This window comes from Limanda limanda, chromosome 3, assembly GCF_963576545.1.
Source record: "Limanda limanda chromosome 3, fLimLim1.1, whole genome shotgun sequence".
Lineage (NCBI taxonomy): Eukaryota > Metazoa > Chordata > Actinopteri > Pleuronectiformes > Pleuronectidae > Limanda > Limanda limanda.
In genome coordinates, this window is record NC_083638.1 from 12959253 (window position 1) to 13103431 (window position 144179).

The window sequence follows — 144179 nt, forward strand, 5'->3', positions numbered from 1 at the left end:
GATGGCGGGTTCTTGCACTGTTACCACCGCAGTTAGCATGGTGGCTAGCCTAGCCCGCTAGCCTAGCCTGCTAGCGCCGTTTTGAAAGCTCGTTATAACCGTCTGTGACCGTGCACACGAGCCACCGTCAGCCGGACAACTCCGCTGGCTTAACAAACACGTCACATTAATCGTAGAATCATAGTTGTGTTTGGGTTTGATGCTACATGGAAGTAAACAGGAAGTAAACAGGAAGTTTGAGGTCCGGAAATACGGAAATTACGTCATACGGAAATGATGTCGTTCGCGGACCAATCACAGCCAATAGCGGTCCGTCGGGTCTCCAACATGAAGACGGATAGTTAGAAAAATCAGACGTGTACGAAAAGCTGTACGAAGCATTCGGAGAGGGCGTTTCACGACGGATAGGGCGGTCTTATCTGTCCGTAATAGAAGAAACGGAGAGGCATAAATTGGCCTTTAGGAGATGTACAAAGTGCAGCATTAAGGCATATCATATGTTCCTGAAAAACAATAGCCTACTCTTTTCTTTAAATGGATGCTTGTTCCCTTTCATTTGAGAACTTCTTAATTACTGAAAAGCAGTTTTCAGACATGAACTAAGCAAAATGCCAAAAATTGGGCCAAGACATTCTCTGGACCTTGCCTTTCACATATGAATAAGTGGGCAGGAGATTGCCATTTAGTTGAGGGTGGTGCCTGAAGGGTAAAGCATGGAGGAGAAAGGACATGATGTTTAAATTCCACTGCGGAAATCATGTGTTTTTGTTTATCAAGTTGACATCTTTGTCAGCGTCTTCTATGTGTATGTCTCCTCTTTTTATGGAAATTCTATTAAAAATTTTTTAATGATGCATGTTAGATATGTTTTCAATGGGCTCACTTGACACACTCTGGACTCTCTAATGGGGGGCAGGCAGGAAAGTCCTCGGAAAATTTCTAGAGCAACTGACTTGGACATTTGCATTCTGTCATACAGCCTATCCGGAAAATGTCTAGAGTTCAGTGCATGTCTGAAAGAGCACAGTTTATCAGATATATTTGGTTGAATCAAGACACCGATAAACAGACTGGACAAGACACCTACATAGACTGCATGTTATCGCTCTGCTGCCTAGAAGACTCTTTGGTATTTTGCAGCTACAGTTACTGCAGAAGCCCCTTAGCACCAGTGCTGCCATGTTGCTACAACTGATACCCAGCAATGTTTCTATTCACCAGTGACAAAGTACAGATGTTGTAGATGATAGGATGCATTGGTGGGATTATGATGACTTCCAATCAACATTGGCATAAAGTACTTTTCTTTACACATAAGGATTGAATGTTTCCCAACACATGATTAACTTGTGATGACTCGAGACATCCTCGATATCAATCTCTACAAAAGACATGGTAGATTAGTGTTGTGCTGATATTTTGGGTCTATATTTCCAAACTGCATTCCTGTGGACGTGTAGGTGAAAGGTCACAGGTCCGTTGACAGGAAGTCTTTCTGCAACGAGAGCCAAGAGGCTTGCAGTGCCAGCACATAGCTTTGTTATTCTGACACAGGGGAAGGTGCTGCAAAATTTTTAGGTATTAGCCTGTCATTGTTTCCCTGTGCAGACCTGAGCCTCGCATCTCAAACTGAATGCCACGGAAGATGATATAACACTCGGACTGCCATTTGATCATGGCCGCGATGATTGAACCCAAGCAGAGAGTGCAATTTCAAAGCTTGCTGAAACTATTCAAAACACCACTGGCCCGTTAACAGCCCAGGATAATGAATTCCATGGCGGTGCAGGCTTCTATGTGTGGGAGACGCGGAGCTTAGCTAAATAAACCTTGTCTGGCTGAGTGGCCCCACTGGTGCCCGGTCCTATGGGGACGAGCACAGCCTGGTCTCTCACAGGTCACTGGACGGACTCAGTGTTAATGACAGCCTCGTTTACCCTAAACTCACCGTGACATCCACTAGCAGCATCCCACAAGTCCCACCTCTGCTCCGTCACAAAGGATAGGCTACTGTTGGCAAGGGCATTGTCAGTGGCTCAGCTTGAAATGACAAACTGCGTCTACAGAGGGTTCAGAGGAGTTGTGCTGGTTTAAGCTGATAGCAGAGATCACTAGTCCCAGGCTCTGATTTTTCCCCTTCTCTCTTCATTAACTATTCACATTTGGACTTTATGTGCAGATCATCATCGCCACTCAACATGAGTCTGAGCAGTTCAAAGGCAGCGATGCTTGGAAGTGTGTGCGCCACCCCGGGAGTCCCTGGGCCTCGGACACCTGCAGAGTGGTGGGTGCTGAGAGAGCTTGGGCGTGTTTGGATCAGGGACTGAATTTTTCCTCTGAAGATGAGGAAAAGGTTTATGGCACGCTCCCATGAGAGCGTCTCCTGCTCTTTGAAGCTCCTGTCTTGGTGGCTGCTCTTATCTCGGGAAAGGATTATTTTATCTCCGTCTGTTGCCTTCTTTCTCTTCTTCTTCCCTCTCGCCTTAACATCAACTCAGGTTTTTGTGTGGATCTCGTAGGAGATCTTCTCCTTGCTCTTTCACTCCTCTCATTTCCAATTTCCCTTTTTCAGAGTACACCCAGCCCTCGTTTTACTTCCACCCCCACTTTCCTCTCTGTTTCCTCTGCTGGACCCCACTCTCTTTCTTTTTCTCCCTATCTCCTCTATTCTACCCTTCCAACACATGACAGACTGTGTAATTAATGAGCATCATAAACCTCTCTTTCTATTAGCTACCCATTAGTAAACCTGGCAAGCCTGTCATTTTGGACAAAAACACACAGCTACTTCATTTGATCCCCACATCAAAGGGGGAGCCCCACTGTTTTCGGCTGAATACACTAATTGTGTCCTCGTTCTGGATGGGTCTACACCCCCATCGCTTCAAAAAAGCAGCCAGTGCCGAGTGCAGATAGCAAAGAGAAGTACAGAAGCAGAAAGTATTGATTATACAGGCCTAAATTTGGAGGGTTTTTACATTTGAAAAATTACAAGTCATTCAGGAGCATGCCAAAAAGTCTGCAAGTCTGTGTTTATTATACCACACATCAATTTGCTCTGTTAATTTTTAAAGTAGAAGCTTTTAGCAAAAAAAAAGAAAAGATATGTCTGTGGCCCTAAGGCACAGTTTGGAGTGTTTTTATGCAGCTCTAAAGATAAAAAGGAATTTTAAAGTGGAGTGGTAAGGATGCCCATATTTTAAACTACACACCAATAATGAAAAATACGGGATTGGCAATCTTATTTAGATAAATCTGAGAAATTCCGAACTGGTCCTTAATTTCTGTGGCTTTCATATATTACAGCCTCACAACCTCCACAGTGATCTTGTGCAGCCTATTTTTTGTTATTTTAAAAAATATATATTTTTATAACATTTTTTTACACAACACAAAACACACAGAACTGCGCAGACACGACAGAAAAGGGAAAAAAACCAACAGAATGTGGGCATGTGGATACAGTAAATAGGAAATAATTAAGAAAATAATGAAGAAAATAAGAATAAATGACAGTGGGCACATTTTCCAGCCTATTTTTTTGATAATATGACAAAACAAATCAAGAACAAAGCAGGCAGGTTTTACCATAAATCTTTGAATTTGACTTTATTTGTTTTAATATTAAGTACACGTAAATGATTTAGTTGAAACCTCAGTAGTTTACACATTCTCAACCATCATTTTCAAATCCTTTGTCTATTTAATACTAGATGCTTTTTAAAAAATGAATACAAATTTAAAATGTAAATTTTTAACCCTATCCTGTCTGCTAAGCTTGTATTGTTTCTCACTGCCATATAAAAACGACAGTTGTGATGTTGTTGGACATAAAAAGCTCTCAAAGCTAACAGCTGCCACTTGCCAGTTAGTTCAAATACATCAAAGGTGCCCACTTTAAAAATGAATTTGACTTCACTTTGCAATTAAGACAAAAACGTACAAAAAGTATAATGCAGTAAAAGTATATACCATTGTGTCTAGGAATCCATACATTTTCATTACTACCAGTATTCAGAATGGCGAACGCATGCCAGGCTGTCTCTCCCTCCCCGCTTCCCTTTCGCCCGACACATCACACGCTGGGCCACCACAATGGGCTGAGTCACGACCACGGCAGGAATCAACACTGTACTTCAGTCACGATTGTCTTCTGCCCTTTACAACATTTATGCCCTTTTGTTCCCCAAGATAAAGGCAACAGTCACATGTTAGAGCTTTAAGCGCCCAGCAGCTGCTCCTCTCTTCCTCTATATGCCTCACATCCCCCTCTCCACTACCAGGCGGCATTCCTTGGATCGCCTCTCCAGGCATCGAGCCTGGGGGCTAGGACATAAACACACAAACAAACCGATACCCCAAATCTGGCCATGTGAATACCCACCCATTATGCATGTTTCCTGGGAGAGTGCTGCGAACTATGTTGGAATGAGCCGGAGTTGGCCACCAAGGTAGGAGCTCCCCCAGGTCCGTAAACACCTACACCAATCAGGCAGGTGTCTACATAATTTAGCTTTTGTTCTTTCAAGCTTTTTAACCATTCGAAAAACAGACACCTTACTGAAATCAGAAGACAGATCCCCACTGGATTTGACAAATGCCTCAATAAGAGCCTAATATTTCCTTCATTTATTCTCTGATTTCATGATGGGTCACACCAAAAATAAATGTGCCCCACAATAACAGTGATAGATTGGAGAGCTGGGGGTTCATGACCATGAGATGGGACTCTGGCTTTAAGCCCCCGCCACCTCCTCTCTCTCAGGCATCAAAGGCTGAGCTTGGAAATAGGGCCCGCAAAGCCATCTCTCCGTTGGCCTCTTCAAAGGACAGGAAGTGTGTCAGAGGGACAGGCCTTCTTTCCCAGCAAATTCAGACGAGATGCTATAATAACAAGCTCATCTGTGTGTCTGTGGCAGACTAGTTCAAAGGCGAGCCTGATTCCTCTTGGTACAACATGTGATGATATAGTCAGGATGCGGAAACCACTGTTTAGTGAAAATCCAACTGGCAGGCTGCATCAGGGACATCTGCCCAGTGAATAGCCATGTCCCTAAAGATGTGAAAATCCTTTCCTGAAAATTGAGGGCAGATTGCTTTTTTGATCTTAACTTTCCCAGAAATCCTCCCAACTCTGATATTTGCATTTGTCACCTCAGGCTATCACCTGTTTAACGCCTGAATTTATACGACCTCATCTGCAAGTAGTCGCATCAAGCTCTGGCTTGACCTCTTTATGGCCCTGTTCTAACCTGGTACTAACATCCAACACAGGTGATCCATCAGAAGTCGGACATCTATCAGTACAAATGGGAAAGCATCCCAGATGCACTGAGGACACATTTGAGGTCTGATTACTCAGAGCACATTTGAGGTGGTCTAAGTGCATCAATATGGTCTACATCCATACTATTACCTTTCAGTGAAGGCTATGACATCGCAGAAAAGACCCAAACAGCAAGCGCTTGTGAGTGTCTACATCAGTGTTTCTGATATTCAAAATACTGCCCTAGTTTGCAAACTTCTCTGCTTTAGCAGCTTTAAAACTCTTACACATTTCATATTTTTGGAGTGTGTGCATCACTATACTGTCTTAAAGAGAGGTAAAGAGTAAAAATGTAAAATACAAAACACTAAATCATTTTGCCTTGAATGCTTTTTTAAAAACTCTGTGTGGGTATGCTGGAGGCACATGGTTACTGCCCAGAGGGAAATTTTACTGTTCAAAAATGTGTCTTCTGCAGCTCAGGAGACAAAAGTGGGATTGTCAAGACAGTTTACTTTCTAGTTTGTCTGATATATTTCCAAATTCACTGTAGGAGAAATAGCTGAGACAAGACATTTAGCAAGTCAAACCTTGTGAGAAATACCTGACTGAAGTTATTAATGGCTCCTTTTACCTCCTTTGGAAAATTCTCCCAGTGAATTTTAAACTAAAATATGAGAAACATAGCAGTAAAAACAGAACCTAAAATGTGGCTGAAGTGAGACACTTTAGTCTCCTAAGCTGCAGAAGAGCAAACTTTGAGCAGGAAAATTTTCCTCTGGGAGGTGTAGGAAAAAAACAGACTTGTAAACTTAAACACAGCTTTGACTCCTTAACTGTAGAAGCCAATAATAATTTAGGGGTCATTACCATGCAGCTGTATGAGAGCTATATCTGCTAAAAAAAAACATTCAAGTAGCAATCCAGCCAGTGTACATGTGGACATGTCGTTTCCAGATTATGTCTTATAGCCACACCTCAGATATTAATTAGTCTGCTGTTTTTACACTTTTACACTTTACACAAAGAAACTGAGTTTTGCTCTAAAAGTAGACACTCAGTTTTGACTTTGTTGAGCTTCACTGACCATACCTTTAAAAAAATACCACCTGACAGCAAGCAAGAAATCATTTTTGGATTGAAGATATTATCTAAATATATCAAAGTGGACTGTTTTTGAGGACTCAGAAGGGATTATTAAAAACGTGCTTTGTTTTCTCTTGGATATATTTAGATTTTTTTTATTCAACACCACTGGGAAATTATCCTTTGTAAAACAAAAAACACAACAATAAATTTATATATTTATATTCTAAACAGGTTTTGGTTTTATTTGTGTTTTGTTTTGTTCTGTCCTCTTGTTTGGTACGGTATACCGTTGTGGCGTTTTGTTTTGTGGATGCGGATATAGTATACAGTATAATGAGAGATCTAAAATCTTCAATTAAGAATATGGCTATTATCCTTACTTAGGCTAAATAATGAAGGGAATATTTTATGAATCTGATCTGGTGAAGAAAATATTTCAGGTTGATAGATTCAACATCGCAAACAATGAATTTAAAAACATGCATCTGAATGTCTTAAGATATTTAAATAATTTTTACCACACAGTGTTGATTAGAAGATTCCTCTGGTATCTCTTTAAAAACTCCCAACCTTTTACTGTTGCTTTCTCACACAGAGATGCCCACAGTGTGTATGTATTACTGTCACACTGAGCTGCTGGCAGCCTGGCATGAAATGGCACAGTGGCTTCTGTCTTTTATTATAAATTTGAAGACTTCAAAAGAATCTCAGCCTGCTTTCATCTGCTGCCGCAGTCCAATAAGACTGTGATTTCTAGACCTTATTCTTGTGTCAAAGACAGATGCACGCTGGCCACGCAGCCCAGTGGGATTTTGTTCTTGCTGATATGTTTTTTTACATGAACAAGTTTGCAAATCGAGAGGGAGGTAAAATCTGATCCAAGCAGGGATTTAACTGTGAGATGTCCTGTTCTATTAAGGGTGTCCATTCATTCTAAAGTTAGAGACTCAAAGCTGTAAATAAAGCTTTGTGGTGTTAGATGTAAAACATGACAGAGAGATCAAATTCCAAGCAACTTTCTGTGTTATTTTGCTTATTTGATTTGCTCTAAAATTAAATCTTACACAGTATTGACCGTTGTTGGCACCCCTCATGTTAATGTCCAGGGACCTCTGCTGGGACCAGTGGTGGTCCCCAAACCTTTAGGGGAAGCACTGCGACGTCTCCATGCGCTTACTAACAGAGAGTTGAGGTGTAAATCATGAACAGGCGGCTGACAGAGGTTTTCTTTGCGTCTCCTCTCTGCTTTGAAGACAGAGGCAAAAATGGAGAGAGCTCAGCGAGGTGCGTCAAGTCAGCAGCTCACACCGGAAGTCACAACTTTTGTATTGAAGTATATTGATTTTTGTTCTCCTTTTAACAGCAACTGTAGAAACACAGGTTCGTAAATATAATGAGTGTATCATACAAAGCAATGGAAACAACCACTTGTGTGAGAAAATCCACTGCAATGAAAATAAAATAGTTATGAAAATTAATTATGAGGTTACATTTAACTTTCATAATAAAAAACAGGGTAATTGATTTGAGACTGACAGATCACTGGCTGCTGGTCTAATTTTAAAAGTAAGTCAACATTTTCTAATTTTCAAATTGCAAAATATGATTGTCTTTATTAATATATTATTGTGCTGGCTTGCTCCAGGATAACAATAACACTCCATTCAACAGAGCACAGTAGAATAAAACAGTTAATACAGAGTATTAAGTCAAATTAAAGGAAGTGAAAATAGAAATATAAAGTGTATATGTAGTCAATGCAGACCCAGTGCCGGAAATAGCAACACAAATGAAATCACAATAAGTTCCATGAGACAGAAAAACTGAACTGAAGTAGAAACACACATGTACTGGCCTGTACACTTTTACTATAATAATAATAATATTGTTTTCCTTTCTCCAAAGTTAACAATAGTTGGTCATTTCTTTTCATCTCATCAGTTTATTGTGAAAGAGCTGGCAGGAAGTGGTGTGTGTGTGTGGCTGTGCTGACAGTGGTGTGTGGCTCACACGCTGTGGTTACTCCAGTCGCACTGCCTGAGCTCCGGCTGCTCTCACGGGTTCTCCTCTGTCTACAGTCTATGGTTCTCCTCCTCTGTCCGGACTCCTCCGCCCGGCTCCGGCTCCTCCGACACCTCCTTCTCTGGATTATATTCGTCTGATGCTTTTCAACTACACCTCGATGCATAGAAATGGGTAAACTGCACTCCAAACATGGTGAGCTCCACTAGTCCTCAGAGACAATCACGGCCACACTATCGTCCCTCCGCCGCCGCGACACTTCCCACTAACACTCTTTCATTGTTGTGTGTCTGTCTTGTCTGTCTCTTGTCTTTCTCTCCCACAGCCGCTATTTGTAAACCGAGGGAGAGTCCAGAAGGTAAGACCCCCAGTCCTCTCCGCGCCTCACTTGTCACACACGTCCTCTCAGTCTCCACTCCGGACCCTCACCGGAGTCCGGAGGGTCTCTTTTTGGAAGATGGACCAACTCGGTGGAGAGTAACCCGGCTCCTCTTTGTCTCCAGGCGGCAGCTTCGTGGTGAACGCGTGTTTGGCGCGGAAGGGACTGGACGACTGGCTGGTGAAGCAGAAGTACTACTACAGAAGTACGACTCCTACGCGGCAGGACTGTCCCCACCGGGGGGGCTGCGGCTTGACGACTCGGGTGAGTAGTACCACGGCGACCCCCGAGCTCCGTGTCCTTCCGCTGGGGAGGCAGCGTACCGGGAATAGGTCCCAAAGGGCTGTCCCGTCCGCTTTTCACCCGAGAAACGAGGAGGGTTTTGGGTGTGATTTTGCAGGGATGTTGAACCGGAGCTACGCGGAGGCTCCGGTGTGGCTTCCACTCAAAGTCCGGACTAACTTTGTCCAGGCTTTCAAACTTTAACCAGCCGTCTATTCACGTTGGCTGCACTTGTGAGTTGAAGGTTCACTCACAATAAACTGCATGAGCACAAACTCTTGAAGTAGACCTCGTTTGGGAGAAGCTGCTTCCAGACGTGCTCTGAACTCCGGATATTCTCCTGAAACTATCAGAAAGGGTTGTACATAAGAACGCATACGTCCAAATCCGTTGCTGCTTACATTCTCTGGACTGTTTCCTAAGTTTCTCCTGCCTTCCCCCTAGTGACAAATCTGGACACCCCTAATTTTTGTGTCTCTTAAGGTGCTTTCAGATATCCTCTGAGCTCTGGATTTTCTCCTGAAATTATCCGGAACAGTTGTATGTGAGAACGCAAATGTCCAAATCAGTTGCTGCTGACATTCTCTTCACTTTCTCCTAAGTTTCTCCTGCCTTCCCCTAGGTGACAAATCTGGACACCCCTAATTTTTGTGTCTGTTAAGGTGCTTTCTGATATCCTCTGAGCTCCGGATTTTCTCCTGAAATTATCCGGAGCGCTTGTATGTGAGAAAGCTAATGTCCGAATCAGTTGCTGCGGAGAAAATCTCCAGACACTGTGTTACTGTGTCTGTGAAGCTGCTTCCAGACATGCACTGAACTCTGGACAATTTCCTGAAATTATTGAACATAATAGTACAGCAGGAGATTCTCCAGTGAATCCCCTGCGAGTGAGTAGGAGCATTGAGGACTTTTCTAGATGTCAGCTTGTAAAGACAATGAGATTCCAGAGCTTTTGGCAATAGTGGCCGATATTGGTGTTGTTGTGATGTAAAAAAAACATGTGATCTCTGCATTCAATCTAATACGTCTCGCCTCGCCTGAACGCTCCTGACATATTTCCGTTGTTGGAAATGCGACTCACCCAAACACTCTCCTGCTTTCGTTCTTCAAACGTGAAAGGCTAACTCCGGCGAAAGTCTGGACCCCATTGTGCTGACAAACCGCTTTAAAGTTTCTTTTTCATGGTGACAAGATTATATTTAAGACTCCTTTAGGTGAGCCTCATCCGCTCGGGTAGGGAACACATGTTGGTGTCATTATGTGCACTGATCAGAGGGATTTCTACAGGTAACAATAGATCAAGTCTCGAGTTGAAAGCATTGCCGTGTGGCAGACTGGTGACAAGTGCGGATTGTGAATGCTGTGGAGAAGTGTCGGAGGTCGTGCTTGTTTTGTATTTTGGCACTGGTGTAAACACTGCATTTGTTGTCAAGTGCTGAAATCCTTTGGAACTGCTTCAGAGGAGCCTTAAGCCTCTTTGGTTAGTGATGCCTTCCTCAAAGGCAGAAATGTTTGAGGAATTAGAGCCCATCAAGGAAAAAAAAGGAAAATCAGTTCCTCCGCCCACAATCCAGCGACTTTGAACAGAAATGCATCTATCTATTGAATGCAGCCCAGACTGCAGGAGCTCTTGCATTTCAACACAGCAGCGCACCTCCTGTGAATTTTCCCCCCCACAAGTTTCCCTTTAAAAAACTTGACAGCTCCTTTAGCTGCTTGTCATTTTGAAAAAGACTAGAATTCTACAGTTGGTCTTATTTTGTCTTTCTTTCCCTCTCAATTGCTTTTTTATAATGGCAGACCTTTAATTCTGGCATCACGCAGCACCTCGCGTGCTCGGGTCACATTATACCATCATGTATTTAAACTCATTATCATGCGAGCAAGTCATAACTGTGTTGGCTAGTTTGGATTCTTGGGGATATTAGACTTTGGAATGAGGATTTGTTTGCATTCTAGTGAAGAAAAGGCCAACAACAAACTTGAGAAAGTCTTAGGCAACAGGAATAGTCAATGTCTAAAGTCCACCGTTGTATTGTTGTCTGCTGGAAGGCAACCAAGCGTCTGTTTACCTGAAGAGCAGTCGCAGTGTGGCACATGGCACAGGTGCTTTAAACTCCTGGCATGAGTTTGTCATTGCTGAGTGTCGGGTGGTTACTAGCTTTACATGCTGGGCCCACATAATGTTGAAATTGCACATCCTGACATGCCCGGAGCTGCAGTAAACGTCACATAGAAACAGGATCCCGCTCACAGTAGACGCTGTGTCTGCAGGATGTTTTTTGAGACTGACTTGATGAGGAGCCACAGAAAATATGTATGTTTTTTAGAGCGTGTTGATGCATCTGCAGCAGAAAAGCTACGCGGTCACTTACTGTATGTTTTCAGTGGTATTCATACGCTTAGGGCTTTTTATTATTTATATCCACATTATTGCCATGCAATTACCAGACATTATGACCACAAAAACAAACTTTTATTTTTGGCTCCTGGAGGTATTTATGTTCCTCTTTTCCTTATGACTTTGTTTTGGCCCGCGATGGAACAGCAGCCACCTGAAGATTTTGGATGTTTTAGAATAAGGTGGAGTTACTAGAGTTTAGTTCGTGTAAATAATGTAAGTCTGGGTGGCTATTGATTTTCTTAGCCCAAAGGGCGAACTTATAAAAGAGAAAAGGTGTTTCCATCATCAATATTCTAATTATTTTGTTCAGGATAAGATGTCGTTCCAAAATCTAAAATGTTTAATTTTAAAGATTGAACCATATGTTTGCTTCTTGCTGTGTTTCATAGAACAATTCTATACATATCTGAAGTCAAGGTTTTTATCAGCTTCACGCTTAGAGGGTAACACATTTTGCTCACTTGGACGTTGATATTGTAACAATAAATATATCCAAGGCTTTGGGATTCTGCGTCTGATTGTGAGAGAATTCCATGTTCAGTATATTTACACATGCATTGAATGTTCTGAATACAAAAGCCAGTTTTCCCTTTTTGACAAGCACCACCTCTGCAGCGCAGAGTTGAGTTGTAAAACTACGACATAAGAAAATCATCAGTCAGTTCTTCCACAAGATCCCTAAATATGTGTTGTGTTTAGATATTCATCTTAGCAGCAGGATGAGTGATGATCATTGCTAGGGGGATTATTAAGTTTCTGTTCCCCTGTGAATTTGTATCATACCGTTGATAAATCGTTTCATCAAACTGATCATTAGTCAGATACAACAGCGCAATGAGATATTGCTTTAATATCATAGGCCTGGATAAAAAAAAGTCTAAATTTATATGTTAAGCTATGTTGGTATTCAAACATATATCTTTCAACATTACAATTTGCAAGATAATTTTTTATTTAGTAATTCTGTTGCTTTCTTATATAAATATATTAACCACATAAATTCCATGTTGGAAAGTTGTGTTACTAAAAAAAAAAAAAGATAGTAAAATGATTGTTATTAAAATAATTTCAACAATCTTAGCGCTCTGTGAGAAGGACTTCTAGAGCTTGACCCCACAGTGCCCTCAGATAAAGACAGAGGCTAACGTCTTAGGTGAGAGAATGTGAGTCAACTCACTTAGCTTTAAAAGCTGTCCTCATTGTATAGAATACCTGGTGAGACAGTTATTTATATCCGCTGTTCTGTGAGCCCCCCTTCCAGCTGAACTGGGTACCAGGAGAATGTGGGTCGGGTGTCAACAGTGGGGAGTCCACGCTTGGAATTCCTTTGATCCAGCCTTTTCCAAGTCGTATTCCCTGCAGGAACAATGCCAGTTTCAGTGAAGTCATTGTTTTGCAGAGCTGTTCGTTTTAGGAGTTTGTCTTCATCAATGGGTTCAGATTGAAATTGTGGCTGAGCAGTAACAGATAGACTGGGACACATAGATGCTCTTGAGTGCTTGAGCCTCATCTACACTACTCTGGATGTTTTTTCAACAGATATTCTTATATCCTTAAAAATTGTCTGTCCACACAACCTCTTTACAAAATATCTCGTCCAGCCGAGAACACAATTACGACAAACACGCAAACAAACATTCCGGGCCAGTAGGTGGTGATAAAGTCTATCAACGATCTGTCAAATACCAGAGAAGAAAGCTTTAGTCCAAGTAATATTGGGCGAGGCAGATGCCTGTGAACGCCAGTAATGTGGTGCAGTGATGCTAAATTTAGCTGCAAATTTGTAAATAGACCCAGCAGTGTGAACCAAATGGAGAGAAACTGGTACACAGCTGCTATTGTTTGTTTAGCAGAATATCTGCATTACTGTGGACAGGGTGTTAATTATTTTTCCATGCAGACCCTGTACCCATTCATGAGTTGTTTCGTCAGATGCAGTGTTCAGTGAGGGAGACAGTGAGTGAGTGAGTGAGTGAGTGGTGTGGGCAGGTGGGTCTGAGATCCTGGTCATGTGAGCCTGGGCAAACTTTCTCCCCTGTGTACAGCATGGTGTCTACACCTAGCCATTAATTTGATATGCTATGTGTACCCTGTAGAATTATGTTGCCGACATAGATGCTGATAGGGGCACATGTTTGACTGACTGGGGGGGGTTCAAATTTCTAGTGGCAAGTTTTTGAGGTGGCCTGACTTGGCATCTGATGAAAAAGAGGTATTATGTTTGTCACATTTCATGACTAACTTCAGAAATAATCAGCCTTGATGGTTATTCCTCACAAAGTTACGTTGTTGTGTTCTTGAATCCCCCTCCCCCTCTCCTCCCTTCTCCCCTCCTAGCCTCCATCTGTTTCTTGCGTTTGCCCTGTGGCCGTGTGTTGGCCGAGTCTGCATTTGAAGCGTGGGCAACGCATTGAGGTGTTTGTTGTGACATTGATGGCTCCTCCTCCGCTGTGAAGCCCTACCCTTTGTGTAGTAAAAGTGACCCCTCCACCTCAAGTACTCCCAAGCTGCCGCTCTGAGAATTCCAAAGCTCCCATTTCTTTCTTCAACTTCCATCGACTTATATGGAACGTAGACAAAAGCAAAAGGTGCGTCTGACGACAGAGTGCGACTCAAAAGTGAATCACAGTGGAACTTCTGCCCCCAACTCCATTGTCTCGCAGTTGGTTGCCAGCTCTTTGATTTTTTAGTTTTTATAAAAGTGGAGAGTTTTTTTTGGAAGTGGGCCTAAACCTTTTAAACGCATTCCCTCAGCCTCCAAGTCTGATAAAAGACATGGCAGGTTTTGCACCCCCTTGATTTTTTTTATTTTTTTGCTTCTACTGTTGTGCTTTTTCTCTCCTTGTCGTTTTCACAAAGCAAAGGCCCTTGCCTAGAAGCTGAAAGCACCTTTCAAATGCAGACTCCTCTTCCTCTTTCTCTCCGTCTTTCTGTCTTCTCCCTATGCGTTTTCTTTTCCCACCGGCTGGCCTCTTGTGCGTGCTGCGTGACGTATGCCCCTCTCCCACCGGGCTCTACCCCCTCTGTGCTCCCAAGGGACCGAGGGCCTGTTGTTGCTCTTTGAAGAGGCTGGGAGAAAAGTTTGGACCCACACTCTAAAGAGAAGAAAAACCGTAGCCTTTGGGGAGGAGGGGTAGCACCTGGCCATAGAGGGGCTCTGTGATTTTTTTTTTTTTTTTCCCATGAGAAGATGGGGTTGAAGTCTTGGGCTGATGTCAGTATAGCTTGGGGACTGGGAGGTCGAGGACATGCAGGTGGCTTTAATGTCACATCCGGCATCGTGTGTCACATACATTACTAAACGCTGGGGGAGTTTGTCCTGTGTGACAAAGCAGTGGCTGTGAATTATGCCTTCTAGAAAGGATTGTTTAAGGAAAAGCTAGACCGATACTGGATAATTGGGGCCAATACTAAAGGAAGTCAAATATGTATGTGTTTCATTAATTTGTCTCCCTGCTCTGGGACAAAGGAAATTGGCAAGTAACTGCCTGGTAGTATTTGGGACAAACACAATCTCTCTTTGTATAATATTTTTCTATTCATGCTTTTTCACAATTTTAATTTTAAAAGAGCATACTTTTTGGGAATTTTAATAATGTAAAAAAGTTTATTGATGTCAAATCATGCAAAAAAAATATTTACAACAATATGATCAAATATATCTCTGATAGGCCAGTATCCATCCATTTATGCATCCATGTATGCATCCATCCATCCATCCTTTGAGGGACACAAAGGTGGGGGTGGGTTGGGTGGGGGGCATTGAATGACAGGTCACCAGCAGTCACTCTTCTCTTTTCAGTGCCAAATCTTTGTGTTTCCCACCGTCAATGATCAGATTGTATTGATAAACACAGTATTGGATTATGTTGTGTAGTTACAGTGGTATCAATTCTTAAACAACTACCACAATATCTTAAGAGTTAGTAAAAACACTACTTATTTTAGATAATTGTGATTACTGGGTTGTGTCATTACAAATTAAACAGTCTTTGGTGTTTTCATTGTGATTGAAGCGGTGCTAATGAATATGCACATCTATACATGTACTTTTATATGTATATGCATGTAAGTATGCTGTATGTCTGCAGTCAGCTGTTCGGAGGCACTCCAGAGATGAAAGGCTTGTGCGGGAATGTGCTCTGAATCTCAGGGGATTAGCAGCTGAGATTTTGCTTTGTTTCCCCGAAATCTACACTCAATTTGGAGCAACGGATAGCTGTTGATCAAAGGGTCTCTCACCACCCCTTCCACACTTACATCTAGGCTGCAGGGTTTTGTTCTACAGTTGAGGGTGGCATTTATTAAAAACGCTCTAAGGGATAGTTTGGTTTTTAAAGGATGTATATAGTCGCTGTCAGTTTGCCTCGACCCAGACTTAAATGGCTTGCAAGTGAAAAGCATGTGCCTAGTAATATACTTTAAATAGTGTGATAAACCGTCTAAATACAGAGTTTGTCTAAATGACATCATCGTCTTTGCAGCAATGCCCACATATCTTAACCCTTTTGATGTGGGTGCAAATGTCTGAGACACTAATTTATGTTGAAAAGCATCAGAAAAGTGTTTACTCTCAGGAAGGAGAGTAATTAAATGATGTAGTTATTAATGGTTTTATGCCATTGCACCCAATATGTTTGATCAAGGACTTCTCCGACGAAGGATAATTAATTTAATGGATTAATGCTAATTTAAATTGTTCAAGTAGATCTTGAGCTAACTACACTGAACGAGGAATGGTTCTATCATTTATCGCATACACCGATAAATCGTACTTTAATCGTCATTGCTATGTGAACATCTGCAATAAACGCATCACAACTGGCTGCCGGAAACACTGTGACGCTCTGGGAGGAAATCTAGGTGACTTGGACTCCTGTGGTGGCGCTGAGCTCCTCCGAGCTTTCTGTTGGAGCTTGGTGCCCATTTTAATCACCCACTTAAAAGGCTCTGCTGAAGTGGGTGTTTAAGTGTTTAAACCCTGAATAATTCTCTCTTGTTTGTTTATCAGGTTCCCCCGCGGGTTGAGCCATGGCCTGTGCAGCAAGTGCTGAATAGTTTGACTGAGCACTCAGAGTGGCTCTCCAATAGGACAAGACAACATCTGCATAAAACTGCCATCAAGCTCTCATGAGAATGCGCACATGCACAGAAGCGTGCATGTTCGCTCATGGTCCATGAAGCACACAGGCTCCACAAATATACATGCAGACATTACCCATTTGTTTACTCTAATATGTGAATCCATTTATCACTGCTTACAGACACAGGGTCCCACCGTGGTTCCCTTCCACTTGTTTTTCTTACAAACTAGAAGTAAGGAAATGCCAGTGATGGACTCAGCAGCTTCCTTGGGCCCTGCTGTTGTATTTATTCTCCTTGGGTTGTAGAGCTTTGGTGACCGGGGCTCGAAGGCCACCTGAGGTAGAGGGAAAAGAGGAAGTGGATTTAGGTAAACAGAGTTGCGAGGGCATTGTGCCTCCCACAGACAGAGGTTCCAGGGCTCTTCAGCTCTTCCTGTGGCGCCAGGGCTGGAGGAGGTCTGGATTGTGTGTTCGGGGATGTTTTTGGTGCAGAAAGCTAAACAGAGGAGCGGCCCTGCTGAAAGGAAAGCTGCCCTCCCCTGGTGTGTTTATGCTCCACAGGTGCCGCAACCCAAAGAGGACCTCACCCGGTAGACTCTCAACGATGCAGGCCAACCTTGTGTTCCCCTAAGAGCCATTTGGCCTGTCCGTCAAACCCACACTCCCCCAACCATGCTTGCTCAAGTTTGGGATGAAAACAGCTTCTTTGGACTAGAGTCTTTAAGATACTGCCATCCCTCCATCTCTCTGTTGCTAGTTACTTTTATGGATAAAGTATCTTCTCACAGCTTTTTGTCAAACATTTTGTGACATGTTGCTACTTCCTATATGCAAATGGTGTGGTGGTGGTTATTTCACTTATATTAAAGACATAAGACAATATAATAGAGCTGCAAAATAAACTGAAGGTACAAGATTGTTGAGTAAATTCAGCAAGATGAAATGGAATGAGCATGTATGGCTTACCTTTTTCAAAATATTTTTAACATGTTTATCTATGACTAAGCACTGGTAGTAGCATTTAGTTGCAGTTTACTCAATCACAAGTTTATTGCAGTGAGCAGTGACACAAGCCACTAATTCCCATCAGCTATGAATAGAAACGTGCCTCTGGCACCAGCCTAGTTGTATATAGTAGTTGAAGTGTCTATTTCTGCTGCTATGTTTACTTGCTAAGCTGAAACACTCACTGTAATTATAGAGATTTTAGTTCCACAGTTTAAAGGTCAGATGTGAGGGATGTTTAGAGGTAGTGGCTTGTGGCTGGCAGGATGTCTGCTCCAAACATGATGTGGGTGTGTGTGTGCATGTATAGGAGAGTGTATGGATATGTCTGCACAGGCACAGAGGACGAATGGCCACCTTGGTGTTGAGGTCAGTTCCATCTGGTCAACATGCACGCGTCAGAGGTTTTCTTAACAGCCACCTGTCACTTGGAGCTCTGCTGTTGATAGCAGTTACACAGTTTAGTGACTGACCATGTCATTTAGATGAGGGGTCGAAATCCAAATGTAAAGATAAGTTTAAGTCTGTCGTGTATTCCAGCTTTAAAGCTACTGTGTCCTGGCTGGATCAGATGATATAAACCACTGAGGAAACTTTAATCCTAAACTGATTTGTCCTTTCAATTAAAAACATTGCAAACTCGAAAGATCATCTATTGGCTTTACACAAGAGAATTTTAGGTAACGTAATCTTTTGAGTTTAAAAAAACAACTAAATATCAAGTATTTTACCAGCATGAATATACTGAATCGTATTTTAGAATGAGATACTTTACGCTGTAGCTAGTGACATGATGGGTTCCAGAGAAGTTTCCATTATTTGGCTGTGGAAGAAGGTTGAAGTGCCTGTCACTTTCATGCTGCCCTCGAGGTAGACTTTCCGACTAAAACACTGTTCCTCCCACACTTTGGAGCACTTGAGATTGGCGTCTAAAGCCACCCAGACGACTAAAGCACTGTCTCTCCTCAAAGAGAGCTTTGACTAATTGCTAAGACCCTCTAGACATAGTGTAGCACACTCAGTGTTAAAACGTAACACTTGGATCCTTAAGCAGGGAAGCAGGCATGCTGTCAACCATGTGTGTTGAATGTATAATCCATCCTATTTTTGCAGAAAAGATTGACACAAATGCACACACTCTGCAAGCCCATGTTAAATCAGCTGGACCGCTCTGCCATTTTTGCCAAGGAAGTTAAAGGTTGCAGAGTGAACTAACTTCTCACATGAATGGTGAGATATCCTGTTCCTGTCCCACGAGCTTTTGGCGATGAGGTGTCTCATTTTTACTCTCTCTTCTCTTCTCTTCTCTTCTCTTCTCTTCTCTTCTCTTCTCTTCTCTTCTCTTCTCTTCTCTTCTCTTCTCTTCTCTTCTCTTCTCTTCTCTTCTCTCTTTTTGTCATTCTTCGGAACTGACCTCTACTCTGAATTCAGAGGGCCCTAACACTGTGATTTGTTACTCTTGGCACGCGGAGACTACCTGTAAATCAAGGCCAAGCGACAGCCTGTCTCCATTCCCTCCCAGTTCATAGCTTCCTCTTGGGAATGCAAGGTCCCAAATTGGAGTTCATTGGCTGGTGGAGAATGTGTTTTCAGGATTCATCTCTAGCTCAGTTTCCCCATTAACTCTCTGAGTCACAACGGAGGAAATCTTAGCAGAAATATGAGAGTGACATTGCAAGCTTTTAAACCATAATCCCTGTGTGACTGGCTGTTTATTTTAAGTTTTACCTTAATGTTTTTACTCTTATGACTGTAGTTTTGGTTGGCAGCGGAGGGATGACAAACGCATTGGCCTACCTGGATTTGTCCTGGTAAGCCTGATGACCAGTCGAGGCACCCAGTATTGTGCCTGTGTAATATAACAACAGTTTGACTCTTGATCCTCTCTGACGAGATAAGGCTTTGATAAACAGTGTGGTAAATGTTAATTGCTGTTGTAACATATTTTTCAAAAGCTAATAAATGCTGTTACCTTGAGTAACAGGTAGGTTTTAGTGCTGGAGGGGCTGGCTGAGTTGTAAAAGCTTATCCTTGCAGGTGTAAAAGTTTTTTAAATGGGTCATTAAAGTGTTGGCCAACTTCACACATAAAACACAAAAAAGGGTAAGGGGGAGGGAGATTACTTCAGATCAGCATGTTTCTGAAGCATAGAGATGAAGGCTGTAAATCTCTGCTAATATTCCACTGAGCCTCTCAGGAGGCAGCCTTTGATGTGGGTGAGGTAATGTGACAAGCAGTGTTTGCAATGTAAATCTGACATGGAGAAATGATTGCTGTCTGGGCACTATTGCTCCACAAAAGGAAGACATCAACAACACGATCAAGAAAGTTCACACATGTACATTAATGTGTTGTTCCAAGTCTATGATCTAGCAATCTAATTTATTCAGCAAGATAGAATTTGATATAAGGTGCAAAGAGTGAAATTGCCTTTCTGCATGCAAGCGTTGACATCAACTTCAGTGAAGTGTGTGTGTGTGTGTAATCTCTGCATGACCTGTGTCACGGACTGAAGTTAACGCCGTAATCCCTCTGGCATGCGCAGCTTTCTCAACCCCTCCAGTCTTGGTGTTGCTGACGATGCACACTTTAATCATAGAGCTGCTTCCTCCAACCTGCCTGGTGATGGATCCCAACTCTGGGGCTATAATTTCCTTCCTGGGGTGCAGGAAGAGGAGTGGGTGTGCCGTGACTGAGAGGTGTCAGACATGGGGCAGCAGTGTCTGCACAGACGGGGCCTGTCTTTGATTCTCCCTCGGAGATGTCAAACCCCCTTTTTTCCAGCAATAGTTTAAGGATGGCTAATCCAGTTGTTTGTCCTCTCAAATGATTGGTCTTCAGGATAGAAAGTCAAAGTAGACAAGTGGTTGAGATGCAGAAGAGAACAATTTGCAGCCTACATGTGGCTTCTAAGCTGGTTATTGCAACCACTTGATAATATCTTCTCATTGGATTAATCCCTTGATAGTTCTTTTCTTTGCTAAATGCAGTTCAGATTTTTTTGGGATGATTTCTTAGATTAACAGCATCCACCAGGTAGTGTATGTTATGTTAATGGTTCATGTGAGGGGCTCAACATCAAAGGGTTTACAATCTGTGACCTCGAGAAAAGCGTTGAATTTCTTATCAAAGGCTTTAAAATCACAGCAGATTTGACTTCCTCTTGGCGCTGCAGCCGTCTCATGAGATCAGTTTAATCCATGTGTCGCTTTGTTGTGAAGCTCCGACATTGTATACTAGCAAACATCGGTTTCACCGGAGCAAAGTCAAATAACCACCTCAGTGTATCATGTGATGATGATGGCGATAATGATGATGATAGGCCCATTGGTCTCTCTGTAAAGCAAAACAAATTCATCTTGTTTGGCTAGAGTGAAATGCAGAGACGTTAATTTGCCATGGCTTTCAGTTTGTAGGTGTTGTCTAAAAATTGGCCCCATCACCCTTCCTCGGTAAATTAGAGCGTCTCCCTTCAACTCAGTTTTGCTACATGATTATCTGAGATCTTTATTTCATGTGTGAAAACTGATCCCCTTTGAAGCTTCACTCAGAGGCAGCGTGGAGCTTCACTACCTCACATCAACACCCTCTATCTTGGCTCCATCTCTGGGCGTCATGTTTTACTGCTACGTGGTGCTTTGAATGAGACTGTTTAATGTCACTAGAAGGTGAAAGAGGTGCAAAAGACTGGGGCCAGGGTATAAACTGCCGTCTGATGGTGACTGGTGGTCCGTTCCAGCAGCCGCAGCACCACACTTACCACATATTGCAGGACAGGCACTGCACCAGATTCTAGGAGTTGTGCTGTTCGGCTCTTTTGAAACTGCCTCCAGTGTATCTCAGTTTACTCTTTGGAATGATAGAGGGGGATGGGTATTTCCTCTCCCGAGGTCCTCTGTGAGTAATTCTATGCCTTTAAGCTAATATGCAGCGCTGAAACTGAGTTTTTTTGTTTTTGTTTTATTTCTCAGTTTTCAACATTGAGACTGTGTGAACACTAAAGCTTTTGAAAATCCCCATGCTATACAGCTGTTTTCTCCATTAGTTATTCAGAAACGTTAATTAATGGCTGTAAATGTATGGGACAAAGTACAAACACATGTTGAATGCTCTTAACATACCTGGTGCAATGTCCCTTTGAAATGTATCATATGGCCTGTATCAGTCTATATGCACATATGCTGATACTGGCCCTCTGTGAAGTTTATGACACGAATGAGCACGACCACTTCACACTTTTCAGTTTATATGACTGTCGGCAACCTCCGCTGTAACCAGTTTGAAAATTTCAGTTGAGGCAGAAATGTACCGCCACTATTCCCAGCATACTCCCTGTTCACTCTTCCTGTCTTTCCTTACACTTGGCTAAAGGCCCTTCTAATGCGCTTCGCTTCCCACTTCATGTCAGCACCACTGTTCCGAACATTGCAGTTCTGAAGGTGATTCCTTGCGGCGGGTGGAGAACGAAAGAGGAGGCACCCAGCCACAGTCCTAATGAGATTTTTCCTAGTTTTTGATGGAGTGCCAGTGGTGCTGCTATTGCTCTAGAGGCCTGCCCCCACTGAGCCCTGGCGCTCGATCAGGGGGAGCTGTCGTCGGCCACATAAATTGTCAGCCTGTGTGGTGGGTCGTGGAGCAAACAGCACAGAGACCAAAAGGCCTTGTGGGACTTTCCCACAATCACATACAAGTACATATTACTTGCACTTTAATGTACCCCTTTGCTTTCAAACCGAGTCACAGAAAAAAAAAATTGGCCCTGTGAGTCCATGTCTACAGTGCCATGGCAAAGATGACGCTAGAGGCATCTTTTCTGTCAACTTACCAAGTGGGTTCTGTGCCAGCATGTGCTCACTGTCTTTCTTACTTGCAACATGAAGTCTGCAATGCAAGATTCAGTGGCAGAAGCTCAAACCATTTTAACCTTATTGTATCCAGGTCAGGCTGGTTGAGCACTGTCACTTTTCAGCTGCACCCTGCTCTATATCAGTTCAAGAGGTTCTCAGACAATGTTTTATTCATTCCTATTCATGCTGATCAATAGATCAGTTGGGTCATTTAACATTATCTCACCATTTTGAAGAAAAATATTGCGATTGAAACTGCTGAAGAGATGGAGCCTTTTAACTGTGAGGTTATCTCCCCTCTCAGAACTGACTAACTTTGTGGATGTAAAGCCAAGGATACAGCTCTCACATCTACACCGATGTGAGGGGTTCAGTAGTTAGATGTCAGAATAGTTTTTAACTAAGACTGTTAGTAACACTTGTCGATGGGCTTTATCTCTGTGTTGTATGTGTAGAGACGTAGGGCTGTAAGTGTAGCAACACTAAGGTTGGAGATATTTCGGTGTGTTAATTACAGTTCTGTTATATATTATATCTCCAGCAGGGTCCAACAGTCCCCTTAAATTTAATCAAGCTGCACCAATTTGACACACTTAAATATATTGGTTCCCTTAATGTGCCTCGTTATGAATTATATAATGGTACAAATTTTCTTGCAGAGTGAACAAAAGGGATTTTTTTTTCTAGATTTCAGGAAATTCCCTGATCTGGATCCAAGTTTTGTGGAAATCTGCTCTGTTTGTGTAATCTTGCTAACAAACCAACTAACAAGCTCACAGACAACCAGTGAAAGATAAAAGTAATCTCAAATGTGTTTAAAACTTCATTTAACTGTACGTTTTCTAAATTCTCCACCATAGTGGTTTAACTGAACATATCAAATAAGTTTAAAATAGTTAACAAGAATAAGAAAGAGCGCTGTTGTTGAATTAGCATCCCCCTGCTGATGGGTTCAGTAAAAATGAAAACAAACCTAGGAATGTAGAGTGGTCTTTATTCTTAAAAAATAACTTGATATAGTGTTTGTTCAGTAAATATCATCATTCTTAAATATGCTAATCTGTCTTTGGCATATCCATATTCATAAAGTCTGGAGTAGATCTGGTTGCCAAGTGATTCCAATGGCCAACCCAAACAGACCCTCAGGCTGGCGAGTGATGTAGGTGGGATGTTGTAACGGTGCAGGCACAGTATGTTCTGTGTTGTAGTCCAGTAATAAATCACTTTCTGTTGAGGTGCTCAAACAACTTTAAAACACGTTGGGGCCATACAATCCCTTGTCCCAGAGGCTCAGAAGAAGCTTTGAAGGACCTGGCTAATGCTGAAAGCAAAAAGCTTCATGCTCTGCTTTCCACAGAACATTTAACATCATGTCTGGAAAATTGTTTTAGCTCATCCCAAGTGCATCAGGGAGATGCTTGTCTGTGCCCTGAGGCCAGCACCTCTGACTGCATCCTGCAAAGAAAAAAGGGAAAGTGACACCTTTGCTGAAGCTACAGAGATAAACTTGAGCAAAACACTGATACACTGTAACAGCCAGTGTACGCCCTATGAATCACATAGTTTATAGTCCTGATAGTTGCTGCAGAGAAGCTTGCCACCTTACGTTTCCATCGTTTGCATAGACGTTGAGCAATTGGGGGGGATGGGGTAACTTCTCCATTGGCTTAAAATGCGCTCCCACAGTGACCTCTGACCCTTGAGTTGGTAAGGGTTCCAAGAAAAGCTCACTATTGGCCCATTGCTTGATGGCTCTTTTGTGCCTGCAGTTTACATAACACTTTGCCTGCATGCCATATGTTACAGAAACTAATGAGACCCAATGTCCTCATCGATAGTGAATCTGAATGATCAGGTCCAACTCTTTATGGGAGTTACAACCGTAGAGTCTCATCTGTTCTTATTAGCTGGGAAAATTGATTTCGAGAGGGGTGACCAGGATCGTAGTTAGGGTTACCCTACACTCAAAACTCACTCACATTTTAGCACTTTTTGATCTCAGTGTCTGTAGATTGACAATAACTTTTGTGTCACTAACCTGTGGTTTGCCAGATCTGCGGTTTTCATTGATGGAATTGGTCTCCTTGAAATAATTAATTTACATATAAATACTACTGATTCCAGATCAGCATGTACACACATGCCATCATGCCTCCCTTGCGCGTATGTACACAAAACATGTGCTATAATAGTCTAGGCTGCCCAGCACCCACTCCCGGATTCCATCTCACACACACAAGAACGTACGCAGGCAAGTGTTTATGCGTTTCGTGACGGTGCCAAGTATAATTGTTTAGTTGACTAATTGCACACATCCCTATGTAAGTAAGAATAACCAGTATTTCCTGCTTCAGAGGGAAGAAAATGTTTTTGTCTTTGGAGATATTGTGTGTTTGTGTTTGTGTTCGCGTGTGTGTAACCCCAGTACACTAATAATACAGTTTGCATTCATCACCACAGACAACGACCAATTAGCACATTCCTCTTCTTGTGTTCTTGGCTGACCCCTCAATAATTTTCATTCATCAAAAAACTAGAAATGCATTTAAGTTTCTGTTTCCGTGCGCATTTGTGTCTCTGTGCGTGAGGAAATGAATGAATTTTGATTGTGGAGAAATCTTATTTCCTATGGGAAGTTACAGAAGCCAGTCCTCGTGTCTAATTTACGGTCACTCAGTTATGTGGGTCAGACTCGTGACTGTGACCTATCTGAATGGGTCACGCAATCCTCCTTTGTGGACATCTCCAGATCTTGGTGATCACAAGTTGGAGACAGCGAGTGTGTAGATGGACAGAAGGAGAGAAAACATAGTTAAACTTGACTGTAAACCACTGAAATATGTGTAATTACAGTCTAGAGTCTTGCTAAATTTGCTAAAAAGTCATTAACCTTTTATGGATCTCACATATGACAACACAAACTTCTGAGCTGAAATAAAGCTTTCTGTTGATCCAAAACAGAAACATCCATCAGTTTAACAAGGAAGTATTTTTAATTTCTATTATTATTCATTTTCTTTCAAAATATTAGTTATCATGGAAAATATGGGGTGGGGGGTAAATCACTTAGGAATAATTGTCATCATTCCACAGAAAGCACCACACATCCTACAAATGCAAGACCAGTATAGAAGTGACCATCCTCTATTAAATACACATGAATGAATCCCATTTGGGGGTGGGTGTTCACTGATGCACCATTCATGATTCTCTCCCACTTGCCTCGAATGGGCACGCCATGTGCTTTTATTTCAATATAAAATCATTCTGCTTGTGATTCCATGACATTACACCAGCCATGGTAATTGTGCGGTTTGATGCAGAATGTTTTTAATTGGAAGACAATTGCTGTCTTCCATTCTGTTCCTAGCCCAGTCTTTCAGTTATCAGCAGCTACTGTCAGACATCCAATGAACTCCTCTGATAGTCCGTATTTTCTCCAGAGGAGGTGCATGAACGCAAATGTCAGAGTGAGAGAATCTTCAGTTTCTGCTGACTTTTTCAGCCTGGCTCTCTAGTATAAAGTCTGTATAAATCCAGGAGAATTTGATGTGTGAACACAGCAGGGGATCCCCTGCTGGATTAACTGCAAGCCAGTGTGTGTGGGTGGGTGGGGGCTGGATGACGCTTCTAACACGCTACAGACGCAAAAATATAAAATAAAATAAAAAAACCTAAAAGAAAACCTATCCTATGAAAAAAGACGCCTACGAAGATGCGAGAGTTTTTGGTGTTAAGAGCTGACGAAAATCATGTGATCTCTGCCGCAGAGTTTATGTGTCGCTCCCTGTCTCTGACTGCTGCACACAGCTGCTCCGCCTCTCGCCTGAATAATGCAGAGGATTTGTTGCTGTTGTGAACGCGTCTGTGCAGAGAACCTCCCGATGCGTTGTGCATGTGTGAAAGGCAGACTGTGGGTAAACTCCAAAAAAAAACTACTGGGGACACTTTTATCATAATGAAAGCTGAGCAGTGTCAGACCTGCATTAAAGCTATACCCACATGTGTGATGACCTGTTCATACCTACAACAAACACACGTTTTTCTGCTTTAGCCAGTCAGTCGATCCAGTCCTGTGATCTGCTGTATTCTCTTCCTGAGGCCACCCACAGTGATGCAGCCTGTCTGCCACTAGTGTGAGGGGGGGAAGGATCACACCATCTGACTTTCTATGTCTCTGGATTACACAGACATTTTCTTTCACACTGTCACAGCTTCGCTTACACACACCCACACACTTATGATAATGCCAGCATGTACACAATGAACTCACATGCTGATACATTTACATTGAAGAAGGACTTTTATGAGGTTAATTATTAATTATTAAGGTTAATCATCGACTATGATAAGTCTGTGTGAATGATCTGTCTTGACAGTCTTTACAGTTTATCTTGATGATTGACTGAACTGACTGACTTCATAAATTGTATTTAATGTTTATATTAATGTAGAGGTTTAAAATTATTTAATCAAATTTTTTGATTACTCCACATGATTGAAAACACTTCATTTAAAGTGACCCTTTACATCGAATTTATTTAAAAAAGTAACTTGGACATTTAATATGTAATTATAATACAAAGGTTGCAGTTTTAGGCATAATTCTTTTTTTTTTGTGAATACGCGTTTGTCAGCCCCATGATTCATGTTTTTTTGGGCCAGATGACTGTAATGCCTTATGGATACCTGAGCCAGACTTTTCCACAGTGAAGCCCGGGTATCACATGTCGCTCCCGTCTCTGTGGTATGCAGATAGAGCTGCCAGGAGAGGGGGCCTGGGTGAAAAAGTTCCGGGACAAAACAAGCCCCTGAACGTATCTCTGCAACCATAGCCCGCTGCCGAAATAACCCTACTACCAGGCCTCATTCCCAGAATTCTCTGTTTGGCTGGGCAGTGGTGATTTAGATACTTTTTTCATAGTCACAATGCTGAGTGCCAGTCTTACGCTCAGTTTGTTTCAGCTCTAAAATTACTATCCTCTTTAACTTTCCGCCACTGTTAAAACTCAGTTGACAGCTGTCAAATTTTGTTCATAAATAGATATATAAACGCTATAATTTTAAATATTCGCAAGCAACTCTGTGTTGGAAAGCTGTGTAATGGATCTGCGACATTAAAGAAGTTTGTTTTTTTGTGAGAAAAAAATGATACTCCTCTATGAGACATGAAACAACGATTATATGTGTCCTGATCTCTTTCCTTTTCTCTCTCCAGGGCTCCATGGTTGAAGCATGCGCTGAGGGGATCGGTGATGAACATTACCGCTTAGAAGGTAGGCCCACTGCTCCTCATCAAAAGAATCATCAAAGGTTACACTGGCTTATTTGAGGCCGTTTTTTAAAAAACAAATGAAAACCTGCAAAAACGAGTGTTTGTGGATTTGTTTGGCTCTTCCTGTCCTCACCCATTGTCTATGCCCCCCAAAACGGGCTAATGAGTTCCTCTTTACCTTCCCTCCCAATTCTGCATCTCATATCCACTCCTCCCCACGGCAGTGCTCTGCTAAATACCTCCATTCCTCCCATGTTTTTTCCCCTGATTTGATGTGATCCTGGATCAAGAGCTCCGGGAGCAGAGAGTTTCTCACTCCCATTTAAAGACTCGATTGGACGTGAGGTGCAGGCTGAAGTGAAAAGTCGAGCGAGAGCAGCCCAGAATTTGGAAGTGTAGCAGAAAACTTTCATATTAGTTCTGCATCACTGGAGAGCAGACAAACTAGCAGCTGATAAATTATGTTTAGTTATTGGGTTGAGCCCAAGTCTGGTATGAGCCTGTCCTCCCTTCAAGACTGATGTTAAAATTAAGAGTATACTTACTGTTCATTCTTCATGATAAAGAGTCAAGATAACAAGATCATTTACTTCTTAAATTACTTAGATTCCATAGAAAATGTGTTTAATATTTACATATATACAGAATACATAATACGATTTTTACCAAGGAAAATTCACTCATAAGAGGAAAATGTGTCATTTGGGGGCAGCTCTAGCTCAGGAGGTAGAGCTGTTTCCCGCATTCGGCAGCCAGTGCCCTTGGGCAAGATACTAACAACAATTTGCCACCGATTGCTGTGTCGGCAGTGTGCGAGTGATGTGTGATAGAGTGTGTTGCAGATAGATGCATTGTCTAACTGTGTGTGAATGCTAAGTTTTGAGGATTGAAGTAATCAACAAACTTTCTTTTTTATTCATACCAGCATGCTTTTTATCAACCAGCACGCTTATGAACATGGTTTTGGAGTGTGGACTTCAGCCAGAGAGAGATGCATCTAAGTTATTTTGACTTCCAGAGAAATTGTTTAATTTGCAGCTACTGTGTCAATGTATTTTGTGTAATCTCATAATATTTATGCATGTAAACAACATAACAGTTCATAATTCTAGTATGGAGTCATTTGTCCGCACAGAATTTGCTCAACAAAATATCGACAGCTGCGGAAGATTATGACATCCCCTAAATTAATTCTAGTGCTATGCCTACATCCACTATCAAAAGATTTAAAAAATGTTGGGTACAATAAAAACGAGAAACTAAAGAGAATATGAAAGGACAAACAACGTACAGTACGTAAAAGCCTATTTTCTTTTGGATTTAAGGAAGCACCTCCAAAGATAGTTTTGTGTGCATTAAAAAAGAACCATCTCTCTGGTAAACATTGTAATGGTGGGATGAAGGGCTTGGTGATGAAAAAGTCTTGATGATACGTAACATTGGTACTGCAGCAATGTAATATGTACTATATCCTTTTGAGAGGCACCTGGCTTCAGATAATGTCACATCTGTTCACGTGGTGGCTGAACAAAACAGCTGTTTACTACGGTACCACTAGAATACAAGATGTGTCTTGTTCATGTCATAGTATCTCCTTGTTACCCAGCACTGTGCTGTCGAATGAAGAGGAGAGGACACGATCAGTTATGTGAAATAAGGTAGCCTAGCTAAGCTGGGTGTGATGAGTGTATGCATGTACTTGTGAACATGTAGGGATGCTGGAAAAGGTCCGTTATGGTGGCTGCCAGCCTCGACTGCCCTCGTGTTGCCCCTCAGATCTGATGTGCAGCCAATCCCCTTGCGGCAGCTTCTCTCATAATGAGCTGGCTAATGTCTGTGGTGGGGGGGTCACGGGGGGAGGGTGATAGCAGATTACTGTTACTCCTCCCGGCATTTCATTAACTCAGAGATAAGCATCTCACCACCATATTGAGCCTGCTACGGAACAGATTTGCCCTTGCGCACAATGTTCCCTTTGAGCACCTCAGATGATCAAGCAGCGGGACCCCAAATGCTGCTCCTCTCCAAAAAGTTGCTGAAAGCTCCCTGGGATGATGCCTTTCATTTCTGGCATTTTCCACTATCCAGGGATGAGACAGGTCTGCTTTGATCTGCTTTGGATCAGGAGGAAAGAAATTGGGCTGTTGTGTCTGCTCTGTTGGCGAGCAAACAAACAGTGTTTCAGATTTGACTTGGCTTAATTAATTAGTGATTCTGTTTTATCGCCCGTCTGTTCCTCTTCCAAAAGGTTTGAGAATGGAACTTCAAAGTGTGGCGGGAGGAGCGAGGAGAGGAGGAGGATGGGGAAAAAGGGGTGTGGTCTGTGTGGGTTTATGGGTGTGTTCTTGGACTACATGTTTGTGATTGGGTGGTTGTGGGGGCGTGCTTATGTAAAGCAAAGCAAATGAACATATGTGAACCATACAGTGGCTAAAGAGTTGTGACAAGCTTCAGAGAAAATCCACGGTGACATCCATGAAGATGAAGCAAGGATGTGTCTTTGTCCAGAGGAGGTGCGTGTGTGAACTGTCAGAGCCTCCTGATAATCTGCAGACTTTCTCTGCCTGGCCCCCTAATATATAGTCTGCAGGAAGTCGGGAGAATTACTGGATTCACAGCGAGTGAGTGGGGGGGAGTTGATGACGCCTACAACACGTGACAGACACAAAAAAGCAAAAAAAAGATCTGTAACAGGCATGGTGTGTATCTGCGGCCCATATGTCAAACAAATGGTGGCTGTCAAAGCAGAGAAGAATTTGTGGTGGCCTTAGATGTGAGTTTACATACACCATTGAAACTAAAACATCCAACTGTTTTGACTGTTTGTTAGGCAAAAACTTTTTGATGGATCACCACATAACTTTGTGGAAGGATGTGGTATGAACCCATTGCATTATGGTGCTGGTTCAGAGGGCTTGTCCAGAAGTTTTTCCCACTTTGTTCGGCTTTCTTATTTGTTTATTTTATATGTTGTTCGAGACAAAAATCAGGCATGTGTAGAATGCAAATATCTATGAACAGATGACATAAACCTTTCTTATTGGCTATTCAGTTTATTTGGGTTCAGTAACAAATATTCCATTGAACCATATCAGAGAATGGATGTTTGACCTGTGTTTATTACGAGCAGTTTGCAGAAAATAAACTGAACATGGAATATGTATCTGATCTCAATATGTTTTTTGCAATACATGCATTCATGCTCTGCATATTTTAATCAGTCAGATAGAATTGTGTAGCTTCTCTCTCGCATTGCTCTCTCTCTCTGACTAGCTACAGTTTAAATGTTGATTTGTTTGAAATGACGCCACAACATCAACACTGATCCTGTTAAATCTTTCTCCAGAGCCGGCCACTCGCTCTCTTCCTCTCTCGCTGACACGCAGACACACAGACTCCCACAAATACAATGTAATCGGACATGTGTGTAAACGCAGAGTAGGTAAAAACCAAAGAATTTGTTAACTTGGGTGTGCATGGCTCCCTGGGTGTCTGCCCTGGACTTGGTGACGCTATGGCTGGGCTGTGCGCCCTCTCCTCGGGCTGTGGAGCTGTATACAATAAAACCATGTTGTTGGAATGGAAATTATGGATTTCCTTTTTTCAGTGTCTGCAAAGGCTACTCACTCACGGTTTTATGAGTGAAACCAAAGCACAAAGACTTAAAGACCGTATACTAAAGCATGTGTTTATTTATCGTAAGTCATATCTTCATTGCAACATTCAACAACCCTATCGCTTATCGACGTTTTCCTAATACCGTGAGGCCCTAATTCTCATGTTGACTTTTTCAGTGAAGATTTCTGCTATAAAGTGTCGTACAGTGAACCTTTCATTGATTTCTATGGTACAGGTTGGTCTGGCCATCAGTGTAACCAGTTGAGTGCATATGACAGATTAGTGCTCCCTCCAGACAGTCTCCTTCTAGTCTTATCTCATTCCATAAAATGATGAGCTCTGCAGATCGGAGCTGGGTACTCAGCAGGCCTCATATAGCTCTTTGATGTGCATATGCTCTTTTAGTCGTTTTCGTTCGTATGCCACCTGATAGTCTGTCATGTCATACCATTCGGTTTTATGTTTGACATCCCCTTTCAAAACCACTGCGATATATAAACCGTAGCTGAGAATTGAACTATAGAAACTAAATGTGTGGCTGATGGAAGAGCTCTTGGCACAGGAGCATCAGTGCTGTTATAGTTTCAGCATTTACATGTCTGATTTCCGACGACAGCAGTGGCGGGATTCGTTACGTTTTCTGTTTGTCCATCTGTCACGTTCTCGTAAAATATCTCAGACACTCCATGAGGGAATTTCTTTAAATTTGGCACAAATGTTCACTTGGACTTGAGGATGAACTGATTCGATTTCTGTGACCTTACATTCATCCCACTCTTGAGGATGCGATATCTCAGGAATGCCTTGAGGGAGTTTCATTATATCTGGCAACAAAAATCCACTTGGACTCAAAGACGAACTCGTTAGAGTTTGCTGGTAAACAGTCAAAGGTCACTGTGACCTATTACAAAACATTTTGGGCCATAATTCAAGAATGAAATTCACTTTATATCTTTTATTAACTTCTTCTTAAGTCTGCACTACATAGCTTATGAGTCTGGACAGACATGGATGTAAACTACAACTCGACTGGTTGTTGCAGGGTTTCCCCCAGTGCTGTATAGGCCTAGCGGGCCGCCAGGCTTCCCCCCCCCCCCCGCCAGGCTAAGCGTCGCTCGTTTTTTTTATTTAAAAAAAAAAAAAATCCGTCACTCGCGCACATCAACAACACTTCACTTCCTCATTGAGCCCTAATCCCCAAGCAACCATCCTATTGGTCCAAACAGTCACATGTCCCACCCAGACCCCTTCACTGACCCTCGGACATCAGAACGCTCCTTCAACACAGTCTTTTACTGAACATACGTCCCCTTCACTGACCCTCAGACATCAGAACGCTCCTTCAACACAGTGTTTTACTGAACATAAGTCAAAACCAAACATAAACATAAACCTAGTCCATAACACGATTAGGCTGCAGCTATTTGGTTTTATTTATTTAAAAATAGGGTACTTCTTATTTCATACATTTTCCACAAATATGAGGAGGACTCAAATAGCCCTACAAAGTTCTGTGTTTAATTTATTTCAAAGTAGGCCGACACTTGCCTGTGTATTTTGTTTGTTTGTTATTTTGTTGCTTGTCTGTTTGAGTAGCTGGCTGAAGCAAAGAAGTAGTAGGCTTACCTTTTATTGGTAACCAAACTGTTACGGTTCATTGTTTCTGAAATAAGAGGCCTGACTGCTATGTTCACAGCAAACTTGAATTTTTTTTTAATATTAAGTAGGGCTGCCACTAACGACTATTTTTCTATCGATTAATCTGACGACTATTTTATCGATTAGTCGATTAATCTAAACGATTAATTTTCCTCCAAAAAAATCAAATTGACCATTTCAATTCAGTTAATTTTATTTTGATAACAACAAACTGTATGTCACCATATAATGCAGCACAAAACAAAATGTAAACAAAGGCTCAATATTAAAGTGCAAAACTATAGGTTTAAACTAGCAACTCCAACGTGATAAAAATAAATAAAAAAGAGGGCTTATAAGTTAAGTCAGCAGTGCAACTCAAAAAGATATCAAAGTATCTATTTAACCCCTTATCAAAATAAAAAAGTTAGGTGTGCATATTAAACAAAGTGCAACATGTTTAGAGTATAAGAAACAATGGTGTCCAGCTCAAAATCCGACTCAACTGGAACGTGTTTACATTGACCGATCTTCACAAAAATCGATACACAGGTGTATCATGACCAGACAAAAAAAGTCTTTAGATGCAATTTGAAAAACGCAACAGGAAGCCTGCTATTTTGCATTTAGTGGCCTTTTTGGCCATATTCCACATTTTTACTTTGAGATACTTATACCAGGGCTTACATCAGATCAACTTCAAATTGAGATGAGTGTCATCACAACAAGGTGGAGATACAAACTAACTCAAAGCTTGATTTTTTTCGTCACACGGTGTGACCGTGGCGTGGCGTATAGTTTGATTACACGCCATCAATCGCTCAGTGCTGCTTTGCAGTCGTAAAAATGTTAGAAATTGTATTTTATAGTTGGTACTTTCCAGGGTTAAGCAAACCTGGTTACTTGTATTTTTCATTTGAGAGGCCCTTTGTAAGTTGATTTTTATTCCATTGAAAAGATGTTTTCTGGAAACTTTGAAGAATGTGAATCTTACAACCTGTGCTGTTGTGAGCTGAATGTGACAGTACCAAGTGCAACTATTCACTTTGAAATGTGATTACACGACCAGCTCCTCCCAGTCAGGATCTGTCTGTGTCTCCTCCCCTCACAGATGTAACTGTAAGAACCAGTGAACAAAAAGCTGTGAACTGTGGGAGATGAGTCACTGCAGTGAGTGAACGAGAGAGGGAGGAGCAGAGATCTGTTTCTGTTCAGAGGAAGTGAAACTGTTATACAGTCACTAGCACCAGCTGAAATGGCGCAGCAAGAAAATCAACTGGACAGAGAAAGATTCTGCTGTTCGATCTGTCTGGATCCACTGAAGGATCCGGTGACTACTGGCTGTGGACACAGCTACTGTAGGAGCTGTATTAACACCCACTGGGACAAAGGGGAGGAGAAAGGAAGCTACAGCTGCCCTCAGTGTAGACAGACCTTCACACCGAGGCCTGTCCTGGGGAAAAACACCATGTTAGCTGATTTAGTGGAGGAGCTGAAGAAGACTGGACTCCAAGCTGCTCCTGCTGATCACTGCTATGCTGGACCTAAAGATGTGGCCTGTGATGTCTGCACTGGGAGAAAACTGAAAGCTCTCAAGTCCTGTTTGGTTTGTTTGGCCCCTTATTGTGAAAAACACCTCCAGCCTCATCTTCAGTCAGGTCCATTTAAGAAGCACAAGCTGGTGAAGCCCTCGGAGAAGCTCCAGGAGAACATCTGCTCTCGTCACGACGAGGTGATGAAGATGTTCTGCCGCACTGATCAGCAGTGTATCTGTTATCTCTGCTCTGTGGAGGAACATAAAGACCACGACACAGTGTCAGCTGCAGCAGAAAGGACTGAGAGGCAGCGAGAGCTCGGGCTGAGACAAACAATCCAGCAGAGAGTCCAGGACACAGAGAAAGATGTGAAGCTGCTTCAACAGGAGGAGAAGGCCATCAATGGCTCTGCTGATAAAGCAGTAAAGGACAGTGAGCAAATCTTCACTGAGCTGATCCGTCTGCTGAAGAAAAGAAGCTCTAATGTGAAGCAGCAGATCAGAACCCAGCAGGAAACTGAAGTGAGACGAGTCAGAGAGCTTCAGGAGCGACTGGAGCAGGAGATGACTGAGCTGAAGAGGAAAGACCATGAACTGAAGCAGCTCTCAGACACAGAGGATCACAACCAGCTTCTACACAACTACCCCTCACTGCCACCACTCAGGGAATCTACACACTCATCCAGCTTCAGGGTCCGTCCTCTGAGGAACTTTGAGGACGTGGCAGCAGCTGTGTCACAGGTTAGAGGTCGACTACAGGACATTCTGAGTGAGGCAGAGACAGAGATTTTACAGATTGTGTCTCAAGTGGATGTTTTACTGACACAACCAGAGACAGAGACCAGAGCTGACTTCTTAAAATATTCACAAGAAATCACACTGGATCGAAACACAGCAAACAAACGTCTGTTATTATCTGAGGGAAACAGAAAAGTAACACGAATGAAGATAAAACAGGCTTATTCTGGTCACCCAGACAGATTCACTGATGGGTGTCAGGTCCTGAGTAGAAAGAGTCTGACTGGACGTTGTTACTGGGAGGTGGAGGTGGGAGGAGCAGTTCGTGTAGCAGTCACATACAAGAATATCAACAGAGCAGGAGGCTCAGAATGTCTATTTGGAAACAATGATAAATCTTGGTCATTATATTGTCTTGGAAACAGTTATAACTTTTCTTACAATAACATCAAGACTCCAGTGTCAGGTCCTCTGTCCTCCAGAGGAGGAGTGTACCTGGATCACAGTGCAGGTGTTCTGTCCTTCTACAGCGTCTCTGACACCATGACTCTCCTCCACAGAGTCCAGACCACGTTCACTCAGCCTCTCTATGCAGGAGTTTGGTTTCATTCTGGATCCACAGCTGAGTTCTGTAAACTATAATAGAATTGAGTCATTAAAAGCAGTGATTTAGATTATGTGTTTAAATCTTTAACTTCTTTTGTCTCCATGTTTGTTGATCAAAGTTTGTCATGGTGACGTTTCTGCTCCGCACAGAGATCAGCTGTCAATCAAACACTGATCTTCCTTTATCACACTTATTTAGTTCTCACTTTGTAAAGACAGAAATCTATAATTACACTGACATGAATGTGTTTGAAAGAACTAATGTTGCTGCTGTTTTCTAAATCAATGTAGAATCCGGTTGTGTGATGTTTTAGAACCTTTATCGATCCTGATTAGTGTTGCAAAGGGGCGGAACATTTCCGGAAACTTTCCACGGGAAGTTAAGCTCAGGAATTTTGGAAATTGACACTTTTTTTGTAGAAGTTAGTTAGCCTATAACAGGGAACTGAAAGGAAGTTGAAAACAAGAGTAGGCGAGCCGAGCTCAGCTGGACCCTGGATGCAGCTAGTTGGGAACATTGTCTGCCAGAAAAGTAAACCTATTACTTTGTGTTGTTGTTGAACGTCTTTGTCATTGCCTAGCATGTTGATTACTTGTTACACTCAAGCAATGTTCATGTTAATACCAAGTTCATTTGTATGCAGAAGGCTAACTTTTTACAGCAGTGCGAGTACGATGTATGTAAAGTTGCAATCAGAAATATTGAACCCCCCCAAAGATTTTAAGTATTTATCAATTAAAGTTTTTTCAAAGAGCAAGATTCTGCTTCGTATGACTTCTTTATGAGTTGAGTGAAACAGAAAATCAACACAGATAATGCATATCACACTCATCACACCTGAAGGGCCTTGTTTTATTTACATCCTGAAAAAAAAAGACGGAAACAGAGACAAAGTGAGAACAGGAAGACAAACAAATAAAAGATCAAACTCAAATAACAGATCTTCATCATCTTCATCATTCGTAGGGACGTCTCTGATCAAATGTTTAAAATCATTTCAGATTTAATTCATTTTAATGTCAATATTTTGATGTGTGAATAAACATAAGCTTAATTTTTTTATTGAAACAGAATTTGAAAGTTTGTATCTGTTTTTCATTTAATGAGAAAAAAGGAGATTTTCACAGAAAATATCGGAAATAAAAACTTTTCTTTTACACAAGATACATTGAAATTTGGATTAGATTGCTAAAATAATTGGACTTTCTCATATGTTAGCTTGTATTTGTGTTTGTTTAAACTGTGAAAATATATGTCATAACAATGTTTCCGATCATTTGGAATACTAACCCTGTCGGCCGTTTTAACTCATATTTGTACTTATTATTGTGTTTTATTATATTAACTAAACCAACTAAAGGACATGGTATTTTTTATGCATCTATGCTCTTGACTGAGGATTTATTTCTAACTAGAAACACTTGAATGTGTGACACAACTTAATTGCAGCTGCCAAACTCAGAAGCAGGCGCTTACAAGCAAAACTTGAAGGCGACGACGTATCCTCAGGTTATGACTGCACCCAACATTTCCATCCTCAGGCTCTCTCTTTTATCTTTGTGTGTGTGTGTCGCTGCAGTGGCTTTACCCCCGGAGAAGACAGGCAGCTGCTGTGTGGAGGAGAAGATGCAGGAGAGGGGCAGCCAATCTCCCGCAGGGCCACAGAAACAGCTCCAGTTTGAAGTGAGTGTCAACACTGAACAGGACGTTTATTACTTCCCCTCTGGATGAAACTGGGGCAATGGACTCACACATAGAAATACACACATGCAGTGGACAATGTTGATAGTGTAATGTTCTGCTGTTTCAGGAGTTGGAGTGTGCCGTGTCTGTGGAGGAGGATAACAGGCAGGAGTGGACTTTCACCCTCTACGACTTTGACAACAATGGCAAAGTCACCAGAGAGGTAATAATCACCCGCTCCAGAAATACATTCGAAGCAAGCAATTGAAACAAAACATCTGCCAACACCACACAGAAGATTTACTCGCTCACTTTTCTGGAAAATACATACCTAGTTTACATTCTGACAGTTTCCCCTTCTCTTTCATTGCTTTAATAAAAATCAAACATTTATTGGACTGTCCCAAAAATGTTACTCAGCAGCTTGCTTGTTGCACAAATCCCCATCCCATATTTGCCTGGATATGAATCTATAACTTCCTCTTATACGGTGTTGCCACACCCCAAAACAAAGGGAGGATAGAAGTTCTAGACCTCCAACACATTCTCACTCGTAAGAACCAAATCCAGCACTGTCTGGTTTTTTTTCCATCTCCTGCGAGGTACCTTGTGTCTTGCGTCTGCCTGGTACAGATCTTAGCTCTCATCCAGAAAGGCCCCTGTTTTTTGACAACAACTTGAAACAGCCCAAAGAGACTCGGAGCTGTCCTCTGTGTAGTTGGCTGTGCAGCTTTTTTGGCATTGCCTGTGGCTCCATGGCTCGTGAGACGGCAGACGGCAGGCGGCAGCGGCTTGGAGGAGGAACGAAACGCTTTCTTCTCCAACCCTTTTTTTCACCCTTTCATACAAATAAAAAAGAGAAGGAAGCCAAAACTGATAGAGAATGCTTTTGTTTTATATCTTTTTTCTTTCTTTTTTTTGCACATTTCGTCTATATCTGAAACCAGTATGTGGAACCGGGCCCTGAAGAATTCATAATCGTCCTTTTTTGTCGTGAGTCAGAATGGCATAGGCTTTGTGTCGCATAGGCTTCAATCCTCAGCAGTTTTGTCAAATGAGCTCTGATGATGAAGCTGCACTAAGAAAAACACTTGAGATACTGTATGAGTTTCACTTCTAGACCAGATGAAGTACAAATATAATTGGGTTTGAAAATACCTTTTGCTTTTGCTAAACCTCAGTGCAAGGTAGAGCTTCTGATAAGCCACTTGAGACAGCGTTATACATATTAGGTCGTCCAAATATGGTTAGTTACCTCGTTCTGTAGCTATTGTGGTTTCAATTTTAATTAATTATTGATAATTTTTCTTTTCTTTGTTATCCTTATTTCTCTGTGATCCTTAGGCAGAGCTTTATAATGACTTATACATGAAAATATCTGTCTCTATGCTTATATTTGAAAACCGACATTGTTGCTACCCCCCATGTAGGTGTGATATCAGTCATTTAAGAGGCATTGAGGAATTAAACAGTGTGTGTGTGTGTGTGTAGAGCCTTCATAGCTGTAGCCTGACTCGTATCAGGCCTGACATCTCAGTCAGCCTCCTCTGCTACCGCCAAGATGTTTCTTTTTATGAATTTATAACTTGTCTCTACACCCCTGTCTGATCGCTTCACTTAGAAAGCCGAGTTAAAACAACTGACATCCACGTTTCTCTGTTCACTGTTGTCTGAGTCACTTCTCTAAATTCCTAGCTATCATGAAGTTCATGATACATGCGCAAAGCTACAGAATAGTGAATTGAAACAATGCAGTAATAAGAAGAGTTTCCAACATCATGTTCCCTCTTTTCTGTAAAATATCTGCCCTGAAATTCTGCGTCTCCATGATAACAAAAATCAAAACAAAAAAAATCAGTTTGTGACTCAAAAAGCTTGGAAGATTGAACACATTCACATAACCTCTCTCCTGCAGGATATCACCAGCCTGCTGCACACCATCTACGAGGTTGTGGACGCCTCCGTCAACCATTCTCCCAGCAGCAGCAAGACACTGAGGGTCAAGCTCTCTGTGGCCCCCGATTCCAGCCAGCGGTGGAGGAGCTATGCGCAGGGTGCAGCAGGTAAAAGCCGCATTATCACAGTGGGTGGGGGGCGGCGGCGGAGGAGAGGTGAGGGCATTTTGGGGTCCCCTCGCGTTGCCTGCTGTCAGCTCAGCCAGAGACGTGTTTGTTGTCATGCAGAAAGGCGGCTGCTTCAGGCCTGTCAGAGCTTTGTTCCGTGCAGTCTCAGAGTCGCTCCATCTCTCTCACTCAATGGGGTTCATTTTTAATGATGGGGGGGAGTGACAGAGCCAAGAGTGGGCCCCCTCCCTCAGAGCCTTCAAATACTCTGAAAGAAACCTTAAGAGATCTGCCGAGTCCTTTTGATAACCACAGCCATTTTTCTTTTCTCCAAAGTTCCCTTTTTTCCTCTCGTCTCCCCCTCTCTTCCTGCCCCCCTTCTTGGAGCTGCCGGGAAAATATAGCTACGTTCAACTTAACTTTTCTCACTGATGACTTGGTAAACAAGTAGTCAGTGAAAAATATCTCAAAAAGTATATATTCCTGTGTGTTTGCATCCTATTGTTTCGGCTATAAATATCCGCCAAGAGATTCAAACAGAGCGAGCTTTGAAAGTATCGCCGGTTGCCTTCATGCTAATTTCAAACTGCATCAGATCTCGCAGACTTAATAAACTATTTTTTTTCATTCCACGCCTTATAAGAGGCTGGGAGTTGAAAAATAGAATAAATGAAGCATTGTTGTTTTTCCTTTTCTATAGATCTTCAAAGTAAAACCCCAAAACAAAGGTTGCTTTCTTCTGAGGCTTGTGTGACTGTTGTCATGTGTATGTGTATGTTTGTGTATTTGTGTGTGTGTATGTGGCCGCTCTGTGAAGCTCTCTTTGATAATAGCCCCCTGTCTTTCACACATACACAGAGTTGTCCCACCCCAGAGAGAAAAATGACAAGTGTATAGAAGACCCCAAGAGTGCAGACAAGAAGAGTCGAGCACTCCTAAGGTAAACCACCTCCCCTTCACACTTTAATTTCTATTATTCAAACTTGTGTCTGCAGGAGGAGTTTGTTATTATCATATTGTTTTTATGAGATCACTGGTTTGATCATCTACTTTTTTCTGACACAGTGAACTAGACATTTCATCCTGAATAGTTGCAAGGAGCAGCTGTTGTTCACACACTTTGGATCTGCAATAGTCGTATATTCTTAAATTAGTTTTGCCCTTCCGCTGTACCCAGGAGGAGTCAGCCCTCTGTTCATATAGTGGAGATTTAAACCTGTGATTTTCTATTCACAATCTCACTTCTCTAACAGTTACTCTGCAGCTGCCTGATCATAAGGAACACTAGTTTTACTCTCTGCGAGCACCACCACTGCTGACCAAAACTGCTACCTAATGAAAGGTGCCGCTTGTGTCCACAGGCGCCACCACAGTGACCACCACACCCAGCCGGGCTGCCAGCGCCACTGTGTGGATGAGAACCTGGAACGCAGGAACCACTACTTGGACCTGGCAGGCATCGAAAACTACACGTCCCGCTTTGGAGCCGGTGAGTGGACCGGGGCCAGGGGGGTAAGGAGGGGGAGACGGGAGGAAGAAACGCAGACCGTGGCCCCTTTGAAGCTGCATCCAGGGGCCCTCATTACTGCGGCACCTGCTTGGAGCCATTAGGTAGAACTACCAGCTCGCTGAGCTCCTCGCCAGTACAAACATCTGGGCTGAGGCAAGCACAATATACCAAGTGTTCAAGGCTGAAGCCCATCAACAGAACAAGCTGCTGAGAAGTGAAATATTAGGTCTAATGAGCAGTGGCCTTGATCTGATGGTTAGTGATGACATATGATTAGTTTAATATCAGTTCTGTTAGGAAGGTGCTAACAGAGATGTGCTCTGAGTCACTGTGTGTCTTCAGCAGAAGATAGAACCTGATACAAAGATGTTAAAATCTCAACGTGGATCTGAGCTGCTGGCACTATAATTTTCACATAGTTGGTTTCTTTTTCCTCTCCTTTTTTGCTGGGTCATAAGTCCCATTAAATTAAATTCATAATTTTACCTGTCCTGTGATGAAATTGTTTCTCCTTGCTTGTATAAAATGAATAAATATCCGTGTCTGTCTCACAGCTCCAGTCCCAGAGCCGACAAAGGCAGAGCCCCAGACCCGCTCGTCCAACCAGACTCGCTCTCGCTCCCACGAACCGGAAAACGGCCACTCCCATTCCCACCACCGCCGCTTGCCGACCGTTGTGGACACTGTCGTCCCAGGCAACCTCCACCCTCCCCGGCCGCGAGGCCAAGATTCAGGGAAACATGCCATCCGTTCTCCCAAGTCCCACAGCCGCACACCTCCTGCACAGACCAGTGGCAGGGTGATGAGAAGCCGAGGTGTTCCTCCTCCCCCTGCCCTGCCCAGCCAGACCCCTCCTCACCAGTCTGCAGCGCCCTACCGCAAGCACAAGCAGCGGTCCAAGGAGAGCCAGGGCTACCGTGCCTTAGGCCCTCTGGCGGCTTCGGGACCAGTGGTGGAGAAGGAGCAGGTGAGAAACCTGCCCAGCGTGCTGCTATATGAGGGGGGGCTTGCGCAAGTGGTGCAGCGGCATGAGCACCATCACCACCACGAACACCATCACCACTACCACCACTTTTATCAGTCCTGAATTTCCACTCTGCCTGGGACAGCTCAGCACTCCTGCAGCCCCACATATCGCAGCCAGACCTGGAGACACTGACTTGCAGTGGCCTTCCTCCTCAAATACTGTGCAGTCCAGTGGCGTTCTAGTCGACATGGGACTAGGGGAGGAGATGGGGGGTCACTGGAGCGGTGATCCTGTACTGAGGTGGGATTAACCAGTGTTAGAAAGAGGTTGGTCAAACAAATGGAAGCTCGGGTATGCAGCAGGACTGAGGATCACAGCTGGGGATGGAGAGGAGGGATGGAGGGACAGATGTGGTAAACAGCTCAGAAGCTCCTCTCCCCTCTGACCTGGTGTCCCACTACCTGATGAACTCTACAGCTCCAAACCAGCACCACAACCCTTCCAGACCACTAAGCCCAAAGGTTTCTAAGGAACAGGAGGAATGACTGGTGTAAAGATGAAAATATATGAAGGAATATAGGTGGTAGGAGAGCAGGGCATAGCAAGAGTATATGTGTGTGTTGAATATTGTTTGAATGTGTGGGCGTAGCAAGAGAGTTTGTGAGTGTGTGGAATATTGTTTGAATGTGTGGGTGTAGCAAGAGTGTGTGTGTGTGTGTGTGTGTGTGTGTGTGTGAGTGTCACGACACTGGTGTCTGTTGAAAACCACTTGAGAAGTGCGCTCATGGGTGCGTGAGTATTTAAAGCTGACTGTCAGGCAGGTTTTTGAAGATGAAGATTCTGATCTGAGCACGCAATACCCCGTCAGCAAGTTTATTGGGAAGGGAAATGCTGAAATGTTATCAAGTAAAAAAAAAAAAAGAAGATCCCAAATCCGCTGCTACCTCTAATTTTCTCCTAATTGTTGTTATGATGGTGACTGACTTAGCATTCAGAGGTTATTTTCAAATTACTTGGAAGCATTTTTTTGAAAGAAGAGGAATTGGGTCACAATCTGTTGTACTGAAGTGTTGAGAAGCTCCTTACTTTAATTAACTAATATTTACTGTACATAAGGTATATATTGTTATCAATTTTACAAGCTTCATTGATAATGTGATATCTTTGTATTCACTATCTTACGCTCTTGTTTGCTTTCCTACTCAGCTGTATTTTATAAGACCACTAGGAGCCCCTGTTTGACAAGAATGTGTATTTCTCACTCATTCTCTCTCTGCTGTGACTCTCTATGCCATTGGATGAGATACGGAAACGTGACCAAGTTATTATGGCTGAATGAGTGAAATCCCAACTCTCAACAAAGCTGCAGAATCGGTGTTTATGGTACATGGCTGTACTTTAAAACACATATCAAAGCATAATAATGGAGTTTAGTTTGTGTGAGCTTAGCTGTAATTGAGCGGCCTTTGTGTAGATGTTATATCTGCATTAGAGCTAAGAATATCATCAGCCTTAACCCATCGAAATGCAAAAACTATAAAGCTTTTGTGAAGTTCCTGGAACTAACAGGTCAATTGATTTGGTCAGCAGTTAATCCCATATCTTTAGAACCATCAACACTTAAATACAGAATAAGAGAATGTCTGTATCTGTGAGATCAGAGTAAACCAGTTGTTTCTCAGGCCTTCTTGCCTATTTTGCATAAGCTGAAACCTTGCCACACCCAGCCAATCAGATGTTGGTGTATATATTCATCAGTATGGAGTTTGACATTTTTTTGAACAGTGATTTATGTCAAGCAATGCTGAACGTGCATTGAAGTTTTCACGAGTGCCCAGCTATAGATCCAAGCAGATTCACATTCACACCCCGCAGTTGTCATGTGCCACAATGTTCTTTTTGGACTGTGTGACTTTAAGGCCAGCACTTTCTCCAGCAGTTCTGTTGTCTGGCCCCTGGCTCTGAGGTCACATGGCTCCTCCCTGTGTTCCCAGCTGTCAGCAGGTCTTTCTTCTTTCAGCTGTCTCATTCCTCTGGTGCTGGATGACACTGGGCCCGGCCCACAGTCTCCGCAAGACCCATAACTCACCGCTGCTGCTCTCCTGCCAACAGGGACTGTCTGCTTGTCCTGTCCCATGATGCTCTGTGGGCGCTGCAGTAAACATGCAGAGGTCGATGGGACCAGCATGCAAAAAAAAAAGTGTTTTTACCTGCGTCACATCTAGTCTGAAAGAGGCAGCGGAGTGGAGTGTTCCCCAGGACTGTTTTTCCTACTGATAATCTACAGCACTTTCCTGTTTCTTCTTTGTAGTGGAGTATGTTTCTCAACCTTTGGAGCAATGAGAGTTTAAGTGCCTCGCTCCAAGGTAGCCACACCCATACAGAGGGGAGAACACATTCTCATTAGCAGACTTCATTCCCAAACAATCCAGGAGACTGTAGGATTCTGTCGCAGGCACGTGCGTTTTTGTGATGAGCAAGAATGCATTGTATGCCAGTCTTGTCCTCCGCACTGAGATGTCCTCTCACAGCTGCAGGCTGTCCTGTAGCGGAAGGCACCAGTCAGACGGCTCATCTCACGGGACCCAGCGGTTAAAACGGCGTCATTCCCCGAGGAAGATCACAGCTGCGCTCCATACCTCAGCTTCTTAACCTCACACTGCTTTTCCTGGACGAGTCCTCACCACTGGACCCCTCATAACACTGTAGCTCCTGACGATACTTTCACCTCTTCTGAAATAAGTGTAGATACTAATGTATGGCTCTAAATAAAAGCAGCGTGGAATAAGGTGACTGTTTGTCCAGCAGGGAGGTCTCATTCACGAGTTGAGGAAAGGCGAATGAAGGTAATTGGCTAAACAGATTAGTCAGACCAACAGTCAAGTTTAATTTGTTTTATTTCGTTCAGCCAGAGTTTAAATACAGACACATTTCTCTTGTTAATTCCCTGCCTCATGTGCATAGAGTAACCTGAAGTCACACTAGAACTTAACAACTTCTCTATAAACTACAAATGTACTTTCATACCTTTGGCCGCATGGCACTGTCACAGGAGCAACAAGGGATGTTTTGCTTTTCTGAAGAGAACCTCAACAGCATTTATTTAGGGTTGTGAAAACCGTAACCTCCCACTGCCACTATCCCTCTCCTGTCGCCTCACATCATGAGAAATGTATGTTTTTTCAAAGGAAAAAAGATCATGTGCCGACATTTTTCTCATTGTACCAGCAGCCAAGTTATCAGCCATCTTGTTTAAAACAACATTTTATTTGGTTTGCCATTATGATGCGAGAGCAGGTGTAACTTTAATCTTTGAAATTATGAATGTCTCCATTGGGAACACAAACGTCAAATCATGTCACACAATCTTCTGTCCTGTTGTATAGGATATCCTGAGCCACATTTCCATGTTACAACAGTATTTAATGCTTCACTAATATCAATGTGTATCAACATTTTCTAAAAAATCTGATGTATACAGAGGTTAAACCAGCATCATGTAGAAAGAAATTAAGTCTTATTTGTAATTGATGACTGTCAAGCTATCTCACTTGCCTACTGTCAGCTAGTACTCATAATGCAGTATCTGCCACACCAATCTGACTCAGCAGGGAGGAATAACTCCACCACAAGCTGTTTGTGCCCACACACAGACACTTGGTATTTGTTCTAAAGGAAAATTGTTTAGCACTAGCTATTATTTCCCTTTCCCCCTTCCTCCTATTTTCTTTCATGACTTTGTTTAGTTGAGATAGATTGTATTTGATTAATTGCTCTATTTATTTGATAGCAGATCTGTGCCAAGGGAAATACCCTTTTATTAAAGTATGAACCTGTTCCTTATAAACTGACTGACTTAATGAGTCATTTCATTTCAGTTTTCACCAGTAGTATGTGTATTGGTGTGCAGATTTGCACAGTGCATGTGTATTTATAATAAACATTATTTTGAAATAATACTGTTTAACAATATGAATTGTTTTGTTTATTTATATTAGTACAACATCTACGTTTGTCTTTCATTGTCAGCAAATAAAACCTTGCTGAGGAAAAATGAGTCGTAACATTGCGAGGTGTCTAGGTGAAATATTAAATGGAGCCACTTATTTCCAGTCTATATGCTAAGCCACAATATATGGTAACCCGATAATGACCATACAGACGTGAGAGGTATCCATCTCATTTAATTCTCTGCAAGAAAGCAAATAAACAAAAAAATATGTTTTCCTTAAGATAATATCTATTATCAGACAACCAATATTATTACCATACTTATATCTGATCATTTTCTACTTCATTTAAGATATCAGATATATTTTAAGAATTTTGCAATTCTCTTTGTTGGATTGTTGATGGATCTGATCCTCATAGAAGCTGGATGTAGATCATATGGAAATGAATTTGTCTATCTGTACCCTCTTAACCCATATAGGATTGTGGAGGCCTGGGCAGGCTGTGAGTCTTTCACAGGGCTAAGAAATACATAAATAAAACAAATACAGACAATCTTTCTCAAACCATATTCCAATTATGATAAAGCCCCATTTCAACCTAACCTGCGGAAAACATGGAGAACCTGAACTCTCCACCCTGTGCGATCCCTAAATCTGTCGGAAGTGAATGAGCTGTCCACTAAGCAACTGTGCAACTTATGGCCATATGAGGAGTGTCTGATCAAAGCAAGAGCACTGGATCTGGATGACAGTACTGCTCCTGGTATTTGTGACAACATTTTTATTGTTACTTGGCTGTACAGATCAAAAGTTTTAACATCATTATACAGTATATCTTTCTTAAAATATTTTCCTGCAGCGGAGATGCACCTTTTCTTCTGTTAATCCAGTGAGTGTGTGAATCGCTTATCGCTCATTTGAACTAAAACTGTTTTTGCAGCCCCCCACTCACAAAGTCAGCAAAGAACTTGACCTTATTCTTATATGAAACTGTGCCACAGACTTCTGAATCCACAGTCTGCATGAATCCACGTGCACTATATGTGCGCCGTAATAATTGGCCCCCCATTCCACCACCTCTGGTTTTGTTCTGCCACAAAACTGTTCCCTCAATAGCAGTCAATGATTTCTCAGAGTTCATCTACTGTAATGACCTCATCTCTGAATAGCCTGGGTCTAGTATCCATCAAACCTGCTCGCTCTAACCTGCCTCAACCTTGGTAACCTTAACCTCATCTGAAAGCTGCGTACTGTTCTCACAGCTGCTGGGAGAAAATGGCACAAAACCAATGACCCTGCTGATTTCAAGGGTTGTCCATCACTCTGATCTGCCCTTTCATCCAGTATCAGTATCACCAAAAGAAAACGTTTTTTCAACGATAAAATCTGCAGTGCCAATGACATAACTCAATCCTGCACCAGACACTGACCTGTCAACTTATATCTTTGCCTCGTCTTTACTGAAAACATGGCAGCCATCAAATCTCTGAAACATTCAAAGACAACCTCTTCCCAGGTCCTCCCAGTTAACGTCTCTCTTTGTTTGGACAGCACAACAGCAAGGCAAACATGCAGCTCTCAGATCAGCTCTGACTGTAAACTCTTCTCTGGCTCCTGTTGATAGCCCATCATTCCACTCACACAGCCCTCTAGCTGAGTGCAAGGCTCCTAAAGGTGTCACATGTTGAACACTTACTACATATACAGTACTTCTCTATCTCCAATGATCAATGGCACAGGATCTTATTCACACCTCTCACTGAGAAAAAAGTATAAAAACTCCGGACTTGTCACATGACTCCCACCAACGACCTCAAAGTCACATCTTCCGCCACACTTGACAGGTGCTTTTCTGGCTTAGGAACATTTCCAACTGCATTTAAAGAAGAACTATTGACCAGTCTCATTACTTATTATCTATGACTATCACAAGGGTGGCTGTCAAAGAGGTTTCCCATTCCTCAACGGAAAAAAACACGGAATTCCCTCCTTGATCAAAATCAGTCTGGCATTAAGGTTCTACTGAAACCGCTCTGTTATCTGTGACTGAAGCTTTATGCGCAGCTAGAGCTGTAGCTCAGTCTTCTGTACTTATCTTGCTGGACCTATCACCAGCCTTTGATAGCCTGCATCCTGCTACCTGTTTGTCCGATATGGGCATCTCGAGCAACTTGCTGAGTTGGACTTAATCGGGGAACCGAGAATTCCTTGGATGTGTCATGGCATGGTAGAACATCCTTATGCCATCTCCTTGCCCAAAACCAAGGTTACGAGAAACCAGGAAGTCTAGTTTGATGGCCCGCTATCCTTCTCTGACCACTAGGCATCTGTCTCACAGTTTCACCACTTTGCACTATACAAGATATGAGAAATCAGGCCTTACCCAACTGTGAAACACAGATTGTCTAGAATGTGGCCTAAGATGGTACATGTCCCTCAACAACTCATCGATCTCCACTGGCTACCCATGCTCTCCATGACAAAAATCAAGTCACCTATGTCTACAGAGCGACGTCTGGGTCTGCAGCCATCTACTTTAAATCATTCATACAGGTTTATGCTCCTCGTCGGCCACCACATCCCTCCAAGGAACAGCAGCTGACATTACCACCCCTGCACACAAGGCATTCACAGTAGACAGTTCTCTGTTGTGGTTCCCAGAATGAAGCCAGTTACCAAGTGCTATCAGAGCAGGGGTGGCCCTTATTATCTTCAAGAACCTCTTGAAAACCCATCTCTATCTAGAGCACCTCTTGTCCCAACACCCTCTACCACCATATCATCAAGTCTACTGTGCAGTTTTTGGTTTGTCTTTTCAAACTGATTCCACACTTACTTGTGGTCTCCTACTGTACTGAAGCTTTAAAATTGTACGTTGCTTTAGATAGAAAGTGTCCGCCAAATGAGTAAAGCTAAAAGTAATGTAATATGAGTACATTTTATCTTTGATTTCCAAGATGGACTGATATAAAAGGTAGGGGGAATTGTGTGTGTGTGTGTAGCAAAGTAAAGCTCCTCTCCACTGTATCTTAACCTTGGTGTCATAGAAGGCTCCCAAATCTGGCCGACCACAGCTGCTCACCACGCCACGCTCTCTACATGCACACACACTTTCATCTGCAGCTTAGCAGCTTATCTCCGGTCGGGGCAGCCTCAGAGAAGCCGCCTCTTGGCAATGTGATATGCCCTCCTCTTGCGTACATGTCTATTTGTGTAAGCGGGGCAGTGCAAGACTTGTATCGTCATTACAATTTATTTCTATCGTAACGCAGCTTACCAGGTTATTACCACTGCTTCACACATTTCAGCTATTAAAAGCATTGGTCATCTACATCAGTGGTGTAAAGTAAGTGGTTACAATCATAATCACATGGAATTTACACATCTTAAAGGTTATAGTAATATATTAAATGATGGCCCATTTAGAGGGTGATTATTTGACATTTCTTTGAGTTATTAGGGCCCGAGCACTGATCAAAGGTCAGGTGAGGCCCTATTGAAATTGTTTTAATTGTAATTGATTAATAAAGCAATATTTATTGTTAGGCTTTCAAATAAGCCAGATGTCTGCAACTAATTATGCAGGGCACCTTCAACTATTATTTCTGTTTGGCCATCTATTTACAGGCTCTCACTTTTAAAGTCGTATCCTTTTGATATATATATTTAGTAGGTGAGAAGAATTAATGAAAAAATTAAGAAATGTCTTCCCGGCTTATAGTGATCATAGCTAATACAGAAAGGGGCTATATTGAAGAAATTTGATTCTACTGAGCCTACACTTTTCTCCTTCAGCTTGCAAAGCGAACATCATGCAAAAGAAACTGTTTTGTGTCAAACCCATTAGAGCCCATACTTTGTATAAACCTGCTTTATTATACTTGCCATAAGTATTGGCATTCCCAACACCTTTGTACTACAGCAAAATAAATACACATGTTATCACCATGCTACTGTGAGCTGAATATGGGAAGGTAAAGGCCCAGCAAACAATAGTTACAGATGAATTATGATAGTATTATGGCTCTTTTTACTTGAATGTACTAAGATTCTGAATGTGAAGTGGTGACATGTTGTTTTGTTGTTGTGTGAAATGCTGATTGTGGACTCAATCCAGCAGGAGCAAAGATCCTCTTGAGCGATCTTCAAAGGGGTAATAAGAAAAAAGATTAAAAAACTCAAAAACTTTTCTGCCATCTTCATTGCAAGGGGGCGATTTCCTACTGTATCCCTTCTTCTCTGTTGCCTGACTTTTTTAGACATGTCCTTTTTTTCCGACTTTGACTTTGATCTGAGCTGCTTTCAACTCTTCACATATGTTGGTAATAGCCTTGGTGCTCATGGAGATTTCCTCTGCCGTGCAGGGTTACTGTTTGATAATGCATTCACGCCTTTTGAAAGGACAGCACTGGAGACACTGTCCTTCCTCTCATGTGTCAGCCTATGTCTGCCGGGCAGTGTCTTTGGGTCAGGACAGGCACAGAGGCAAGGAGTGTAAATCTCAACTGCAGTTTAATGACTTTATCATCAACAAAAACTGTATTCTACATATACAGTTTTTGTTAACGCTGTATCAGTCTTTTCTTTTTGCTGGAAGCACAGCCGACGTTGATCCTCTTAAGCCGTTTTCAGACAGGGCCTGTAGGTGAAGTCCGAAGAACTGGGTCCGGACTTTACCCGGATTTTGCCTTTCACACATGCTCAATGCAGCGGGAGGTTTTCTGCACAGATGCATTCACAACTTGGCAACAGGTGGAGCAGCCTGGTGCAGTAGGCAGAGGACGAAGTAAAGTATTGACTCCGCTGCGGAGATCACGTGATCATGTTTACAGCACCTGGTCAGCGCTGATCACCCACAAACTCTCTTGACATCTTTGTTGGTATCTTCTATGTGTGTGTCACTGCTTTTTCACTGGGAGATATTTGTTTTCTTTGAGTTTGTTTCATTTTTGCATCTGTAGTAGCACGTCATCAACCCACCCAATCTAACAGGGAACCCCCACTGTGTTCTTACAGGTAGAGAAAGTCAGAGGAAACTGCGAAGGCTCACACTTGGACATTTGCGTTCACACCGTTCACACATGCACCTCCTCCAGAGAAAATATGGAGGATTTGCGGAGTTCACTGCATGTCTGAAAGCAGCTTTAGACTACGCTCTTGCAGTTTAACTTGTGTAGTTTACTGTGTAAGTCAATACATTTGTTTATCATGGGAAGGCCATGGATGCACAGTGTAACAGGATTTCGGAGGAAATGTTGCTATGAAGCATATAAATGAAACACTGACATTCTGCTGCATAGCCAGAATAGTGAAATGGTTATCATTCCTTTAATATGAACCCAATTTATTTGCATGATGTAAATTTTTTTTGCAGCTGTACAAATATTTTATGAATGCGTAATTGTTATTTTCCACAGTGAGGTGTCACTTAGTCATTCAATTGTCTTGTTTGTGCATATAACCGAAATTAATGTTTTAATTAAGCAATGTTTTTGCCCTTGTCTGTTTTTTTGTCAGAAAAATTGGGGAAACATATTTCCATGAAACTTGGTGGAAAGATGGGACATTGGCCAGGAAAGTACCCTTTATATTTTGGTGCCTGTTCTGTATAAAGAGGCGGACCCAGGTATTTTTCATTTACCACTTTCTTTAACATTTTTGAGATTCAGAGATTAATTCATGGAACAATCTGGTATATTTAACAAACTGATATCTTTCAGTGAGTACAATTTGATGTGGCCTGATAGAATTTAAGGTGACTGTTGGGCCTAGTTTTTGACACTTACTGCCTGAACTGACTAGTCAATCAGACAAAGTCAAACTGTTCAATCACTCACTAAAAAAGATTAACGGTTGAGATGCTGAAATGATAGTTGTTTTTGGAAAACCCTGCTAAAAATTTGAACTCTCAAGTGAAATGACTAATTGCTGCAGATGGCACATGCTAAGGAATCCCAAACGGATTTATTACATTTTAAGACAACTGAAAGATATGCAATTGCTTTCAGTTCATTTTAATCAAATGCTATAATCAAAGCCTTTCTTGGCTTTTATAAAAGTTGCACAGTGTGGACGTTTACTTCCTGTTTACTGTCTGTTTCATCCTATCTATATTTGTCTGATTCCCAGGTCTCAACATTAAGCAATACAAAGAAGTGTGATTATTTCTTTATTTCTGAGCAGTAAAGTGAACGAAGGTTAGAGACTTACGACACGGGAAGTTGAGCTTGGCGCAAAAAATACATGAGCATTTATGGATGAGCACTAAATGCAGCAATTACAGCGAGCAGTTACTCTGAGGATCTTCCTCCAGAGACGCGTAGGCCTTACAGTGAAAAAAATAAAGAGCAGCAGTGAGTGGAGTAATGGTCTCTCAGTACTGCTCAGCACAGAGGTATTTAAGACTACAATCTGAAAATACTCACTCACTTATTCTAACCCTACTGCCCAAGAGGATATTCATGTGTAAGTATAAACTGTTAAGCGGAGGGACAGATTTTGCTGAGCATAAGGGTCGGAGTGTACTTGCTGTTAAGTATCCTGTGTCTGTTCAGTACGTAGGCTGTGCAAGTCCTCAGTAATTATAGTGGTGCGTACATAAGGTGCAGTTCCAAGATAATAGGTCGCGGCAGCAGCGAGTCATCAGGGGCACGTCATTAGCGACAGATGGGCGGAAACTTTTCAGTTTTGTAGAGTAAGTAAAGTTGTTGTTTTCCCTATGTGTTGAATTTTGGGGTGTGACATACCACCTAAAAATGCACGATTGTCGATTTTCCTTACTTGTTCTTAACGTTAGCCAAATGTTGATCTTCTCGAGGGTCGCCATCTTTGTTGATGTTTACCACAAGCAAATCCGGAAGTAGCAGAAAGATCGGTCTGTGTCAAAGATAATAAAATAGAGCGCTCTACAATCTTTAGTCTACTGGAACATACCAGAAACATGCGTAGTATTAACGATAGAATGTGAACAATCCTGTTCAAGACATAGCCAGTTGCCTATATGTACACATGAGTAAACTGGAAGTATATCGTGGGTTCAAGGCCTCTTGTTACTAAAGCAAAGACTAAACAGCAGTCATTTATTCTTGCATTTAATTTTATGTAATTTTTTCAGAGAGTAATATCCAAATTTTGCCTTCCATATTTAGAGCTATGAACAGCTCACTGGCTATGATGGAAAAATCCTACATCAGCTGGGACTGTAATGGGATAACCTTCCCTGTGCGTGTGTATGGTGTTGTATTTTTGCTGTCGGGTTACAGCAAGTGGTCTTTCTGGGTAGAAATAAACCCTATCTGTGTGTAACCACAGGCGGAAAAAGAGCAATGATATTGACTTAAATATGGGGAAATGAGAGGCTGCAATAATGTGTTCTGTGTGCTTTGTTTCCAGCAGATAGGCAGTGGGCTTTGAAGTGTGGGCTGGCACAGCAGGGTGCGAGCTTCTGTAAAGGCAGGCTGCTAAATGCTAAGGGATGAGAAGGACACGAGGTAGTCTATTACCAATACGGGAGCAAAGAGAGAAAAAAAAGGCAAATCCAATGATAATGTACATCTGTTCCAGTGAATTTATGAGCTTTGAACATTTTTTCATGTGGGATAAGTGGATCCTTTTTCTTACAGAATCTCACCACTTCAAAGCAGATTTCGCTTTGGATAATGCAAATGATCGGAATATGCCGGTCCCTGCCTCCTCAAGAGCATGAAAAGCGAGAGGGAAAGGGGGGAATTAAACCTAATTGGCATGGCAGTCTTTTATGTGTGCGAAAAAGGGCAAAAATAAAACACTTCAATTATTGTCAAGTTCACTCAATTAGGAAACAAGCTGACGAAGTGCTAAAAGTTCAGTTTGCCTGACCCAGTGGCCATTCGCTTTAAATGTCACTTTTCACTGTCAACATTTCCCTTGTTGTATCTGTATCTGAAATTATAATTAGCAGGATTAAATTCACCCTGTAATCACCATGCTGGCACTAGAGAGAGAGGGACGGCTTTGTTCATCTGGGATGTTGTGCTGCCCGAGGCCCGGGGCCAGGGGCCTGCGGGGGGGGAGGTTATTTGCTGGTCCAGTATTTAGCAACTCATGCACAATGCTTCTGTGTGTCATTAAAAAACATGTCCTCCACATATTTACAAAAACTTATTGACTTAATACAAGGTTGGATCCAGCCACAGCTGAAATCTGTTTGGCCCTTGAAGTGTCCTTGTCTTGTCAGTAGTCTTAGAAAACTTGTCACATACTAGGACAATTTGTTTTTGATAATTTGGTAAATATGTACAATGATGTGTGGCTTTGCTCAAAGCTATAGAATTAACAGTAAACAAGGAATGGCTTAAATTATGCACATTACTAATCATGAAATGAGTATGGATGTTGGACATATAATTGGCCCCTATGTGGTGGTTGTGGCCCCTTAATGGCCCCCGATTTAGAAAAATCCTACATCAACCACTAATTTAATTGACTCAAGATGAGCTGCAAAACACTATTTTGAGATTTTGCATTTGTTTTATAATGTGTCAAGTCTATACAACCAAGCGATTTAAAAAGGAGCTTTTTGTGTTTTGGGTTTTGAGTTAATTATTTTTCATAAATGCTAAAAATCAAGTTAAAACACTTATTCTCTAGAATGCATTGGTCTAAGGGTGGAAGCAAAAAATTGTTAAACCATGATTTTCTCGAGATAGATAAATCTGCATCTTGGTCACATTTCCTTCTTTTTAATCAATGCATCATTCTGCTGCGATTATGTATTAGAATTTTTCAAATTTTCCAGAAATCTAAAAGAAATCTAATATTTATCCTACTAATAGATATTTTTGTGTTTCAAAAACCCTGATATGCCTTATTCCTTTGTGCTATACGGCTCCATTGCTGTCCAAAAGCAATCCAATGCATGGACACTATATTTTCACTTTTAAATAATTTGAAACTGGACAGTTCTAACAGATGGATTCGTTAACAATGTGAAAAAAAAGATATGTACCAGTCTTATTCCATAAGTACCCATGTGCCCAAAATGTTGCCTGAAAGGCTGAATTTCCATCAAAATATTTAAACGTTAAAATATGTCTTGGTTTGGTCCATGCTGCTAAAAACCTGTCACAGTTTTTTTTTTTCATTTTCATCCATTAATTTATGATTTAATATACAAGGGGAATGCTGTTCCAATTTCTTATAAATAGTTGATTTGAAAACTTTATCATTTTACTCACACTTTAATCCTGAAACTCAATAAGAATCAAGACACCCCCCTTCCTACGCTGCAGCAGTATGAAAGGTGTCTTTTCAACATTCATTCATTCAATTCATTTTTCAAAGGGCACAGTTCAACTTTTCCAAATTTCAAATCCCCTCTCTGAACTTCTAGAGACTGACTCCCGACTTCTGCAGATAGCGAATGAATAAAACAAGGCTCCAGAAAGTTGCATTGGTTTTTAGTAGATCATGGGAGCTCTTTCTTTTTGCAACATCAAAAGCAGCCGCAGCTCTTTGATGTGGCAGCATGCTGTTTAAGGTACAGAGTGAATGGAGAGATGTCAAGCTGCAAGGTGCCTCTGTAGTTTACGTTGAGTGCTGCAGAGAGCTGCAGATGAAAGGAGCAAACAGAGTTTGATAATGAATGTCCAACAAGTAGGACCCATCTCAGACAGCGCGCGCTCAGCAGGGTGCCCATGCTAACCTTGAGCGCAGCACCCCCGAACCCCGGGCAGACACTGGAGACCAGACTCCATCAACTTTGGCTCTCTTGAAGAAAGGAGGGCCCTCAGATGTGCGAGCTTTAATCTTCCTGTCAATTAAATCCTGATTGACACACACACCCACGTACATATGGTCACACGCATGTGCTCCCCTCAGACAGTTACCTGTAAAAGAGATGCCTTCCACTTCCTCTGTTGAATGCCTCTCTTTGTGGCTGGGAGAGGCCTCTTCAGAAATCTTTCCCATGTGTGAATTTCTGTGTACATCTTCATAAGTTAATGCCTCCAATCATCAAATTATCTTACTTTATTCCTCCTTCCCTCTGTCTCAGGGGAACGTGTGATTACCGATTGCGAATGTAAAATTTACAGTTTTTTGCATGGCACCACTGATAAAGTGATTTTAATTATGGGTGCTGCCTAGTGGCTGGCACCTCTAGCCCTGCAAAGCATTGACTAGTTGTTCTTTGCATTTCATAACCTCGTAACAAAATGTTCTCAATGCTTGTGTTAAAGGGCAGACAACCTTTTGTTAAATAATTGGGGGATTTGTGTGAAACTGGGACTTGTCAATGTAGTTTCCTTATAACCAGCATGTATAGAAAGTATAGTGTGTTAAACGTTGATTAATTAAACATGTATCCATTATTAATATTATTTTTAAGTTTAATTATGCGCTTAAGTGACTATGTATCATAGAAAAATTCACAAAATGTAGAAATATAACAAGCCCTTGTATTTTACTATTTTACTATGTTATACGTTATATGTTATATGTTATATGGTACATCACTTTTTTAATTTTGTAAAGCCCGTCTACTGCGTAGATGCTGCCTGCCAGGTAACAAGAATTGCTCTGCTGTGATGACGCTGTCATTGGTGCAAGTGACAATAAACTTTGATTTGATTTGAGTTGTAATATAACTGATCCCGGAAGGCAATATAAATTATACAAAAATTGTATAAATATAATTCAGTATTGTGATACATTTTTAGCGAGTGAATTTCAATAGATACATATACTTTTCAAAAAGTATATCTATCATTTTTTTCACTCTGAAGCAGATGATTCACTTCTATCAGCATTGGTAAAGATGGCAATGGTAACTCAGTGCTGGTTATTATCAGTGCAGGGGCCAGAATGTGGGACAGCTTTACAAACAAATGGTGAACTGCAATTAACATGAGGTGTCAGCAGTCCGCATTTGACAAATCAAATGTATTTGTTCCAGAGTTAGTTTTTTAGTATGCCATTCCCTCTACACCAACTCTCCACAGAAGCTCAGGTGACAACCTTAATTATTTCTAAGATTTTTTACTTTGCACATTTTTTGCACAGGTGGAAGATTGTAGTGTCTCTTACACTGTAATTTAAAGTTTTTTTTTTTTTTTTCATATATGAGCTATATATCATAACACACACCTGGGTATATTGTATTCCAGTAGATTAGCACCTATCCTTTAAGATTGAATGATCAGTTATTTGATACAAATTGTATTTAGACCTGAATAACTAGGTTTCTTTTCATGGCAAAATCTGCTCAGTTGGTTTTGTCCAGGAACAAACCAACAGACGAACGGTCGGACGGGGGCGAAAACAGAACCTCCTCGGATGAAGTAATATTTAATAAAAATATGTACTGAAAATTAATACTGACAAAGAAAGATAGTTGGCTACATGTACAACAGAATTACTTCAGAATACATTGACCTGCTCATTTGCTTCTGGGAGTTCTGAGACGAACCGATCAGTTCACATTCAGTACATCAGTCCACCTGCTCTAACACTGAGATCATCACATGTGCTTTTCATATCCGCACAGAAAGAATGTGCAGTGAAGAAATAACTGGAGAGAAAGTGTTCTACCTCTGCACTGCTGCTCAGTGACATACACATTAAACTGTCTTGGTGGGCAAAATTATGTAGTTCTGGGCAGCAGTGTTAGTGGAGCACACAGAGCGGAACTGACTCCATGTGGAGATTCATTCCCAATAAACAGCAAACTGAGGAGTTTTTCCTCCAGATCAGGTTTAAATAAACCGGTGTGGGCGTATCTGCAGTAGAAACATGAAAACTTTCTCCTTTCACAATCTTCACTACAACTAGACAGGTCCAAATATCTCTTCAGTCATAATGAAGGAGGTTGTATTATCACTTATTTTCCTCGCTTTGACACAGACAAGTGTTAAGAACTAAAAGAAGAACAGGAACACTCAGAGAAGTATTTTTGGATTATATCTGTATTATTTTATTGACAATTTCTTACCGTCTTCTTTCTTATCCATCCAAACTTGTCTGGACCCCCTGCTGTGGTTTGGATGACAGATCTCCATGTTTGAGCTTGATGCTGGGTGCCTGACAGAGAGTATACCCTGCAATACACTCCCCTTGGTAGACTTGCCTGTTTTGAAAAAGAGGGAGGGAACAAAGAAACATGCTCAAGAAAGTTTTATTCTAGTCTGTCTTTGATAACTTGTGTCTTTGTGTCTTTGAAGATTTTGCCCGACAGGGCACAGTGAAGAAACGATCATTGCTGGTGGTGGGAGCACAGGCAGCGAGGACCCAAGCATTTTAAGTGAGTATTAAGTGATGAAGATCAGGCTCACAGACAGACAGATGTGCAGACAGACAGGCAGGCTTAGACAACAACTTACAAGAAGGAAGAGGAATTTGCAGCTTGAGAAGGCCAAAAAGAAACACAAAGAAACATGAGCAACTGATCTGGCAACTGCCTGCAGAAACAGGGCTTTGAATAATACTGGGGAACATATGCTGGAAATGAAGAACAGGTGTATAGGTACGCTGCAAAGTTCCAGTGATTAGAAAATAGGAAATAAGTAATCAGATGGATCTGGACAAAGAAAGAAAGTGCAGTGACATCTGGTGGTCGGGTGGAGTATGACAGGAGGCTATTCAACAGCTGAGACAGAAAATCCCACACAGAAATACCATAACTTTAATCATGACAATTAGGAGGGAGCTTTATTAACAGTATTTTATATAAAATATAAGTAAGAAGCGATGACAATATGAAACTGGCTCCAGGTTTATGTTTCAATTTTATTTTATTTTGAAATTTAATCTTTTTGTAATTATTCCTCATAGTTCCCATGTTCCCTCACAGCAGAAGGTTTGCTGGTTCAATTCCTGGACTTTGCATGTTTTCCCTGTGTTTGCATGGGTATTCTCTGGCAACTCCAGCTTCCTCCCACAGTCGAAAAACATGCAGATTTGAGTTAAGGTTTATTTGAGACTCGTAGGTGGGAATACTGTTTCTGTATCTATTTGCCTTGTGATACTCTGGCGACCTATTCAGAGTGAACCCCGCCTCTCGCTCAATGTCAACTGGGATTGGCTCTAATGCCCACTCACCCTCAAGGATCATTGGTATAAGATGATTGGTTGGGTGTTATTTCTTGTTCCCCCTTTCAACAGAATTTGATATAAAGTTCTGTATCCAAACAAATTGCAATAATAGCAACTCTGAACACAAGGGTTACATGTCAGTTTCCTTAGCATAGACGAAAATATGCGTCCAAATCTCTTATTCGACTACTTCATGCTTTCACAGTCCAGTTCCGCAATAGTTTCAGTCATCAATCCGATCGTCTCCCTCTTGCTTCCGTTAGTGGTGTCTTTCAATAATCATTTCCCTCTGTGATATTAGCGTATGTATGTAATTCTTCCCTTTGTATACATATTTCTTACAATTATTAACCACTCAGCATTGGTGGGTGGATATATCCACAGTTTGAAGTTTACATCAGTTACAAAGCATATTGTCTAGGTTGTCTTGGTTCTCAGTTACAACTATTTTATTAATTGTTACACAGTAGAATAACTATAATAGGAAGATTTTTATATTTGGTGATTATTTCATGTCTGTGAAACCATTCACTGTTTATGTAATTGTACAAATATATATTGGGTTATAGTTCCATCAAGTGGTTGCATGAGCAAATTGCAACCAGCACAGAGCTACTAACATGAAAAAATGTCCCTACATTTAATTTGTGGTGGTGTTTCTTGTCAACATGTAAAAAATATTTTCTCCGTTAAATAATCCAAGGGCTTGTGCTTTTTAAATAGTTCCATCCCACTTCACTTTATACCAAAATGCAAAACTAAGACCTCAGGATCCGGAATGTCAACACATGCCAACGCAGTGAGCACTGTGGCAAACTCTAATTAACTTTGAATATGAATAATCTACATGCACTTAGCTTTTTTTCTATTGTGAAGGGAAGTGCATGAATAACTGTCTTGTGATGTCCACATGCATGCATTAGTCCAGTTAGTCTGGAAAGTTTATTTCATTTGTTGGCATCGATTTAGTTTCCATTGTACAAAAGGGACATTTGTGGCAGAACAAGTTTTGCTTTCGGATGTGGAATGAGGAAGAGGAAAAGTCTGAAGTATACAACTTCTGTGCTCAGACGACAGATGGAGGGAGTGGACATTTTGTGCTGTGAAGACTCTAATGTAAGTGATAACTAAATTACCGTATTGTGTGTTGGATGCTTTAGCAACTGAAGTCACTCTATAGAGATGTGGTCAGTGTGACGAACCAACAACAAGTTATGCTGTTGAATAATTATTCTGCTGTGTTTTATGAACAGGTACAACCAAATGAAACTTGAAAGGAAAAGTAAGAACAAGATGACATGTGACAGGTTGGGAAACCGGAGGCAGCAGCATGTTTGCCCAGGAGTTTGTGCTGAAACAACGGACAGAGATACTAAATGCACTGTGCAGCAGTGGCTCAGCTGAACTTCTGGAAAGAGTTCTGGATCTAATGCTGGCCCAGGGGGAGCTTGTGTGGGAGGAATACCAGAATGTACAGGTACCGGGTAGAACTCTGTATACCAATGCCCGACACTTGCTCGACCTGGTTTACACGAAGGGCGTGGACACCTGCGAAATATTCCTCGCAGCTTTCAAACAGGTCGTGCCAGAAGGGCAGGGGACTGACCTCCACTCCTCAGGATGCTGTTCAGGTCCCGAAAAGAAAGACGCATCTCAGATCACAGCGACCCAAACCCTATTGATTGATAGACCGAGCCTTGTCAGCAGCCTACAGGACTGCATTGCCGGTGCTTTAGAGGCTCTCACTGTGTCCGGAACCTTCACCTCAGCAGACTGTGATGACGTACAGCTTCCTATACACACCCCCTCTCAGCAGGTACAGTAAATATATAAAAAACTTCCATTTATTGTTGTTTTTATTGACAACTTGGGACATTATAATGGAAGGGATAGTCGAGAGGTCACGGTCGACGCCCCACTTCCCAGGGTCCTCTGTAAAACGCCAACATTGTAGTCGGTCAACTGAGTGGTTGTTGAGAAAATCCCAGCACAGACAAATGCCTCCATTTATAGTTACACTGCTCAGTCTTAAATTATTGCTGACTATTCTAACATGAAATGCAATTTAACAGTGCTCATCTTAAAGAAAATGCACTTTTTCAGCTTTTTGCCGTGGGCTATCACTGTAAAAAAAAGTGATTTCAGAGAGATGACTGTTTTATTTTTTTTGCCCAAATTCTAAGTTTAAATGCCATAAAACAGATTATCTTCCTTAAAGATATTAACCACAAAATAAAGTCTTAATCCGTAAATATATTATGGGACATAATGGATTTTTTACAGGATTATTAAATTGCTATTGAATATGAAATTACATTTATTTTATATATTTAATAAAGAGAAACATTAGGAAACAGCTAGCCTGGCTCTATTGACTCTGTTAGAGTTGCTCTACTTTCAGAGAGAGCCGGCTAGCTGCTTATTTTGGTGGCAACACCATGGGTAAGTATTTACAATGCAGTTAACATAAAATAGCCTGATCAAAAAAAAAACAAATAGCCAGGGTTTGTGAGAAATCAATTCTGTCATCTTGTGGACAGGGAGACATAATAGCATATACATAGATGTCAGTTATAAAATGAGGAAGAAAGTTGTACATTTACATTTAAGCCATTTTAAGAACATGAGGGGAAGTTTTTTCACGACAAACGTTTAGAATATGTAATTTTGAGGAACTTTTATGGCGAGTACTGAAGAGACTCTTTTTTACTCTTCTAACCAATAATAATGCAATAAAAGAGAAATAATTGCATCAACGGAAATGTTCAATTATTTACTTTTAATAATAAGCCTGTTGTCATTCATATGTTAATCAGGCAAGGCGTTTGCTTGATCATGTCAGATCAAAGGGCGAGTCAGCGGCAAAGGTGGTACTGCATCATATTCAGCAGCAGGGATCTGGAGCATCACGGACCCAAGAGAAACTGACACCACCAAAAGGTAGGTCATTATCATAGGCGTGTTGAAAATTACGCAATGTAGTTAGAGAGCAGCGGTGGCAGTCCAAAAATAGAAGTGACTCATTCAGAAATGTAAAAAGAGCTGTTGCCAGCAGGCCACAATTATACAAATATATTGTGATTTTTCAGTGCCACATTTTCTAAGTTCAGCTCATCTGTGGACTTTCTGCTACAGAGTTGTTCAAGTACCAGAAGAAGCTGAGCAGTTCCGTGTCTGCCCAGTCCTGTTTTCTCAGTACTTATGGAGGGACCAGCCACATCTCCTTGGATGACATCTACACTGAGGGCCAGCTGGAATTAGCTCATGACTGTGCTGATGCACATGGACCTTTGGACTTGGAGGACATAATCGGTGCAGTGGGTACAGTTAACAAGGAGGCTGATACGGTGCTGGTGTCTGGTGAGGCAGGCAGTGGGAAGAGCACCCTACTCCAGAGGCTGCACTTGCTCTGGGCTCGTGGGGCAGCCCTCCGGGACTTCCTTCTCCTGTTCCCATTCAGCTGTCGCAGGTTGAACTCGGAGCACCGGGAACTGTCTGTCCAAGAGTTGCTGTTTCAGCATTGCTGCTGGCCAGACAAGGAGCAGGAGGAGATTTTCCAGTTCATCCTGGACCACCCACATCTCACCCTCTTCACTTTTGATGGCCTGGATGAGCTCAAGCAGAGGTTTTCAGACGAGCACAGGCTCTGCTGCCCCACCCAGCGTGCACCTGTTCAGATACTATTATTCAACCTAATGCAAGGATCACTAATGAAGGGGGTGTGGAAAGTGGTAACTAGTCGTCCAGAGGCAGTGGGGCCTTTGCTGAGAAAACACCTTCGCAAAGAGGTCTTTCTGAAAGGTTTCTCCCCAAGTGGGATTAACTGTTTTGTGAAGAAGCATCACAGTGACCCAACTGTGGCTGCTAAGGTTTTGGAGTCCCTGCAGACAAACACAGCTTTACTTGGACTGTGTCATAGTCCAGTCCTCTGCTGGATTGTGTCACAGTGCCATAAGGAGTTGCTGGGCGGTGGAGAGGGTAGTCTACAAACAATCACAGACGTTTATATGATGATCTTGCAGCACTTTTTACAGCGCCGAAGCACCCTGAAAAATGCCACGGGGTCCGGTTGGCTTCAGGAGGACCTAAAAACAGTCTTGCATCTAGGACAGCTTGCGTTTGATGCCATAGGAACCACCTGTTATATCTTCTCATGTACAGATCTGAAGACATGCGGTGTAACTGAAAAGGATATCGGTCTGGGCTTTCTCATTCAAAGCAAATATATGTCCTCTTCCAACAGTAAACACTATGAATTCCTTCATCTGACTATGCAGTGTTTCTTTGCTGCTCTGTACATTGTTTTGTCGAGTCACACTGACCGTGCTATCCTCAAGCTCTTCGAGCTGCAGGACATGAGAGAGACAAGTCAGAAAGGCCAATGCTTCTGGGCCTGCTTGCCCACCACTGCCCAACAACAGCAGACTCAAGGGGCAGAAGCTTCAGCAGCCGAAACAACAAATCTTCAAATCACGGCCACCTTTGTGTCTGGATTACTGTCCCCGCACCATCGGAGCCTGTGGCTCTTCTGCTGCCCCAGTTCTGTGATGGAAAAAAAGATCAAACAGGTTTCGAGATGCCTGTCCAAAGGGATGCAGAAACACTTCAAGTCTATCCCTCAACCTGTAGCAGGGGAGAAAAAGAGCATGCACGCCATGCCCGGCTTTGTCTGGCTTATCAAATGCATCTATGAGATGCAGGAGAACAGAATTGCCAAAGATGCTATCAGTAAGCTGGATGTAGACCACCTGAAACTGACCTACTGTGACATTGGTCCTGTGGAGTGCACTGCACTGGCCTATGTGCTCCAGCACTTAAGGAAACCTGTCGGCCTCCAGCTGGACAACAACTCTGTAGGTGATGTTGGAGTGGAGCAGCTGCTTCCCTGCATGCATATTTGTAGTTCCCTGTAGTGAGTATGAAAAGATTTTATGGTTATTTATTCCACTGTAAAAAACAATCTTTTCATTATCTTGAACAAGCTCTCCCTACTTCAGAGAGGGCAATAAGGCTGACAAATAAATACTAAGCTTGAGTGTCGTTTATTTTTTCCTTTATCAGCCTCAGAAATAACAACATCACAGATCAGGGCATCTGCAAACTGATCGCTAAAGGTATCCAGTGTGAAAACTTCCAGAAAATTGCGTATGTACAGCTGAGAGGATTTATAAGACCACTATGAAAATACCAATGACATTCGATGAATTACCTTGCATAATATTTTGTTTCTATCCAGGCTCTTCAACAACAAGTTAACTGATGCCTGCACTCAGCACTTTTCTCATCTTCTGAAGACCAAGCAGAATTTCGTCTCTCTGAGGTCAGCACATCAAATATTTCCAGCAGTCATCACATGTGGCACTAGTGTGAATCTACAATAATAACTCAGTCTGTGTGAAATAAAAGCAAACAAACTTCTTCATTGTCTTTCAGGCTGGGCAACAACAACATCACAGCAGAAGGAGCAAAGCAGCTTGCAGAGGGGCTGAAAGTCAATCGTTCACTCAAATATTTAGGGTAAAATTAATCCTGAAATCAATCCTGGAAAAAAAAAGATCTTGTTGGTAGTGCATTTCCATTTACTAACCTTTCTTTCTATTCCCAGGCTTTGGGCCAATAAGATAGGTGATGCAGGAGCAGAAGCCATGGCCAAAGCACTAGAGCACAGTCAATCTCTGATTTGGTTTAGGTAATATTTGCATTAGTTATTTGGACATTGCTTTAAATATTATTAGAATTAAGACGGTGTGGAAGATGTATTACAAGTAATAGAAAAACACTCAGTAGAGTCCCAAAAGTCCCCTCATAAAACCACATTTGAATTAACAAGTTTTACAGTTTTTATTCATCGGCATAGAATTACACACCAATAAGTATAATAAATAATTTTATGAATTAGTCTCTGACAAATTAGTGAGAATGTAGAAATACGACCGATCTCGCAATGTTAAAGAAAATGAAAACAAAATTCCTGCTCCGGATCAGCCCCGTTATTTAATTCTCAAGTCTTCCTTGGGTCCAGCCCCACCCCTTTGCAAAATTTCATGGAAATCGGTCATGTAGTTTTTGTGTAATCCTGCTAAAGATAAACAAAAACACAGAAGAAAACATAACCTCCTTGGCCGAGGTAATAAAGGTATTAAGCTATGCTGCCCTTATGTGTTACTGCATAATGACCACAAATGTATATATAACGTCAGTTTCAGTTGTATAAAAATGTTTCTGGAAGTCGCATGATATACATCTCTTCCCAATTTACTTGTCTGCAATTTATTTTTGTCCAGTAGCTACAAACTATTTTAATGTAACATTTATTATATGCCATCTCAGCCTGGTGGGTAACGGAGTAGGGGATGCAGGAGCGTGTGCCCTCGCCAACATTATCAAGAACAGCTCGTCACTGCAAGAGCTTTGGTAAGAGTCAGAGGGAACCAGACATTTGTATTCACCCAGTGTCCGTTCTGACATTTGAGTGCTCACTGTACAGTTGTGCTTACACTGCTCCTCCCTCTCATTTCCTGTTAAAGGCTGACAGAAAACTGCATAACGAGAACGGGAGTGGAATGTCTGATTCAAGCCCTGGAACACAATGCACACATGAAATCAATATGGTGAGTGATGTATACTGAGCCATGCACTCACAAATACAAAAGTTGCTTCTGTTTTTTTGTGGTAAGTCGAGTGGTTGTCTGCATCCTGCTTTTTTGGGGTGATGGAGGACTGTGCTGCCAGTTCCAGTGCAAAAAAAACAACTGTTGCTGTAAACATTGCATTCTATTCTGGAACAAAGAGTTATTTTGGTGACAACTTCCTTTGTCATTCTAAACTAACTCTGCATTGTTAATGAGTAATGTTGCTTTTTCCTTTTTGCAGGTTGAGAAACAATGACCTCAGTTCGGCAGAGGAGGAAGAGATGACGCAACGTGAACCGAGACTGGTTTTCTGATTTTGCATTAAGTTGACAGGGGACTGTGTATTGCTTGTGTTTTTATTTATTATAGGAACATTTTCTGTTAAAATATGGAATGTGAAACTTGTTTGTTAAAGTGCATTGCATATCTTCTATTTAAATGTTATATTATATATTTTTCTGTTTATCTGAGTATTTATAAGCATTATGAGTAGGGCCTGGTATTTTTTGCAATGTTTATTCTGTAAAATAAAACAGCAGATTATACAAAACGACTGGTACCAATTTCCACCGTGACAGGCCCACATCGGATGATTTGATCTGATCAATATGTTGGGTTCATTAGAATAGTCAGTGTCACTAGTTTTGAATTTTGTATTGACGGCATATCATTATTTTAAAGTGTGGAATTAAGGAATATAGATAAACATCCCAGTAGTGCATTAATCAGCTGCAGCCTTAAAATCTCCTCAACAAACATGGAAATATTTCATAAATACAGTAAGAATGTATCTTTAATTATAACGACAACAACATGATTAATATAAATAATGTTAATAATGCATAGGTTGTTCTGTAGTGACATATAATTAACATTATTTAAGATATTACACTGATATAGGCCTTTTCTGATATTGAACATTTCATTCTGAATACATGCCGCTAAGATAAATACTAATACTGTATATTTACAAAAGTTAAAGTTTGAGGCCTGACCTGCATTAGAATATACTTATAATTCAGTGTTGCCTCTATTTCAGTAAACATTCTGATACTAAATACCAGAGAGCCAGAAGCAGCAGAGTTATCTGCCCTCATCTGTCCACACTGCAACCGAACTACATATCCTGCCTTCCATGGGAAAACCCCACCGAGCGGGACCTTCCTACAGACACATCGAACAGCCAATCAGCGCCCGAGAACCCAGCGCACGTCCAATGGCTGTGAGCGACTGCAATGACGTCAGGCAGTCATGTTAGTGAGGTGATATCCTGTAAATAATACATCTGTTAGCCGTAGCGGTGCACTGGGCTATTATTCCACTTATTCCCCGCGGAGAGCAGCTTTATCCAGATGCTGTCAGCACACCGTGGAGGGGGGCAGTCCGCTGGCAGCCTGCCCGCTGTCGACCACCTCGCCGGGCTCACCTCAGCCTGATAGTTAGCTGGTTAGGGCGCTAGCATTAGCTAGCCACTGAGCTAATCAGAGGTTAACTGGCTTTACGGGAGGAACCAGCTCGTCTCCAGAGGCCTGTATCTGACCGGCTGGACATTTGAAATGACTTTCAGCTGCAGCCTCTAACCGCAGGGAGGTGTATCTCAGGTAAGAGGGACGTTAGCATTGGTGTTTATTATTGTGTGTTCATGTCACGGTGCGTTGGCTACTTCCCTCTCTGGAAGGGCCTCTGACTGACAGCTCCTGCCTGGTGATGACACACCGCTGCTCTGGTTGTCAGGGGAAAGGAGCATGAAAACCAGGCATGGTGCCGCTGTCAGTGATGCTGACGGAGGGAGACGGGAAACTGTTAGCACGTCTGTGTGTTCATCGCCTCAAACACGGAGCTAAATCAGTGTTGAATCAGGTTAGCGTTAGCCCGGTTCAGGTGGAAATCACTTTCAATGTCCTGCTTGTGTCTTATTCGTTAGCCTCTGGTGTTGTAGTGATGTTAGCGCTGATGAAACGTCCCTAAAACAACCAGGTTTACATCTGTCGTCATGTTTGAAACGAATGACGGACCGACAGAGTTCTTGACTGTGTCAGGTGATTGATCATCATATCTGAGGTGTCATCAGGGGAAATCCATTCGTCTCCTACTTGTGTGTGTGTGTGTGTGTGTGTGTGTGTGTGTGTGTGTGTGTGTGTGTGTGTGTGTGTGTGTGTGTGTGTGTGTGTGTGTGTGTGTGTGTGTGTGTGTGTGTGTGTGTGTGTGTGTGTGTGTGTGTGTGTGTGTGTGTGTGTGTGTGTGTGTGTGTGTGTGTGTGCCTGCGTCCGTGCGTGTCAGAGATACTCAGCTATCTGCTCGTCCTCAATGTCTCAATACAAACTAAGTAGTTATAGAAATCCTATACAAGTACTAAAGACAATCATACTTAGGGTTGCAAAATTCCAGGAATATTCAAAGTTGGAAACTTTCCATGGGAATTAACGGGAATATACGGGAATTAACGGGAATAAACTGGAAAGGTTGTGGGTAATTTATACTAACTGTATTTACTTGACATAAACAGACATAAATATAAACATTTTGTTTTGTCATAGGCTGATTTGAGCCCTGAGGAAACTTTGGGCACTTGACTATATGCTTCTGCATCGTTGTGTCATTCTTAACATAGGTCTTTGCACAGTATTTGCAAATGTACACAGCCTTTCCTTCTACATTGGATCGGGTGAAATGTCTCCACACATGAGATAGTGCACGTGGCATTGTTCTGAAGAATAAGATGAGAAAAAAGTTTGTAAAAAAAACGCTAATGCATTGCCAGAGATATAAATAGTTAGCCGAACAATTGGAATCGTCTGTAAACATATTTTACAATTGATGGATAAATGAATGGAAATAGGCTAGATGAACAGATGAACAATCCTCAGTCAGCATGCTAATATATTTCCCCCAGTAATATCATCGAAACTTTCCTGACTAGTCCTGCACACTACAGCAGGCCTCAATAGCCCTGCTGTAGTGTACAGGATGCTAAACTTCCCATGGAAACTTTCCGCCCCCTTTACAACCCTAATCATACTGCACAAGGATGACTGGAAATCGCTATCACATTTCACTCATAGACTGAATACACAAGTAACCACAACAAGCAAACTGTACTAGAGGTTAAAGGGTAGAAATCACCCAGTACATTATGGATTTATCTGAAGAGCGCCCTTTTCATTATTTCATATACCTCCCCGTTATCATATTGTATCCTGTGTCCTATATTTTTTGTTCAGTCATAGTTAATAGTTCCTCATTTCAGATTGTCTTGTCGGAAATCTGTCGAATGATTGATGAAACTGTTTCCTGTTGTATATGCCTGTCTGATTTTAAATAAAATAACTATTCTTACTTGTTTTCAGTCTGTGCTCATGAAGGAGTTATGCAGTTGTACAAATATATACTACACAAGAATAACTGATTGAAGAAACACAGTGGAAAGTCAGGGTGGAATGGTCGTTACTTACATGGATTTCACTCTGGGTACTATGGCTTCCTCCCACAGTCCAAAGACATATGTGTTAATTGGAGACTCAACCTTTTCTGTACGTGTGAATGTGAGTGTGAATGGTTGTTTGTCTTTGTATGTTGGTCCTGTGATACACTGGCGACCACTCCTGCGTGTACCCCGCCTCTAAAGTCAGCTGGGATTGGCTCCAGCTAACTCTGTGACCCTCAAAGGATGAGCGTTATAGATCTAGTTACAGTTCCAGCTAACTAATCTTGCTGTTATTATTTTGATTACATCTCTGTATTGATCTCCTAGCTTAAAGTTATTTTAGAGATGGTTAAGTGTGTTATTCTTTACCACAGATCGCAGGCCAAGCTTGCCTTGATGTTGGACCTCCTGCCCAGCATGCAGCCATGAGCTCTGTCCTGTGGAGCCAGGAGAAGCCCAGCGGGGGCTTCAGGGAGGACTGGCGCTTCTACATGGTCGTGAAGGAGTGTACGGTGGAGAAACCTCCCCAGAAGACCCTGCGGATCCCCCGTGGCAGTCTTGGCCAAGCATGCCAGGAGCGCAACAGCCTGGGCCGAACTCTGCCCCAATGCAAAGGCAAGAAAAGCATCCGCATTCTGGACCAGACCAATGTGGTGCTGAGCCTGGACGAGCGGGATGTGCAGGAGCTGGACGAGAAGCTGGCTGAGCTGCTGTTCCCCATTACCAACTGTGAGGAGAGATACGCCCTGCTCTGCAACAACTCTCGCCTAGTGCGCTGCTGTGATATTGACTGTGGTTCCAAAGTGCGCGTCCAGCTGCGCTCAGGGGATGAACCTCTGCCTGGTGTGGTCCGCTTCAAGGGCTCGCTGCTCCCTGACAGAGCCCTCTCTGGAATCTGGTTTGGAGTCGAGCTGCTGGTGAGAACTTTTGCTTTGTTTGACTCTGTAGTAGATGCCTTTCTTGTGTTTCCTGTGTTCATTGTTCATGAGGATTTCCCTATAATAGAAATATTAACTCCAGTATAGAGGTTTTTTTATAAAAGTTTCACAAAGACAAATTGCTTCTGTAAAGGACTAGTGTGAAGAATATGGCGGCCTTAAAGGTATTTAAAGTATTTAAATGTAAAGGGCCTTTTCTAGGGTAAAAAATACTATAATTCCTAAAATGTAGATGATTACACAGGGTGAAAACATCACTGGGATTGTTTTATATTCAGCAAATAGATCGCTTTCACCTAAACCCTACACACTAAACGTTTAACTTCTAGAAGATTAAAAACAACAGGTGCACTAGTGAAACCTAAAGTAAAATGAATGGCATGAGTCAGAGATATGCTAAACTGAATGTCAGTAACTAGCCGGTCACAATTTAAACAATCTTTTAGTCTGAAACAAAACAAACAGCTTGTGTTTTGAGAGCCTTCTGAAAAAGGGGATTTCGCGTTACCCAAATAAAATGTTCTTAATTATGCCCTAATGTGCCTAATGAAGGACAAAGTATTTCCAGATTTATTCATCCAGATTCTTTCTGTTGAGGTCAAATGAAAATGTGAAATATTCACACTTGTTGCTTTCACAGTGAGAATCTCTCTCACTGTCACAGTTTGTATCGTATACATTTTGGAATTGTCTAATGTTATTTCTGTGAATATGGAAACAAGGCTGCAGTGTTTTACTGACAAGTGCAAGCAGATGATAACATTTTCATTTTTGTTTGAACTATTTCTTTAACCTCAACATTTGATTATTTAATGTCATGCCATTCATTCTGTTCCATATGCACAACAAGTCACACAATACAAAGGGTTGCTTATTGCAGCACAATGTTGTGTTTCTTCTTCTGAGTCTGGCTGTCTTCTTCTTGAGTGGGCTGATGGAGCTTAGGCATTCAAACTGGAGCTTAGTATGAAGGTCTCAGAGTTTGCACATAAGCATTTGACCAAATTCTGATTTCATGCACCCTTTCTAAATAGAGATCACTTTGTTCTTATGTGAATAAATGCCAGTAGTCATATGGATATGGGACTTTTAATATCGAAATGGCTCATCAGTGAAAAGGAGCACAATATGTTACAGTAAGGGTCATAAGAACATCTCGTACCATTCTAGATTTTTTAATGTTTTTATCATCACAGTAAGTCAAGTTGTATTCCGGCTGCAGCAATCGATCACATGCTCTCACAGCTCCATGATGTCGACCTCCCTTCACTCTGAAATGCTGAGAAAGCAGCTTCGCTACCTGCCCTCCTTTTTATGACAATAGGTTGAACATCTTTTGCTCCAGCTCTGCTTCACTCTCTTCACTTATTTCTCCCAGGAGGAGGGCCGGGGCCAAGGTTTCACGGAGGGCTCCTACCAGGGCCGCCAACTCTTCCGCTGTGAGGATGAATGCGGCGTGTTTGTGGCCCTGGACAAGCTTGAACTCTGGGAGGATGATGATGACGGCACAGGCGAGCTAGAGGTGGACCATGTCAATCTAGTGGAAGAGGACCAGGACTTCCCTCCACTGGAGATCAACTCCAGGGTCCTGGTGCAGACCAGGGACGGACCCGAGAGAGGCACAATCATTTTTTGTGACCTGCTGCCAGGAAATGAGAGCCTGGGGTTCTATGTTGGAGTTGACATGGTAAGTGAGACTCTCCACATCCAGTAGGTCATTTTATTGTACCCACAAATCTATGTCCTGAAAGATGCAATAACAGGTTGTAAAATTGCGTGTGTCATTAATACCAGCAATGGGAATTGATTAAGCTATTGACAAAAATCAATTTAGAATTTGTCCTGCGTTTCTGTTTCATAAAATAATCACTTTAAACATTACAGTGACCTTAAACTTCTGCTCAGACAAAACAATTTGCTAGATCTATATAGGATCTGGGTTATTCAGAGACTGGAAATATGGGGAAACAGCTTCCTTAAGAGAACATCTGGAGCGCACTAATTAACATGTTTCACATTGTTTGCTTGGGCTGTGCAAAAATCTGGAATGCAATCTTCACATTTTTGATTTAATGCCGTGGTTATGTGGTGCACTGATTTTTGATAGGGATTATTAACTTCTTGGTCTGTTTGCCTGGCAACTGATACTGATCAAGAAAGAGCTTAGTCAGTGATTTGTTGAATTGATTAAACAAACTACATACAACTGGTTAATAAGTACAACAAATATTAATTCCCCCAATTGTTCCTTCTCAAGTTCATTGTTGGTTTTTTATAATTTCAAAAAATTATTTTGCACATGAGTCAGAAATGTTTGTCACATGCAGGATGCACGGCAACATTTTTGGTTTTGGTGTCATTACTGTAGCGGGCCGACATTGCAAGTAAAGTGTTCAATCCCAAATTTATAAAGGAAATGAAAAAAGAATTGGGGAAACTTGCACCAATATTTTAAAATCTACAGAACATGCTCCCATCCCTTCTTTAGTGTTAACGTCCGTCCCTTTAACTATTACATAAATTAGCTAAATACTGATTAATGATGACGTGAGAGGACATCACAAACATTCTTTCATGCACTCCCTTCTCGGATGTTGTTTAAACAATATTTATCATATCATTGTGTCAGTGGAGTGTGGCCACATGCCCAATATCAGCTATAACAATATGGGACAAATTATTGGAGTAACCATGTATGCCAGGTTTTCTGTGGTTTAGTTTATCCTTTGTTGTGATTGTTCTCAGCAAGTTTAGGCAACATGTCTTGTTGCCTGCAGGATCACAGTAGCTGGTATCTATGACTACTGTTGTCAGGCGTGTGTGGTATTGTAGTCATAGAGAGATTGAAACGCATAACTGAGGCATTTGACTGCTGATCGTTAGTAGCAGCACCCACAGCAGCAGCAGCAGCAGCGGCAGCAGCATCAGCAGCCCACTTAGTGCATCTGAGCCACCCACACAAAGGCTAGGCAGTCACGCGGGCAGTGAGGTAAAGACTTAGTGCTGTATGACCCAACAGCGTGGCAAGGGGCCAGCAGGCAGCTGAGGAGAGCCCACTGCTCTGCCTCACTCTGCGTCCAGCCTCGCCCTGCCTTCTTTAGCAGGTGGCACTAGCCTCATGCTTTTCTTGGACTATCCCGCTGGAGCAGAGTCCTGGATTCCCAACTAAAGAGGAATAGCGTGGTTGTGCTCGCGGAGAAAAGACATAGTGCTTTTGGGTGGTAGGACTTGAGGTGGACGATCTGTTGTTTGTGCGGAGAAGATGAGATGGGCTCTTGGATCATCACGATACAGAGGATCAAGCTTAAGCATTATTTTTAGGTGGAGCCTAAAGTCAACAGACTCGATTAACCACCAGGAAGATACAAGGGGAAGAAGCACGTGCTGCACCAGGTTGTTTTAAAGAGATGCAGAGTGTCTGAGAGCGTTTTGAGGTTCTCATGTCTCCAACTCTTACAGGACAATCCTATCGGGGACTGGGATGGTGTGATTGACGGGAAGCTGCTGTGTAATTTTGCCAGTTTGGAACACACTCGACTTGTCCCCATCTGTGACGTGATGCCAGGTGAGTCACTTAGTAATTGTCCCTGCTTTTGTGCCATGTGCGTGTGTCATCAAAAAAATATTCAGCCGTCCAGCTCTCGGACCAACACTGAGCTCGCTCGGAGCGTTCTGAGTTTGTGTTTTGCTCGCAGTGGGAACAGAGAGCCTTTTGTGTTGATGGCTCACTTGTTTTTGAAAGTCAAGTGAGATACTCGGGCTCTTTGTTCTCCACATTCAGGAATTGTTTATGTGTGCTGGTGCCGCCTCTCCAACTTTTGTTAATTTGGGAAAATTTGACATCTCTCTGTGAGACCCTTTCTTTTGCACTTTGTAGACGGGCTTCAGCAAGTATTTTGTAAAATCTACTGACTAGACAAAAAAATGTTTTCATTGGTTCTTAATTTGTGATGCTTGACAGTTGTTCTTTGTAGGAAGAAAACTATACTTTCCTACATGTCTACTGACTTTCATTAAAGGCTGAATGTTGAAACCTAAGTCATTATTCAGAGGCTGTAGCAAAACACATCATTGCATGTGGTAAATTATTTTAATATACAGTTAGTTAGCTCATACATGTAAGTATCTTTCCTGTAGCTATGGAAACTAAAACAAACACATTTTTTGGTGATGTAAACCAAACATTTCTTTTACAAAACACAATTATAATATTTTGCAAAAGAGTGTTGTTAAAGAGTTTGTTTTTTTGCCACCCTGCTGCAGTGAAAAATAAGCTATGAAATATGTGTTGTGAGTGGTGGTTAAAAGTTAGGCATAGTTGTGTTATACTTATTGTTTTCTGTCTAATGTGTGTGTATTTCTGGGCCATACAGAATATTCCATGCAGGACCAAAGGCTGCAAAAGCACAGTTTTGCCCCCAGAGGCACCAACAGTGACAAGTTGTCCTCTGGCCAAAGCAAACCAAAGAGCAAAGGTACTGCACTGCACTGTTTGGTGTAGTAACTCTTAAAGGGGCATTCTAACAAGTTGTCTGGTTGTGATTCTGATTCTGCATTGTGTATGAAAAATGCATCAAACAATTTCCACGTAGAGGAAATACAAAATCTGTAGTGTTTTGTGTATTATCATGAGAATAAAGTTGTAATATTACAAGGAAAAACAGTCATAAATTTATGAGGGTAATGTTGTAATTTTAGACTTGGTGTCATGTTAGAGTAGGAATATTAGAAGATCAACTTGTTGCCATAGTTAAATTGTTATACTTTAGTTTAGGTTTTACAAATGACAAAATACTAAGTCTTTTGGCTCGTCGTCACATTATCATAAGTAGCAGGATTTTTAAAAGATTGTGCAAGAGACTGAGTCTATTCTGAAGAAAGGACTAAACGGACTTGAAGGAAATTGCCTCTTTTGTGGAGGAGGAAATGTTTGGTAGTGGTCGACTGTGAGGCTTTCATTGTAAAATCTTTGTCTTCTTCAGAGGTTTTTGTAGTTTCTCAAGAAACATTGAGATTAGTTCAACACTTTGGACACAGAAAGACCTCTTTGCATACTTTATTTTATTCTTGTAAAATTACGAGATATTATGATCACTATATTATGACTCTAGTCTCAAAATATGACTTTTTTTTATCGTAAATTTTCGTAATAATATGACTTTATTCTCATTAAATTAAAACTGAATTCTTCTTTTCTCATGGCTCCTTTTCTGGAGCTGATTAAATTATTTTTTTCTTTAGGTTTTCTACCCTTTTTGAATCTCTACTTGTTCTGCTGTGGAAACTGTCACAAAAACATACTCCCACACACGTGCACACACTGGCAGCCGCATACATGTTTTCCTTATCTTTATCTTTTGTATTTGTACTTGTGTGATTTACAGGATTAGGTCATCAGTGTGGCAGTAGGAGCAAGTCTGAATTTTACTATACTTTAAATGGCAGCTCTGTTGACCCCCCAGCCCAGTCCAAATCCAAAAGCACATGGTACATTGATGAAGGTAAAAGTTGGGTACTCGTGGGTGTCAAAACATCTTACCAGCAAGCTACTGTTCACAACAAGCTACCTACTCCTTGGTTTTGCTCAGGCTCACGTTTATTGGTGCTGGATAGTGTTAAAATGCCATCACACATAAACTCAAAGTCTCCTCCAAAAGAATAGCAGGGCAGAGTGTAGATAGTTTTAGTGATTGGTACAGTTGTAGGGAACCTGTCTCCCACCTTCTAAAAATACATTGGTACCTAATATATTTATATGATCTTCAGTGTTTTTGAATTATTATTATGTGAGTTTAGGTTTTTCATGATTTTGAAATAAATCTAAAGTCTCAATAATGAAGGTCTTCTTATAATAACATAAACTTTAAAGTACAGAAAGTTTATCATTTTTCAGAGTTTCTGTGTCTATGTGTTGATGATTTTCTTTCTCAATGACACGGATGTTATTACTCTCTAATAAACAAGACAACCAAAGAGCTTTTAGCTGACAATTTACAAACACTTGGCTGTGGCAAAGATTATAGATACGTCTCTGACTGTAGTTTTTGAGATAATTTGACATTTTAAGTAGTTCTAGGACTCTAATATTCATTAATATCTGTTGTACTTTATTTACCTGTTAAACCTAATTCATTATTGTCTTCACAAAGTGTTTCACTTGATAAAACCTGCTGAAATTTGATATAACTTTAATTATAACTAATGCTTGTTTTAGATTTAGTTTTGACACAGAGCTGTAGCGCTGAAACAGTGGTAGTCAGATGTCTTCAATATGCAGGCTTATAGAAGAAATACCACCAACACAACTTATCTGATCCATGAACCAAAATAGTTTTCAGTAGGACACAGAAGAGGTATATTTTAGATGAATAACAGAGAAACAACGGGAATATTCATCTTTTTTCTTTTTTGTAAATTTATATTTAGCACAACCAGGCATTTTGATCTACTGCAGTCTCACATTGTGCACCAAATAGGATATATGTGTGGTTTGGCTGTTTGCCTCTCAAGGTCTGTAAAAAACAAAACAACAACAGATAAATAGATAGACTTTGAGACATAGCTGCGTATTGATCGACGTCTCAGAGTCGGTGTGGTATGACACATCGAACAGTATTTTATCTGCAAGAAAAATAAAATGCTCCAGAAAACATTGTCAGAGTTTATCATACTAATCTAATTGTACGCTCATACTTACTTACATAAAAAAGGTTTACCAATTCAGGTGGGAGAATGGGAGCTCACTACAAAATGTAATAACTGGGGAAAAACTCCCAAATTGTTCAATCTGCCATTATAAGGTTTGGATAACAACAAGAAGGTGCAAGCTTTAAATACATGTTTGCCCCGGACATGGTTTGAGGGGGAAAAAGAGGAAAAAGGAAAAACAAGAGTCAGTAGTTTGTTGTAGTAGCTTGCTATAAAACCCTCCACTAGTCTCGTCCTTCATCACCTTTTTCGTGTCACATCCACCTGCATGGATTAATTGGTGTTGCATAAGGCTTTCAATGATGCTCAGGGCTGCAAATTACTCCTTAACTGGCTGTTGTCTTGTTCTGGCTGCAGATGTAGTTAAACAATATATATTTTTTTTAAATAACACTGTTTGCAAGCCAAAGCATTAGTTAAAGCCTTTATATCTGGGGTTGGGACTGACGGATTCAGTCTGCACATTGTGTTTTAGTATTTCCATTGGTCTAGGGGGGGCACAAGTGTTTATTCCATTTTCATGTCAACTCCAATATGTGTCATTTGTGAAGTCTTTGAACTATGTAAAAAAAAAAAGAGTATTTTGCATTTTAGAGGCAGATTATGACTGAGTGTGTTATACATGTATGGAGCTCTAGATGTTCAACTCTCTGTTGTGGATAAATATTCTAATAATCACGGAGCCACAAATGTGATTACTTTGCAAAAACTTCTCAAAATATCCAGAAAATATAAAAAGAAAGAAGTTTGAAAAAGCATGATTATGATTATAATGTCATGCGACCTTATACCAAAGCAAAACACAATACTTGATTCCCTGCAATAATATATCAGCTCTAATGCATGTCATTTAATATACTGTTACAGCAGTAAGCAGAGGTGCATGCCTGACTGCTCACTCATCCTGTGAATGTGTCATCACCTTCATATTCCTGAGGGTCATTTTCATTATTTTGAATTATTTGTCTTTGTGGTTATGATGCTGTTGTGGTATCAAGAAAGTAATCCACGCTTTAGCTTGTATGTATTGACCAAACTGATGTAGTTTGCAAACATGAATGATGATGCTCGTCTTCTACAAACATGTGGTTATGGTTTGAAATGTGGTTATCTGTGGTTTAAGAAATCAACATGTTCCACTAAGTCCTTTGATACCGTACATACATTTAAAGAACTTCTCTTCTTTCTCTCGGACTGTCAGCTGAAAATTATAGAGGCATATTTCAGGGCTGCATACGCTGGAAACATGAGTCTGCACAGCAGACATCACATGTCCACTAACGGTATTTTAACACTAAGGCCAGGAGCTTGAGTCCAGGTGAAAACTTGCTCTTTCACAAATGGTCAGTACTTCTATACATCATTCCAAGCTGTGGATCAGCTGTGGTGGACCGGTGTATAGTAATGTTCAGTGATTCAGCACTATTCACTCTACAGTATACCAGTACACCCTATCACAGTTACCCTTACTCCTTATACAACATTCTGCCTCAACAGCAGCAGCATGATCTAGGGTTTATCTCTGTTCATTCTGCAACAAACTCTGATCCAGAGGAGGTCAGTTAAACAGGAAACACTTGAAAGACTGACATCTCTAAACAGTCTAAATAACATGATGTGTTCTGTACTGTAACATAGATATTAAGTTTGTTTTGTGGTTTCTTTCCTGCAGTTGGGGAGGACCCCGCCAAATCCCTTACTGACACGCCCCCCGACTTCAACCAATCCTCCCCGCCCTCCAGAGCCCCACCCTCTGCCTCGTTGTCCAGTGACAACAAGTTCCACTCTCTGCCCTTTAGCCTGAACCGGAAGACCGGGCCCATCGACAGCATGAGCCATGGGCCTCTCTCCCTTTCTGTCCAGTCGGTGATGGGAGAGCAGCCTGAGGCGCCGTCGCCCGCTGCTCCTCCCTCACCACGACCGCCGACGCCTCCCCGAGGTCAGCCAGGTCTGGAGGTGGGCTCTCTGGTAGAGGTGAAGGAGAACCCCCCTCTGTGTGGTGTCATTCGCTGGGTGGGTCTGCCTCCTGGCCTGCCGGAGCCTCTCGCCGGGCTGGAGCTGGTGAGACAACTCAGCAATGTTAGGTGTTAGATTTAGTTTTCAGTGTCACTGCTGAGGAAAAGCATTAACAGAAAGTATATAACACTGGTGAAACAAATGATAAAGACATTCTTCAGGGGACAGTGTGTTACAAAACATTATTTGCACACTGATAGCAAATGTAATACATTTGATTGTGTTACTGAGGCTCGGGCGTTCTTTTCTTTACTATTCACATCATAACTGTTGTGCTTTGTCGTACTTCAGTCGTTTGTTTCTGCAATTTAAAGAGTCACACAACGCACACATCCTAGCCGCCATTCACTAATTCATATTAATTGATTAATGTTTCTGTTGCTAAATAGTACTCTGATGCACCAGATGGTTTGTTACACAGAACCAAACTGGGAAGGCTGTGTTGAAAAGTGTTAGAATAGGGTAGCACTTAAATATATAGTTGGCATGTGATTGTATACACAATCCGTCTATCACCATCTATACTGGTTGTCAAAGCCAGTCGTGAAAAGTGCTGTACTTTGCTCTGGTTTCAATAAAGAAATACTTATGCTATAGCAGCTACTACGCTAACCTCTTTAAGAGCTGCCATTGTTGTTGTCATACCTAGGAACCGTCAGTAGATGTCGGTAGTTCCTCCCTTAAAAGATCTAGCTTGGAATAGCTTGGAATAGCTTGGTTGAAGATATGGAAAAATAAATATTGTTCATTTTGCTTCAATTGTTAAGGACCAGTTAAATAACATAGTAAAAATGTTCCACGCCCTAAATTATATTCCCTTTTTGGGAATTGTGTTAATTTGCTGTCTTGCCATGAGTTGGAAAAAAAGATCTACCTCCCATATCTGACCTGTCAATATAAAGCTAAAGCCAGCAGCTAGTTAGTTGAGTTTTAGCATAAAGACTGGACACAGGGGAGACACTTCCCAGTCTTAAAATTAGTACAAAAAACACATTGTCACCTGGTATTTCTACAGATTAAATGGTGGGGTTTATACCTGACAGTTTGTTGGTATAGTGCCTTCATGGATTCTCTGCTGCTGACCAATCTTGTGGTGACAAAATGACTCGGCAAAGTAAGAAGAAGCATCTTTCGTGAGCACATTTTCTTTCAAACTGAATGCTGATGTTATTAGACGTCCTGTGTAAAGTGCAATGTCTAAAATATCTGTCACTAAAAGCCAATTAACGTTGAGACATTTTGTAAACAAGTCAGTTCCAAAAGTACCTGAAACCCGATCAGTGCAGCTTCAGACAGAATAAATGTAGGCGTATGCAGTAATATTGTTTACACAGGCAGCAGCTGATCCGAACTCGACCTTCACTTTCAGGAAGAAGAGTGTCCTGGTTGCACTGACGGAACCTTCAAAGGCACGCGGTACTTCACCTGCCCACCCAAAAAAGCCTTGTTTGTGAAGCTCAAGTGCTGCCGGCCCGACTCCCGCTTCCCGTCCCTGCACCACTCCTCCAACCCCATAGAGAGGTGCAACTCCATCGGTGAGTGAGGACCAGGAACACAGCTTATTAAAGACACAAACTCAATGCTTTATGTTTTCCCTTGTACAATGTTTGTGTACGCAGCATTTGGGGGTTACCTGAGTGAGGTTGTACATGAGAACACGCCCCCCCGCACAGAGCACGATGGTTTGGATGTCATGGTGGGAAAAAAGAAAGGCATCCAGGGCCACTACAACTCTTGCTACCTGGATTCAACTCTCTTCTGGTCAGTGCTCTTTAAGTCTAACAGTAAATACTGTATCAGCTACAAGCGTTTGCCATTTTATATTTACGTCTTCCGTCATATTGATTGACTATGTGGTGCTTCCTCTGCCCGCAGTTGCTGTGTTTGCCCGGAGGCAGGGGCTTATTAGTAAACTGTTTTAAGTCTGAGAGGGGCTGTGAGCTGGCTCCATGACAGTGGTACATCTGGTGTTTCTGCTTAAAGGCCTTTGAACAAAGCAGTCAACAGAAATTACTCAAATGACAGGGGACCCCTTTAAATATGATCTGACTGATTTGACTTGAGTTTTAAATTCTAAGTGTTTCATTAGTCTAAGTGTTTCCCATAGAAAGACTTAGTTGGGTCGATAAGACGTTGAAGCAACACTATCTTAATTGTTTAAATCCTCCTACCTCCCTATGTCCTGATAACCTTAAATACATAAAGTCGTCTGAAAGAAAATTAAATAAAGTGTATGGTCCTCACAGGACTGTAGTAAACACGACAAAGTATTTATTTCAGACCAAATTACATAATTGGCTGATGCAACTCTAGCAGTCATCGGGCAGTGAACGTTTCTTATGCAGATTGGTTTGGGTGAGCCTTTGACAACACAGTTTACAAGTTTACAAAACTCATATTTTTTGATATCTGTTTTTTTCATTTCTGACGATTTGCCAAGTAATACTGTTTAACCATAATTTATTTGGATTAGATTAGATGAAGGATCCATTCATTTTAATGCCGCTGTTGTTTATTCTGTTCTGCAGCCTTTTTTCATTCAGTTCTGTACTGGACACGGTTCTTCTGAGGCCACGATCAAAGACTGACGTAGAATATTACAGAGAGACTCAGGAGCTGTTACGCACAGAGATAGTCAACCCCCTGCGCATGTAAGTCCCAGTGGTGTTTTGTACATGCAGGTGTCACAGGTTGTGCAACAAACTCTACTAGTACAATCAGCTAGCTCGTAACTTGCCCGGTCTTTGTTCTCCAGACACGGGTATGTTTGTGCCACGAAAGTGATGAAGCTACGGAGGATACTGGAGAAAGTAGAAGCTGCCTCTGGGTTTACCTCTGAAGAAAAAGGTAGAAGAATGACAAAGATGATTGTCCAGTAATGTCTCATCGATGTTGATGGTTATTCTGAAGTTACTTCCAAGTGATTCAATTCTAATTTAAGCACATTTTGTGCTGCAGATCCTGAGGAGTTTCTCAATATCCTTTTCCATCACATACTGAGGGTGGATCCATTGCTCAAGCTAAGGTAAGGTCCAGTCTTAGAATCCTCTTTGGCACAATACAAGTGTAATGTTGAATTCTATTACAGTTTATTAACTTCTGTCTTGTAATGCTTTAGTTTCCTAAGCAAAATAACTTCCTGAAATAGTTGACGATATAGTTATTTATTTTCACACAAACCACAATGTATTTTTGACATGGTGTGAAGTAGACAGTATTTATCAGACTCTGCAAATATAGTTTCACATCCCTGCCAACAACAGGAATGTAACAGGCTGTAATATCTATATTTACACAGTCACACACTGACAGTGTAGGGAGAAGTGGTGTAGTAGTTATTTTTGTCATTTTGTAAAATCTGCATCAATGGTCTTGTTTGAGGCTCTGTACGTCAAATGATTATAATTTATGTCTCAGAGAGGGAGATGTCTTCATCTCAATAATAATAATAATAATACAAATTATTAATACAATATAATTACTTATAATAAATTCATTGATATTGTGTTATTTTTGTCCTGTGAGAACTGAAGCTGTGAATCAAACTCTCCAGGTCGGCAGGACAGAAAGTCCAGGACTGTTACTTTTACCAGATCTTCATGGACAAGAAGGACAAGGTGGGAGTTCCCACCATCCAGCAGCTCCTCGAGTGGTCCTTCATCAACAGTGACCTGAAGTTTGCAGAGGTGAACTTAATTTTGGTTACATATGTGTCATGATGAGTAAAGTAGAACATTTGGTATAATACGCTGCTGTGGTTTTATTTGTCAGACTTAGATAATAGATGTATTCTGGTTTGGAGCACTCGTATCCAGCTCATAGGTTCCCACAGCGTCTCGTATCTTATTCTGCTGTGATTTCCTATGAAGGCTGTGTAGGTACAGGCTGCTTTGAAATTTATGATAATTACTACCGTTCAAAATAAATCCAACAAGGGTGTGAGGATAACATTTTTAGATGATATGAACTGAGTGTGTAATTTATGGTTCATTTATGAATGGCTGTGGTTAGAAAGGAATATATAATTTTACACTTTTTTAAATTAATTTGAAGATACATATTTACTTTATTATTATTATTTACAAAATAATATTGTGAGTATACTTTTAGCATCCCCAGCATTTGGTATTGAGGTGGATTGGCTCCACCTTGTGTTCATTATTTGTTATTGAAAGATGAGTAGTAGACTACGTGTGTAGTTTTTCTTAGGGTTCATTGGTGTGTAAATATTTATTTTGTTTTTCAAAAATGTGGAGTGAATTTCTTGGTTGTTTAAATGCTGGTTATGAGAACTAAAGTCCATGAGCTGTGATCCTTGTATATCCTCATTTACCTACATGTCATAAATAATAATACAACATTTTTATAGCAGTTTTCATAATATTAAATTCAGCTCAATGTGCTTTACATAATAAGATTTTTTTTTTAAATGATGTTAGAAATAATAAAATATAAAAAATTTTAAAGGGTTAAACCAAGATTAAGATTAGGATCCATTTCAGAGAATGAGTCTTTGATGTTATTTCTGAATTTTTTCGGCCACCTAAAATAGAACTAAATCTGAGACTTTTAGAATAGAGTCATAATTTTGGATGTGCGTCATTTAAGATGGGGGATATATGAAAATAGGGAATATGGAACTATTTGTTGAGCTGTACTTTAGTACAAGTTTCAGAATTATTGAAATACTTAATATTTCGTCACATCAGCACCACGTCAAGTATCAGGGCATTTGTTCTCATAATATTACGACTCTTCTCAAGAATGACTTTATTCTCATAATATTACAATGCTATTATGACATTATATATAAAAATCTCAAGAATGTCTGTCGCAGTTATCTTAACTTAATAAGACATCGTTTTGTGATGGATATCAAGTACACAGCTGCTTGTCTTCAGGTCTCAGTCTTTGTGCGGCTGATCTTTGCTGAAATGTCCTCAGCTGCTTTTTTGATGACTTATTCGTTTTTCTCTTTCTCTGTCCCTCACATCCTCACAGGCTCCCTCCTGCCTTATCATCCAGATGCCCCGGTTCGGCAAGGAATTCAAAATGTTCAACAAGATTTTCCCCTCACTAGAGTTAGACATCACAGACCTCCTTGAAGACAGTGAGTTGTGGCCAATATATTTTTTTTGTGTGTGCGAGTGTGGTGTGTACTTTGCCGATCAATGGTGATTCAGAGCTGTGTGGCGTTCGGTAATGAAATCTCACCGTCATTGTCACTGCAACTCAGCTGAGATGAAGGAACCTTTTTAAAAAGAATCTTGCTTTACAAACCTGCTCTTAACTGAAGAACTACACTTGTCAGCAATGATAAAGGAACGTGTCTTTATCATCCAGCTCCGAGGGAATGTCGAATCTGCGGAGGCCTGGCTTTGTACGAGTGTCGAGACTGCTATGAGGACGGGGATATCACCGCTGGCAAGATCAAACAGTTCTGTGAAAAGTGCAATACACAGGTAAGCAGCAGAGGGCATTGTGGCAACACCAGTTCAACAAAAATAAGTTGAAAAGTCTGTGTCGGAATGATCCACTTGGGGGCGCCAAATCCAAAGGAATCGCACTGTGTCAATGAAGAAGTTATGTAGCAGATCAGTGGCTTCAGCAGTAGATTGTAACACATGGTCTGTTAATTTCTTTACTAGCAAATAGTCACATTTACAGAAATTATATTACATTTAAATTAACTTTGCTTATCTGGTAGTATGAATCCTAAAATGTACTTTCAAGCTTTCATTTTCTGTCATTCTCTGTTTCACACATTTTGAACCCATCATTAGGCCACAGTAACGAGTGTGTAAGAGTGTGTGTGTGACGGTGTGTCTGCTTTCACTGATTTAGGTTCACCTCCACCCGAGGAGAAAAACCCATCGGCACGGCAAACTGTCCGTCCCCAAGGAGCTGCAAGACGGCACGGGTCGGCAGGGCAGTTTCCCCCGTCAGAGGATGGAGCTGTTCGCCGTGCTGTGCATCGAGACCAGTCACTACGTGGCCTTCGTCAAGTACGGCAGCGCAGACTCAGCCTGGCTCTTCTTTGACAGCATGGCGGACCGTGATGGTGGGTGTCGCTGCCTCTAGATGCTCTGTTTGCTATGACATCAAACTGATCCTTGCAATGAAGTTGTTAGTCAGGGGAACTTGTGAGTGCAACACAAGTCAGATAATTTACACTGAGGGATGCAGCCGATGCCTCAGAAATCCATTCGTTAATTATTTCTACACAGATACTTCATTCAGTTTAAATTAGTGTTATTTGGAATTTTATATTAAACTTTGCACATTTAGTTGTAACCTTAAGACACTATGTCTTAAGGTTTAATAATTTCACAAAACAGCATATCTAACACACACTGCTCTACTGCAATTAGCTCCAATCTAATTTGATTACAAATTAATTTTCTTATTAATGTTTACATTTGATAGATACTATGAGTGAAAATTTCACAGACAATAATACTGTATAATACTTTAAATTAAAAAAAGAAAATCTAACACATACAGAATGATAGTAGTTGGAAACAGGAAGTAAGCTGTGTTTGGAATATTTGCTGAATATAACTTTTAGTTTCTTATTCAATAAATACTGCAATATTTTATATTATTTGTCAATGACTAATTGATCAGTCGAGTAATGTTTCAGCTTCAGTGGCTACTTCATTTAAATATTGCAAAAACTTTTAAGTTTAACTGGTGGAAATAAAATCCTTTGAATTATTTGGAAATCAATAAGCTGTTTATATCTTCTAGGACAGTTTTCTAAAAAACAAGAATTAGTTGTGACTATAATTTCCCCCAGACTTGTCTGCTACAAATGCTTTATTATTGTTCCTAACACCTACACCCGTGTGTCTGCAGGAGGGCAGAACGGCTTCAACATCCCGCAGGTGTCTCCCTGTCCAGAGGTGGAGGCCTACCTGAAGATGACCCCAGAGGAGCTGCACGCTCTGGACCCCAAGAGCATCCAGGGCCAGGCCCGACGCCTGCTGTGCGACGCCTACATGTGCATGTACCAGAGCCCGACCATGAGCCTGTACAAGTAGAACCCTCTCCCCCAAAACCCCAACCCCTCCATTCCTGGCCCTCAGCCACACCAACTCCCCTTCCCCCCAGGGCAGGAGATTCCCAGAAAGACCAAAAAATACAAAAATAAACTGAAAGAAGAAAGGCTGCCTGCCAGCAGGGGGGCTGTCTGGAGTTAACCCTCTCCACCCCACCTTTCCTCAATGCCTGCCCATTTCCGGAAGTTGTGGAGATGCAAGAAAGAGGGGGAGAAGCCTATTTGCACTGTGCATTAGTTCAAATGTCGTGTTCTTCATGTAGTCCTATGTAGCTTCCCTGTGTCTCACAGCTGAGCGTTGGCGGCGGATGACGAAGCAGGCTTTATGAAGATTCCCTCCCTTTTCTTGGAGGAAGGAGGAGGATCAGAAGGGGGGGGGGGGCATGTTTGCAACGTTGTGGCCGACAAAACATGCAACAAAAACAAGACAAGAGACCTCATTTACCTTAAGAAAAGAGGAGTCCTGCTTTTCTTAATCACTGTAAGAGACGGGAGACGCCAGGTTCAGGAAGCAGATCAGCGCACAAACCCTCGTCCAGCTTGTGTGTTCTGTCAGAAACACTTGTGTAAACTCTCTCAGTAGCATAGATTTCTCCGGGTAGTAAAACATCAGTGTAGAATCTACTGTGCAGTTGCATTAAGACCATCCTGCTCTTCGTGAAACAGTTTACATATTTCTCCATCACACTGTGTAAATGTCTTTACTGTACATGTTTTGCAGAAACAGATGTAGCCATTGTAAAAGTCTCACGTCATTACTGCATATATATATATTATAGTCGTACTCAACCAATGCTGCACTTTTGTTCTATCCCCAAGTGGACTTATAGGAAACATTTAGGTTTTTGCTCTTTAGTTTTTTTTTGCTCTGCCATTGGAAGTGGCAGCGAGTGCAAATTTGTTGTTGGGGAGACTTCAGAGATTTGTGTTACAGAATACAAATGCGCTTCTCCTCTGTAGCTGTAAAGAATGGGCTGCATTGCTAATGCAGAGTAGATGCCAGATAAATGCATGAAGGGAGACTTGTACAATGGCTCCTGTTGTAATGCTCGGCTGGTGGAGCACTCCATGCGTTCGTAGGGTCAATGAGGTGAAATACTGGAAGTAAGAGTGTGTGCGTGTGCGTGTGTGTGTGTGTGTGTGTCGTGAAGAATTTCACATGCAGTGTTTTTAGTCTCGTTGTGTTGATGACTAAATCTAAATTATATTTTATGTTCGTGAAGCCTTTTCTCTGCCCGGTCATGGTGTCTCTGACTTCCTGCGGGTGAAGTGGAGCAAGTGTCGACTCGCTGCCTTTTCATGAAGATGCGACATGTTTCCAGCCATTCGCCAGATAACTAATGAACTGTGTTCAGATATTATTATTTATTATATTCTAATCATATTACAGAACTCATGTTGTCCCTTTTCAAGAAACGACACAGGGGTTAAAGACACTGTAAGGTTTGGGTACTCCTTGTCCACTGTATATTGAAGTGAGTTTTTGTAGTTTACGCTGTCTCAAAGCAACTACTGAATGTTAATATTGAAACGTCGGAACAGTGTGGCGTTGACAGAGGATTGCAAATGAAGTGGCACGAGGCTGGTAACCTTGGGTCTCCATGTCTATGTATTTAAAGAATTAAAAGCTTGATCCATTGTATCCCAGTTTTGCAGAATATACGTAAACCAACTATACCCTGAGATATGAAGTAGTTGTTGGTTCTTTTTAATAAATCTCACAACATTGGATCAAACCGATCGACCCATCGCAGATGTTGGGATCAGCATTTCGTGCATTTGCTCAAAGTCACAACTTAAACATGGACTCAGTTGTAAGCTAAAGGAAATGATGTAAAGGGTTTTATAAGTTGGGTTCCAGCTGACAACGTCCATGTAGTTGTGAGTGTCCACTGTCCCAGGGATTCAGACAGAGGACCTTGTTTAGTGCACGGCTGAAGCTCATCGCTGACTGGAACCTTGTTTTCTGTGAGAGACGTCTCGGAGCAGATGATTTAGGTTTTTCTGTTGCATCTGTACATTATAGACATACAGTATGTAACGGGTGGGAAATTAATGTCCGTGATGTTCCTGTAAATGTTAACAAAATAAAGCCCATTTTGAAGGGTAAGCAGCATGTTGTGTGTATTTCTCTCTGAAAAAGACGGTTTCACTTAAACAATACAGCCATACTGATGACAGTGAGAGGCCACCATGCAGAGAGGGGAGTAAATATTACTATACATGATCTGTGAGTCGTGGCTTGACCTGTCGTAAACAGTAGATAATTAGTGTTGCTATTAAAACAAACATTGACATGTTGGAGTGACTGCAAAATAGAAACTGCACATTTACTACAAACAATGTATCACTTTAACATGAACTTACTGTTGAACTAGTAACTTTGATAGATGAGAAGAATGTCTCTACTAGTATATACAATATACTGTATAATCAGTTTATATATGTGTATATAAGCCTCCTCAGGCTAATAAAGAAAGATTTTACCTCCTAAAAGTAGCGAGAGGTATTTATTAATTACGTAGGAGGTTATGTATTTGTCAGCGTTTGTTTGTTTGTTAATAAGCAGGATTACACAAAACAACTGTGCAGATTTCTATAAAACTAGGTGGAACAGGATGTATATCAGTAAAGTGAACATTACATTCTGGTCAGGGGTGGATTCAGGACATTTTCTTAACCTTGTGAGAGAGTTTTTCAACATTTTCATTGATTTCTCTGAAATTGAGTCATGGACCTTGATATACAAATCAAGGGACTGATATTTTATATTTGAGTGTGTATAATTTGGTGCTGATCCAAATAAAAATCCAGATCTAGTGAATTTACAGGTAGTTTCACAAAGTTCCTGCTGAGATGAGTTGAGCTCCTTTGTACTGCATGCTGCAGGAGGTTTTACCCAAAACTTATTTTTATGTGGATTCTGTTATTGATGCTGTTAAAAAGTGGGTTGTTGTGTGTGAGAAAAGATGGAACTTTAAACCCACATCAACAAGAAACAAACACACATGTAGAAAAAAACTACTACTGAGTGTTTCTGTAAAACGACAGAAACTGACTGTCATCAATTGCTGGAGATTTCATTTAGGGTAATTGTTATTGTGATTATTACTATCACATAGCAATGTTTTGGCTGTAGCACTAAATCCTTGTTGCTGTCGGTGTATTTTTCAAAGTGTGTGTTATCCACTTCTCGACAAATCTGTTTGTGCACTGATAGGATTACAATAATCAAGCACAATTTAAGACTCTGAAACAGTGCTCATCCTCTGACTTGTAAATATACAACATCAATATGATCACAGCTTATGTTTACAGTGGGATGAGCAAGATTAATTCCATTGTTTTGACCACTTGTTCGTCTCCAGTCTTCTATCTGCCCTATATGTCCAGATTAAGTCTACATGCACTGACCCAATTCCTTGTCAACCTCCGACTAACCGATACCTCGGGATAAATCATCCCTCATGCCGCCCCCCCACCCCACCAACAACACACATACAGGAACCCTATCCTACATCTTACCCCCTTTTTAGTTTTTAGTCAAACTTGAAACCAGCTTAGCAAGCTGACTTTAGAAGTGCCAGATAAGTATTTGTCAACAGAACAGCTGGCACACAATGCCCTCTTGTAGCTTTATGCCACAGCATATGCCAGCCGCTCGTAGTGCGTGGTAATTTAGCTGGGGCTGGTTCTACGGGAACAGATGGGCTCAAGTATTGTTATTCTCTCTCCAGCTCCGGGCCCCTGGGGGGAATCACTAAATAAAATCAAAGCAGATGGACCTCTCTGGGCTAGGCTGTGTTTATGATAAACAGCCAGCGCAACCATTGTCCGTCTAACACCTTAACCCCACCCTCCAACACAAACTAACTGGTAACGGGATTACAGTAGTTTAACCTCGCCGGCTCTGCCCCTGCAACTCTATTTCACCAAAACAGCAGCCTAAACCCACACAAACAGACACAGGAAGTGCATCATGGCTTTACCCTCTTCTGTGGGTAGTTACAATAGTTTCCACGCACCACAACAAGTCCTTTTTTTTACCCCCACTGACCTCAAAATGTAAAATTCTCTCAAAACAGAAACTCTTATTTATGTGCAGATTTAGAACATCTGACGTCTCTGTTCTTTCTCATTCACAGAGTTCCTTGTTGTCCTTTTTTTTATAACCTTGCCATGATTTTTCATCGCTGGAGTTCTCACATCTGTGTGACGTGCACACAGGCCTTGGTGTTAGTGTGGTCACAGTAAACACCATCCCATCAGGTAACATGGTGTCCCCTCCTCCGGGTTGTTATACAGAACATGGGAATGCGGGTCGGTTCCCACTTACCATTGAACTCCACATCTACTTTCATTCCCATGGGAAAAGACAGCAATAAACAAAGGAATCCTATCAGTGCAGAGGGAAGGTAAATATTTAAGGCCATTCAGAAAACAGGAAAGCAGTGATTTCCGGCACTAAAGATGAAAAAGAGTTTGAGCTTGAACGGTTTTAAGCCAATCAGCACTAACCCAATATACCACTTAGGTGTTGTTTTAACTCCATCATGATAACTGGTTTTATTTAGTGTCTTCAAAGGTCACTTTCTGATGATGTCAAAGTAGCGTAATCAAGCTAAATATTTATAGCCACAAGTATCAACTCTGCACTTACTTAATCACTTTAAACTATATTAAAGTGTTTGCATTTTCTGCAGGCCTCAGCAGATTTTTCATCATTACCCTGATTGTTTTTGTTTAACTCCACACTCATTTAGCCGCTCTATCTTTGTAAGTTCATCAGGAGACGACCTCTCACGTCTCTCTCTTGTCTTTGTTGTCTCTTGCTCTTTGCATCTACAGGTTGATCATTGACAAGTTTTATCAGCTCTAAAACAGCTTTACAGAAATACCATTGTATTTTAAAAAAAAGTAAATATTCATCTTATCCTCAACTAGAGCCGAAATCAGATGTCAGGTTCCATTCATCAAAATTTGACATGTCAGAAAATTTTTAGCTTTAAATCCTGAACTGCGTCAAAACTGAGCTCCTCACAATAAACAAAAATCCTATCCAACAATTATTAATAATATTTGAGTTATTAGTATTAATAATAATACATTGTGATGATGATGTTAAAGAATTTAGAATCACAAGCAAGGACAGAGAACATTTACTAATTCAATTCCAATTTTTGTAACTTCTTGTTGCAGTAAGGTTCCAGTTCATTGAACCACGGCCAGCTCTGCATTCTGTATTGTTTTGATGCTACTGAAGTGAACAGTGATCTTAACATTTGCACTCATCTAAGTAACGCCCAAGTCCCTCTCCACATTTTCAGAAAGGACCCTGACTGCTTGGATGAAGAATTAATTGCCTCTAAAGCAACTGCGACCAGATGTTGTTGCTCCTAAGAGCCAGGTGTGGATAAATTGCATATGCAGAATGTGTGTAAAATATTTAAAGTCGTATCTTTCACTTAAGGTGTGAAGTGCTTTTATTGCCCATCACTGCTTTGAGTATGGCGAGAGGTAAGGCCGGCGGCCCCCCTGGGCCTGCCATGCTGCAGCTCAGCACCTGTGGTGTTAAGACTGCACATGATGAGGCTGAGACAGTGAGACGTTAGCGTGGCAGCGCGGTGGCTGTGCGTGGTGCACGGGGGGGTTGTGTCGGTGGAGGGTGTTCATCCACCTGGTCGTCTCCTAACTCCCTCCTGTCTGCCACCTTTAACACTGCATTATTTACAGGTGCTCTCTGGATGGAGACACAAGCTGCTCTCTGTTTTACATATGGATGTGTGTTGTGTGTTGTGTGTGTGTGTGTGTGTGTGTGTGTGTGTGTGTGTGTGTGTGTGTGTGTGTGTGTGTGTGTGTGTGTGTGTGTGTGTGTGTGTGTGTGTGTGTGTGTGTGTGTGTGTGTGTGTGTGTGTGTGTGTGTGTGTGTGTGTGTGTGTGTGTGTGTGTGTGTGTGTGTGTGTCTGTGTGTGTGTCTGTGTGAGAGAGACTGCTTAAAGAGAGGAACAGAGTCATGGCATGTCTATATTCATACCACATATCCACATAGAAATGTTCTGTTTCAAAAACATGAATCGGACACTCCTTATTTTACAGCAGCAGCTACAGAGAAGCTGCTTATTGAAATGCATGATGCTCTGTTTGTCGTCCTTTTACAATTGTGCCTTAGGTGCATCAACTATAATGATGAAAAAGGGTCTTCATTTTGGTTGAATACTGCTAATCACATAAAACCAGTGAGTCTGGCAGAGTCTAAAAGTGCAAATAAATGGACAAAAATCTGTGTTAACTTTTCTTCTTGATTAAAAGTAAGTGAATACTATGTATACTTGAAGTATTCAAAGTAAAAGTTCATGCTGAGTTTAGTCTATTTCCTGATGTAATGGTCTCCTACATCATTATGAGTCTGTGTGGTGGCGCCTCTGCTGCTGCAGACGCACTTTGCTCTTGTTGAAGGAGGCGTGGTCTAATGTTCCCTGCCTGCTCTGATTGGAACAGTGGACCAGTTCCGCTCACCTACTTGAGTAAAAAAAAATTAAAAAAAATAATTAATTGTGTAACTTTATACATTTCAAAGGAGAGAGTAGAGATATTTGCTGATAAATCTAGAGGAGTACCCCAAAATTAATTTACTTCAGTAAAGTACAGGTAGATAACAAGTACAGAAACTATGTAAATGTACTTTGTAACAGTCCATCACTACCAGCAGAAATATCAGACTCGTCACCAGGTTTACTTGGCTACAATAGCTTATCATACTTTATTTTAAAGTGATTATAATTGATCATTTGAAACATTTCAAATTAAAATGTGAAATGTATGACACATGAAGGGGTTTTAATGAAACAACCTAAACAACCAAGTAGGTCACTACCCTCGGACACGACATTTACTTAGCAGCAGGCAACCTTTTGTAGCCATGGAAACAATAATGGAGATAAAATCAAGTTTATGCTCATAAGATTGTCTTCACTGATCTTGTGTATTTAGGCTTTGAACAGCAGTCTGTGTGAAGCTGGGTTTCGTCGACACATCCATCCACCTTGGACTTTTCACTCTCTGCTCCATCAGCTGACCTCCACCTTCGCTCCTGTCATAATTACCACGGTCGCCAGAGCTCACCTGACAATAAAACATAACTATGGCTCGTAATAAGCTGCTGGCAGAGACGATGGGGGTCCTTGGGGTCATTTTTCTGTACAGGAGGAGAAGCAGTGGGGAGAGGATCTGTGACCAATCATCGGAAGGGCCCGTTCACCCCTGCCACTCTGACGCACTCGATGCTATTAACCCCATTACCCACGAGGCAACTTCCAGTACTTAATGTACATAACTCCCACCATAATGAAGCACAGCAATACGAACTCTAGTTAAAATCATTACAAGACAGGTTTGTGACGTGCAGACGTCGTCTTCTGAAATGAGAACAAAATGACAGTGAGTGTTAGATTAGTTTATGTGAAACGGATTCCTCTTCCTTCATCAATGACCTTTTTATAATCTGAGAAACAATGGTCAGATGGGAACGATTAGTTCAAAGAGCTTTGACGTTATCTGGAGCAAATAATCAAAGGCCAATGAAATAAGCAGTCATACAGACGCATTATTCTCCAAATAGAAAGATTCACTTTAGTGTAGTTTCCCAGGAGCTTATGACTTCAACCCTGTTTGTTTCTTGCTTAGTTTGTGTGTTTGTTAGTTTGCAAGATTACACATAAAACCACTGAATGGATTCCAACACACTTGGTGGAGGGAGGCTGCAAATGTGGGAGAAACAACCCATTAAATGTAGGTGTCAAACCGAATACAGATTTATATTCTGAGAACATTTTCTCAGTTTCACTGAGAATTTTTCATGGATCTTTATGAAAAAACAGGCACATTTAGAGAACTGATGGAAGAACCCATAAACTTTTGGAGTGGATTCCATTAAGGGCTGGGTCCAAGATTTTTTTCTCACTGGGATTTGTAGATTTATTTTTTGCCATTTCTGGCACGTGTAGAGTGCTAATATCTATGAGCAGGTGAACTTTGGTGTGGACCTTGATAATGATCTCTATGTATCTGACCTCAATACATCGTACATTCAATATCGTGATAAAGTGTCACGTCGCCAGATGAATGTGCTTTTCTAGAATAACAAAGGTATAAACTTTTAGCTTTGTTTACTTAGGTTTATTTGTGTATTTAACACAAGGGGCCAGGCACAACACAACCATTGAGCCGGCTCACAAAATGTAGAAATAATACATAACATATGCAACATCATACTATATATACATGACATGGCCTCCATGTTGCAAAACTGTTCAAGAGGTCAATGATCACATGACTGATTTATCTCGAGCCATGTTCTAAGTGCTGTTTTAAAAATATTGAAGCTTGGAACTCAGTTTGAGATACGATGGTTAAAGATACATTGCGTAAAAGCTAATCTGGAACATCTGCAGAAATTAGATAATGAAAATGAATTATGTCACCATGTTATAATATAACTAAATGTTTCTTCCCAGAAGCTCCTCTCGATACAGAATCCCAGACCAGGCTCTGTGCTGCCGGCTGAATGGACGAGGAGCGCCCTGTACAGATAAATGCATAAACACTCCTTGTACCCAAACAAAGGCATCAAGCAGGCATTTCATTAGGCCATTGTGTGATATGGCAGGCCGCTGCTGTGAATGTATTTATTAGTTTGCGATACATGCCTTTTCCTGTTGTTCCCGGGGCAGAGGATAATGCCGGTTTTGTTCCCGGCCCAGTGTGAACGGCGCCTCGGCTGCCAGCTGTCAGGGCTGATACTGTCTCATTTGGATTCCCAGCCTGCTCGCTGAATGGCTAATTAGATTTGCCATTTTCAATCCACTGATTGCTATACATAGTGGGACAAAGGAGCTGACAGCATGTAGCATTCAAGTCCAACTGTAACAATTAATAACTACGGTAATTAACATGTGTGCCGGGCACCATTGATTATGACATTACCTGCAGAACGGATGGCCTGGCCCCTGCCATTTCATTAAGGAGCACGCGTATAGATTGTTATTAATAAACTGCTCTCTACAGCTGAGAGGAGGTTATTAATTACACAAATTAGCGGGTGCAAGGGTAATCAAGTTAAGCGGTTTTGTTCACAATAATTGATCTAATTTTTACTGACCATTCCTGTTGGATTGTGTCACATGCCCCGTGCGAAGAGAAATCACCTCATTAACAAAAGTTTAATCCTAATCATAGTTCTCGCTGTGCCCGGCTTTAAGGTCATATCTGAATGTCAGAAGCATTTGAAATTGATTGGTGCTAAATTGAATCAATGTCATGTTTAGAGAAAACAATAACAACTAATGGATGGAGCAAGCCGACCCAAAACAAACAGGTTTATTGGTGGGTGTCTGACGGTGTGTGTACGTGTGTGTGTGTGTGTGTGTGTGTGTGTGTGTGTGTGTGTGTGTGTCCATGTCCAGAGGGAGGTCTGGCTTGATCTGGCACTTTCATAATTCATTATGTCCATAGCAAAGGAAACGTCACGATCTGGGCAATTAGCAGCAGCTGCAGGGACCTGTCGGTTAGTGTGTTGGTGTGTGTGTATGTGTGGGTGGGAGAGGGGGGGTGCTTACTGGAGAATAGACAGAGATCGAGCACAGACAGCAACAGTGAGACTATATGAACTGAGAAGATGTGAAAAGTTAGTTTTAGGGTTCAACAACTTTTTTATATATAATGCTAAAAAAAAACAATAGGAATTGAATCCAGAAAATGAAATAATACATCCGATTTTCAAGTCTGTTTCATTTACAGATCTGTATATTTCTCATATTCATGTACTAATAGTAGCCAGTCCATCAGGCAGTAAGTTTACAAATCTATCAGACCCACAGAAAGGTTCACTTTCAGTTGGGTGAATACAAAACTGTTGAGTCCAGGGTTTGGGGGTTCGGGTTAGGGTTAGAACTTGGGTTCTGAGAACAGAAGCCAAGCATGTGACATTTTCCAATTGTTTCTGAAACGACTAAAGTGGTGGACATTTGTTATTTTGCATATGTTGTAGTTGACGGGGCCACAACACAACCCAGAGGTCCCTTTCCTTTAATTGGCAGCAGAAACAAATCCTCCTGATCCCTAAAACAAAACTGGTCCAGTTTATTTTTGTGAGTGTAGCTTTTTTCCCGTATAAGTACAGCTTATTATAAATCCTGCACTCCCAACCTCAGAACACATCGCCTCTACTTCTTTGCATGTCAACAAATACACATCAGATTTCTATTTCCCCTCCACCTGGCAAGAAAAACGCAGCCATTTTCATCATCCGGAGTGTGTGAAGTTTCACGCTAATTTTTTTTCACAACACATCTTTTATTTTGCACTGCTCCTTTCTCCCTCTTTTTTTCCCTTCCTCTCCCTTCCCGCATATGAAATCCTTCCATTCTTGGCTGCCAACACCGAAAGATGCAGCCAATCATCTCCAAGCGATGGCAGTTACAATTTTCTGTGAACAATTTGCTGCCTTAAGAGGAAAATTGCTTTCAATATAAGGTCCCTTTGAAAGACAACAACAATAAAAAAGATACAACTGTAATACGTCGGCCCCTGTCAGCACTTGGCCAGGACGGCTTCAGCGGGAGCGTATGACTCGGGGATGAGGTGCTTACAAGTCAGCCTTGTATTATCAGCATCTGGGTGAGACAGTTCTGGCAAATGAATCCCCACTTTGAACATAACAGCGTGGCATCACATGAAGATGACTGCCATGAGCAGTGGTTGTCAGATATGCTCCTGCCACTGTGATGGTGAATTGTCATTTATTATATGTTGCGCCTGCCCCTGTCAGCTCCTGTTGACTGTGTGTATTGATTTGCAGGAGCCGAGGGGTGCAGAGGTCACTTTGATCAACACTGCAACACACGGCAATCGCATGGAGCTGGCATTCCATTACCTGCCACAAAACACGGAATATGTTAAGGAACAGTGGACTTCAACGCAGCAATATGACCGTAATTAGATATGGATGGCCCGAGCTGAGATGGTGAGAGGCTGTCTGCTCCCTGAGGCCTTTGTGCGATGGAGTCAAGTGTGGCGTCTGCTTGATCTTTTGACTCCACCGCTCTCCTGCTGCCCTCGTTGCGGTTTGTGAGCCTCTTGAAATTAAAAATTGTCGTTTCAGATGCTCTAAAATCACCTGAAAGAGCAAAAAGGGCATTGAAGTGATATAGATACAAGATGAATTGACAATTTTTTTTTTTCTTGTATTCCAATACCTTTAAAAGATTCTCCAGTGAGACATTATTTGGATTTCCATGCTCACAGGCTGCTCATATGTCATGAATAATGTTAAGGACATATGAAAAAAAACAAATGTTGATACCAAATTGTTTGTATCTTAAGAAAAGCAATGGGGAATATACAAACAAAGCATCATTATGGCTTTTTACTTCTTACTCTGCTATTTATTTCTGTTCCATTTGAATATATCCGAGGCCAACTGCTTATGTTACATTTGCAAGGTTTGTATGTTTTTTCTTGGGTGTTCCTGAAGTGCAAACTGGTTGTTTTACATGTGACCTCACAGCTGATAAAGAATACAAAAATAAGACATTTCAGACAGTGGAAAACAGAAACACATCGGATTCAAGGATAACACCAGAGCAACAAAATACCAGGGAGAAAAGAAATCTGTGCACATAGGAATAAAACAACCAAAGGTCAATCCTGTTTATATGCAGTACAATGGAAAACAGCTAAAAAATATCAGCTTCCTAAATATATTCTTCTTCTTTAGTTGTGTATCTAATCATAACAAATACAGAAAACTTTGCAGTGATGTGTCAATCACTGAATGTTGCTTTGTAAGATTGTAAATACAAATCATTGCACCAGTACTTTGTAAAAATCAGCTACCGTCCTTAAGCTGTATTCATTTGTTTCTGTGTTCATGTGTGACTTTTGACTAATGTTGACTTTCACATCAACAACACATCAGAAATGATCCCAAATTAAAACAAGAAAAACCCACTGAACTCTTTGTAATAATTTTGGGCCTGGGTCAGGGAAGATTATCATTTTGGTGTTGAAGTAATTTACCTAACATTACATATAGGGTTCTGGATTTTTATTTCTCACTTTCTTCAACTTTTTCTATACTTTTTTCAGGTTGTAATGCACAGATGTTAATTCAAAATAATTTGTTCCACAAATTGTTGTTTATTGCTTTTAAAGTCTTTCCTTTTGAGTTGACATATTTTATTGTGCTATATAATACTAAGTTAAGTCTATTCTCTTGAGCAGATACATATAATTAAGAGTAAAATATTTGTAGTTTGTTTTCTATTTCAACCGTTTAGGACTAATAAAAAAACAAATTATTGTATATCTTCACTATAAGCATCAGACAGTTATGTGTAATATGTGTAGGACAGTTCGACCTTGGTGGAGGTTTCTATTGAACCCATTTAAAACCCATTAAGATGCACCTTTGTTCATTTGAAAAAAAAAAAGAACTGAGGGACCTGTGCCACTGATGCGACAGCAGCAATATGCTTTTATTGGCTCAGAAGCTGGTGGTAATAATTAGGTGTTTAGTTTGACTGCATTGTTGTAGAAGGAATGTGTCTCAATGCTGTGCTGTGAGTGAGAGCCTGGGTGAGTGGCGTTATTGCGTGGGCCAGCCGTGCCGCTGTCTGTCGGGCCTGTCAGAGTCATGAGAGGATCACTTTATCATCGTTTGTCTGCCGTGTCTGATGCTATTGAGTAGGAGGGAGCCCTTAGGGAAATGGGGGCAGGCTGCTGTATTTGCTGTATGCTCCTTTTTTTTACTGGCCGGGCTTTATCAGAATTGTTGTTACAGCCTGTCAAATTGCTTGGTAAGGTTTGTGACACTGCTTACAAAAACCCACAGCCCGGACTCATGTGGTATTACTCAATATGATGGCTCATCAAGAACTCAGAGGCAGTTAAACAAAGGCTTGACGGTGTAGAACGATGGCTGCTTCTACACACCAGCACAAAATATCAGCATACTGCACTGGTGTGTATAGTTTCTATTGGTTTATTGCACATTTACTGTGCAGTAAAATACTTTATTATTCCAACAAGACTTTCTTTTTCCCCTTGTGACTTTTATTTAATACAGAAAAAGTTTGGTTATGTGTTTCCAACCGATGTATAACAAGACTAAATGCTTATTAATGCTTGATGTTCGATACGGAAACGGATGGAGCCTTCTGTCCATAGTCTTTGTTGATTTCATCTGTAGTAGTATCTTTATTACTAACATATACACAATTAACATGAATGTTTAGCAGGTATAATGTTACCATGTTCATCATCCTACTTTAGCAAGTTAGGATGCTAACGATTGCTTATTAGCAATAAATAATAAGTACAGGTGATGCTCATGGGACTGTAGTTAGCTTATTTTTGTGAATATAAAAAAATAACATTCATAGAACGTTTAGTTATATTCAATTTACTATCAATATATATTCAAATGTTTTGTATATTAAGAGGTGTTTATACACAGCTTGTAATGCTCTAACAAGGTTAAAAGTACAGCCTCTCACCAGCACTTGATATCAGAACTTCCAGCTGTATTAAAACATGGAACAACATTAGGAGCATTACAATACAGAAGCAAATTACTCGGGCTGTGAGCCTGAGCACAGGAAATCACCATATTATTCCGATGCATTACACTCAAATGAAACTGATGAAACTTCCTGTGGAAGTTAACAGTCGTGCTGCGGCCCAGCAGAATGAGGTTAATGAGCTCTGACTGGTATTATAACATCCACAGACCAGGAGGACGACTCAAACAGACCAGTTTGCATGACTCAGAGTAACTTCAGTCTGTTTTTCAGAGATTATCACGGGCAGCTCAGCAGGTATTATGAACTCAATAGGCTGTATCAGACATGGTTGGACAATATGGATGATTCACTTACTGTTAAAACACGTGTCACTGCCGGTAAGCAGACATGCCAGCTGGCTCTCCAGAGTCTGTGTAATCATCAATTAGAAAGCTCATATCTACATCTTTGAAATAAGTGGACTATTTCTTGGTGAATTTCCCAAGCATGCATTGAAAATAATAAGCTCGGAGAGGCAGACTGTCACCTGGGTCACTGCAGGGCTGTGTGTGCACCAATACGATAGAGCTCAGTGATACTGAATGAGCGTCTTCACAGTTATCATTACAAGTTTGAGCGGAGAGGTGTCTATGTACATCCATCTCGACAAAGACGCTGCATGTATTAATCACTGCTCTGGGGCGATCCACAATGCAAAATTGATTAATATTTGCTTTCAAAATGACATGGCTTGATGCATGGGGCCTCTTCACATGTAAATGAACACTTTAAAGGAGATGAATAGCCTCAACGGAGGATTGTAAAGTTCAAGCAGCAGATTTGCATATTTATATTACACGTTACTGATAATAAGCCGGGCAGGAAGCAGTAAATGCAATCCGTTTGTCAATGTACAATTCCTACATCACAAAACTGGGTCTTCTGCGAACAGATATGTTCAATTACTTGCTACAATAGCCGGGCTGAAAATGTATTGCACTGGGTTTTGACTTCATAATACAATTTAGATGAAGACAGAGACATGAGACAATTGATGATTCATTTAGGACGGTGCATCAAACAAAAAAAGATAAAGCGGAAGAAAATCTAATTTAAGTAACATTGTACATAAAAACAAGAATGACCAGAAAGATTAAAGAAAACATAATCATATGTTTAAAAAAGTGCTGTTGTTGTTTGCTGGAAGACAACTTAGAATCTGCACTGATGCAACATCACAGCAGCAGCTCAACCAAACCAGCTATGACATGTTTTATGTTCAAAGGGTTTTTTCTGCAGTCATCACTTTCTTTTGGAGCCACAGCTCGCCTTCACATGGATTTCCTGTTCCTAAAGAGAGATACAACAACTGGTGACCACTAGAGAGACACACTGCCACTAGGTTTTGTGAGGGAGAAAAACAGGAAGCTTGTGGTGTCCAGCAGTGTCCACGATGATGTCACTTTACTCACTTCAGCTAAGCACTATGCCAGAGTTTCCACTACTGCTGCTTCACTGAGCTGTAACACAGAGTCGCAGGCAGCAGCCAAGAAGGTCAACGATTTTTAAATGTCAGTTGGTTTAGATAAAATTATAGATAAGTGATAATAGTTATAAAACTCATACAAAACACATTAAATGTCTTACTGGAACCAGCACAGTGAATAATACTATTAACATAATAATGAAACAATGCTTTTCCAGTTAGCTGACATTAATGATCCTGTAACAGTGAAGTTACAAAAGTGAACTGGCATGTTCATAAAAATAGCAATATATATGGTTTAACATTCAGTATGTAACTTCAGCCACTAGGGGTTTTGCGATCAAAAAACCTTGTTTGTTGAAGCAGTGTGGGATCATGGGAGTTATTGTCTTCACCACCATTGTTGATGGAAACCATGAAAACAAGCGGCATAAACCATTAAGGGTGCAAATACAAACAGTTGGAGGAAAAAAGTCAGCCAACTGGCTAACTAGCTAACTGGGAAGCATGTTTTTCCTTCGTCATAGGCCTACACCTTTTGTCCTGTAAGTTATAGAAGAAATAGGTAAATTGGATATGATGCAATAATTAGGGGACCAAGATATAAAGTCCTGTTAACTTGATTTAAATTAGGGATTACTCTTGGTTAAAACATTGTTGAAATATGATGAAAAAATATTCACCTCATATCTGGTCATTTTACACATTTTTATGATTGTCATATATTATATCTTTCAGTCAAAGTTCATAGAAATCAGATTTTTTGTCCATGTTAATCAACAATTGATTGGGTTTCTATGGGTTTAAGCTATAAATGTTTGCATTCTCATTGTAGACACATTAGCATGCTGACGTTAGCATATAGCTCTCTTGAATGATTATTAACCTTCTGCTGCATGAATTATTTTAGAAAAATTTAAACATTTTCTGATGGGATTTAATTACTTCAAATTGCTTAAATATTGAAAAAAAAATCTCCAAAACTATCCTAAAATTGAAATCAAGACTGAACATATCCATCTTATGTTTAGTCAAATGCAGTACCCAGAAGACCCTTTAGAAATGGTCGTTGATAGGTTATGAGTCTTGTGTTTTTGTTGAACATTGTTGTCGAAAGAATTTGTGAATATTGCGAGAACTTGCGATAGCTGCAGTTACTGCAGCAATAACTAGTAGGAGGACCTCAGAGGACATGGTGTAAACGCTGTTATGAGACAAATTCAAATGCTGGTGACACTTGGATAACACAACAGGAGCAGTATGGAGGCATTGTATATATATCTATAGTGGGCACTATTACCCTCAATTGTATTAGATTTATCTGCAATGCTCTTACTCATGAAACTACAAAAGTGTTTTGTGGACTCCAACACTTCACCCACGCCTCCATCAGCATACTGGTTAGTAGATAATGAGTGAATTTTAATTTTGAGGTGAACGATCCCTTTAAATCAACTTCAAACATATGTAGTTGTTAAAAGATTGGACTTCATAACATTAATGTGTCATGAGTAAAAGTTATAGTAATAGTAAGTTTTCCTTCAACAGCCTGCCCGTGGCCACACTGCCCCTAATTTAACTTTACATTGTCCAATCTGCACAAGACATAACATGTTTCATGACCTGGTGATTTATATGGCAAAATCCAACATAAAACCACCTACTAGCAGCAGGATGCACGCCAACAGGAAGTGACATTTAACTGCTTCATCCACAGTGCAAACGAATAATGCAACAAACCGTGTCAACCAACCTCAAGCAGCTACAATGCAAACGCAGCACGCTAACTGTGAGAGCCAAACCATCTTGCTTGCAGCTTTAATTCTCATTCAATTTCATTCATATCATTTAGACATGATCAAAATGATTGTATTCCTTAACAAGTGTCATTAAGCATGGCACTGAGCTCCGCTGTTTATTAGCTCCAGAAGTTTAGATCTGATGGGTGAATACATAGCAACTGCTAACCATAATCATAACAAGTTCCTAGACAACAGGAACTCAATAAACCAGTTGGTTACTAAGAGCTTAGTGTTCTTTCATCTAGATATGAAGAACTATGATAGCTGCTATCAGATACCAAATACCAACTTGAATGGCCTCACCGATATTAGGGATGGAGGAGAACATATGTTGCATGAAGCCATTGGCAGAGAAAGATGATACAGCCAAAACAAAACACAATATATGAGTAATCTAATATGTGCCATATGTTGACCATACATATAGGACCTCCTCTCTTTGTCAGAGTGAAAAATGAAATCAAATATCACAAATGAGCAGAGGCCATTAAATTAAGATGATAGAGGCTAACAGAGTGTAACACACACCATCCTTTGACTGGGACATTTTTTGTGTTTGGCTGACACTCAATATCTCAAGGTTTTTTTGCCCCCTCTCTTTTTCATCAGGTGAATTGAGCTCCTTAGCAAGTCATTATAGTGCGGTGCTTAGAGTGGGAGTAGCCGGGACTCCAGGTGTTAAAACGCACTTGGCTCGGACAAAAGGCCAGAGCTGCGGGAGAGCGAGTCCGCCTGACTGCTCCTCCTCACCTTCTCCACTCCTTCACCCTGTTAGAAGGCACTTCAGGTCTGTGAGCTGCTCATAGACATGCTAGTTCACAGGTTTTCGTATATGCAAGCATGTCAGGTGCAGACATCTGTTAAGCACATTAATTTATAAATCTCTAACTAACCATCTCTGCTCCAAGCCAAAATATTACCTTAATAATTACCTTAATAGAGGCGGCTGCTTTGGTTCCCTTTTGGCCTCTGACTGAATACGTGCCCTTTTTTGATTATTGTACATTTATTTTAAATCCTTTTTAGAAATTTATATACAATTTTTACATGGCCTATTATATCATCAATTCCCAATTTAAAATGAGTTGTAATGCCCAGCAACTGCAGGATTTTTTTTTTTACTTTTCACTTTGGGTTAAACAATGGTGTTTTAAAATTTCCATTTTCCACGGTTTAATTTCTCAAAGGACACTTTGAGTGTAGGGTGCATGAATATATAAATATGTACTCAAAAGATGCACTTTTAACTTTATTTTTACAAATGTTGTAAATGGGGTGCCATTTTCTTTTCCCCTTGAGCCCCTGTCTGTGCACGGCCCTGTCTGAGCTCTTCATATTTACATCCTGATGTTGCCCTACCATGTTTCTACAGTCGGTCAGAACAAAGAAACCAAACACATGTCTTTAAAAATGGTCTCATGTTTTTTCAATAGCTGAAAGTTGAAGGTTGTTGGCTGTTGTTTGGCTTTTCTGTCGGTTCCAACAACAGTCTATGGTTTCAACATGAAACTTTAACACTAGATGCAACTAAATCCTACACCCTGAACTTTAACCCTTGAGTTAACGCAGTTATAACCCATAATGAAACTCAACTAACACCAAGATGTGTGGACTGGAAAAACAGCCTTAAAATGGATGAGTTTTTTGTTTTCATGAGGTCCTGATTAATATAAAAAGGCATGCGTTCAACAAACATACATCTGTAAGTGCATAAGTGGGAGGCCAACACCTCCTTGAAAGGTTTACAGTACTACATATGCTTCATACTAAAACACTCAGCAGATATTTAGTTCACGCTCTTCAAATCACCTTCTCTCTGTATCCAATAAGAAAGTTAGTTTTGCTAATTAATTGGACATAAAAATCAAACCCGAGACAGTTGCAGATTTAATTTAATTTGCTACAATTGCTGTGACTATTGGAGAATAAAAAAATGTTGTTGGTGTATTTATGAAACCGGTGTTGGCAAGGACAGGAGAGCGGTTGAGACCTTGTGCTGTGGCCGAGCCGTAAATCTCCATCATTTTAACAAGAAGAGACAGGAACCAATTTGTGAGATTTATGTTTTTTTCTCTCAAATATGAACCAAGAACAGACATATCTGTCAAGCGATGATGATAAAGCTAAATCTAATCAGGGTGGAAAATGAATTTTAACGGGCTTGTCGTTACAATTTAAGTCTAATAAGGAGCTACTCCTTCTGTCACGTTAATTCAATTCCCAATCACAATGATCTCCACAGAACGCAGAAACTTCTGAACCATAAAGAGGGGCTTTAAGGGCAAGCATTGCATGTTTGAGAGGGAGAGATATATTCTGTAATTGAATAATAAACAATGTCTAAATTGCATTATAGTCATCCAGAGTAACTGGATTAGACGGAAAAATGCAAGTAAACCACATAATAATAACATATAAAGAAATGGATTGAGAGCAGTCTGCTGGTCATTGATGGGACAGGAGGGGTCTGTGTTGCGCGGCCACTTTCAGCCGGTCTCGTCCACAATAGACGTCTCATGGTGAATGAGCGTGGACTTGCCCGCTCATACATGTATGCAGACATAAATCACGCTCTCGACTGTAAATAAAAACATACAACATGAAGTATTAGCTTCAGGTTCTGCGTGTGAGAGATTGTGTTCTTTTACAGGCTCTGACCCGAGTTTAAGCAAAATATCACAGAATCATTGATGTGTTTGGATACTATTAGTATAGTATCCACATGAAAGGTGATAGATGAAGGAATCTGACCTCATTCCAAAAGAGAGAGAGAAAATCAGAAAACAAAGTTAGCGTGTTGAGGTAGAAGAAAATGTGAAGTGCTCAATCCAATCATTACACATGGGGAGTCATGTAACTGTGGTGGAAATTAATCAGCGAGCCAATGCACTGACTTGGATCTCAACAAATGAATTAGTTTTCTTCGCTAGAATATTCTCACACATTCTGAATTGCTTAATGGAGCCTTCACAACAGATACAAACTCTGCTGTACAGTGGTACTAAGTTGGAACTTTTATATTAGCCTCCTGGATAAGATGTTATTGGATATTCTAGGCCGCCCATCCTTTGGTTTTAAGGCAGATGAAATTAGATTTGTGAGCTTTATCTCCATCAGTGGGACCTCTTACACAAACCACACACACATTAAACCCACACACAGCCACATGCACCTTCACCCACTGACCACAGAGACAGCTTTTTTTTTTCCACTGGAGGAATCATGCGAGGCATCCTGAAAGAGTGAATAACTCAGTTCAGCTCACCCAGCATGCCTTGTCGTGCATGGTGTAATCTGATAATATCAATCATAATTGTGTTAGATGTAATCCATCTGACTTTCAGTTTGTCAGGGTCAGGGAAGAAAGCAGGCCCCCACTTGCCATCAATTATCAGACATGAGAGAGTAGTGGATGGAGCTCTCCTCTATAAATAATATGGTGGGGACCCGGCGCTGCCGATCGATGCCGTACAGTTCCACTGTCATAGCTTTAATGGCAGCTGGCTTTCTTGGCTGTGCGGATCAATAGCGTGTCTCCTCGGGGCTCAGTCTGGGTCCAGGTCATGCCTGGTGACGGGGACGTAAATGACACCTCTGTTGTGATTGGAAAAATGCAATCCTTTTGGGTTATGTAGTCCCACTAGTGGGTGCTCGGCCTTTTTCCACCACAGGTCCTGGAGGGGACACCTGTTGAGACAAGCTGGATCTTCCTCTGATAATCTGCTGATACTTTTCTTCTGCAAAAAAGGGATTTTTCCCTTTCAGAATAAAATCCCTTCTTAAAGGTATTTCTACTGTGTATCCTGATAATAAACTGTCAAACTCTTATATTTGACTGATCTTTGTTTCTACTAATGAAGGCAAACCTCACAAAAATATGTATATATTTACTTTTTTTCAAGAACAAAAAACCAAACACTACAGAGTTTTATTTCCCATGTTCCCAGGGTGTATAAACAAGGAAAGTGAGCCCTTTAAATTCCAAACAGCGTGGTTTGAAGTGATGTCTAATTGAAAAACATGAAGAGGCACAGCTGCTCAGTCTGAATGTCAATGGAAGCATGAATGACAGGCAGCACAGCAGGCAACCAGGCCAAGATTGCTTGGCCGAGACTTACGAGACACATAAACAAACACACACACAAACCGAGTTAACATGGAGACGCAGACACAAGCCAAACTAGGTGGTATCAAGAAGAAAAGAAAAAAACAGACAAATAAAACCAAGAAGAGAGAAGGATGGTCAGTGTTCTCCTTTCAAAGAAATACAAGGTTAAACAACCTGACCCATGAAAACCAAGATGTTTATCACAAAGACCTAATACACGTAAAGTACTGAAACAATTAATACATTTCCGCTACACACACACACACACACACACACACACACACACACACACACACACACACACACACACACACACACACACACACACACACACACACACACACACACACAAAGCAAAACAGAAATAATTAATCAACAACAGGGCTAACAGGGACACAGTGTAAACATGATATTTTGGATGAGCAAATCGCTCACATGTCAGCTTCACGTGCAAAAATACTGCAACCCCATCTCTGGGCTGAGCAGATAGACGTGAGATAAGAGCTGTTCCTGTCACAGAGAGGCCACAGAGCCGACACAGATCTGACTCCTCTCCTTTTTTTTCGTGTGAGCAGACTGTAAGGCTCTCGGGTGTGAGGAAGGATAGACTTAACATTTGTTATTAACAGAGACGTGGGTCAGTGGGCAAGCAAGGTCTCGTTTGCCAGTTGGCCTCTTCTGTGGTTCTTTTTTCCACCCTGGTTTTTTCTAAACTGGGAGGAAAAACGAGACGCGAGAGTGTCATCTTTTAGACTTTGGACATTTCTTTTTCATTTTTGAAAGAGAAACACTCTGATGGGAATGAATCGACCTCTGGTGAAGCTCTCAGGGAGACTAGGAGCCCAGAGCATGTCCCACTTGGATGTGAATACAATCCTCCTCTATAAAAGTGTGCTGGATAACTTTTGTTCTGCAGCAGTTCCTATGCTCAGAAAGAAAAAAACTTTATTATAGGTTCTGCTTCACACTTAATACATTGATACAGGTTCTGGGGTAGCTTCATTATACAGGTGTGATGCTGTAAAATACAGAGCAGAGGCCTCAGATAGTTAAAGGTCAGCTTCCACTGTGACTCATCCATGTTGTGTAGACATGACATATTTTAAGACGTCCTGCACTGATTGTTTTCTCAGTGATACATGACACACAGCACAAGCTTGACACAGAGGCCAACATCAAAGAGAAACACATAGTAAATGGCCCTTGGGGCTTTGACCGCACTAAAAACAATCCCGTTCACTTTTTCCAAAGGCTTATATCACTGGGAACAAGAAGAAAGTTGTGTAAGTATAAATCAGTGCTCCAGCGGCTGTGTTCATTGTCCACAGAGCTCTTTCCCTGGGAAGTAATTGAGTGTGGAGGGTTGCTGATGCTGGTAGTGAGGGAGAGTATGTTTCTGCTCTGCTGCTGCCATCGGCCACTCAGGACCCGGGTCGCCCTGGAACTAATGGGGCTTCCTCTGGGCTGCTTTTCCCCTCAGATGGGCACAGCTGGGGGACATCCACCACCCAGAGCTGAAGGGGTAACACCCTCACCCCCACCTCACCAAGCTGCTGCCTCCTCCCCATGCTCGTGCCTGCCAGTCCCGCTCCAGCGCTGCCGGGGCTGCGCCTTCAGTCTGCTGCACAGCACAGCACCCCCTCCTAACAGAAGGGGAGGTGAGCGTGGGAGTTCCAGACGTGGGTGGACCACCGTGGTGAGCACTGTCAGGCTCGTATCGGCCCTCAGAGAACAGAGAGCAAAGGGCGGCTGCATTCGCCTCAGCCGTTTCCACACAGAGGCCAAGAGACAGGCCTGCTTAAATAACATGGCCATCTAACGAGGGCAATGAAGCTGGCCAGTATGTGCCAGAGCAGAAGGTGGTCGGCCTTTTGATATGCCTCTGTGGAGCAGCCCTGTGGGCTCGCCCAGCCCTCTCCACCTCTCTGACATTTAACACAGCCTGGGAGACAAGGCCGGGAAAAAGAACCTGTGTCATAAAAACAGCAGTGCTGTGAAGCAGGCACGCAGGACTGTTTGATGTTTTCACCCTGCATTCTTTGTCAACAAAAAAAACATGTCCATCTAATTTAACTTCACCAGCTTCTAAAATGAGCGGCCTGTTATTTGGTTTGACGAAATGTGGACGTGCTGTAGACTTAAGCAAATTACACTTTAATTAGATGGAAATATTGGTGTACATACAGCAGCCTGGCTCTGTTTAAAACCATCACACGACCAAAGGAAAAGTTTGCCAAGTATCATTGTCTGCAGCGATGATCTTCAGCTAACAATAGCAGAGCGAGGACTCCCTCCTGCTTTGTGTGTGACGGATGGTGCGTGTGTGAGCAGGTTATAAAAAGTGTACTTCCACACTGTGGAACTTGTAAAACACAGGCCGGGCTACACCCTCTGCAGCCACACAGCAGGATCCAATTAGGACTCTTATCTACTCATTATGTCCCTTACACATCTGCATTCCAGAATTAAAAAAAAGGCTGCTGTCCTCTCTCCGTATTACAAGCCCTCAAATTAATGGATTGCTTTGTAATTGAACCTCTTCATGGGTCCCTTGGCAGGGGGAAACACGCTGAGTTAAATTTGTATTAACAGAGCATCAATCATAGCCGATCAAATGATAAACAGTGTTGATGATCACAGGCGCAAAGTGCTTGCACCTTTATGTAAATGTGCTGTCCACCTCAGAGCAGATGCTGTTGCAGGAAGACAGGGAAGGTGTTCGGGAAGGTGGAGTGAGAGGAGACCTGTACTATGCTGGGCCACTGTGGGGCGCTGTGCTCCAGATCACAGACTTGTCATTAGACTGAACATGCACTGAGACACAAAACCTGGTGGATTTACATGTTTGTGTGTTTTTGCTCACTTGTTGACAAAATACAGATATACAAACAGACAAATATATTGATTAACAAAAGTAATAAGCTGTTCTATGGAAATGTTTCAATGAGTCCATAAATCTATATCTTCATCAAAAAGCATTTGACATACACCAGGTGTTATTTAGCCCTATGAGGCAAATTGTGATTTGTAAATATGTCGTAATACAATTTAAATTTGATTGATTGATTTTCAATTACTTTTTTGTCTCAACTAATACACCAGACTACATATCAAACATGACAATTAGCTTTATCCAAGGAAAACAATATACTTGGGCTTTAGTCTTAACTATGGATCAACTTCAGTTCAGTTCAGTTTGATTTAGATTTCCTATTATCTCCAGTTATTTCACATATAATTCATATGTGATTATATGCTAGGGCCTAATGATTATATTAAAAGATTAACCGGCATTTATTAGGGATGAATCTGAAGTCCTAACAAGGTTTTACGTTTCCCATGCTAATGAATGTTTGTCCCATGCAGCATGAATTTCATCTCCAGTTAAACCAAGTCACAAGTTTCAGTATGACCAAAAAGAGTAGAGTTCATTCAATTTCCATGAACATTTATTCCACGAATGTTGATTCAATCAAACAAACCTTGTATAACTTGACCTCTATGTGCAGATGCTGGGAGCCGTGCACTATGCACATGTAAACCAGATACAAGAGGTTACTGAAGGTCTTTGATATTTCAATCAATGCTACAACAACACCAAAAAGAAAAGCATGTCAGATGAAAGTGAATATTGATATGGGCAGTATGATATATTTTATATTTCTATTAACTTTGCTCTTACTTTAACATTACCATACTAAGAGTAACAAGGTCTCGTTGACCGATTCTCACTGCCAACATAACAATTTTCTGATTTAATACTATTTCAGCATCAAAGACTTTGTGTTTTCCCAGGCTGTTTCAGGTCTCCTCAGAAAACACAGTCATGCAGTCAAGTGTTCTCAGAGTTTAACAGATGCTTGAGAGTTAAGAGAGGGAGACATGCTTACACTGCGGAGGTTAGCGCAGGTATGTGGAGTGGAGTCCCGGTGGTTAGCAGTGGAAAAACAGCGTGACAAAATGGAACATATTCATCGCTTTCCACAATTCATCAATTTAACAGTTTGTTTTCCTCTAAACACTGTTCTATTATGTTGTACTTTGCGAGTTTGAAACAAAAGATTTGACTTAAATAAACCGGCATGTTGAAACATTTTAATTATAGAATACATTTTTGTATTTATCCTTCTTTTTCATGGAGCAACATAACAGCATTAGGAAACGTTTTCTATTCACAGTGTAGAAGAGTGTTGTAAGTTTTTCTATTCATTGCATTTGTTTTCCCTTCTTTAACTTGGCTTTTGTCATTGTTCTCTTTCCCATTCCTGTGGTTTAACTGGAGCCTAACAATTCATAATTGTTAATAGATGTGATCTCAGACCTGAACCTTGTGTCACTGGTTATAATAATATATAATTGAGAATAATATAAATATATAAATCAATCAATAAATCAATCAACCAATCAATTTGTCTATTTTTCTTTCTATCTATCTATCTATCTATCTATCTATCTATCTATCTATCTATCTATCTATCTATCTATCTATCTATCTATCTATCTATCTATCTATCTATCTATCTATCTATCTATCTATCTATCTATCTATCTATCTATCTATCTATCTATCTATCTATCTATCTATCTATCTATCTATCTATCTATCTATCTATCTATCTATCTATCTATCTATCTATCTATCTATCTATCTATCTATCTATCTATCTATCTATCTATCTATCTATCTATCTATCTATCTATCTATCTATCTATCTATCTATCTATCTATCTATCTATCTGTCCGTCTATTTATCTGTATGTCTGTCTCTCTGTCTGTCTGTCTGTCTGTCTGTCTGTCTGTCTGTCTGTCTGTCTGTCTGTCTGTCTGTCTGTCTGTCTGTCTGTCTGTCTGTCTGTCTGTCTGTCTGTCTGTCTGTCTGTCTGTCTGTCTGTCTGTCTGTCTGTCTGTCTGTCTGTCTGTCTGTCTGTCTGTCTGTCTGTCTGTCTGTCTGTCTGTCTGTCTGTCTGTCTGTCTGTCTGTCTGTCTGTCTGTCTGTCTGTCTGTCTGTCTGTCTGTCTGTCTGTCTGTCTGTCTGGAGGTGAGAAGAGGCAGAGGCTTGCTGGTGCGCCTGAGCTCACTTTATTAGCATTGATTCTCTCTTTATGTATTTTGTCACAGCTAATGCTATCGATCAGAGCTGCCACCAGCCGTGCCCCCGTTAAAACTTTAACAAATTTGTTTTTGTTTGTGCCATTTAGCTTCAAAAGTGTCTGATGTCCTTAATCATCCTCGGAGAGAGCTTGTGCTCCTGTCGGTGGAAGTTTTAACCATGCTTTAAAGTGGCAATAGACAACCTTCTTTTGCTCTCATTATGAAATAAATGTGATTTCACAATTGAATGGGCATAGAGTGACACCATCGACATTTAGATTGGCTCCCTATAGACAGAAAATCAAGATTTGCTTTAAAGCGCAAAGGAAAAAGGTCTGCTTCTGTGCAACCAACACAGGAAGAGGAAAAACGTAACTTAACCTGTTATGGTTACTGGTGGCTTTTCCAAAGTAAAAGAAAATGGTAGATGGAAACACACAAGAAACTACCTTGGAAGGGAAAAGTAACTGTCTGAACCGACCAAAATTACTAGATCACAGGATTTCTTTTAATCTTCACCTCCGAAGATGTAGTTTGAATATGTTTTGTCAGTAAGTGCATAATAAAATAAAAAATAAGATAAAGACAACTTTTTTCTATGCAGTTTATCAAAAAAAAGTTAGCTAGTATAAAAAGCCAAATTTACACCTTTTCGACGTGAGATGCACACACCCATCTACAGACCAGTCCTATAAACAAGGAGGGTGAAGGTGAAGACCACAGGACGTACACCTCATAAACCTTTTTGTGTTTGCTCTCAAAATTGCATTGTGAAAGCAAAACTAACAAGAGTCCAAAACAAAGGTGTTCCATTTATATCAGACATACTGTGCGTTTTGATCAGGACACACAGATTTCAACATTGCGACTTCATGAAATCCAAACTGACCATAAAAACATTGAGTTGGTCGATTAAGACAGAAGATTCTGTCTTGCATTTTGGTGACATCCCTTTGTATTTGATGGTTATTTCAGCACACAGCTCTCACACCAGCAGCTTCTGAGAAAAGAGCAGAAATTAAAGGAAGAGGCAGCTGGGTTTAAAGAGTCCTGGGCAGTGTCAGCTCCCCTCTCCTCCCCACCACAGCCCAGCACTCTGACAGTACGACCACGAACAGCTTGGGATTGAGCGGTGTTCACATGTTCCGTCCGTCTCAAACAGGATCCCCGCTGAGGAGGAGAATGGCAATTAGCATGCTAAAGGTAGCACTAATGCGGGACCGTCTTTGAACAGCCTCAGTAATGGGCAGATTGGTTCAGTGTTTGTACAGGATAATCAGGCATGTGGAGTTCAGGGAGCAGGTTTTGGAGGCTAAATAATGTTAAACTGAGGGTCAGAGACTCAGTCAGCATCTGAAATGGAATCACAGTCACGATAATTCACTCAAATAAAGCCATATTTAACGTAGAAAAGATAATATACAGGGCTGTAAATGATATGATCTTTATCATTAGTAACAATTATATGTAGTCCGGGGTTATATCTCCAAAATAAATGTTTTATGACTGATATTTTTCAAATATAATTTTTAAATGCAAGAAATGATCAAGCTGGAGAGGCTGAAATAAGTGTTTCGCAGTTTAATTGTTAATTCATTCATTCTCTGTTAATGAACAAATTGATCAACCCACCATCATTCAGCTTTAGTCTCAGCAGAATTGTTCTGTTTGTGTTCAGGCCAAACATAGATGACATTTTCTTATTAAAACAGCTTTCTGCCTACAGTTTAGCTCTGAAGTTTTAAACTGGTCTTTGAGTGAATCAGATAAGTCATTTCAGCTTAAAATCTTAACTATAGAAAGGACAGTATTTATAGTATCTTGTCTTATCAACTGCCTCAGCACACAAACCAAGTGTTTACAGTGAGTAGGAGACAATAGGAAGTACACATGTAAGTTAAGAAGCTGATGATCATATTGTCATCCTCTTCATTGAGGTTTTCACACCACAACATGATGTAATTGTCAAAATCCTTCCAATCTGGATGAATTCTGCTTCCCGCCATATAATATGTTGGTTGACAGTGAAAAGAGAAGATGGGGGTTTTCAGATGTGGGTGCTCTGGAGTTGACATGGTCTGAGTCGCCCGTTTGACATCAGAGCTGCGGATCAGGGTGTGTGAGTGGAGACGGGCTCCAGCGCTCCTCATCAGCTTATGGTAATGTTGTGAACAGTGTGACTGCTCCAATAGAAAGCCAGCTGACAGCCAGTGACATGGCCTGCCTGTCACCTGACACCTGCCAATAGAGGGGGAGGGCAACACACACACACACACACACACACACACTCAAATAAACACATGCACACGTACACACACACACACCTGATAATCATTGAATTATACTCACCGCGCCTCTTTCACTAACCTCTCCTCTCCCGGGACCCAGCTGTTCATGAAATACCTCCCAGTAAGACGGTGGGGACGGAGGAGAGGGGCAGCTGGGGGAGGCTCGAGGGAGGGATGGGTGGGGGGGAGTGGAGAAAAAGGGACAGAAAAAAAAAATCACGCCTCACTGGCTCCCAATAGCATGCACATTTTTAAGAGAGCCAAAGTGAAAAGATACAATTTCACTCGATGAGGCGGGCTGCAAAGGCGGGCACAAAGGAGACAAGATAGTGCAATCTAGAGGTCAGTGACACTGCCTCTGCTGTAATTACTACACTTCCTTTAATACTTCTGAAATGCAACTGTTCTCACCATCCCCCCGCACACCCACACTCACACACAGACACGCACAGACACACACACACCAACACACAGGAACATCACCTCTTCCAGGCCAACATGAACATATCAGTAGGAGAACAAGTGTTCACTATAGTGTTCAATGGTGTCTTCATTTCCTCAGGACCAGATTTTTTCAATGTGCTGATCTCATTGATATTTCATGACAAAAACCACATGTGTGACCTCAGAACCTCCGGATCCTGACAGAAGACATGTTCCCTATCCTCACCTCTTTCTCCACTGACTGTCAATAGGTGAAATACACAACCAGCTTTCAGACATGCACAGAAGTCTGGACATTTTCCTGAAAATTTCCAGAGGGGCTGTATTTGAGAAAGCAGACGAATTAGTTGCTCTGGACATTTTCCTTAACTTTTCCTGCCAGCCCCCTCGTAAAATGTTCTGAAATGCCCATGTTAGCCCAAATGTGAGAATACAGCAGGAAAGTGTGATGACATGCCCAGCAGGCAATGGACGGAAAACTGAAAAGGACAATAAAATATCAATATTTCAGGATGTAAAAGAGGAACCATTCACGTAGAAAAACTCGGACGTCAACCTGGACAGACAATAAGATTTGAGAGCTTTTGCTTCTAAGGGTCAACGCATTGATGTGCTGTTTACAAAAACATGCGATTTTCACAGCGGAATTTATACATCAGGTCTTACCTCCTGCATGTTCTATCCAGACGCCCCCACTCGCCTGCATGTTCCTGTTGTTGTGACAGTGTCTGACCGTGACGATGCTGTGTTCTTCATATGTAAAAAAAATAAATCTGTAAAATGACCCTTCCCAATTTTCCGGAGTTCACGTCTGTAAGCAGGTTTAATATCAGCTCTCTGATCTCAGGTAACATGACTGTGGCTTTAAACTGCAGGTCACACTGACAAACAAGAGTATCACAGCTGAAACTGGTAAACCAAACCTGAACACGCACAAACTCAAATGGCCATGAAAGCTATTGCAGACCTATGGGTTTGGTCTGGTCTCCACATAAACTTTAAAGTCTATCATTTGGCCTTTGTCTGTGTTTGGTCAAAATATAGGTCTACCGCAACTTTCCCCTAAAGTGCAGGGTTACAGCCAGATTAATCTGGAACGCTTTTCAATTGCGATTCAGGTTCAAGTTTGCAATTTTCAATGGAATGTAATGGTTAAAATCCAAAGGGATACAAAGAGCGTCTTCTGTTTGTACACTGCTCAACACTTTATCATTTTTCAAATCAAAGTTCTGTCCCACAAGAGAAATTCAAGGGCTCAGTGGGAATGAATCACATCAAAAAGCAGTATATTTGTCTTGGGTTAAGTTTTGGTGTGTGTGCTTGTGTTGCTGTTTTAAAGGATTGCAAGCTGGGTAAAAGGAAAGGGCTGCAGTCAACAAAAGGCATTATATACCATGCCCTGCCAACCACTTAAGATATCTTTGAAGATGAATCAATCACTATATTATAGTGAAAGTCCACAAGGTGCCTGGCTCATGATCGAACACTGCGTCTGCACTTCATAGCAGTCTACAGGGCATTGATGCTCTGATTGATCGCAGAATGGAAGTGACTGGAAAGAAGAAAAGGATTACGCTTGTCAAACGCAGTCAATACGCCAGGCCGGTGGTCAAATGTTTGCAGTAAATCTCAAATAGTGTCTGCAAAGCTAAAAAGGAAAAACAGGCGGAAAAAAAATTCATTTGCTCGGAGGACCATTCCCACTCAAACTGACAGGCCTGCAAATATGCAATGGGATGAGTAGCCTGAGGCTTTAGGAGATTAGCAATGCTTTAAACATCAAAACAAGTCGAAAAGTGAACAGATTTAGCTCAAACCAAAGAATAAAATCTTTCATACATTGATGTGTGTTATTGTTTCACTTCAGTAAGGCTGTGATTTCAAACTTGTGTTTTCAGTTCACGTCTCTAGACAGTACTGGTATTAGGCATGGCCCCATTTGAAGAAATTATATGCACAAGTCAGAAGCATCGAATCCCTCCGTTGGCGTGAGGATATTGGAAACAGGTAACAATGATATCTGCGCATCAACCCGAGCTCAGCGGGGCTGCTATTGGGCTTAGTGTATTCAATAGCTTGAGTGTTATTTACAGAGGATTTTTCTTTTATGGAAAAATCAAGATGGGATTGATTCAGGTTAATGCGACTGCGAGCCAGCACCAAGCAGCGTTTTCAGTGCTCAGGTTAACAGAAAACACTAACTTCCATAAAGTGCTATAGAGATAAATCACTGTTATCTTGACAGCACTGACAGCAGTTTAAGCAGCGGCAATCATCGGAAGCACCTCGGGAGCCCCTGCGCTGCATTTTGCAAAATGTCATGGGGGGGTTGATGGAAGGGGAGGAGACGGGTGAGCTGGCAGAGAGATTCAAAAAAGACGAGGGATGGTGGGGGGGTCACTGGGAGAGATGGTCATATCAACCACCCATCAGTGTGCAGGTGCTCTACATAAACATCCCGGAGCAGTAAGCAAATTTCGTTGACGAATAAAAGTAATAAAGCAGAGGGGTTGGGGGGGGCGGGCCGATCCCCAGTGTATTCTCCTCGCACCGCGTGCTCACTCGCTCGCCGGCTCACCCGAGTGAGATTATGGTGTTTGCTTTTATCTGTCAAAGATCAATATTTCAAACGTCCGATAAAAGAGGAAATTGAACTGGGAATAGACTGAAGTGCTGTAAAAGTACAAAGCACAATTATCAAAAAGCACTTAAACTGGCTAATAGGATACACATATTAAAAATGCTCAAATGGATGTCTCACAGCCATAATGAGAGCTGGTTCTGGTCCTATCCCCACCAGCATCACTGCTGCCTTTGATCTCAACACAGTGCCCTTTTGGATGCAGTCACAGTGGTCAATGCACTCTGTGTAGTATATAGACCCCTGGAGGCGCTTGCTGTGTTTTAACACGCCACCATTAGGTGTGATTGGCCACTTTTGGCCTTTATGGGAAGTGCATTACAGATTTAAACTTTGTGTGAGAGTGTGATACATGCACATGTGAGAAGCCTATGGAAACAAACAGAGAAGAAGTCCATAACGGTCTTTTGTTAGTGGAACGTTAGTCAGTTTACTCTGTGTAATGGTTTCTCTGCTGCGAACAACACTACTCCATGTCATGCCTACAGCGCAGCATCAGACCTCTGAGGTTCTGAGTAGCTCAGACTATAGTGGCTTACTGACCACACAGCTGAGGATTCAACTCCCAGTTCAGCTCAATTTGTAGCATTTCAACATGGCCAAGTCCGACTTTCTACTCAGACAGTTGAAGGAACCTCATCACCCCTGTCTTCGAAATCCAAAATGGCGGCTCTGCTTATCAACAGTGTGAAAGATGTTTTTACTGTTTATTAGCACTTACGTCAAAAAAAATTGTCGTACACATTGTACTTTCCAATTACTGTCTGTGGGTGTGTTACTTTGGTGTAACTATGCGGGAAATGCTATGTGATGCGTTATTATGAGCTGGTTTTGCTAACAATGACTAGCTGGCTAATGTAAACATTGTTCCTGTGCAACTGGAACGCTATGAATTGGGTTATTCTGGTGTCACGTCATTCCGAGGGTGAACTTCGCGGTGTAAATGAACACGGCTCCCTGAAAATGCTCATAATCTTCTTCTTTGGTATTTGATGGATTGTTGATGTAGACTTTATTGCCACCTAGTGGCCCGACATGTTTACTTCAGCGTTTGTTGTTGAAACGGAAAACCAAAACTATGGACTGGTAATCAGTGAGTCAGAGTTTTTAAACTGATCAATATTGCAAAACTGCTATTGACTCCAACACATTTACACAGAAAATGGAATTTTGCTACTATGTTGTAGAAAAGATGAGAAATAGCAAGGGCAGGATGCAGAAACTGCTTCTGCAGTGTATTATATTAGGAATATCACTTAAAGAACATTAGATGATGAGACGGCGATGCAGGTTTCCATTATGAAGATTTGGAAAGCTTTGCTTTCACTGGTATCCGGGAATCTTCAGATAAAGACATCCTATTACTACTTGACATGCTATGATACGCTGGCCCATTCTTCTCCACCCTATCTAAATGATCCTTCATTAGAAACCTGATCAATATGCTCTCTTGATTAAGTGGGATGAGAGACACTCATTTCATTTTCAAGCATTTTTACCAATCAATGGCAAGATTATCTTCCAACAAACGACAGAGATGCAGGAGAGTCATTTTGAAGGCAGGCCAATAACATCATCTTTCACCATCTTGTTTTTCTCCAACACACACAGATAAACACACGCACACAAATACTTTCTCACACGTTGATTCACCACTTTAATGCATGAATTGCACAAATTTGTGCACACGCAATAAACACGTAAACACACAGACACACTGACTACTCAGCTGCAGAGTAAATCATGGAACATGGTAATCACTGGCCTAATATAATTGCAGACAGCGCTTTTAATCGGGAATGGTAAGACATTAAGTAAATTAGTTTTTAAAGATTTAAGATGTTTAAAGATTTCATTTGCAGATACCTCTGATTCAGTGTAGCAAGGGGAATCACTGTTGATTGAAACTGATAGATGGTGGAGCTGTGTAAAATGTGTCGACACTGCAAAGCCAGGCTTCATTATGGAATAGTATTTACCTCACATTTTCTCTGTGTATGGGTTTAACCTTTGATGTGTAACTTAGTACACATAGTGTTTTCTCATAGCATTTTCTTCACTTTAGTTCTCTGAACTGTGTTGTAGCTGTGCTGATGACACATTTTGCTGTAGTTTTCTCTTCAAAGACACATAAACTTACAGACTGTGGCTGCTATACCAAGGACACCAGTTCATGAGCACCTCGATTGTGGTTCTTGAAAACATTTCAAGAATAAAAGAAATATGGTATTATGCCTTCAAGTTAATGACATAAGTTTGCACCAACGATTATAATAAAAAAATTAACTTTTATCCAACATCTGGTGTACATCTTCTCGTCATATGATCGCAAAAATGTGGATGTATATTTCGAACTTTGAGAGATTTATAAAATTTTAAACCACTCAAGACTATGAGTTTTTACTTGTATTTATCATGGCCACCTGCAAGAAACATGTATGTATGAGCTTTATAAAATCAATAATGTTAATGGTTTGAAACCCCTTAGTGGTGATGACAAGACAGTGGGTACGTCACTGCATCCAATGCATCTCCCTGTGAAACAACATAGCCTTCTATAGTGTAGCTGTGTTAATAAGTTATCCTTTGTATATTAAGAATGAAAATAAAAGGAACATCACTCCAAATTCTTATTTGGGAATGTTCATTCCTTATTCTGAAGTTTTTAGCCACTCTGTTATTGTGACACTATATAAATAGCCCAAATGAATTACCTTACTTGTGTTATATATTTGGCATAAAAGCAACATTGACGTAAAACCTGTGGCTACATCCATACTAATACATTTAGTGATCTCTGTCCAGCATTTTAGCTCCATCACAGAAGTAATCTTCATCCAAACACACCTGAAAAAACATATCATTGTTGTGACCATTCTCATACACTGGGCATGTGCAAGCTGGTGGAAACGAGAAGTAGTTTGGCTACAAAGCGGTTGGTTGCTTTTACAGAAAATACTGAGAACAAGGAAGAAAGATTTAAAAAGTAACATTTCTCAAACTGGTGATGAGCATTTTGCATTTCCCGCAAAATAGTGTAGTCGAGCCATGCCTGATTACAACCAATAAGGAAGCAAATTAATATCTCAAACATCTTTGTTTCTGCCTCTCTATTGCAGCCCCAGATCTTTCAAACTAAACGTTTACAAACTCCTCAGTTTTCGTCAATTGCAAATGTTAGAGTGGAAGACAAACAGAGGTGTAACAAAAATGTAGTGATTCATTTTAGTTTTGCGTTTCAAAACTAAGACAGAAATGTGGATGTAGCCTAAGCCTGTATGCTTAGCTTGACTAATCTAACCATGTTGTACTTAACATAAAATTTGTTATTGAACTCACTAAAGGAAAGTGCAGTTTTCTACCTAAAGGGCTAAACTTCAAAATAATCCTAGTCAGTTTTAACCACAATATTCCCAAACTACACAGGTATTTAGCTTTTCTCACGAGCTACTTCTCCATCTCTCAAGTGAGCACCATCCACTTGGCCTTATTACCAAGGAAAGATACTTGTGGTAACAGCAAAAGAAATCACAGGAAACAAGAGGCACCCATATAATTATCAGCCTAAGCCTGTTGGAGATGTTTCTTCTGTTATTCAAGTCCAGCAAGTTAAGTGTTTTTTTAAGCGCAGCTACATCCAAGTTCCCCTCTCAAGGACAAGGATGATGAGAAAAAAGGCCCATGAGAGGATACATTTTTCCCATTGCTGTTCGGAAATACAACATTTTATGGGTTGACCCATTAAAGAGAGGGCGCGTGAGTCACTCTAGGGACTTCAATTAACCCCGGGGGCAGTTTGGTCTGCCGCTCAGTGACTCCGCGGGCACAGGCTCTCCAGGGTTTGCCTCGTGTTCTAGCCAGCTGACAGTAAGCTAACCAGACTCAATCGATGCCTGTAAAAGAGGAGTGGAGCGTTGGTGGTGTGTTGTCACCTGCTGCACTATAAGTGTTCCTCCTTCTGGTGCCCTTCAGCGTTAATTTTTCCAGGATTCAAATCACATTTTTGATATTTGCTTTATATGATAGAAAACTGAAGAGAAAAATCTTCAGGGAAGAATTAAAGGCTGTGTGCCGGCCTCAAGGGTGCAGATCCAAGGCCCAGCCTAATTTGGAAAAGTAGAAAGGTCTTGCTGTGTTATTATCATTTGTGCTGGTGCATTTGATACTGGACCGCCTCTGGAGGTTGAGCAAACAGACGCCAACGGTGAGGGGCGACATCTTAAAGCGATATTTCACTTTTGTCCACTGTTTTCACTTAACGGAAGTTCAGGAGAATACAATCTCCAACATGAGCCGCCCAGGGGATGACAAACACACACGCACACACACACACACATGCACGCACGCACGCACGCACACACACACACACACACACACACACACACACACACACACACACACACACACACACACACACACACACAGGTTTGCACAGCTATCTTTGTTAGGACTTTACATTGACTTCCATTCATTGTGTACAGCCCAAGCAAAACCTTATTCCTAACCTTAACCATGACCAATTCATGACTTACCCTTACCTTAACTTATACACAATTCACAATAAACCACTAACCTTAATTCTCTCTCTCTCTCTCTCTCTCTCTCTCTCTCTCTCTCTCTCTCTCTGTCTCTCTCTCAGTAAGGTCACAGTAAACTTTCACTATTTTAAGTTTAATGATATTTCTGACTTCCAAAGATCAAGAAGATTTTCACATTGTCCTCTTGATTGCAGAGAAAAGGGGACGGGATATAATCTTGAACTGGGTCAGATCAGTGTGGGAAAATTCGGTTCAATAAATTCAAACAGCTCCATGTTATGAGACGTGGGATAGTGCAGCTAGCACACACTGTCTTGGCCCCTGTGAGGATAATTCATTAACTTCCCTAATCCGCTCATGTGGTGTTGCAGCAGAAAAAAAGATGAAAAGCTCACTGAATATCAAAAACAACGATTTCAGAGCTCCTTGCTGTGGCCCTCATACTCTTTCACAAGTGTCTCCGGAAAAAAAGGGCTGCTGCATGTTCCAAGCATGCACGTCCTCTGTTAATGAGCTTTGAAATACATTTTCGGCAGCTTATGGCCGCCGCGCACCGCTGTGGGATGAGAACAGCTCAATAAAATATACACAGGAGGTCGAAACGGTAGGGAAATAAAAACCCCTTTTTGACAATGTTAAGCCTCACAGCTGCTTTGAGGCAACTGAAGGGTTTTTATCAGCTCTTCAGATGTTGGATCATAGGGCGCAGAAAGCTTTCCAAGGGTAAGCAAAGTCAGAGGAGTCAGTACTGTACCAGCACATGCTTCTATCCACATGATTAACACACATGCCATGGTGCTTCCCTGCACTATATGCATCAGCACTACATGTCTATATGAGGTTTTGCTATTTATTCATTGTACAGAATATTTATAAGAATCTGTGTCAAAACTAATCTTTAACTAATATATTATTAACTAATTGCAATTTGATCTTGGATTTGCTTTTTATCAATTTATATATTTTCTTTTTGGATTGACATTAATTCAAACCTCTAACTATGAAAAATAAATGTAATCCAAGCATTTGCAGTTTACATTACAGTAGATAACATATAATAATATATTTTCTGTGTGTAACATCTTAAGGAAGAATGAACTCTTGAAGACTATGAGGAAACAGTTTTGACCCAATAGATAATGGAGATATTAAAGGCAGTTCAGTCAATTCAGTTCACTATAACAGAGATATGATGCTGACATGAGGTGGGTTATGGTTGAAAAATACATTCCTTGAGTTTATTGATGTGTTCTATTATGGAGGAGAGGTCACGTAACAAAAGCCTCTCTCAGACAAATGTAGCTGGGGCGTTCTATGATGACCTTGCTCTCAAACGGCATCATAGGTTAACAACTCTGCACCTGGCCCGGATCCTAACAGCGATTTTTCTGAACCCCTCGTGTGATGTATGATACAGTGATTGTTTGGGGTGTGTGTGTAACTTCAAGGAATGCTGCCTCGCTGCCTCGTTGACATTCTGGATGATGAAATAAGAAGCACTTTAGGTAATTCCTCTGATAAAGCAGCTCAACCCTGTGGCGGACGATAAAATCAAAAGCATTTGTGCAGGTCGCTGTCAGGATCATCTGTCTAGTCAGTCCATTAAGCCTGAGCACCACCACGTCCACTGCCTGCCAAGACGGCATGAAGCTCCACCATTCTAAGTGGGAACATCCTCCATGGTGAGAACATGGTCTTAACCACACCACCTTTCAATGGAAGGGAAGATGAGGAGTCTGTGTTTCTATACAACCACAATTATGGGTCGTTCTGCAGCGGAAAGATACATACTGACCATAGACTGTATATATAGAAGGGTGACACTTCTCCACCTCTTTCCACTATCCAGAAATTACATTTTGTTGTGGACTCAAACACTTCACCAACCCCTAGATCGGCATAGTAGATAATAAGTGAATTCTCATTTTACTATCCCTTTAATGGGAAACACCTGATTTTTATAGCATCAAATAACAAATCAAAACCAACATTACCAGAGGAATGAAGACTTAAACTCACAGAACTAAAATGACACAAACCATCTTTGGGAAAAATGTATTTATTATGGACTTTTTCTTTGTAGTTTGGTCCATGTCTCTTTCACTAACAAGGAGGAGGCTGGGTTTTTAACATGCATTGCAGCCAGCCACCAGGTGGCGATCATGACACTTTGGCTTCACTTGTTGTCCATGTTTTCCATTTTTATATATACACTCAAAAAAAGAATTCTTTGGATTTACTTAAAAAAATCATGGAAAGTATTTCCACATTATTAAATGGGTTTCTTTCAACATTAAGCAATTATGTTGGTCTAACATAATTTTCTTAGGTTGGGTTAGTTTAATTTCTTTAAGTTGATCCAATTTAGTTAGTTGAAGTAGATCCAACGTGATTTGATAGAGTTGATCCAACTCATTTCAAATTATTACATTTAAACTATTAAATGAAGTTAATCTAACCCAAAAAAATTAAGTTGGCCCAACATAATTGCTTAGAGCTAAAAGAAAGCCATTCAATCACATGGAAATACTTTCCATGATTTAATTAAGTAAATTCAAACCATAGCTTTGAAGTGCAAACAACTTGACTTGTAACAAAACCAAATTAAATGTTTAAAAGGCTGGAACAAGACAAGACAAACTGTGGATGAGGCAATCGAATTGTATTACATCAAAAACACAAAGTTTACCTTTCAGGTGCTTGAAAAAAACATAAAAGTAGAGTTATTTAGTGAACAGTAACTAGTGGTTTTAAGAAATAGGGTACTGTCTTAGCCATCACATATCACAGGATTCCGTTAGAATTATCGTGGCCAAGGGAATGGTCACAGATAGAAAGTTTTTGAAAGATCTGATTCAACAAATTTCTAAATTGTTTTAAAATGATCGGGTAACCCCCGACACTATATGAGACGATCAAGGCTTACGATTGAGCTGTACCCCTGTCAATCAGGACAGACAATGTGTCGCAGACCAGATTTTTCTGTCGATTGTTGGGAGGGGCCAGGGCATAAATTTGATATGAACCTTGCAGTGTGAGGCCAGGATTAGACTCACATTTCCCTTGAAACATTCCACATTCCACTTCAACACCAGTACAACATATTTACACACACATTTGGAATGTTACCAGTGAACAATTACAGGTAAAATTACAACTTTACCTTGGTAAAATAACAAAACATTTCACAGTTTGACATAAAAGCCAACAGTGGGCAACCTCAAACATTGTCAAAGAAAAACATTTTCATTCATGTACCTTGTGTCGTTATTAACGGGAAAGCATTGTCAGAACTGACTGTCACAGACCAGATTTTTCTGTCGATTGTTGGGAGGGGCCAGGGCATAAATTTGACGTGAACCTTGCAGTGTGAGGCCAGCATTATACTGTCATTTCCCTTGAAACATTTCACAATCCACTTCAACATCAGTACAACATATTTACACACACATTTAGAATGTTAACAGTGTACAAGAACAACTTTACCTTGGTAAAATAACGAAACATTTCACAGTTTGACATAAAAGCCAACAGTGGGCAACCTTAAACATTGTCAAAGAAAAAAAAATTCAGTCATGTATCTTGTGTCGTTATTAACGGGAAAGCATTGTTTTGAGCGCTTGCACTTTTGCGGAAAGTTTATTTCCGTCTAGATTCATAATGACCTTCTGCAGAGCTTCAAAGGTGTATTTTAGCTCTCTGGGGTAGCTCAGGTTTAGAGCATACACAAGCGCAAGCAACATTGCCACTGCAAAAGGCACATACCTTAACTCATGCAACACCGTTACACCCTCCAGAAGAATTCCGACATCCTCTGGGTTCTCACTGGGCCCTGCACCGTGGTGTCGAATGACAAAGACTCCAAAGACCGTCTCTGCCATAGCCGCCAGATTGCTTTCATCATCGCTCTGCAATTAAGAACAAAAATTAAATAAATAAGAGAAATAATGTTTCATTTATGTGCATTATAATCCATAACTTATAGCACGTGTCATTTTTACACTATTAATGTAAAACAGCTATGACCAACTATCTTTAAATAATCATGTTACATTCCAAATGTTTTTGGAGCTGATATTTTGAAAGTTTTAAGGGCAATGTGAATTCAAAGGAATATTAACCATGATCATCCCCAGTGAAGATGAAGTTAAATCAACATACCAGGTACTTTTTCACCAGCATCTCTGGATCTTCATTCAAGTAGACGCAAAGACTTTTCAGTATGCATTCTCTTTTGACATCAATGCTGTCAGTCTAAGAATTCAGATTAGAGAGAATATGAGAAAAAAAACATTAGGAAAACCATCTTGACCAACCAGCAGAGTTGTTTTCACACACCTGATGCAAGATTCACAGGTCATTACAACATGAAAAGCCTTTAGAAGCTAGAGTAGATGTGTATGTAGTAATTATTATAAATATGAGTATATAACATGAGTCACTTTTCCATTATCATACCTGAGTCATGGGTACCATGATGCTTCTGATCCGTCTCCCTTGAACTCCGCCTTTCTTGGAAAACACCTTGATTAGGTCTGCAGAGTGAGCATCCAGCTCAGAGAAGAACTTTGACTCTAAATGGATAGTTGTGATTCTCTTGAATTCCACACACACCTACAAATTGACAAAAAAAAAGTTTTAGTTTGGCTATTTTGATTTCAGTGGTACATGTTTGATTTAGCAGGTTAAACTGAAAACACGTGTTTATCAATATTAGTTTTCTCCATACAAATTGCACTGTCAGAGCCAGTGAATCCTTTTATGAATAACATCAGAGTCTGAAAATAGGTGTCTCTATATAGCTCACACTGTAAAAAGTAAAAGGGGATGTTCCTTCACTCAGTCATTTACCTCATGCAGATGGAAGAGAGCCGACCACCTCGTTTTGAAATCAGCTATCATTGGTGCCTCCCGAACTACTTCTTGCCTCCTGTAAGAAAAGGTCTTGTCCATCATTTTCGCCACATTCTCCTCATTGTTTCTTTTCTTCACTTCTGAGAGGAGGGCCACTCTGAGTCCTTCTTGTGTCATCTGGTGATCGAATGGTGGAAGCAGCAGCTGGGTAGGGAGAGGGCAGACAGCCATCATGCTGGACAGATGTAATGGAATTAAATATGACCTTGATGGTACTTTTGTCCTGGACATCTGACATCGACAGCAAGTTGGTGAATTCATTCCCAAACTCATAGTCCATGAATTGAAGTCTGAAGTCCCCTTCTACTCCACACTGCTGCTTTATTTGGTGTGCAAGGTCACTGATGGACTCTGGTATCCCGCCTGGAAGGATCAATCTCTGGGAATTATTCTCTCCCAGAATGATTCGGAGCTTCACTTGATCAGTCATTTCACCGAAGTCTGCAAATGAGGAAAGAGAAGATTAGGCTAAAAATGCTTAAACAAAAATTGGTCAGAGCTTCAAAAAACAATGCTAGAACAAAGCAATTTGACATTTATTATATAAAGATTAACATACCTTATGTGATAATATGTATTTTTAATGTCACCATTCTGAGAGGTCCAACAAAGTAATCGATCAAAGGGTAGTCATCAGCCAGTTCATCAAGCTCGATCAAAACTGTTTCTCTGGCTGGACATGCACTCAGCTCAAAGGCTCTGAAATGTTCCCTGTACCATCCATAAAGCCTTCTTACGATGAAACGCAGTTTCTCCTGCAAAACACAAATAGATTTGCTACACAGCTTACAATTCAAAATTTGCCCCACCCCCCTAAAACACACATTACATTTTTGACGATGGATCTGCAGTCTGAATGAATTACAAATGGACTAAGGTTTCTGCTGCTCTAGCTAACAAAAAAAACACAAGGCACTTTGGCAGATATACTTATATAAAGAAACTTTATAATGGCCCCCTTTACCTGTATTCACAGACAGGTTGGACAACAGACCCAGGTGCAGTCAGATAGGACGCTCTTGTGGTTGGACAGCAGTCAAAGCACGCTTTGGCATTCACAAATTTCTGTAATAAATTTAGAGATATTGATAAGTTAACATGAAGTTATTATTAAATAATTGGAAAAGCACATCCACACGCACACATAAACACACACACAGGCGAAAGCTAGATGCAGAGGTAGAAAAGGGTGTAAGGAGATAGGGAGAAATGGAAGCAGACTAAGGGAGGAAGAGAGAGACAGAAAGGCTAATGCAAAGCAGAACAAAATAAAAATACTTAAACATACTATATAGACATTTTATTTTACCAGGCAAGTAACTGTTCATGTATAGTTATTATAATTCAATCAGCAGGTTGAATAACACAGCAGGAGCTGGCAACAATGATCAATCTGATTCTCATTAAAGAAGAGCTGATGTTTAGTTTTGCTGACAACATTTTACAATGTCATATTATCTGGTTAAACGTGTACAGATGGATTAGTTAATTTTTTTGCTAATGGATCATGGAGGCTGGAAATAAAAAACACGGGGAAACGGGACATTATACAGATGTAGACAAATTACAGTAAATAGAACACAATGTTGTTAGGATACGCAGCGTTTGTGGACGTCTCGTTTCACGTGTCTGCATGAATGAGTCACGTGCTACGCCATGCTCAACTCGTATTTACTTCAACTCGTTAACTAGTCACACTGTGCCCATGCGCTAACGTTACTCACTATTTCTGCCAGCGAGTCTTCCTTCGTGTTAAAGTAAGCCGAGTGAGGCCGTCATGGAGCGCTGCTCCCCTGAACCGGCGTTCAGACACGTCGCGTCTTCTCTGATGTACCCGCCGATTCATCACATATCCTCTGTTTCCTTCTCACACGATGTAACGTAAATCTTCAGTTCAATGCTTATATAAAAGTATTTGAGGAACTATTTCTAAAGCTATAGAAGCACAACTAGCAACACAAAACACCGTGCTAACTCACCATGTGCGACGGACGACTTGCTAAGTTTGATAAAAAGCCGCTAACACCGAGTAACAAATACACTGCTGCGATCTAATAGCGTGGGGAATGAACAGACTAACCGCTGATGAGATTTCTGAACAATATTTCGCTCGCATATGATTGGATGGAAATTGATTTTTCCTTACCTTCTCCGTGTGACTGATGAACACCACCGGTCAGGGACCAGACTTCCGGTATCTTTCTTCTCGCGATGTCTCACGAAGTGTGTTCTCGCGACGATTGCAGTGATTCTCGCGCAGAAACTCGAACATATCAATTCGTATCAACGTGATTGAATCGTATTAAAGCGAAGTTGTTGAATATTAAGTAAATCCAACGCAATTTTATCACGTTCAACTGGCAAACATGAAATTATTTCGTTCAAAATACACTTTTAATTCAAGTAAAAAGGACAGCCAGCCAAAATCCTTTTTTTGAGTGTAGTCTATGATTGTGACCTGTTGGTAACGTGATGACCTCTCTGTCATGGTTACACACTCACACACACCATTTCCTTTTTGAAAACTGAACTCTGTCTGCGAGTTGTGCTATTGGGTCCTAGTTCTAGTACGAAACCTTACAGTCTCTGATCACATGGCTGGCCTGTCCTGAGCTCTGATGTGTCTGTGCCACATATGATAATGATGAAACAAACCTCTAACCATGCTCGTAACAATGAAGACTAAATGTCGTTTTTATTTATTAAGGTGCAGTTTCAGAGTTTATGACTGGCGTCTCAGATTTACGGTAATTTTGACTCACCAAGTGCAATATCCTGCCTGTATCCATATCCTGTCCCCTGATGAGGGAGTGTGTGTTTGCTGGGAGTGGAGTGTGTTTAACATTAAAAATGATGATATTGCATCAAGACTATAAATAAGTGCGTAAATATGTGGACAGGAAGCAGGATGACAGATAGCTGCACTCGCTGCAGCCCATTAGTTGTTGACAGCTTCTGCAAGGGAAGCAGGCCGGAATCTGTGGCCTGTAATTCTGTCTCATTACCACGCCAGTCGGCACTTCCTCCCTCAGACCTTTAATTCATCTCTTATGGTTTGCCTGTCGCTGGCCTTTGTTTTATTGCAAAATAACTCATGGGCTATAATGCCTGATTCATGGCAGTCATTGAACGCCTACAAATCAGAGAATATTTCCATTGATTACCTCAAATTGTCTAATCTTTTCTATGTTCTTGGCCCCTGATTGGGTGGTATTTACTGATTGCCTCTCCCTAAGTTAAAAATCAATCAGTGGCCACAATCAGAGTATGTGGATGAATCCAGGCCAAAGCAGCTGCTCCTCCTCTGTCAAATAATCTCTGAGGCATCAAATGAATTCTAATTCTTGATGATGTTTCTATATGCAGCACTTATCTCCCATACAAAGACTAGAATTTATTTAATAGACTGGGTCCTTATTTTGAAATTAACTGTACACAGGTCGATGCAATCCATACAGGCCAGTTAATAAAGTCAACATGCATGCCTCTCACTAGAGACGCTTGGGCCTTGGGCTTTTATAAAATGTCATCGTACATTCAGGGTTGCTCTATTTTCCACCTATAAGTTTCAGAGCAAAACAGTATCTTCAAAGAGGTGCATCACATCTGGCAAAGCTATGAAAAGCCATACAAAAAATTTTAATTAAGGTTTCAGTCCTGTTACTATAACTTGTTAATTTGAAAATAAACAAACTTAAAGTGATAGTTCCCCCAAAAATGAAATTCACTCATATATCAGAGGAAATGTTGGCTAAAAACACGGTGTAAATTAAACCTTTTTTGAGTCGAATTTAAATGTCAGGGCTTACGGACACTTGGACTCCTTTTTCTCTCTGTTTGAAGAATTGGTCTCCAGTTATTCACTTGTTTTGGATTATGAATTTGGCTGCAATGCTCTTTACCCCTGAAACTCCAAAAGTGTTTAGTGCACTCAAACACTTCACCCACCCTCTTTGATTTATTTGTGTTTTACCGATTGAAATACATTTTTAAGTTGGTTCAACGATTATCTTGTGTCATATAAGGCTCCAGAGGTCACAGTGTTGATCTGTTGCTTGATTGGTATACCTCTGTGATGCGGTGCACCATGGTGATATCACAAAACTAAATTTTGTTCAGACATTCATGTTCCCTAGAGGATGAATCCTGATGACTTTAGTGATCCCTGTCTTTTCATACAGCACCACCTTGAGGTTTATGTTTGTGGTTTTGAATGAAATGTACCGGTTATTGTAGGGCTTGCAATTAAACATGCTAGAATTATAAAGTATTATTATACCCGTTTCACATTTACACGTTAGCATTGTTATTGTGAGTTTGTTTGCATGTTGACATTGGCCTTTGGCCCACTTTTTGCACCTGTGTAATGTGGAGTCGCTGTTATGGCTGTAGACTTTTAGTTTTGGTATTTACAAAAGATATGTTAGTTAGTCTTTAAAGGGCAACACAGATGACAACAGACTAACTACAAAATAACAAAGTGGCTGTCTAGATTCAGTGTGAGCAGGACACTACAAATAGAAGATAAGCACAGTGCCATACACACATTCATGATAAAAATTCAGTGTTCAGCGGCTAAATTTACAGTCAACCAGCTTCTGTTGCAGTCAATCTACATCTTATTTCCCTCTTCTGCAGCTGCTTTGGCGCTTGTCACTATCAGACTCATTTTCCTGACAGTGACCCCAGCTTTCACCTGCACTTTTGACATGAGCCGACTTCCTGATACAAGGTGTGGTGGATAATTATAGAATGCATTCAGGGCAGCAGAGGTGTGTTGCTGTCTGGGCTGAATCTAATGCAGTCACATCTGTTTAACTTCAATGAGCGGGAGCACCTACAGGTCTAAGAGGGAGAAAACAAGGCGACACAGAGAAGGGAGACACTGCCGGTGAGGCTGGACAGGTTTAACGCTCTGGCCACTGGCGCCTCGCACACGGTATTGAACAACCAGGTTGGATTCTGCACGTTTTAGGAGGGGACGTGGGATCAGAGCGTGTGATATGAGTCTGTGATGACAAGTGCTGATTTATATTCAGTTGGACGTGGATGTACAGAGCCCCGGGGGTGGCTCACCTACTCACACATTACCGTCACTGTCAGGAAGGGACAATAAGAGTGAGGGAGAGATACAGAGAGTTTTCTTCATCCGAGGCAACCACAAGGAACAAGACCCTGCACACCTGAAGTACAGATTAAATGCAACTGAATGAATAATATCTAAATATCTAATGTCTTCCTAATGAAAAATTTCCCCTCTCTCTTAAGGAATTTAGGTAAAATCGTGAATAATCTTGGATCATTGTAGAGCTATGGCTTCCCTCCAAAGACAAATAACAGCAACAGTAATTTCAGCAATAAGTCATCAGCCAACCAAACTACCACCAAACTACCAATCTGAGGAAGTAACCATGGTGTTATTACTGTTCTGTATTGGCAAATTGAGGCAAATGCGACTGTGGTTATAAGAGTGACAGCCACCAAAAAACATGGCCCAGCACTGGTCCTAGTTTTTACCTTTCGGTATCGAAAACTATTTAAATGGAGCTTCAAGACGACATAATAACGGGTTGGCTATCACTCAGTAGGTAGAGTGGATTGTCTGTGATGTTTAGTGGTTCGAATCCCCAGCTACTTCTGTCCGCATGTCTGGAGAAAGAGATTTGTGGTTATGACAATGAACCCTACATTGCCCCCAGTGGATTGGCAGGCAGTGTGAGAAGGGGATTTATGATAAAAGAAAGACTGGAAACGCACTATAGACTGGAAACGCACTATATGATATTTTTTTAAAAGATCAAGTGCAGCTTATCTTCTTAAAGACTAATTATTTTCAACAGGAAGCACTTTCACCACCTTTTTTCCTTTTTGTTTTTTCTGTTTTGTTTCTGTCATGTTTATTGTATATTTTGTACCAAACGAAAAATATATAATAAAAATTATTAATAACAAAAAGGTACAGCATTTTTTCTCCTGTATTAAGTCTGTTTATTTTTTTTCCTTCTAACTCCAAGTGATGCAATTTTATGTTGACATGGACATTTTTATTGGAAAAAAATAAATGTAAATGTTTTATGTTTTTTTTGTCAGATTGAATAGATAGCTGTCAAACAACAAACTCTGAAAGAAGAAGCTGAGCAGAGAGATTAGCGACGGAGAAAGGTTGTGAGGTGAGTGAACGCTGCATGTGAGACAGAGAGAGAGAAAGAAACGGACAGAGTGACGGCATGAGAGCTCCTCATCTGCTGACATACACATTGTAGGATCATTTGAACCTCCAGGTCGGAAATGGGAATTTTTAAGCTCAGCCATTAAAATCTAAGAATTCAAATAACTTTCTTCATTGAGAATTTTATAGATTCCACATTACGAATGACCTTGAATAGGCGGGGATGTGCTTGCTGGTATCAAGTTTCCGAGGAGGTTTAAACGGTGGACAAAGGTTCAAAGTGAGAATCACGAGGGCCTGGGCTGACTCTGAGTAAATTAGTGAGGTTCAGTATTTTTAAAGCAGCACTTTGCTGTGTACATTAGACAACATTATTAGGCAATATGGGCTCACTTAGGAATCAGACTCATCACAGGGCAGGGATAATACTGTCATTATGTAGCACTGCAATTATAACAATCAAAAGATTTCTGTCATGTTATCACAGGAATAAATTTCACATTTTTTCTTTGATGGTATCACAGCCTGTGATCTTGCAAAGGAAAAAACATTATGATCTAAAACTGCTCCGCTGCAATCAGGCCCTGATGAGTGAGCCATCTTTGACTGATTAAAAACTCCATCATACATTTTTGAGTGACTTCCTGTTTGGTCTGTCTCACTTCCCTGCTTTAGAACAGCACGCTGTCTGTTGAGTGTTTTGCTGCTCGTTTCATTTAAGTCCTCTCAAATAATTACAGAGCTCCTTTTAATAACTGCATTTCCCCCCAACACTAGTTTTCCCTAGTCTCTCTGCTTACAAGCATCTTTGCTGATTTTTCTCCATGAGAGATTACAGTGATAAGAAAATCTAAACATCCGCCAGGTTTATCCTTCACAGACTGTGTTTTCAGTGGCGTGCATTGTCTCTGACAATTAACCCGGAGAAATGGAGTCCTTGGTCTCGGGCCTCGCTTTTATTGTATGCTGACAGACAATTCCCTCTGGGGTCACAACTCTGCAGCCGCACAGAGACAATAGAGAGACAACAGAAAACACAAACTGCAGAAATGAGCTACATGCGGAGGAGCGTGGCTTTTAACTCCTGTGGGGGAATAACTCCCCAGGACAAGTAAAGGCAGGTAACATCAAGCTCATCCACTGTCCACCTCGCCTGAGTGGATATCTACTGTTTTGCCCTCGCATCGCCTCACCAGCACCCGCTCGACTCCTCTCCCACCAACTCAACCCCCCACCTTCAACCGTCCATTCCTCGTCAATAAATCCATCAGGGAGATCAATGCTGCAGCGAATCACTAAAAGTTATCAGCTGAAGCCCTGCCAAATCAGCAAACACAATCACTATGTAAATCCATCTTTACTTCTCCTCCACAAAGACGTGCGTTCTTTTGAGCGCAAAGAAACAGCCGAGCTTGAGCGGCTCTCTCGGAGAACTCCATGTGTGATAGAAATGGACAGTATTGGCAGCGCTGGCTGGTTGCTGAACCTCGGCACATTAAAGTATATGGTCCAGAACACAGTTTTCAGCACAGCGTGGAGAGTTTCCTCAGCGGAGCCACATGTTCTCCCACAGTGACGGCACACAATAGCTCCATGATATAGACAAATACACAAGAAATATAGTTGATGGTTAATGCACAGCCACATTTAATGAGTAACTGGCAAGTCTTGAGATGTTTTCCATCCGTATGAAATCAGAATATAAATAACAATAGCTACTTTGTATGTTTACGAGAAAGGTGCCATGGGCTGGTCATTTATATGCTTAGATTGAGCTCTGATGGTGACATCTGTGCTTCTGTCAGTCATGATGCTGCTGCAGCCCCCACCTTCCCCACCGCCGTGGGCAAACACCCCGCCACTGCTCCTGTCCCCCTCTCTCTCTCTCTCCCTCCCTCTCTCTCTTTCACTCAGTTTCTCCGTCTCTCTCCCCCACCCGCGCTCCCTCAGACAGCTTGGTCACCCAGGCCTGCAGGAGAGGGACTCACCGTGATGAAATAGAGGTAGGCAGTTGTTCCTTCAGCCCCAGGGTCATTATTTAAAAAGTGACAGAGACTCCACTGAGTGAACGTGAGAGAGGTGAGGAAGGCGGAAGGGTGGGGGGGGGTAAAGAAGAAAGAGGGAGAGGAGAGAGAGTGAGAACAGCACTCGGGAAAGAAGGGAGGTGAAGAGACAGTGGGTGGGGGGGCCTCTGTCGTGCAGGTGTATTGTCCAGTGGAGGGAGAGGGTGCTGGGAGACAAATGAATCCAGCAGGCATTTGGTACACACCGGAGATTGCTTATCGATCCAGATCGCAGTATTCAGGCCGGCCTGAGAGAGGGCTGAGAATTTTCTGAGGGAGTTAATAACCTGGCAGCTCAGCTGTCTTGTCCAATTCACCAAAGGCAGAGGCCTAATCAGGGCTGGATTCCTTTTTCTGTCTGAGGAGGGGGCTCGAGCCCTCCACCCTCTCTTTCAGCTTTGGCCTCTCTCTCTTTCTCAGTCTTTCCATCTCTGTTGCCCTTCCCTTGTCTCTCCCTCCCTCCGCAGCCCCTCACTTCCACTCCATCGGAGCTCTGAAAGTGATTGAAATGACAGCCTATAGAAAGAGGCTAATCAAATTGTTTATTATCAGTCTGAATCAATATGTATGGATTGTTAAAACATCAAAGTCAGCCCCTGGAAAAGTAATAGTCGCCGGTCGGCAGCAGCTGCTCAGCCAAGGCTGGGTCCCGGGGAGCCTGGCTCCATTTAAAGGGACTTTCACTCTTACTTAAGTCCTGCTGACCCGACGAGGTCAGTTGGCTGAAGGGGATGTTCATGGCTGTGCTACAGCGCCGCTGCGTAAAACCCCTCTAAACTTCCCTCCAGCTACCCACATACATGTCTGCTGGAGGTGACTGATAAACAATCCATCAACCGAATAAATGAGCCACCACTGGGACTGGTACTAGGACCATCACTCACCCACTGTGCTCCAAGCAATATTTTGGACTAGTGGTCATTGGTTCCCTCAAATTCAATATTTTGCACTCTTCCTTTTCTTTGAGTGCAACTTTGCACTCTTCAGGAAACCAGTCTGGATTGCAAATGAGGTCAGGCTGATGAATGAGTCGGCTGAAGGGATCAAATTGCTTTGAGATGGACATTGTAGTTGGTTTCAGGCCATGAGACAAGCTGGCATGGAAGATTGATGGATAACCATTGTCCATTCATTGGCCCTGTTTGACACCTGATGTTTGGCCGGGGTCTCCCTCCACCTCTGACACCCCACTAACACAAGACACTTTGAGACCTGATAGAATGATTAGACAATGAATGATATCTTCTTCTGCGGCTCTCCATCGTGACCACTTTACAGCCACCAAACATTAAGATGGATCACAGCGTCTGAAGCCACCAGGTCATATGTGAAAGGAGTTTAGTTGCATTTATTACACACAAATTATGTAATTTGTTGCTTCGTGTTTGAAATAAGTAGACCTCTGCGTTAAGTTAGAACATCAGCTACAACCAGCCGAGGTCCAGCGACGGACAGAATTAAAGTGAGGGACTTGTTTGCTTCTGATTGGAGCAGAGCCACCGTGTCATCCCATTGACCTCATTTTGTTCATTTTCATCTCTGTCGCTCTTGTCTAGTCGTCAGGTTGCCAATTCAATGACGCTGGATCACCATTTCAAACAATGCCCTAATCCATATCACTATAGGAGAGGCTTTGTTAATTGGAAGTCCACTCAACTCCTTATCATCAGCTCCATTACATGAGCCACATAAAGGCGCCATCATCCATCATACTCCAAATGTGTTCTGTCATTTTTCTTTGGGATGGAAGATAAGGGCCAGGGGGCATATTGATTTTATAAAAAACATGAAGCGGAGACTTCAGAAGTTGAATGTTTGCCTGTTATCGATAATTGCTCTAATAACCATGACAGACAGGAGGAGGGGGTGCACATCTGGGTCTGATCCCTTTAGTTGGAAATATATACTGAACATTTTAATTTAAACTTCAATATTTTTATCTTCAGTCAAAATTTGTATTTCCTACCCCACTCCACTTTTATCATTTAATGTTCTTAGCTTGTCACAGTACTGTTCAGGAAAGTTAGAGAACCGAGACAAAAATACATTATGAATAAACATAACAGTCACTCCCATCTCCGGTGAGAGAAAAGACTGCTTCTCCTCTTTATTCCCCAACAGTTCAGAGAGAAATATTTAATCTTAGTTTCTTTCTTTTGTTTTTTCTTATTCATGCATTTTAAGTTTCTATACAGATTCAACTGCATCAGATTCCAATGTCATGGAGTACGAAATTAATTTGATTTCACCAGATATTTCTGTTGATTACATCTGTGATCGTGTTTGATAATTGGTAATATCATAGCGCTACGTAGAGTTTCTGGCCTTTGTTTTGATCAACTATTTGATGAGCTATTAAGTCAGCTAAAAACTTGGGTTTTGTAGTGATAGATGGAGTTGGTAGTTGTAATGATCGTGTCACAGATTTTTGTGCTGCAGACCTTGCATACTACTTTTCTCTTTATCTTCATCAACAACATAATTTAAGCCTGCTCCATTATCACTGTGTTGTGTTGGTCAGTGCTCCCTGTATGTATTGCACGAGAAATCACCCAATCATGTTTCATAAAGAAAATGTAACTTCACAGTGTCAGGAAAATACAAAGATTCAAAAAAAAGTATTTTATGTGTGTTTGTCATTCAACTATAAAGTTGATAACTTGATTCAAGCACTGAACATAGATTTGAAAATAAATAAACTAAAGATAACAGCATAAAAACACAACATAATTATACATTAAATGACAAGATTTGAAGGTAGATGACTCATTGCAGTCATTTGCATGTAAATACATTACATTCAAAGATAAATGTAGCCTATCAACGATACAGTAATCTGAAGCTGCTCATGTGACTAAATTTACTTTTTACTAGATATTTAATAACTGTGTAATTAAGCAAATACCAGGTTTATTTAAAATACGTATGTATGTATGACTGCTTTTGTCATAGGAGTGTTACACTGCAGTAAAGCATTGTGGAGTTTGTTACGGTATATAGTCCTAATAACATAAAATAACAATTTTTAAAAGAGTTTCTCTTTAATTATCACCATCATCACACACAGCATCTTATAGCATCTGCTGGAGACTGTTATGCAAAGTTCCAGGCGCAAACTTTCTAGGAAATAAACATTTCAGTTGCTTCCCTACAAAGGAACAGTGCACCCCTCTCTCTCTCTCTCTTTCTCTTTCTCTCGCAGAGCCAGCTTTGCACGGCCGCTGATGGCAGAGCTACAGTACAGTTCTAAGCCAGTGTAGCACTGGGCACGTTGCTTCATTGTAAACAACCAGGGTTTGATATGGTGGGGGTCTCTAATTAAAGAGTGTAACGAGACACCCTGAGCCAAGGCTCTCCCTATGTCAGCCCTACACCCACAATTAAATCCTCCATGGGATCCAAGGTGGTGCATTATTGATGGAGCAGAACGTTTGATTAGAAACTCTTAACACAATCCGGAACAGAACAGCCAGTCCATTGTCATTAAACACCACTTACACCAAGTCAAAACATACCAGTCGGACATGCTCCTTAAACATCCGGGTTATGATGGAGTTAGGGACAAATGGGGGAGGGGGTGGGGGGGTGCAACTGGATTGAATCAATGAGCTGTGCAATACCCCCTGCTACCATGTGCTAGAAGGGCTTTAGCCACACACGAGAAGAAGGTGACCAGTATACCTGCAGGCCAGCGAGCAGTGGTTTCCTTCTTGATGACTTGCAGGGAAGAGGAAAATAGTGGATTCCACATCCAGGAAACACATGTAAGAGATAAAATAACACAAGTGAACCGCAACAATGTCAGCGCTCCATATGATGAGTAAGTGAATGTTTGAAATTATAACCACCCCTTCACCAGGAAATATGTACTTACATCAAAGCCAGGTTGCTCTAAGTGGGGCTAAACAGTATTACCGGCCCGCAGTCAATCAACTGTTGCCTAGCGCGTGGATAATGCATCACTTCATATCAAAAGCCCTGCTAATGAGAACAGGATGATGTATACAAACCTAAACATGCATACAGATGTGTGGATGTAGCATATAGATTGAGATGTAATGGGGTGTCAAATTAAAGCGTGCAGCATACTGGAACATGCAGGCCCAGGTGCAGGCTTCACTTTATTCCTTTACTCCTTAAAAAATGAACTGCAGTGTAAACACAGAAGGATTGTGTTTGTGTGGGACTGAATTTGTGGATGAAGATACAATCGGACACTTTTTCTTTTTTTTGCTCCGCATGTGCATTCGTGTGTGCATGCATGCTCACAGGAGAGTCGCGGGAATGCTGCGGGTTCGTGCGCGGCGCCTCTGCGATAGGCCTAATTAATACACACTCGAGGGGTTGATAGCATTGTGGCTGAAAGTGGATCTCCTTAAGAGATACTTAATCCAGCTACACATTGCACCACTCCCCTACTTTCCATGGCATCACAATCAAAGGTATTGGGCAGGTCTCTAGTGGACTCATTAGCAGACTGCTCATCGGTGGGGGTCTGGGCTAAGACGCAACACCCCCCGCCCCTCCACACCCTCCTTCTGCCCCCTAAACCTGCAAATGCACACAGATAAACCTCACCCTTCCAATCCCCCCCTCCCACACACACACACACACACACACACACTCGCAGTCACTGCTTGCTGACCCGCGCAATCAGAGATGCTGGTGTTATTATGACATGCTTTAAGCATCACTGATGGAACCCCTGCACACACTCATCAGCTCTGTGATTAATCACCATCTTATTGGCAAGCCACAAACCTCCCACTATCTGTGTGTGTGTGTGTGTGTGTGTGGATCGGGTCTCTTCTTACTGGAGCAGGGGTCATGTATCAGGGACAGCAGCGATCAGCAGCTACTCAGTGAACATCATCCGGGCTAATGAATGTTCTGGGATCACCTTTACACAAGTGTTGCCACCTCAATGTATGTCACAGCAATGAATAGAACACCTGACCTGACCGATGGGTATTTTAGGATGTACTGTGTATATGAACTTGTCTGCATGCTACTTGTAGTTTATTATAGCAAAAGAAAAAGAGATTCATATTATACCTTGAAAGTGGAGGCCTCGGCATAGGAAGCCGTGGTCTTTTTTCTTTACCAGGAATAATCTGTATATCTGTCCTTGTACCTGCTCTGAATTCATAATACTGCAGGTTAGTGAGTGGGATCAGGTTAAAGAGTGCTGAGCCATGTTAAACCACTGCAACACAGGGGCATGCATCATGTCCACGCATTAATAAAAGGCAACTATGCTATCATTATAAGCACCATACGTGCCTGGGCTCCACTTCCTGGCTGCCCTAATGGCTAACTGGTCAAGGGTGATTTATCTGATAAACTGCTTTTGTGTTCCACAAGCTTGAGAGATGGTTGAGTTTAGCCGAGTCTGCCTTGATGTGCTTTATAAATACAAAAACAAATGGTTGCCTAGGGAGGAGGAAAGATGTAGCTTGTATATTTGTGTTGGGCGGGGTGGGTGTAGGTCAAATTGTATCCTCTTGCGCCTTGGGGGGGGGGGGGGGGGTGTAAAGACAGGAAAAGCCTGAGTTATAACTCTTCCATCATCTGCCTCCTGCCTCCCATGCATTACTCAGGATATAGTGCAAATTGCAGCCGGCATCCATTAGTTCTTTTCAGGGTTAATATTGATGTAGATATCATTCCTATCTGCTGTGTCATTTATTTGAAATACTATGTGTGAGGAGTAGCTCCGGCAGTGAATCAAATCAATTGATAGAGCAGTTAGCCTTGCAGCCCGGGCTGCCTGGGAGCTGCCGAGCGGGCATGAAATATTATGGAGATTGTTCTTTAAAGTGATCTCTTCATCATCATTTGTCTGCAGCCGGGGCGATCCTATCCCCCACCGCCGCGTTCCTCTTGGGCACCAGCTGTCATAACTAAATCAGCCGGATAATGCAGTCTCGCGCACGGCTCTTCCGCTTGCCCCTGCAACACCCGCCTTCGACACCCACCCCACCCCCCCTCTCTGCTACCCCCCTTCCCCCTGCAACCCCTCACTGCCTCAACCGCACACGTCAAGGAGCATCCAAAGAGTCGCTCATCATCGCCACTGATGGCCCTCCTCTCTGGGGCCTGCTTGTTTATGTCACTTCCTATGCGCGGGGCTGCTAGTTCATGTCACCCTGTGTAGCAGCGGCGGGCACGCCTGCTGTTTGACTTCATGTCTGGCTGCTCATGACGGGCAGCGAGGTACAGCACGGAGCTCGCTGACACTCCTCCTGGATGTTATGACAGCCAGTCGAGCAGCCAGTCTGCACCGTGCCGTAAGTGAATATGACGGAGACAATTTTTTATGGCGCTCTTCACAGTCTGTTAGCTTGCGGCTGGATGACTGTTTTTACTGCCCATAAATGGAGCGGCGTGCATATTTTCTGAGTCATTAGGAGGACAGTCAGGAGATGTACTCAGAAGGAGTCGCGCGCCACTTAGGCCGGGGCCGTTTAGCATTGTAAAAACCTAATCACTGAGCCTCTCAGGGTGATGTAAACTCTTACTTGAGAGAACATTTCCATGTGTCTGTGAGAGATGAGATGAGAGGGCATCTTCAATGACAGGGCCCAGAGGATACAGGGCCTCAGAGGAAAAAGCTGCATTATTCAGTGCCAAGGCATCGAGATCCGGCAGCTGACCATGTCATCCCGATCGGTGCTTCATACCCTACTGATATTACAGTCAACACACTCTGGGCATGGTTACAGCAAAAACGTACCATGCTCACCTCTCCAACTTTTTCAAAGTAACGCTGAGATGATGCTCTGGTCCAATTGCATGTGCTTACTTTAAATCTTTAAGGATACTTGTGCATGTGAAGTAGAATAACTAAAGAGTTATGGTACAGAATGAAGTTAGAAAACTTTGTGTTCATCCTACCAGTTTTAACTCCAATTCAGATTTTATAGTGAATGTGTTAAAATAACAGGGAATTTGCTTTACTGCTGTTCATATGTGGTTTATATAAAAGTTTGAATGATCTACTTAACTGCTATTATTTTTCCTTCACAACATGTTGGCTATTTCAGAGGTCTGCTAAGAAATCGACTCAAGCCTCAAACTCAAGTTCAGAACTTTTCAAAATAAAAGCTCTGTAATTCAGTTTAATATATAGGATTATAGCAACAACAACAAAAATGTGTGATTTTACTTTGTAGACCAACATCTTAAGAGGAAGTGATCTGATGGTTGTGTTGTGAGTACCCGTGACACCTGTAAATTATATGGTAAAATAAAAGATTCTATCAAAATGATCCGGCAGCAATTTTGGTTTGAATTTGACCACTGCCATAGTGGATCAGAAAACCAAGACATGTTCAACATAGTCCAAAGACTGAAGGCCCACTGCCCCGCCCCCAATGACTGCACCAGAGTGCTGGTCGCCTGTTTATTCAAAATGTTTTCATATTGAACATGTTGCATGTTATACCACCATCGCCAAATAAAACACAGCCTCGATATTATTCTCCGGCAAAATAGTATCAAGTCATACATTCATACCAATTATGTGCTGACAAAATAGGCATCTATATTGTTGAGACAATGATGTCAGACTACAGAACGCTACATTGATATTTTCTAAACAAGTCACTGCGGGCAGCCTCGCCAAGGCGGTGACATCTGCATGACTCTTCGCCAGAGGAACAATGAGGGCTCTTAGCAGAGAACAGAAGTGCTATTTGTCACTGTACGCTGATAAAATTCATACAGGGCCATTGTATGGGTCTTAAAATGGATGTTAAATCCATTCATCAAAGCCAGATGGATTAAGTGCTCTATGGGTTATGTCCTATTGCTTACACTGGGAGATACAGAGGTTTAAAGGGCCACGGTGTGCATGCATGTATGTGAGTGTGTGTGTGGGCACGTACACATGCACTTGTGTTTGTCAGTTCCCAATGAGTGATGATGACCACTGGCCCACCATATTGATCAGGGGAGTCCGAGGACGGGTGTGAGATAGATAGCCACACACCAGTGAGAACAGCATGTGTACGGAGTAAAACAAGGCCGGGGCGAGACAGTTCATTCGCAGCTCGGTGCATGAGAAAGGTATAGTTTCAGCTTCGTTATTATTTTTTATACATACAAATAATTAAAAGAAACATGAAAAAAAGAGGCGTGCAAGTTCAAAAACCAAGATTCTTAAAAAACAGACATTAAGTCAGAAAAAGGGATCAAGCAGGATACAGAGAATGCCAGGGTTCATAAAAATAATTGTTTAAAATACCACTGAGACCACCCATCCTTAAAATGTATGCACTCACGCCACTGTAAGATACCATTGGCATATGTGATGCAGATGTAAGTATCGTTGAAGACCTGAGTTAAGGAGAATTTACAGGAACCAGAAGGCACAAAAAAAAGCTTTCCAGCTTCCTGCCAAAAGTTTTGTGTTAGTATAATGTCGAAGTGAAAACGGTATGGATCCATTTTCACGTCCTGAGGACTCCTCATTTCTACCAAATTCTTGAACCCTGGTTTTTTCCTGTAAGCAAAAGGTCTGGATATATTTAATAACACAAGATAAGTGTATTGGACGACCACCAGATTGTGTTGGTTTCGTGACTCACTCCAACACCAGCTGGATCCCGCGTCCCCCCACCCTGTTTCTCGCCGCTGATTGGACAGGTAAACGCAGAGAGCATGTTGCTTCTCCCCACAAGTTTCCACAGATTCAGCAGAAAAGCGTTTTATTGTGCTCCTTTTTTTTTGTGTCTCACCAATCCAAACAATGTGTGTGTGCGCTCCATACTCTTATACACATGGCTCTGGTTTGGCTTGGCAAAGTGATTTCTCTCTCCCTCTCTCTCTGTCTTCCTGTGGTTATTAATTATACAGATATTGCTCTGGCACGGAATGTATACGAGGGCTGCTCGATAGCTTTGGAGGTTCATCTCGAGTCAGACTCTGAAGTTTAATTTAAGCGTTGGACTTTATTATCCCTCTGCAGGGTCCAAGTGGTGATCTGTTCTGTCTCTGTCGACTGAGCAGTGCTTGGACACGCAGGGCTCTGGCGGCAGGGGGAACAGCCCGATGTAGGACAGCTTCTTATGGCTCCCCAGGGGCAGATCTGTCCAAACTACACTACAAATTACACAGTGGGTTGCTGTGCACCCTGAGCCAGTATAAACAACAACACCATTTCCCCTCTTGTACTATGAATCAAACTGAACTTATATGACCCATGTCTGAGTCCACACCCATACTTTGTACGCCCCCGAAAACCCTTTTAATGACACACCTA

The 144179-nt window shown here is 41.3% G+C and overlaps 4 protein-coding genes across 4 annotated transcripts; all 4 read left to right on the plus strand.

Moving 5' to 3' along the window:
- Positions 1-8547: 8547 nt before the first annotated feature.
- nkd1 (NKD inhibitor of WNT signaling pathway 1) lies at positions 8548-42131 on the plus strand. The gene is made up of 10 exons (XM_061068411.1): positions 8548-8572; positions 8703-8735; positions 8881-9020; positions 27597-27654; positions 37368-37471; positions 37599-37694; positions 39387-39534; positions 40393-40474; positions 40896-41023; positions 41599-42131. Exons 1-10 carry the CDS (start codon positions 8548-8550, stop codon positions 42129-42131), a joined length of 1347 nt encoding a protein of 448 aa, XP_060924394.1.
- Positions 34095-36536, plus strand: LOC132998681 (tripartite motif-containing protein 16-like). The gene has a single exon (XM_061068409.1). It carries the CDS (start codon positions 34165-34167, stop codon positions 35821-35823), a length of 1659 nt encoding a protein of 552 aa, XP_060924392.1. The 5' UTR covers positions 34095-34164; the 3' UTR covers positions 35824-36536.
- An 18231-nt stretch (positions 42132-60362) lies between the features above and the next one.
- nod2 (nucleotide-binding oligomerization domain containing 2) lies at positions 60363-65978 on the plus strand. The gene is made up of 10 exons (XM_061068654.1): positions 60363-60848; positions 61849-61972; positions 62168-63944; positions 64094-64177; positions 64269-64352; positions 64466-64549; positions 64638-64721; positions 65363-65446; positions 65560-65643; positions 65906-65978. Exons 1-10 carry the CDS (start codon positions 60363-60365, stop codon positions 65976-65978), a joined length of 2964 nt encoding a protein of 987 aa, XP_060924637.1.
- A 954-nt stretch (positions 65979-66932) lies between these two features.
- On the plus strand, positions 66933-87923 carry cylda (cylindromatosis (turban tumor syndrome), a). The gene is made up of 16 exons (XM_061068132.1): positions 66933-67265; positions 69463-70005; positions 71405-71713; positions 73486-73591; positions 74400-74501; positions 78407-78795; positions 80120-80285; positions 80370-80511; positions 81279-81401; positions 81506-81597; positions 81709-81775; positions 82304-82436; positions 83752-83860; positions 84094-84212; positions 84595-84811; positions 85609-87923. Exons 2-16 carry the CDS (start codon positions 69514-69516, stop codon positions 85791-85793), a joined length of 2751 nt encoding a protein of 916 aa, XP_060924115.1. The 5' UTR covers positions 66933-67265; positions 69463-69513; the 3' UTR covers positions 85794-87923.
- The last annotated feature ends 56256 nt before the right edge of the window (positions 87924-144179 follow it).

Bases quoted from the DNA above. Each gene is read 5' to 3' on its own strand.
- nkd1 (XM_061068411.1), top strand. From the start codon at position 8,548: ATGGGTAAACTGCACTCCAAACATG. The intron at 8,736-8,880 runs GTAAGACCCCCA...CTTTGTCTCCAG, and splicing joins ACCGAGGGAGAGTCCAGAAG to GCGGCAGCTTCGTGGTGAAC. The intron at 27,655-37,367 runs GTAGGCCCACTG...GTGTCGCTGCAG, and splicing joins TGAACATTACCGCTTAGAAG to TGGCTTTACCCCCGGAGAAG.
- cylda (XM_061068132.1), top strand. From the start codon at position 69,514: ATGAGCTCTGTCCTGTGGAGCCAGGAGAAGCCCAGCGGGGGCTTCAGG. The intron at 70,006-71,404 runs GTGAGAACTTTT...TATTTCTCCCAG, and splicing joins GGTTTGGAGTCGAGCTGCTG to GAGGAGGGCCGGGGCCAAGG. The intron at 83,861-84,093 runs GTGAGTTGTGGC...TTTATCATCCAG, and splicing joins CACAGACCTCCTTGAAGACA to CTCCGAGGGAATGTCGAATC.
- nod2 (XM_061068654.1), top strand. From the start codon at position 60,363: ATGTTTGCCCAGGAGTTTGTGCTGAAACAACGGACAGAGATACTAAAT. The intron at 64,550-64,637 runs GTAAAATTAATC...TTCTATTCCCAG, and splicing joins CGTTCACTCAAATATTTAGG to GCTTTGGGCCAATAAGATAG. The intron at 64,722-65,362 runs GTAATATTTGCA...ATGCCATCTCAG, and splicing joins CAATCTCTGATTTGGTTTAG to CCTGGTGGGTAACGGAGTAG.
- LOC132998681 (XM_061068409.1), top strand. From the start codon at position 34,165: ATGGCGCAGCAAGAAAATCAACTGGACAGAGAAAGATTCTGCTGTTCG.